Consider the following 144,179-nt stretch of genomic DNA (forward strand, 5'->3'; position numbering starts at 1 on the left):
ACTTTATTCTACCAATATTATTCTACCAATTTAAATCTACCATTATTTTCAGGACTTGGAGAAGTAAAATAAAAAAAAAAAGGTTTATGGTCCCTTGTGAATTTAGATTACTCACTGATCACACTAACGATTACTGATATAGGATTAGATACCATAAGTGACACATTGATGGTCAACTGTCATCCTGAAGTGGAATTGGTCTTAAATAATTGGAATTAGAGGATTTTAATTTTGAGAATCCACATTAGAATGAAGTTTTGATTAATTCATTCGCACAAATCAAATACATAATTCTGGCAGCACACAAGGCCAAGTCAATTATTCCAGCTGCCACCTCTCAGGCACTTGTCCTTGCTATGATAGCTATGGATAGAGACTCTATCCATAAGGATATCCAGAGGGGATGAGTTATCAAGATATATTGACAATGCTTGCTTTGCAAAGAATTATTGTTAGTAGTGGGGCATTAACGAGGATATGGAGAGTTTATTGATTATTTTGTTGACAATATACTAACTTTGAGGGTGCTATCAAGTTTATAGGTGGTCAACTGACACTTGAAGCAGGGGCAAAGAGGAGAAAGCCGGTTCAGCTTTGCTGTCTCTATGTACAAACTTATCACATGTGCACAAATGAATCAAAACATGGAAACGAATTAATTAAAACGTAATAAATAAATCAAAACGAGGTAACAAATTAATTAAAACGCAGTAACAAATTGCACACTTTGTAGTAACAGGAGAGGAGGAAGACATCCTTTTATAATTTACATTTCTGCAAAGTGGAAATGTCAAGAATAAAGTCAAAATGTTGGAAATAAGGTTGAAATGTTGAGAATAAAGTTGATATTGTATTTCAAGAATAAAGCAATATGTTGAGAAGCAAGGCAAGCGTGTTGTAACTGTTGTGGTAGTGCCTGTGCCTCAGACACCTCCACACCTTCAGGATCAAATAACTCAAACATGTCCTATTGCGTCATATCCTCTTTGTATTATGGACAGGTGTAACCCTCGATATACTTGCATCTGTTCATTAAAACCAATTCTGTCGTACAGTTGCATGAGTTCATTGACAAGGCACCTTGTAGATTCAAATGCGCAACGCCAAGTAGTTTGATATATTCTCAAAAATGTTTGACTTTTATCCTGAAATCTAATTATATTATGGAACAATCATTTCAACTTTTTTTCTCAACATTTAGATTTTATTCTCAAAATAGTAGTTCAACTTTATTCATGAATTTTCTACTTTATTCTCGAAATTGTAGTTTGACTTTATTCTCCACATTTCAACTGTTTTCTTCTAAACAAAATGTTTTGACAATCGTCCTCCTTTTATATTTTTTTGTATTTTTTTTTGCCTAATGTGGCCCAAATACTCCATCGTACATGAGAAAACCAACAGTTTGAAAAATACATTGATCATACAAAACACTTCCCAGGTTTTTTTTTTTTTTTTTTTTTAAATCCAGAAACATTAATCATTATGTCCTTACTGTAACACAACAAGGGTTTTCATGATTTTTTACATAGACACTGAAGTTGCAGTTGTAAATTTAGATAAATCTGCTCAATATTTCGAAAGATTAAAAAGTGAATTTACTGTGGCTGAGATGTTGTTTTTAAATAATGACAGTATTCTCGAAATAATGTACAGAGAAGGTTTTGTGTGTTTGCAGTGAGCAAACACTTGATCAGATGTGACGACTGTAGCAGCAGGATGATCATTAGCTTTAATAGACAGCGCCTCAATTAGATGTGAAAGGTCTGCAGCGGAGAGGAAGGGGGCAGTCACAGTAACCTTTTTGGTATCTTTGACGGCAGGAAAATTACATGGTCTGGCGCTTTACCGAATGAATCACATCTGTGACATTTGATCCATAGAGAAGTTTTCACATGTGGACCTAGCAACAACCCCGCACAGGCAACTAAACAACAGGTTTTGAAGAAGAAAGGTTCGAAGAATGTCGAATGGAGTTATTCGCCTCCTGAAGCCACTCAGAAACAACAATACTGTACTTCTCCTGTTTGATGCTTCTTTAGGTTTTGCATCAATGTAGGAGAAGCTACTAAATCGAACGATGTGAGTGAACTTGTGCTGCCTCCAAAAACACATCACATGTTGATGTTGTCTCACTTTGAACGGCTTAAATCCATGTCAAAACTTCGGTCACTTCATGTTAATGCCTCTGCCCCCTCTGCCAAAAAGATTGCATTTTAATCAGCGCAGTGTTCCTTCAAGATGTGGAATTTAACAGAAAGAAATCCCACACCTCCATTAGCGTCTTGTTTTGTCCCCCCTGAATGTTTTTCTTGTTTAGGCTTTGGCCCAAAAGTCGATGAATTGTTTTAACCAGGTCTCGATTGGATCAGGCCTCTCAGCGTCTGGCAGGGAGAAGATAAGACCTGTTATCTCTTTCCGACAAATCTGCAACCTCTCTCTGTCCTCCCTACGACTGGACCGGAGGAAGGTGGAGAAGAGAATGAAGATGGTGAAAAAACAAAAACTACATCAGCATTTATAGTTACCAAGTAATGGTTATATTACAAAGCGTATATATATATATATATAAAAAAAAAGGCAAAATATAATCATGAAATGAACATGAATTGGTAAAGTGGCAAAAAAATAAAAAAAATTGGGGGGGGTGAATTAAGTAATGAAATTATAAAATAAAAGAATAGAATACATGTATGTACCTTTTAAACAATATCACAACAACATTGAACTTGAAATAATTATATTTGTACTCAGCAATGCCATTGAGTGTTACGATAAGTCCTGGAAGTCCTTTGTGGACTTCCACTCCCCCCTTTTACTTAAAAAAAAAAAAAAAAAAAAAAGGTTTTTTGTTTTTGTTTTTTGCCATGTGTTGTTTTATCCTGCAGTTTGTCTTTGCAATGGCCATCGTTGAACCTCCTTCAATCCACAGACAGGTGATTGTAATGCAGCCATATTAATCAATGTTCATTTTATTTTATTCATATTGTGACAAACTGACTCAATGCTAGAGAAGAGGGGACCAGACAGGTTGAAATGCCAATGTTCAGATTGATTGTAAAATTAACAACTTTAACCATTAAAGAAACATGAGATATGAAGATGAGTAGCATCTAGTAGCATTTTATTTATACAGCACTTTCCAAGAGACTCAAAGACGCTTTGAGTGTCTGGACTTTGTGACTCTGTATTGAGGTTCGAGCTGTGACTGGTCCACTCCAAAGGGCTGATTTCTTCGTTTGAAGTCATCCTGTAGATTTACTTTGATGGGTCAAGGTCTCGCTGCTTCACTCAACATGACACCCACAATGATATTATCCTGTAAGATGCTTTGCTAAACTAGATAATTCATTTTCCTCCAATGATGACAACCTGTCCAGACCTGCAGGCAGCAAAACAGCCTCAGTTCCTGATGCCTCTTCCACCACAAGCTTCTGGGAAAATGGCTTTTAATGGACAATATGCACCATGATATGTGTATGGTAGACTCAGAGATGTTCACCAGCTGCAATGATTCCAAAAAGCCTTTAGCTGTTAGTCTGGGCTTCTTTCTCACTGCATTGAGCAATCTGTGTTGAGCTTATGGAGTCATCTTAGCTGGGCGCCCACTTCTAGGGAGAGCAGCCACTGAACTATACCAGCTCTCTTTAGAGATGTTTCTGTAGTTATGGACGGATGAATACCTAAACGCTTTGAGGTAACTTTCTGGCTTCATGCAAATCAACATGATGATGAATCTTCTGAGATATCTTTTGTGTGCCGCATACTTCACATTAGCAAATGTTTTGTGAATTGCAAACTCAAACTATGTAAGTGTTTTTTAAAGTCAAAGACGCTCTAACACACACCTCCAATATTGTCTCATTGACTGGACCCCAGCTCAACTTCAATCCCAGTCACCTTTTGTTGAAGTCATTATTCTCATCTATTCTATAATGTAAAGTCAGGTGGTTCCGGTTGCTTTGGTGTGATGGACCGGATTGACTAGAAGCAAAAGAAACAGCAGCTAAGTGGCGCAGTTTTTAAAGTTACTTGTGGACAAATTGTAATAATTGTCATGACAATTTCAGAAGTTAATGAATACATCCACAAAACTTGCATACAGTATAAAATAAGCTACAAACAAGACTAGTTGAAGACAAACCAATAGGTTATCCACTGGCTGAGTACAAGGTTCCACTCTTTAGTGACATTCACAGATTGGTGTTGGCCTAACTAAACATGAATGCACTGAATGAAAGGCAGCGATGGCCTAAAGATTAGAGGCCTCTAACCACCCCTTCCCCATTAAGGTATCCTGTCACATATTGACATTTTGGGCAAGTGGACATTTCTGGTTTCTGGTTTCATATTCTGGGAAGCCAGTATGATCAAATAAATAAGGCCAGTGACCTAAAAAGAGGACAATAATAACACGACAAGGAAGAGCGAGACATGTTAGCTCAAATGTAAGTCGCAGTGGTGCATTAATGATATCGTTTCCTTCTTCTTGTTGTTTTCAAGCCGGCTAAAATTAGCATCTCTTGTGGTTCTGTCTAATTTACTGTTTAGCTATCAGCCATTTCCCACAGGAAAAGTCTTAACGAGTATTTAATTAATGACATTGATTCATTTGGTAGAGGGAAATCTGCTTCATGGATCAGACACTGAGATCAGTAACAACAACGTCTCATTGTTTCTCAGTCGTTGTCTCAGTTGCTACATTTCTTAAATCTCTCTGGAGTTCTTCTAACAAGTTAAAGGTGGAGCCGTGTGTTACCTGTGTCACATTTCTCTGTGGCGTTGTCTGGCTTAATTGTAGATCGACTACACGCAGTCGGCTCCACAATACAACCTAATTGCTCATTTAGCATTTTGTGTCTCTTTCCAGATCGCCAAAACACCAGAGTGTGTAATCAGGGGTGGGCACTCGATGCGGCGAGGCAAATAAGTCAGCATTGTAGACCATCATTACTGTGTGGGTGACCGCCTGATGCCGCTGAGGTTTACTTCCCCCATTTATGCCGGTCTCTGAAGATAGAAGAGAGTGTAACTGTGAACTTAAGGAGATGTGCATCTGATGACTCTCTCCGCTCTCATTATTACATACTATTGGCTCTCTGTTAATTTGATTTGTGTGAGAGCTGATCCCGTATGATTTGATTTGAGGTAAGGTTGGCTGAGTTGAATCAAGTCAAATTATTTCATTCTTCCTGGCATTTTTCTGACAACCAACCTACCACCAGTGCCTGTCAGCGTTAATTACAACTATGTTCATCATCTTTTTTAAGACCAACTAGGGACATTTTATCACTCACTTCACTCTGATTACTTCAATAAGTAATTATGTGGATACCGACAAGGCAATAAAAAAGCATAGACTTTGCAATTAAGTGATGTCACGAAACCACAGCGAACTTAAGGTGATCACAATTCACATGCTGCAATACATTAACAAATTAATTTCCTTTAAGAAATAAATGGAAAGAAAATGTCATGTTTAAATGATTCTGACATTTTACTAATATTTGTAAAGTGCTTTAAAGTGTATTGGTATATGATGTGAATATAATAGACTGGACAGAAGGCGAATGGGCAGTGAACCGGTGACGTCTTGATTGTGGGACAGTCTTTTGGATTATTTGACCAAGCTGCTGTCTCTCCTCTGATGGCTATCTACTAATGAACCCCTGAGTGGGAGAGGAGAACACAATAATGGCCTATTGACCTCCAGGAGGTTGTCTTTACTGCTGCAGCAACCTTTGTCTGAACAACAGTTTACTGGTTTGGTGGCAGTTTTGACTACATTACAGAGCAGTGACCTTTGTCATCTATTAGCCATTCTCAGTACGAACAACTGACCTCAAGAAATAGTTGAACGTTTTCCTGAAACACTCTTACTTATCTTCTTTCTCAGTTGACTGAGAAAATTGATTACACTCTCTAGTCTGTCTGTTTAATATGAAGCTGAAGCCAAGAGATATGTTGCATTCAAATTGGGTTGTATTTACCGTGTACATGAGAAAAGTCCATATAAATGGCCCCCGTCGTGGTATTCACAAGGTCTGCATTCAAAATTTGCAATAAGCCTCGATTTCACAATGGTGACGTGTTGGCTGATGTTTACGTAAATGGCCGAGGTCATGGAGGTTCATTTTTTTGTTGGATGTTAAGCTAATATATTGTCATTTTAGTCAAAACATTTATCATCCCACCGGCTTCATCTTTTCCCTCTGTGCCTTTGTGTTCCCTACATTACCTGCCTGTTGCCGTTGCCTAAAAGCTGTGTTTTTACGATTTGACCACTTGAACACCGAGTACACAACTTCCCATGTTGTAACCACGAGCTCAGGAGTTCCATTGTAACGCAGCAATAGTTATCTCAGCACAAAGACTGGGAACAGGGGAAAACGGCAAGCATGGCTCTGCTTACAGGTAGCAAAAACCGCATACCAACACCTAAAAATGGTACTAATTGAATTGAATAAATAAACAGGTTATTTAACATCTGTTTACTCCATACAATAACTGTAAAACCAACAAAATGTGTTTTTGTTTGGGTGTTATGAGATAGACTATTTCTTGCTGGGCAGTGACTTGCGGAGTTACCTCTGGTTGGACCTCATGGCAGCTCAATTTTATTTTGTAACATTGTCGGCTATTGATTAAGCCACTGACATCATAACATGTCAATTAGTGAGCTTTATAAGGTCTGTTAAAGATGTGTTTAATATGGACAATTCCAGGCCAGCTGTTTCCACCTGTTACCACTCTTTGTGCTAAGCTAAGCTAACTATCTCCAGCTTCGTGATGTCGATTTTCTCATTTTATTTTAGCAAGAAAGTGATGCATTGTGAAGAATTTAGAACGGTTCCTTTTTTAAAAAAAAACAATAAGAAAGCAGAGCCTCTGTGTTGTTCATATAGACTGAAGAAGCAGACTCTGCAGTTTTTAGATCCCATCTCACAGAGCCCGTGTTTACTTAAGGAAAACAAACATGATGGATACAACCTGAGGCAGGAAATGTTCCACAAATAGTCAACTAGGTTGACATAAATCCTCGTGAGGAATGATCACTTGACAAAACCTATTTCAGGTCGCTTCAGCTCCTCCAAAATAGATTTTAGCCTCTGAATAATTACTTCTGCTTTTGGTGACTGGTCACTCTGCACACGACCCAACTGAGATGACAGAAATATATATCTGTAATTAGATGTCTTTAAAATGGTGAGCATTGCTGCATCCCATCAAGGAGGATCTGTGAACCTGCTCAAGTTTAGTGTGTGTGTTCATTCTTCACAATGAGCAGCTGATTGTTGACTCCAAGGGTGTGAATATGAACCTGTATGTCTCTATGTCTGAGCCCTGTTATTGACCGAATGTCAGCTGGGGCAGACTCAAAGAATAAGCAGGCATGTTCTCTACATAGTACATAATGTCAGTCAAGGACGTTTTTTTTATTTTTTATTTGAAGATGTTGAAGATGTTGTACAGTTATATTTTTGGATGTCTGATAAATAGTGATGTCTAATCCCACATGGGATAGTCTGAATGTTGAGCAAGACACGGAAATAACTAATAGAGAATCTATTAAAATGAAGAATAAAGCTTTTCTGGAGGTTTGTGGTAGAAAAAGACTTATTAAGACACTTTATGTTGCTCAGTCCTCATGCGTGCCCAAGCTGTATACTACCATAGAGCAGAAACACCCAAGAAGCTGAACAGACTACAATGTGTACTATTTATTTTAAAATGAGGTAGATGAAGGTTACTGTTGCCTGATCTTCAGTCCCAGCTTCCTCTGCAGTAATCCTGTTGATCAATGAGTGTGTGTTTAAAAGCTGATCGGGGTTCCTTTCTGCGTGCTCACAGGACACGGTGCATCTTCTTATAAAACTCTAAAAATTAAAGACCAGCAAACAAAAACAGAACAAATGTTTCAGGAAAAGTCTACAAGAAGCTGGTTTTGTTTTCACCTCGATAATAGTTACCTTTACTTTTAATGTCACAGTTGCAGAAAATCATCTTTCTTATATTTGTATAATATAATCAGAAACAACAACAACATACAGTATTTACCCCCATGAAAATGAATTGTTAAAGACCACTAACATTCATATTATAATAGATCACAAATGATTGCATTTGTATCTTCACTGATCTCATTCTACCTTTAATGTCTTATTAAGTCAGTATTTTAAGTGAAAGTCACAGAAACACAACCTTCTTGTCCCTTGATATTGACAGAATTTAAATCTACCAGTGATGTTGGCTTTTCTTTGCTCTAATGGCTTAACAAGTTGTATTAATTGCTCATACCGTATAAATTGTCTTGTAAAAGGTGTCGGTTTTAACTTTATTAAAGAAAAAAATGCTTCTGTATTTGTATTTTAGTTTTTATTTAAGATCTGACGCTGAGTCAGATGAATGCCTTACCAATGGATCCGGTCTTAATGGGGTCCAAAAGTCTGACAATACATTAATAATTTGTTATATTTGTAAACCTGTCAATAATTAGAAAGTTTAAGGATCGAGTGAGATTTTAAGACAGATGAGTGCCATTGACAATACTAACGGCTTGAAACAAAAGGTCTGATTTTCCTGAGTTGTATCCCTTCGTTCCTGTTCAGGTGACAAATCATTTGATCTCTGTAGGGCAGCTTTTATACAGTGTGACAAACAGTTGACAGTCACCCCTATTCCCTTTGCATCTGCTTTCGTAGTTAATACTGAGTTCAGTTGTAGATCACAAGATAAGGACATGTTAGACGCCGTAAATTATATCGTAAATGAGACACTAGGAACATTCTTGAGCCACAGGCAAAGAAAATAAGTACGTCTTATTTTCTTTACATCACAAGTAAATGAACTCATAGCCATTGTTCACACATGTGGCTGTGTCTCAAGTTTCCAGTAGAACATTGTTGCCCAAGTAGCATTGTGATAATGAGGGACATGGCATCAGAGCTAAGTGAATGTGTCAGAAGTCACATTGCTGATCTAAGCAAAGATGTATTTCTCTCTCTGTGTCAAATCACGGCTAGATTGGAGGTTTCTAAAGGGGGCAGCACAGGGTACTCTAAAACACTGCAGAAACTGGATCAGTTGTATCAAAAGCACGATCACGCACACCGAGAGTGACCACACCATCAGACGTTCAATACATTAAGCTTTGTTTACTGAGAGATAGAAAAGCCACAGAATTTGCTAAATGAAGAACATGTGCTTCAAATCAGCAAAGTACTGTCTAGAGAAGGATGTCTAGTGGTGCTGTCAGAGGACGAGGAGTAGCTTTAAACCACGAGGGGAAATAAGACCAAACTACTGGCCTACTGGGGCTTCTAAGACATGGTGGCAAGTCTTAGAAGAGAAGATGCTACCACAGTGTATCAAACCCACAGTGAAACATGTTGGTGGAAATATTCCTGTCTCTGGGTGTCTTGCTACTCCGGACACCTACACTGAATCAACTCCACCATGTCCAAGGAGAAAGTAGCACCCTGTTGTCAGAGACATGCTCCACCCATCTGGTTGCATCTTTAAAGAGTTCAAATTCACCTCAAAGCTTTGCAAGGACTGTCATGGTTTTGGATTGTTTTGCCCCTTCTGTTATTTGGTTGCTGCCTCCACCCACTGCAGGTCCTTTGTCTTTCTCTTATTGGCCAGTGTCCTGCGCTGCCACGCCCACCTCACCTGCTCCCAGTTACACAATCTGCCTCGCCTGCAACCACCTGACAATCATCCCCTTTTAGTATATAAAGTCTTGGGTTGTGTCTCAAATCCCATACAGGCATACATACATTTGAGATTTTGAGTGCATAAGGTGTATCACCCTAACATGCAAACATGATGGTAGACTCATCCCACTCATCACCCTCAACCCTACATACCACCAACCTCCACTCAAACTGCAGTGGCTTCACTTTACAAATACAAGTTGTACATGTCCCCACAACATTTTTTTATTTTCACTAAGTATCACTTTACTGCTGTTGGATGGAAGCCATCAGTGGGTTTACTGTTGCATGAAACAGAGAGCAAAGAAACACGTTCATTTCTGGGTAAAATAACCAAGCAAAACCAGCAGGTATGTTGGCAGGTGATGCATTCAAATGTTACGGTTATTTACGGTAAGTGCAGAACGTTAGTGTGGGATTTGAGACAATTCTACCCGTCCAAATTCAAGTACTACACAAGTAAGTGTACTAACAAAAGTAAACAAATGTTAGTCGTCATACAGTATACTAGAACAAAGCTGCCACCTTTGTCCTTGACCGTGCCCTGACCCCTGAGACTTTTGCCCCTGTACCCCAGCCCTCTCCAATGCTATCACCCCCAGCCTCCTCAGACCCCCCTTCACGATCTGGTCCCCATCCCTGAGCAAAGGGAAGCAGCATTACTGGTGTATTTGTGATCGAAGGTGCACGGCACATCAGAAAAAGAACACACGCCTCTCAGATTATGGTGCATGATAATAAGTATGTATTTGTATTCAGTATGTGTGTGTCTCCTAAATTACAGTATTAGTATTGGAAAGAGATGCCACACTGCTATGTATAATTGATCAAGTATATTATAGCCATACATATGAAAGTCCTTACTTTCAGTATACTTTGTACCTCCTTTTGTCCTAATTTATTGTGTTTAATTTGGTTTCATCCTGTGTCAACAGGCAAACGCATGGCCGAAGTGAAGTAACCTCAATCAGAGGCAAACAGGATGCATCCTCCCGATAATGAAGGCCAGACGGACACATAATAAGAAACTGTGGAATGCGTGCTTGTCGTGATTCTTTTGTTTCCAGCTCTGATTTTCGTGTGTGAGCAGAGACTGACAGTAATACAGTCCTGCCACTGCCTGAGGAGAGGTTGGAGGACACATGACTGTCACTCCCACAACATGGTGGAGGAGTGACAGTCAGATGTCCTCCAACCTCTCCTCAAAACATCTCTACATATGACACATTTTACATTCTTCTAAGGAGGTAAAAGTACATGGTGTACTGTATTAGTGTATTGGTATGGGCAGTCAGACCTGGACGTATAGTTAGGTAGAAATAGCTTAAAGAGGAGAAATCAAACATTTAGTCAGCTTTTATTTTTTTGCATTTTTTTTTCAAATTTTTTTTTTAGCTTAGTGAATAAAATCTGTCTACGGCAAACAAGGCTGAGACTTTTCACATATATTAATAGGCATTAAAATAATACTTTCATCATTGAGGACTGTGTACTCACTGTGCATATTGGTACAGGACTTACAGGTACCCTGCCCAAACACTTTACAGGTGTTTTCAACCAGTCCGGGAATAAGGTTAAATCAAATCTTTATGCAGAGACGATATACAGCAATAGTTCAAACAGGAATATCTTATTTTGTCTACAAAACTTGAAAGTCTCCCTTCACTCGAAAATGTGTTGTGCTGATTGTTACTTGACTGTACTGAACTGGTGTTTCTGATGTTTAAACTTGGATGTTCTGCCTCCAGGAAATAGCCACATCCTCACACTTTAAATTCTTGCTCCTGCCTTCTCACCCCTCATCAACACAGGTCATCTCAGTGATTTCATTGACAACATTTCATGGTTTCATATTTTATTAGGTTTATGTGGCCTATACAACTTAATGTAATGGGAGGATAATGGAGAATATTGTTACACATCTACTCAATACCAGCATATTGTGTGCCCTGCACTCTGTGCACTAAAACTTGTGCAACACCAAATCATTGACAGCATCTAAATATCTCAGCAACACTTGACTCTGCAGGATGGTATACTGTATGTGCAAAGTTTAACATTGTAAGGCTGCTGAGCTTAAATCTGACTTCTATATGTGCATGCATGACTTGTTTTTGATTTTGACAGTCATTTGAGGTCTGCAACTACTTCACTTACACAGGCAATAGACCTTTCTGTGAAGCTTGAGACATCATTTTTACGAATTTTTAACAAAGTCATTGAACTTTTTTCTAAAAAGCATGTTCCCACAATTTGTCAATCATAGCAAAGTATTTTTAGGTTTTAAAACACTGGTCTTCAGAACCCACATTTTTTTCGTAGTCAGTAAGTCACGACACATATTTTTAAAGATTTTTTGACCCCCTCAAAGTTATTTCACAAAAAATGGAGCAGTAATACACCATGCCTAACATGCACTTTTAAAAACATGAAATAAACAAAAAAAGTGCAATTAGGGCTAAAATCTAGTAAAATAAAAGGGCAGACTTACCGTTTAAATAACATTTAAACTAGTGATGGTCATCAAGTTTCAAGAATCTACATTAAACTATTTCATAAAAATATCAAATCATCTAATTGTAAATCTGTTTATGAGTCTCGTATGAGAGCTAAACAGCTAAATACTGATGTGACGACATTAGCTTTAGTTGTGGCTGTCATGACAACACTTGCCAACAAATAGCTACTGCTCACGTCAGTTTGATTATTTTCTTTCCTCAGCTTTTTTTTTTTCATGCAAAGATTTGCGACCCACTTCAAATGTCTCGGTGTCCTACTTTTGGGTTGCAACCCACCAGTTGAGTACCACTGTCTTAAAACATTTCTGAAGGGCTGATGGAAACAAATCACCATTCTTTAATGTCTGAAATTTATGTATTTAATTTGTATTTTTTTTTTTACTTTTATGACTGTTGTTTTCATCAAAGAAGTCAAATTTTAGAATATTTTGCAAAGCACAACTCCAAAGATAAATATCTTCCTTCATCCAATCTTTTCCTCCACCTTTTTCCTGTCTGCTGTTCTCTCTCTTCTCCCACGTTCATTTCCCCCCATCTCCTTTCTCCATTTATGTTTCTTCTTATCCTCCTATCTTTCCCGCTTCCTTGCTGCCCTCCTTCTCTCCCTCCTACCCCCTCACCCCCTCCCCATCTTCCTCCTCCTCCTCCTCCTCCCTCCTTCTCTCTGTTTTCCATCCCTCTCTCTAATGAAGAGGAACTTTTGAAGGAGAGGGAGACAGAGTGAGTGAGGATGAGAGGAGGGGGGTTGAAGTGGAGGGGTGGGTCCCTATAAGAGCAGCTGCCACCAGCCTCCACGTCGCCAGAAAAACCACGCTGAGACTGAAGGGAGGGAAACGTATGCTGACGAGCCGCAACCTGCACCCGAGGAACCCACCACTGGCACCCACAATCTCCACCCCCAAAACAGGTAAGAAGAAATCTGTGGGAGAAGGAGGATGGGGGGGTAGTAGAAAATACTTGACCTCTGACCTTTGATATAGAATTTTTGAACCTTTGCATATTTGTATTTTATAAATAATCATTGAAATGCTGTTACATATGTTTCTTGTACAAAAAAACCCTGTTGGAGTCACACTTTGTAGAAAGAAAGATGTAATTTCACATCTCTTTGCCTCCTTAACAGTTCCATGTTGGTGCTGCTGCAGTGTCAGTCAGATTTAAAGGATAATAATCTAAATTTAGCAGAAATAAAGGGAGGAAAAAGGAAAGCAGAAACATGTCGCGTTTACCAACGGTGTGGAGAGAAACACTTTATTATCTCTAATCAGCGTGTCTCCTTGACTTCTCCATCATCCACACCTGCTGGAGTGTCCCGGGCTAAACGTTACAGCTATTGTCGCGGTGCTGTGACCCTCTGACCTTTGAGCTCCTCTTGACTGACCGCTGGTAACGATCAAAGAATGTAAGCTTAACCTGTTGTTGATCTCATTGACAGACAGGTGGCTTAATGACGTAAAATGAGTTAACATTAAATTATAGTAAATAGAAGTACTTCTAAAGCAGAAGCCACAGACCACGATGTCTCATAAAGCTCGTGGTTAAACACAACCTCTCTGAGTGGTTTGAAAGGCAGTTAGGACGTAGACAACAGAGGGCACGAGGTGACGATGCTGCGTCAGGGCACGACACATGCAGTTTGTTTTGTAGGTGCTTTGGTATTTGGTAAAGAGGGAAGGAAAGGTCATAAATCGCTGGTCTTGATTAGTTATTAATCATTAAGGCCTGATTTACTGCTGCGCTCTCATGAGTGAAAGGGGAATATTTGCACAAAAAGTACGGTTTGCTTTTACACAGTAGCTCAAGACACAGTAATGACAGGTAATTTAGGGGAGTGCAGGTTGCTTGCCCAAGGTAAGATTTTGCAGAACTCAATTCATCAGAGGATTAATTTTTAGATGTTCAGACACATTTGTCTGCAGGTTACTTTGTTTTAACAACAATTCCAAATCAAATAATTTAGTAGGAAAAATGTTAAGGTTAATTATATTAAACATATAAATATATTATACAGTTGTACAGCAATTTGTTTTGACTTACTGATGTAATTTAAAATGAAACCTACTTTTAAATGTGGTGGTGAAATTGAGGAGAAATAAAAGTAAATAAATCTCTGGTTGGATTTGTTGTTGATATTCACAACGTGACACACAGACTGAAAAAAACCCAATACCCAGTACATGAAGGGAGCTAAAAGGTTAAAAGTAGTAATATAAATGGATTTTATTGATCACAAAAAGCATCTGGCCACATCTGGCTCGTTGTTTTTGCTGCCCTACACTCTTTATAAGCCTGATGTTTTGGAGTAATGAACCAGGCGAAATGTGATTGATTCCAGTGGTCAGATGTTTTATCAAAACTATTTATATTGATGAATCATTTGTTATGTATTATAGTTAATAGATAAATGTAAATCATTACTAAAAAGACAGAGGTCACTTCTATTAAGCAACTTTGCACTGAACATTTCATTTAATGATTTTTCTATGACTTGTTTATTAACTGTCTTTTTGTTTGAATGTTTTTCTCCAAATAATCAATTTACCATTAGAATTTGAAGATTATAAAAAAATCATGAATAGTAGTAAATGTACTTGTTGAAATAGTGTGAGTAGCAATAGCAGTCTACTTCTGAGGTACTTCTATTAACATTGTTCTCTAATATTATGCCTTCAGGCACCTGTGTGTAAAACTCATTACTAAAAAGTGTGTGTTCTTTTTTAAGATGTCAGGAAACCTTTATAAAGTCAATAACAAACTTTAAGATGAGGTCTCACTTTTTTTTTACATTGATTAATTAACAACGTGTTTATTTGGCCTCAGGCTCACTTTTCATTCGACCTTGAAATAAACTCCATAAACAAAAGCACTGCCAGATTATTTTTAAGTAAACTTCTTTAAAAAAAAAAATTCTACAACTGTTAATGATACATGGTGTTGAAAGTCCAGCTACCAGCTTATATATATCTGAGTTTGTTGCATGTCTTCAGAGAGAAGCAGGTATAGATCTGCTGGTAGTGCTCATACTGAAGCTGTAGAGGCTGCTTTCTCTTCTTTGACTGCCACAGAGCTAGGTGTGAAATTTGCCTTTAAATGGCTTTATATTTTTGTATTGGCTGTATAAAATGAAGGAAGTAACATCTTCAGTGAGACTGTTACAACCCAGGGTAAAGAAAACAACAGCTTCAATCTCAATGTATATGCTGGTTAATGTTTAAAACTTGAGAGGAATAATTCCAGAATAAATTGAAGCTTTGGTATGTATCTGATATTAGGTAATTACACATTAATAATCAGAGATAGTGATGTATTCAAAATGCTATTTTTTTGTTGTGATGTACCATCCTGAAACACATTATCTTCTAGTGATGAGCATTCGATGTTGTTGCTTGTAGAGACAATATCATTGTGTCCCTGCAGGTGTCTGGACAAACATTGAAGATGTGACAATGACATTTGGTGCAAGTTCCTCAGAGACAAACAGCAGTCTGTGTTTTATTTCACTATCGGACTTGAAAAATGTATCAGAAAGCTTTAAAAAGCAACATGATAACACAAGCAGTGATTTGAGGAAAGACAACAGAGCAATTTCTCTGGTTCTATAGACTTAAAATATCCCAAATGCAATCTTTGTCAACCTACTCACTTAAAATGGCCAAAAGCATCAAAATGTATCAAAACTCCACTCACTTGCTATTATTCTGTTAGCTATAATTGGGTTTGTTTGTGATAAATTGATCAGAACTGTGAGGTGAAACCAATTAAAACCCAAACTCCACCGAAAAGAAGTTACAAATTCCAAAAAAAAAGACAAATCAAAAGTATGTTGCGTTACCCTCTCTATTATCCTTTAGCTTAAAAATAACACCAACCCCCCAAAAAACACCAAGCATGAGCAATCCTTTGCTAAGTTACAGCCCCTTTTCAACAGTCGATGCCTCATGACTCTCATGGCCTAAAAACTCTCTTTAATCCATCTCCTGTTCAGTATCACTGAATTTGCTGGTTCCCCTCCACAACGCAGCACACCTCATTAGCTCTGTGGATAAACTTCCTTGACCCTGGTAAACCGCTCTCTTTCAAAGGGCAGATGGAGAAAATGGAGGGAGGACAGAGAGTGGTGAATCACAGGTTTCCACGTCACAGTGCCGGTGCCCACATCTCTAATGGCTGCACTGAACTGGCTGTGGACGTGTGGAGTTAATCCAAGGACACAATGTTCCCAACGCAGCATCCTTTTATGCTGGGAGGATTTCATAGATACGTCTTCGTGTCTCCCCCCCGGTGTTCCTGACCTTTCTTTAGGCTCCATCATTTGTTGGCTGGTAATCTTGGTGATCCAGAAACAGAAGAATATGTATACGGAGGCCAAACTGAACGTTTTCATTTCGGTAAAGTATCCTCTTCATGTTTGACAGAAGAGAGCAGGATATGGTGCTTTGCAGCAGCAGTGGCCAACCACAACCCTGCTTCCTAGAAATTCAGCTTTTAGATCTAATATATTGTAAAGGAAACATAATTGCAACTGGCTTGTGTTTTCTATTAACGTAATGAGAAACCCCTGTATTGGGCAAGTCACCGTATCACTAATATGTGTACTGACAGCTGATTTTTTTTCTGCCTAAACATATAATCGTGCAGTACAATACCAGTACAATGTAGGGATGAAAACATTGATTTTATCATAGTGATGTTTAGGTACTGACAACATTTTGCATAGGACAGAGAAAGACCGTCCCGTTCTCATACCTACGGTGTCAAATAGGGCCGTTTTGTCAAAGCTGTAGGCCTCAAAATGACACGCACAAGTTGACGCATGGCATCTGCACCATGACCACCCGAGTCGAAGAGGGAGGTGATGTGATGGAGTAGAAAGAGAAACAGGCTCATAAACGGAGGAAGTCTGGGGTGTTTTAAAGGCACAAATTGATCTCTTCCTAAACCAGACCACATGATTGTTGGTGCCTATACCTGAGGCACTTTGTGTGTATCTTTGGGATGCCAGCATGCTGTGATGTAAAAATACACTTTCTATGGTCGGCATCCACTACAACCACCTCCTGATGGGTGCAATGCTGTTCACTGAAGTCCTGAATCAACATTACATCTAAGCATAAAAGAATAAAAAGCTGCCAACCTTTGTGCCGAAACATTCAAAAACATGCCTCAAAAACATTTCCCCATTGACATAGGAAGGCTTTAAACTCATTCACTTTCCTCCAAATGCCGTATCAAATTCTAATAATCTTTCATGGTTTTACATCCACATCTCGGCTTTTATGAGACTCTTTCATTGTTCAAAGTTGTACCATCATATAACAAGAAGTAGCTTCAGTGTCTTCTAACTGTTGACTCAAAACACGTCTTAAATATTCTTCCGTACTCCACAGCAATGTGAAACAATGTTTCCAGATTTTACAAATAAAACCGAGTTCAGACTACACAAGTTCGGCACGCTAATACCTTTACCAGAAAGGTGTAAGTTATCGGGAAGGAAATGATAATTAAATATGACAGTTTTATCCTGCGTATGGTATTATAGTTGACGACAACCAATCTTCAACATCTCACAACGTCTCGACAAAGAGATACAAATGTTTGTAACTTCTCTCCTGACGTGTTAGTTTTCATAACTATGCGTTTTATAGAAACACAACGTGGAAAAACAGAGAACAAACGAAGGTCAAATTTTTTAGAGGTGACCTCAAAAATAAGAAATTACAGCACACCACCTCATCTCAAAGCATAAAAAAAAAAAAAAAAAAAATCTATCAATATATGAAATCCATATGAGTTTGGTGTGACGTAAGTATGTGTGAGCCACCGCTTAACCATCAATTGACCTTAGGTGATTAGATACATTGAGAAAGGAAATTGATTTAGCTTAGCGTGTCTGCCTGTAATGGCTTCAGCTGCCACATCACACACAGTCTGATTGACAGGGAACATCATGTTAAAAAGCTAAAGGTTTCTTTTAAATGTTCCTTCTGACCTGAGATCCGTCACAACGCCCACTCTGCAGACACGACTGTGAGCATCTGAGCGGCTGACACGACCTCTGACCACGAAACATCGAGCAGGATCGAAAGAAATAATGTGTTTTGCTAAAAGTAATACAGTTTACTTTAATATTTACTATATGGCCGTATTTTTAATGTTGTTGTTTTTTTACAATAATTAATTTTGTATTCATCACAAACAAAAAAGTACTTTTGTGATATTGATAAAAGTGATATTGATATTTTCAGGGAAATTATTTAATATGGTTTACCCTTCAAAGCTACTGTTCTACAGTTTCTATAAATAAGACAGATGCTTCTCTGGTACCAAAGATGAAAATAAATGGTGTGAAGCTGCTTCTTTTTTTTTTTTTGATTGGTTAATTTTGTGCTCAGCTTTCAGGACATGAACAGGTATTCCTGCACAATTTTAGGGCACAATTATGTTGTATTAATTATGTATTATGATGTTTTGTTTTGCTTTGATGTGAAAGACAAAGAGTGATAGTGTTAATGTATGACAGAAAAGAAAAAAAGGAGGAAGAAAAGCCTGAGAAATTGTTTGTCTTTGACAAAAAGAGAGGTGCTGTCAGATAAATGAGCAGGTAGATAATGTATGGAGTTAAAGAAGATTCATGTATAAATTAGACATTTAATCAACCTGGTTGGTAACATAGATTTGCTGTCCTAAAATGTGTCAAATCAATTACCACTCTGCCATTTTGCCAGTTAAACATCAATATTACAACAAAGAGCACAATGTATTATGAGTGGGCCCTGGACAAGTTGTCAGTTAAAATGACTCCTCTGACAGATGAAGCACTCTGTCTGCAGGCAGAAGACTAAATGATGTTTAGTTACCTGTCAAACTGGCTCATCAACTAACAATACCTCCATCATGAATACGCTGTCATTGTGCAGTATTCTACTGTTTTCTTTAATATGCTGGTCCTCTCTGCTTTAAGGACAGGAAACCATTGTTCTTCTATTTAAATCAAAGTTAACACATTAAAATCTACACTTAACTAGGTGATTATAAAATGTTGAACTATACTCAGGAGGATGTAATGGCAACAAATGTTAGCATGCTCATCCAGAATAAATATAAACCAGCTTTGACCTAAATTATTATATCAGTTACTATTTTCAAGATATATCTCTGAGGAGAAATTTGTCATAGCTGCTGCACACAGCTGTTTACTACACAACATAGTTACAACAATCTGAATATGCTATACACATATGTGGGAGTGCACCATCATTGTATAGAGTACATGCAAATCTAAATAGAAGACATTTTAAAATAATTAAACAATCAGAGATGACAAACCAGTTGTGTAAATGAAGCAATGTTCATCAATAAGTTGGAGAAATAACATGGCACTTGTGCTGAATAGATCAAATCAAAACTACCATTGGGTGGCAAAGCATATTTAAGTGAATTGAAACTATAAAAAGGAGAAATGCAAGTATGCAAATGAGGCAAAGATGAGATATTAGATCCTAGAGAGACAAGGAGAGCTTGAACAGTTAGTTTTGCATTTACTGCCTCGACAAAATTTTCCAGATGTTAGCAGTTCTTTCCTAGAACCCCCCCCCCCTATCCATTCAAATGCCATGGAGTATGAAGCTGCAAAATTTTACAGCCCCAACAAGGTCCCTGTAATACACTGAGGGCTAGTCATTATCACACAGTCATACTGTGGCTATTCCATAAATGACGCAATAATCTTCAGTTCAGCTTTTAAAAGTAAAAACCTAACACGCTGCTCCTCAGTTCAACCACGCGTGAATAATCCGGCTTTAAGTCGTGCTTTGGGCCAGGAGTAATTTATTTTATATTTCCCGTTCTTGATGAGAAAACTGCAATAATGGAGGAAAATTGTTGTGGAAACAGTTGATAACACGGTGTGAGAGTGTCTGAGAACCTCTGAGGGATGTGTTTTGAATCAGTTGTGTGTTGTTGGGTGACAACACCACGAATCACACGGGAACTTACTGTTAAGCATTTCTTCAACTTTAACAGTCCTTATTCGTGGTTGACTACTTTTTAATCAACAACCTGAACATGGCCATGATGTTTACAGATTTGTTTCCATTCCCAAAAGCTGAATCTACGTTTAAAGACAAAATATAAACTCTAAGGTGAAGCTCCCAAGTCACTTATTTATCATTGTGTATGTGTGAGAGAACATAGATGACACTACAAACTATAACTTGTGGGTGTTGGTGTTGTTTCTGGTGTTCACCTAACAGGTTGAGAGGAAGGGGTTTCCTTTTATCTGAAAGATGGTTTACTCATCATCATCCTGGACTCTAAGACCTCATTCAGCAGTGCCACAGTACAGCTCCCTTCAGTAATGACTTAATTAGCTGGTTTATTTAGTGGTTAATCAGTTAATTAAAAGCAGAATAATTGTGTTTTGAGGCTCTCAGGGGAACCAGGCAGACTGGAATATAAGAGCACAGGAAAGACCAGCTGTTGAGAGTCCATTTTATTTTACAGATGTTTTAACAACGTCCTTTCTAGACAAGAGGAAAGAAAAACAGATAAAAACATTTAACAGTGCCTTCCTGTGTGTGCACACACATCTGTAACATCATGAGTGAGGCCTGAGTGACTGCTAGTATATTCTGCACTGGAAATCAGTTACGTTAGGGACTTCCCACTTGACAACCCACTGTGATGTCACCACTTGGTGTCTTAAGTCTGGTATTTTTGCCGTCTCCATCTTGGTTTGTTGAGGCCAGAAGTGACCATATTTGGATAAAAAGGTGGAGCTGGGGAGAAAGGAGGGGTGGATCTGCCTAATAGGCTGTGTCTCAATTTTTGAGTGCCTATGTGACCTCACACTGACAAATATGGTAATGTTGAATACTCAGTTGGTGGACTCATACTGGTCAAAAATTAGAAAAACGCTGGACACTTTTCACCTTCAGAGGTCACCATCTTAACTGCGTAGCCAAAGGGACCACCGACTTCGTGTTTTTGGGGTCGAAGCCATAAGAATAGAAAGCAAGAAATGTAAAATGACATAAGAAAGCTGGCAGATGGTGTATTTAAATGTTTGTTGTCCTTTCTGTTCAGTGCACAAAAGCCATGTGTGATTTGAGACAGCTTTACAATGTCAAAATTCACATACTATGCAAGTATACTAACATGTAGGGTCTGTCTTGCCCGCTCCGTCAAGGAGGTGGAGCTTGAGCGCATGCGATAGGACCCGAAAGATGGTGAACTGTGCCTGGGCAGGGCGAAGCCAGAGGAAACTCTGGTGGAGGCCCGCAGCGGTCCTGACGTGCAAATCGGTTGTCCAACCTGGGTGTAGGGGCGAAAGACAAATCGAAAGACTAGGTGGAAGTACACAAGCTCAGACGCAGCCATTGATTTGACTAAGAACTCGAGGACAAAATGCCCACCCACCTAAAGTCTATCAAATCAGGTATGCCCCCAAACATAGCTCTCTTTGAGGCCTAATATCTAAATAATTATAGAATTATTTTTCAGAAAGACCAAAAGCACAGATTAGAAGGAAGAACTTTAGCTGATGACATCATTAAGACTTGCAGAAAAAACATGTTAATATTGTATTTTATGAGAAGCCTTTTAAATTGGATTCTATTGGAGCCAAAGTTTTACTCAGAGCCAGCCCCTAGTGGCCCTCATTGGTATTGTGCTTAAAGGCACTTAATCATTGGCTTCATTTTTCATACTACAAGCTATAGCTACCTTTGTATACAAACTATGGTTCCAGTGTATCATTGAGACTGCTCCTTAAACCAACAATGACAGCTGTCAAAACATATTCTGTGGTTAATCTTGAATCATTTCTCACAGAGTTAGGATCTGGGTAGAGAGTTGTCCTGCCTTACCTGAACCTTTGATATTAACATCTACTATATGTGACATTTAACAAAGAGCCTAAGCTTTTAAACCTACAAACCTTTTTTAAAAGCAGACATTTTTCACTCAGTGTCCTGAGGACAATATCTCAACAGCTGGGACATTTTGACACACATTTATGGTTACTTGAGGATGACTCAAACGGGCTTTGGTAATTTAATGACTCCACTTTGAGGTTGACATTTGTGAATTTGAATGAAATGTCTCCACAACATTCAACAAGAATGACTGTGTAGGTACTTTGTCTCTACCAGCTGAAAACAAGGCCAATAAACAGTTTTTAATGGTTAGAATGGGAAATAAACAGCAGCCCACCGTTGTCACGGTTACAATAATGATAACATGAGTCATCGTTAAACGACATGTTGATATTTGGTTCAAAACAGGACATGAACATGGTTGTACTGACTGTTGCTTACAGCTTCAGTATTCTTCGCTGTGATAACCGTCTGGGTACTCGGCCCGTATTAACGTTTGCACAGCCACTCTGAAGGGCGGACCAATTAGGGACCGGTATCGGTGGTTAACCGTGTTTGTCCCGCCCCTCCTTCACTGTGTTTGGACGGCTGGTGACAGTGACGAGGGCAACTCTCGGTGACCGGAAAAATCACTGAACGCTCCGCACAGAATAAACACCTCGTGTTGGCGTCCATTAAAATCAACTTTTAAAACACGCTGTGCTCAGCAAAAAAAAAAACTTTGGTGGATACGGTGGGTAGGTGCAGCAGTGGCAGAGTATCGTCCAGTTTCAGCGCGTGCTGATTGGTTCAAATTGACCCGAGGTATAGACCCAGTAGGAAGGAACGTCTGCAAACAATTCTCTATGCAGCATCGCCGGTCTCATATTCACAGAGTGAAATTGGGTTCTGGTTCACATCAGGCAAGACATGAACAGCAGTCCTTTGTTGATGTATGTACAGTAATAGACATGGTTTGAAATGCAAAGCAAATGAGATGCATTCAAAGTAAAAAATGTTATTGACCCATCCATCACCCCACCTCCTCACTTCCTCCTTTAGTCCCGTGCTAATTACTAAAACAATAAGAGGGTGCTATCAATAAAACATATCTAAGGGTCATAACAAGCTGTTACAAATGATCTATAGGGTCGAAGGACAGCCTCACAATTTGCAGTCGAGATTTATTTTCCTCTCAATAACTCTGCATAATTCCATAATTGAGTTTATAATGTATTTCCCTTTAATTATCCTCACTCACAGCTAAACTAAAAATACATTGCACACCTGTGTTTGCGTCCCCTGGCCACACCTCAGCACAGAACAGAGAAGATGTGACGGCTCCATCATGCTTTATCCTCCTGTTCTTGCAAGCCGAGTCAGCAGAGTCAATGACAGGAGGATGGAGAATGAGATGCATTACGGCCAAATGAATGAATGCACCCAAGCTGTTTGTCTGAATCCACCGCCATCTGCCAATCGCGTCCCACCTTTATATTCCCACCTAAAACAGCAATGTTGCTCTTTTGTCCTTCAGTGACAGACCCATCCTCTTTCCTGTTAGATTGAAGAAAAATGAAGAAGAATTGACACACACTTTTATTGTTTCCACACAAGACTGATTCATTTTTCAGACTTTTTTTTTTCATGAGTAGTTGGAGACTGGAATGAACTGCAGGGCAATTACACTTTTATCAGTTTTTAATTACACTGAATAAATTCCATATTTCTGAGACGTTATAAAAGTGTTTGACTGAAGACAAATTAGTTTTACTTTCTGCCACGTCACTTTAATAGATAATGACGACCTGCAGCTGAAAGAACGGTTTAGTCGAGTGCGTTTCAACACATTGTACCGCCTACACAGTGTGGACATTAGGTTTGTGTGAAAATGTATTTATAAGTATGTTTGTTTGCTGTCTAAGTGTGTGTGTGTGTGTGTGTGTGTGTGTGTGTGTGTGTGTGTGTGTGTGTGTGTGTGTGTGTGTGTGTGTGTGTGTGTGTGTGTGTGTGTGTGTGTGTGTGTGTATGAGAGTTGTGCGTGTTTTGTGTGTATGATTGTGTGTGTTTGTTGAGCAAGAAACAATGACTCAGTTTGAAGCCAGAGGCGCTAATTGAGGCATCAATTAAAGGAGTTAATGAGTTTGTTTAATGAGATGAAAACTCTGGTTGTGCTTCTGACATCCCACTCACCAGACTGTGCTCATGCTACCAGAATAAGGTCATACAGTTTTATTTCCCTCTATTTTTGTCACTGTTTGGATTTGCTATGCTCACTGTAGCTTCATCCTTTCCTTTGTCTCACTTGATAATGGACGGATAGTGAGGTCACATCGCAGTCCTTGAACATGTAGCTATGTAGAAATGAATGATACTAATATAGAAACACGCATGTTACCCAAGCAGCAACCAGCAGTGATGTCCCCCGTTGGTTTGTGAATGGCCGTTGTGAAGCCTCAAGTTTGGAATTTGGCCGGCGACATCTTGATAGTTCAGAGATTTGAGGTGATTGGAAACTTGACGATACAAAGTCCCGCCGATCAATAGACTGCACCATAGGCCTGTCAATCAAACAGACTAGCCAGCAAAAACACGGCTTTTAGAGGCTTATTTTCTAATTAATGACGTGATTATTTTTGGGATGGACCACCAGAAAACTAATAAGAAGGAGCGACTTTAGCTAACAAAACCGAAATAATTCATGGAGAATTTTATTTTTTAAACCCGGTTAAGGTATTGCAGCTTAAGGGACTTCTGCATCGGCCTCATTTTCCAAACCCGGAAGCTACGTCCACTTTTAAATACAGTCTATGGTGTTACTACATTTGCAGCTTGGTCGTTGGCTCACAACATACACATAATGAGAATGCAAAAGTCTTTGTCCATGTCTAAACTCTTTTAGGTACATTTGCATTCATATGAAAATAAAATTATGAACAAGAATGAACAAACTCCTCAAAGAATCTGTGCAATGTTATAACATTATTAACCATTTAACTTATATATTGTTTGACATATTAATGACTGGCTAGCTAAACTTCTTAATAATAGTAATAGCGATAATTTTATATTAGTTAATTGTGACCTTCACTTCTATGTATCTTTAATGTTCTGAGTTCTGCTTTTCTGTCATTAATGGTAAATAATTTGCTCGTGGTTGACTAGCAGTAAGTTTGATTCATTTCCACCACTGAAACAAACTTTGAGGGAATACTATGGTATTTTGTGGAAATACTTTTGTTTGTTTTGTCGCCAAAGTAAAATCAAATTTAAATTGGTGTAGTTTTGTTGTAGCTATAGGACACCTGTAGTGTCTTTAGTTTAGGATTAAGATTTAGCACAGAGAAACAGCCTTTTGAGGTTCAGCTAAAATATATTTTGAAAATAAAAATAAAATGTAACTTAAAACAAATTAAATGTTATATATAGAATTTAAAAATTACACAAATGTACTGTTTTGGTTCACTTCAGTAATTTCTTAAAATTTAATTTTCTCATTCAGAGAAAAGGCGGTTTTCTAGAGAAACACACTTCCCACTACCTTAACAGCACACGGACACAGTTAGCAGGGGAGAGTCGTGGTACATTTAAGAGCCAGATTATTCCCTCACGAGTTGGTAAAGAAGACAGTGGACACCTAAAACAGAACAGAAGGGAATATTCGACTTACGTTTGCCGGGTGGCCAGAAACACGACTCTGAATGAATGCAAATGTTGCTCTGTAACTGCTACGACAAAATCTCTGCAACAAGTTCGTCATATCATCTTAAAGGTGATGACTGCTCAGTGCCGTGATTACAACTTGTTTCTGCTGTCTCCACACTCTGCTAATAGAAAATGACATTGTGGTGTAACACTGAACTGACTGTGACAAAAACACCACATGCTGCACCTACCAAAGACTGTCCTCATTAATGAACCTCACCCTTTTGTACCCTCATAGATAATAATATACAACATTTTACAAATATTTTGCCTTGTTCATTTTAATTTAATTTGGTTTCAGCGTCATACACCTTAACTTCAGCAAACATTCACAGACTCGCAGTGTCAAATACTTGAAGATGTGTATCCAATACTTGGACTGAACATGTCCTGTGTTCAGCAGACGGTGGGACCATGAAGACTGTGGTGGCTCTGCTGTTGCTCTGTCTGTGTGATCCTGGACGTAGTGACTGCCAGACAGACTGCCTGTCCTGCAGCAACATCCTGCCCAAACAGCTCAGTTTCAACCCCATGGTGAGGAGTCAGATGCACGCACACGCACACACACAGACACACACACACACACACACACACACACACACACACACACACACACACACACACACACACACACACACACACACACACACACACACACACACACACACACACACACACACACAGTGAATGTCACAAAAGTGGGCTGCAATAGAGGCAAAAATGACATCCAATAAAATCTAGATGCTGTTCTTGTATGTGTATATAATAAAACTACTCCTAAAGACGGCTGAATTCCATTCAGCTGCTTCGGTTTCAGGTTTGTAGTATTCTTGATGAAGGTATCTACTAATGCCTACTGTGAGACTGCGGAAACAACAGAGCCTTTATTGGTGTTATTGGTAACAAATGTGCTTTTGGGGTTTCAAAAACTCCAAATGTGCTCTATGAAAAGTGACTGTTTTTGTTGTGCAGTTATAATCTCACTTGGGAACGTGTAACAAATGTAAATTTGTGAAAAACAAATCCTGCTATGAAATATCAGCAGACATTTCATCCAGATGAAACTGGACTGCGCTCACATGAATAAACAAACACATAAAACACAATCTCTCCTTTGGGACTCTTTTAATTTGGAACTAGAATAAGTGGAAACCCCTCACCCCACCTTCTCCTATCCATCCCATCCTATAAACAGCTCCCTCACTGTCGCTGACTCAACAAATTACCCTTTTGGCATATGAGTTTTAATTTGTTGTTGCTAATTGATTCCTGGGGATATATGTGTGTTTCTCCGCTGCGTGCTCATGCCTTGTGGTGGTTTCTCTCTGTTAATGACATGTCTACTTCACAGACATGATTGCAGGGAGCACATTAAAAGATATCTAAGTGCAAAACGCTAAAAACATCATACTTTGAGCTGTTAGTGTTGGGCACTCAGGTCACAGTGGACCTCAAGAGAATGGGGCATTTGAATGCTTTAAATACAGCCCTCCTTTGCTTATTTTAATTTTCTCCTCTTTTTTTATCTCTTCTTCCCAACTGAAAAGCTTTTTACTTGTAAATCAATAAGGTACCACAGTTTCCATGATTAAGCTGCGTCATGGATGCAGCAGCTGCTGGTATTTCATGCATTGTAACAACCCTCAGTCTTACTCTGGACTGATACTTTTCCCTTCACATGCAATAATATACATGTGCAAACAGGTATTACTCATGGTGTTACATAAATCTGTGTATTAAAGGGTTTGGGTTTGGCAAGTAGTAGTTAAGGTTGGGTTAAAATACAAGTAAAGACCTCTGAGGTGACGGAGGCACGTTGTCCACAGACATATAAATGCATGCCTGAACGCACACGCACACGCACACGCACACACACACACACACACACACACACACACACACACACACACACACACACACACACACACACACACACACACACACACACACACACACGTGCACTGAACCATTGAAGTGGAAGATAAAGTAAAGAATGAGTTGAGGACTTTCCCCTCAAACAACCTTTACAAATCACATGCTTTCAGTAATAAAGCATGACATACTGATTGATGCAGCATGTTTGAAAGTCGAATTTCCGGGTGTGAAAAGAAAACGATGTGATTCAGTTTACCTAAATCACACTACATATTAAGTTTACTTATCAATTCTGTTTGCCAATATAATTTCCTTTGTGGTCCCCAAAGCATAAAAAAAACTACCGCAACTGGAGGTTTTCTACAGACTTTGTGTATTGGTACAACTTTGTGCTACAATAACAACTCTGTGCTTTAAGCAAAACATGAACATGCCAACATGCTCATACTGAAATTGTTAACACTCTACTGTTAGCAGGTATAATGTTCATCATCTTAGTTGAGCGTGTAGGCATGCTAACATCTGCTAATTAGCATTAATCACAAAGTACACCTAAGTCTAACTAATGTCCAGAGTCATGGAGTAACTAGTTACATGTAACTGATTACGTAATTACAAAATAAATGTATGGTACGAATTAACCCATTTGAACCGAGTTGAGAAAGAAAATGAGGAAGATCTCTTCTCTTCATCTCCGCAGGTGTGTCTCATTGAGTGTGAAGGCAAGGTTTCCCCGTCCTTCACCTGGGACTTCTGTCGTAATGCGCTGTCGTCGCCCATTTCCTCCCTCGGTGCTCCTGTGAGGAAAAGATCTCAGGAGGAGGTGGAGGCGCTGTTTCCTGAGGAGGAGGAGCAGCAGATGGATGGAGGTCTGTTGCTGCCCATGGCGTTGCAGAGGTTCGATCATGTGACCAGGGCACTCGGGATGGACGAGAGGGATCTCCGGGGAAAGGGCGGCACGCTGGGCACCGCCTACAATTCACAGAATGCCCCGCCCCTTGAGGATGAGTATGAAGACGAGGCAGGGCAGGAAGCAGGAGACGCTGATGTGGCAGCAAGAGGAAAAAGTGATGCAGGGCTGAGCGTCTCCAAGAGGTTCGGCGGCTTCATCAAAGGGAGGCACGGCTACAGGAAACTCATGGCTCCGGGAAGGTCGTACCAGAAGAGGTATGGCGGCTTCATCGGGATTCGGAAGTCGGCCCGCAAGTGGAACAACCAGAAACGTTTCAGCGAGTTCCTGAAGCAGTATCTGGGGATGAGCGCTCGGGCCACTGAGTTCAACAGCGTGTCAGAGGACCTCACCCAACAGAATGAAGTTTAGCCGAATGCCCCTTTAAGCCACTGCCATAAAACAGTTTCCTGATGTGTTTTCACTGACCTTGTTTTGTATTCCGATCACCAACATGTTTAACTGCTGTCATCAAAGTTAGCCTATTGAAACCAAGTTATTTACCAAAAATGAAGCCCCTAATCTAAGACTCTCATTGGAGTCCTCGTTGTCCCAGGACATAAAAATGGTTCTGTTTTTCATCCCATTTTTTTTAAGTTAACTATCAAACCCTCTTTGCCCTGCTGAACCTGCGGTGTCTTCCAGGCCTCCTGTCCAGCTCCGGACACCCTGACTTGTTCTGGTGCATGCTCCTTCTAGGATGCACCAGTTTCATTTGATGAGATGCCCGATCCCTCATCATCATAACCTTTAAAGGAACTTCAGGAATTATTGGTAGACCTGCAGTGATTTGCAGTAACATGAAGGATGTATTTTACTGTTTAATGCAATCGGCAACATAAATTAACAATTAAAGTCATCATTACTATTACTTTTTTGGCCCACTGTATTAAATTATTTCAGGTATTAAGGTATGTTTGAAAATCTTCTTCCTCTTTCTTTGGGGGCTCCATACTGTTGAAAATGCATAAGGTCCTCTCTCTTTATTGGACCACCATCTTATAGCAGAATACATAACTCGGTCTCTGTTCAAGGATAATACCAGTGGGTGTTATATTATTTATTTTTGGCCTTATGGTTATAGGGTAATGTCAGCTGTAATGTAAAGTATACTGTGTGTGATTTGTGGTAAATAAAAGTTGTTGATTTATCACTGTGCCAAAAAACGCCTGAGACAAGGGTGACTGAGGACCATTCAGATAAGGACTCAACAGTCCTGCATATATACTACTGATCCGTCTGACAAACTGATGTTATGTACAAGTGAGCATCATCTACGACCAGATTCCTGTCTGTACAAACAGTTTTGGGTCTGGACTGGTGTGAAATGTTTTTGTTGGCCACTATGAGAACTTGTAAATAGCTGAATTTCAACATGTCAATAAATATAGTTTACTATTTCCTTCGTGGCTTGTCATGCAGCAACTGATTCTGTGTCTGGAGGTGTTTTGTTCTTAGTATCAGTACAGCCTGAAATAGAAATGGATTCTTTTTATGGAACGTTTTTTTTAAAAGATTTTATGCTACAGCAATATCTTTGTCGACTTGAAGATGCTGATAAGGATGAAACAAGGGTTGCCAGATTGTGTAAAATTAGTTTGGCTGGTGTTTGTCCTTTTATGAAGTTATAAAGTAAATATAAATATGCGTAATTTATTAATGAATGCTCATGGGGTTTTTAACTTTCTAATAAGCCATCCCATTTACAGATGATGTTGAAGTATCCTTCACAATGGTTTCTTATTCTGATCCATTACATGGAAGAAGGTCAGGGCCCAATTTCACACAAGTAGTATAGCAGTAAGTAACTTCAATAATTAAAATCTTTTGAAGTCTCATTTAAATGTTTTCTGCACCGTAAACAGATGAACTGATTGGCAATTTCTACTGTTAAATTATTGAGAACAAAGCGGTCGTGCTCAGGATGAATCAGAACCATCAGAGCTGCCACAACATTTTACTTTTAGTAAAAGCTTAAATGTTGTTTTCTCCAGAGAATCACGTTACCTTTTTCTGACATTTCAAGTGGATTATTACAACGATTATTATTACAGAGTTTTCAGTTTTACTGTTGAAATGTTATACAAATTGCAATAGTGACTTTCCTGAAGACACAGAGCTGATGAAAACAAAACTTATTAGACTTATAAGTAACTGGAGATACTTTAGTTGATACTGTCGGTGTCTACTGAGCCATATCAATTAAATTCAAGTAATAATAATTATAATTTTATTCAAATTCTACTTAAAAATTGGATGGTCCTTCGCTGTGCCATGACATAGAAAAGCAAAGCTTGGTTTGATGGATGAGCAGCGAAAAAAGGAAAAGATCTTCACAGTGGAAAATCCATTCTTCCCATACTTTTAGAACTTTTAACATGCCTCACAGTAGTATACTTGCCGTGCACAGATGTTTTCTAAACATAACAGTTTTGTTAGTGGAATTTATAATTATCTGGGGTTTTGCAGAAATAATTTTGTGACAGTGATTAGAGAAAAGTCTGATCTGTTTCTTGAACATATATAAATATATGTATGACACTGCAGCAGCAAAAGAAGCATGCAGGCAATGTAAAGTCCCCCAGAAAGGTTGTGGCGCCCCTCAGTGGTCTATCCTGTACATGCTTAGCTGCAAATGAAATCAAATGTTATTGCGCTCAGATGTTGCTGACCCTGTGAGTAGTGTCATCACCATCACTGCTGATACATGGTTGTGTTAATATTTCACTGTTTGGGCAGTAAACATAAATAAATGATCTGTGCTTCTCAGGCAAATGTTTGCTTGCACCGAATACCTTGATAACACATCTTATGTCACATCTGTAAACCGAGACATGATGTAATTACTGTTTGAACATCAGTGCAGACCATACGAAGACTATCAAAACACTTTTAGCTATCTGATGAAGCCTACTTCACTTGGGCCATGCTAATGTTAAAGACATTATCTGAACATGTGAAATGACGTTCATAAGTAAAAATGTCTTATTCCCTTATTCAGATATTTCTCGACAAGAGTTTGAGCAGTTAGAGTGACAGACAGCAACTCATTTCATCATCTAAATACCACCGTTTTAAGATTGGACGAAGCTGAACTGATTATTGGAGGATGTTGTAGAAAACACTGAGACTTTTGGGTCAGTTTGGTTGTTACTAAATGGTACCAATAACCGAACCTCAACCCGGTGCTTGTTCAGTGGATACATCAGCAATTTATAGAGTTAAACGGGGTTCCCAAGTTTTTAAAGATGCCGAATGCTTCAAGATGAATTTTGGCAAACTGGACATAAAGTATAAAGAAGACAACTGAGATGATTTAATGGTACAGTGTAACACAGAGGCCAAAAAGTACAACACCAGTGAAGCAGTTTACCATCTTCTTAAATCCTAAGTACCCAAACCCAGATTCTTAAATCGCTCAGAAATGTTTTTTGTTTTTTTCTTGCTCCTACAGTTGAATGTTTGAGCTCCACTGTGTAGAATAGCTTCAAACTGGAAGGCTGTTTTCACAATCATATGCTGAAGGAGGGACATTTCTCTGTGCTCACTGAAAGTAAGATTTTGAAGGGCAGGCCTAAGAGAATGATTTGTGATATCAGATATTGTTTGGAAGCCGATCCGTGTCCAGTGGACATAGTTGACAGTGATGTAGGAAACACGTCTTGCGCCCAGCAAGTCAACCAAATAAATTTGCATATTCAAACATTGGAATTTAATAGATCTCCTTTTAAGGATTTAAGGAAAAAAAACAAAAACGATTTTTTTATTTTTTTATTTTTTTTTAAAACTTTATATACACATTTGAATACGTTTGATCTCGTTCTTATAAATAGTAGGCAATCAATAAAATAATATTACTGGATTTAAAAAAACAAAACAACCTCAAACAACCCGACGGGTTTAATTTTGAAGGTCCAGACCGGAAGTGCCGCTTGTTATTGATGTTACCGACTGCTTCGCCCGAACAAGACTTTCTGTCACCGGTATTCACTCCTGTCATTAAAACATCACCACGACAGGACTCGGCTGATCAGGTGGGTCTGATGTAGATAAAGAATAAAACACCGGAGAAGGTCGTCGTCGACATGTTTGACGTTCAGCTCGTGAGTTGGCGAAGTTATCAGCTCGAGCTAGCTTTCCGACAGCTCGAGCTCCCGCTAACTTTAACGCCACCTTCAGGAAACAAAAACAAAACAACACACAACATGTCGGTGAACTCTCCGCGTAACGTTGGAGATACGCCGGTCGACCAAAAGCTTTCTGCCCTTTGAGACACAGTTTCATGATCGTTTACGGAGTTACTGACACGCCGTTAGCTCGAGCTAGCTGTGCAGCTAAAGGGTGTTGCAGGAGAAGTCTGGTCCACCTCGCGGACTCCTGAAGGCCCACAGAGGGTTGGATAGTGTGTTTAGTGTGTTTCATGTCAGCCTGCTTCAGTTTACTTGATCAATAACGTTCATAGCTTCTAGTCATCTGCTATCGAACAGCTGTGAATCACGTGACGTCAGACATCAGTGACGCGTGACGTCCCCTCGTTGTGCGCTTTAACTGTGTAACACTTGGCCGGTGTGTCTCGGTGTGTGTGTGTGTGTGTCCGCGGTTGCAGGAAGCACAGCCATGTGCAGCTGTGTACGGAGCTCCAGGGCTCTGTCCCCCGTCCTGCACCCCAGGCTGCTGCTCCCTCGGACGGGGTACAGGCTGTCCGGCAGGGCCCTCCACGCCTCCCCCCGCTGGTTGGCCGTCAGCAGAGACTCGCAGCTCCCACTGCCCGGCAAGGCGCGGGTTGTGATCTGTGGAGGTGGCATAGTGGGGACATCGGTGGCCTACCACCTGGCCAAACTGGGATGGACCGATATCGTGCTCCTCGAGCAGGGCAGGTGAGATAAATGTCCCATTCAAGGTGTTACAAAGCGTCAGGTGGCCTTTCAGGGTAATAAGCTGCGGTTGGGCCTCGTGTTGGCGGGTTAAGTCGGCCTGGAGACAAACACGAAGTTCCCTCAAGGTCAATCGTCTCTAATGTCATCAGCCTGAACCCGACATTGTTACTGGGTGGAGCAGGTGGAGGGAAAAGAGAGAGTTTGAACTACAGTGCATCCAGAAAGTATTCACAGCGCTTCACTTTTTACACATTTTGTTATGTTACAGTTTTATTCCAAAATGGATTAAATTCATTTTTTCCCTCAAAATTCTACACACAATATCCCATAATGACAAAGTGAAAATAGTTTGTTTAAAATTTTTGCAAATCTATTAAAAATAAAGAACAAAAATATAACACACACAGCCTTTGCTCAATACTTTGTTGAAGCACCTTTGGCAGAAATTACAGCCTCAAGTCTTTTTGAGTATGATGCTACAAGCTTGGCTCCTATTCTTGGGCAGTTTCTCCCGTTCTTCTTTGCAGGACCTCTCAAGCTCCATCAGGTTGGATGGGGAGCGTCGGTGCACAGACATTTTCAGATCTCTCCAGAGATGTTCAATCGGGTTCAAGTCTGGGCTCTACTGGGCCTCTCAAAGACATTCACAGAGTTGTCCCGAAGACATTCCTTTGTTATCTTGGCTGTGTGCTTCGGGTCGTTGTCCTGTTGGAAGATGAACCTTCGCCCCAGTCTGAGGTCCAGAGCGCTCTGGAGAAGGTTTTCATCAAGGATGTCTCTGTACATTGCTGCATTCATCTTTCCCTCCATCCTGACTAGTCTCCCAGTTCCTGCCGCTGAAAAACATCCCCACAGCATGATGCTGCCACCACCATGCTTCACCGTAGAGATGGTATTGGCCAGGTGATGAGCGGTGCCTGGTTTCCTCCAAACATGACGCTTGGCATTCAGGCCAAAGAGTTCAATCTTTGTTTCATCAGACCAGAGAATTTAGTTTCTCATGGTCTGAGAGTCCTTCAGGTGCCTTTTGGTAAACTCCAGGTGGGCTGTCATGAGCCTTTTACTGAGGAGTGGCTTCCGTCTGGTCACTCTACCATACAGGCCTGCTTGGTGGAGTGCTGCAGAGATGGTTGTCCTTCTAGAAGGTTCTCCTCTCTTCACAGAGCAACGCTGGAGCTCTGTCAGAGTGACCATCTGGTTCTTGGTCACCTCCCCGACTAAGGCCCTTCTCCCCCGATCGCTCAGTTTGGCCGGGCGGCCGACTCTAGGAAGAGTCCTGGTGGTTCAAACTTCTTCCATTTACGGATGATGGAGGCCACTGTGCTCATTGGGACCTTCAATGCTGCAGAAGTTTTTCTGTACCCTTCCCCAGATCTGAGCCTCCATACAATCCTGTCTCGGAGGTCTACAGACAATTCTTTGGACTTCATGTTTTGGTTTGTGCTCTGACATGTACTGTCAACTGTGGGACCTTATATAGACAGTGTGTGTCTTTCCAAATCATGTCCAATCAACTGAATTTACCAGGTGGACTCCAATCAAGTTGTAGAAACATCTCCAGGATGATCAGTGGAAACAGGATGCACCTGAGCTCAATTTTGAGTGTCATGGCAAAGGCTGTGAATACTTATGTACATGTGATTTTTTTGTTTTTGATTTTTAATAGATTTGCAAAAATTTCTAAAAAAAAATATTTCACGTTGTCATTATGGGGTATTGTGTGTAGAATTTTGAGGAAAAAAAAATAATTTAATCCATCTCGGAATAAGTCTGTAACAAAACAAAATGTGGAAAAAGTGAAGCGCTGTGAATACTTTCCAGATGCTCTGTATATGAAGTTATACTGGATCTGTAAACACAACGGTGGCTTTGATATTATTCTGATAATGCTTTATTGGCAGACTTGGTGCAGGAACAACAAGACTGTGTGCTGGCATTGTCAGCATGGCCAAGCCTATTTCCATTGAGTGTCAAATGGCAAGCTACTCCAGTAGCCTTTACCAGCGGCTGGAGGAGGAGACGGGAGTTAAAACAGGTCAGACATGACATGATTTGCTTTGGTACTAATCATGAAGAGAAAGGTGGACTATATCACTAATATTATTATCCTTAGTGCAAATAAATTAATCTGAGCAGTAACCAGATGCATATCAACATGTGTTCTTTATTTTATATCTACTTTTATACCATATGCACTTTTATTAAGGCATAGTTAATATGATGAGTTTAAAACATACAATGAAGCAATCAGTTACAGTTCACTCATGACACGATATCTCAGTGCAGTAGTTTTTACAATGATGCAGCTGAAACATGTACATGTGGCATACACTTCCAGACATTTTCTACTTAACTCCAAGGAAACATTCGAATTATTGCCTTAAGCTGCAACGATTACTTGATTAACAGAACATTATTAACCAACTATTTTGATGATCTTCTTATAATTTGAAGTAAATTTGAATTGAAAATAGCTCAAATTCTTTGAGTCAAGCTTCATTAATGTGATTATTTTTTGGTCAGGAGAAAATAAGACATTTTAGGCTGCACCTTGTGATTTGGAAAACATTTGGGTTGAAATTTGTAAACATTTAAAAGACCAAACTGCTAGTTGATGAATCAATTATCGATAGATTAATAAATAGTGAAAATAACCGTTATTTGCAGCCCTATTTGGCATAAAACTAACTGTTTGCCCAATGCTAAATTCCCCTGCTGTATTTTAACGTGTGTGTGTGTGTGCGCACGCGCGCGTGTGTGTGTATTGCAGGTTATGTGAAGACGGGGTCTTTGTGTCTGGCGCAAAATCAGGATCGCTTCATTTCTCTGAAGCGCTTGGCATCAAGACTCAAGTAAGACCTCGAGTTAATATTTCTTAGAAATACTTTTGGCAATGTCTACAGCCTTGAGTGTGTGTGAATAAGATTGCATCTGCTTTGCACATGGAGAGACACAAATGTTGTAAAACTTCATGTCTGGCTGCCAGCTGAGTTGTCTGCTGATTTAAAAGCCTGAACCCTTTCACCCTTTTCTCAGGGTAATGGGGATCAGCTGTAACATCATTAAACCAAAAGAAGTGGCCAAACTCCACCCTCTTGTTAACATTCATGACCTGGTCGGGGCGCTCCACCTCCCTGCAGATTCTGTGGTGTCTCCACCTGAAGTTAACCACGCCCTGGCTGTGGCTGCTGCTGGACAAGGTAACTTAAAATCACAACTTGGCTTTTACTGTGGCTCGTCTTCCCTTTTCTCCTTTTTTTTTTTTTTTTTTTTCCCCTCCTCCTTCATCCTCTTGTGTTTCTTACCCTATCCAGGGGTCCAGATCCTGGAGCGGACCAGTGTTCAGCAGGTTCTGGTGGAGAAGGGTCATGTGACAGCTGTGGAGACCGACCGGGGCTCCATTGAGTGCGACTACTTTGTCAACTGTGCTGGACAGGTAAACCTCCGCGTGGGATTATGTGATGCAAATGACGACGCATCATCAAGCCCCAGTGACGGCTTAGATAAGTGAGCTGATTAGTCAGTGAGCTGCAGTGTTTTCCTGCAAAGAAATCAGCGTGTGTAACGCTAGCATAAGCAGCTATCAGTTTAATGCGGTTCACTACAGTCAATAGCCCATGTTCAGCAGGTAGACATGTTCACTCCACCTGTTTCTGCTCCAGTGGGCGTACGAGCTGGGTCAGGCAAGTGAGATGAAGGTGTCGGTTCCCCTCCACGGTTGCGAACACTTCTACCTCCTCACCAAACCTCTCCAGGAGCCGCTGTCACCGAGCACACCAGGTCTCCCACGTCAAACACTCACCAAAATTCACTGCTTTAGCTTGAAATGTTAAGATTTTAAACTTCAACTTGCTTTTACTTTCGCCAGCTAAAATTATGTCTGTAAAAAAGATTCTGATTTGTTTCTTGGCATAATGTCTGTTTGAATAATTTATTACAGACTGTTTGACTGCAGCAAGCATCTCCCAGCCTTTTCCCTTAAGAAAAAAAAAACCTTTTCTTTCAGAAAGCACCGGGGCACAGATCCTCCTCATTGATAGCGATAATATGCTAAACAGGAAGATTTTATTTCATTTACTGTTAATATTCATTTTTTGTCTTCACGTCACATGAGGCTTCAAACAAGCGCAGAGGAGGTGGTCTAACTAACTGTGTGCGTCTCGTCTCCAGTGGTGCTTGATATGGACGGCAGGATATACATGCGGCCGTGGCAGGGAGGCATTCTGTCAGGAGGCTTTGAGAAGAACCCCAAACCCATCTTCACCGAGGGCCGCAACCAGCTGGAGATCCAGAACATGCAGGAGGACTGGGATCACTTCGGTAATGGAGGCTGGGATGGAAAACAGGGAGGGGACATTGCCTTAAATTAATATATGTACGTGTGTGTGTGTGTGTGTATGTGTATATATATATATATATATATATATATATATGGCATATTGATTTTCATATTGTTTATAATTGACCAAATACACAGTAAAAAGGAAATATGTGATCATAAGAAGTGATTTTGAATGAGGTCCTGGTGTCGTCAGCAATATTCTGTGTACATTTTTAACTTATTTTCAGCTGCAGAGACAAATGAATTGTAGAAAAAGCAAATGGATCAATTGATCCCCTCAGCTGTGATGGATGCTGCACAGATGCAAAGTATACACTACAGCATCTCAAATGTACTTTATGGATGTGAGTGAAGTCATTTATTATTAACAACACATTTGCAGTTGCATCCCAATCAGTCAACACAGAACTACACACAATACAGGCAGTGTTTTAGTGGTTGGAGATGATTGCAGAAATGATAGTTTATTAAATAACATTATGTCGACCTGGACAAACATGCAGCAGCAGTTTCAATGTATCACCTTCAAATATCTTGGTTTTATAATAACACAGAGCATCTCTATTTTTAGATACTCTGTTTATGCTCTCTTCAATGTTTTTGACACACACACACACACACACACACACACACACACACACACACACACACACACACACACACACACACACACACACACACACACACACACACACACCACACACCTGTCCCTTGGCCTTGGCCTCATGCAAGTAATCTGAGATTCCTCATCCGGCCTGACAGGCTGTCATGTCGCTGGACCTTTATCACCAGCCGACCTTGAACTGCAGCAACACACATGGCCAAGCTGATCTTCCACAGGCTGCTCTGCACTTCCAGTTACTTATACATGTCCAATATTATCTTTTAAAAGTGGGACTCGAAAATAGTGAGTCTCATTAATGTATATGAAAGAAAAATTAGACCGAACCCTAGTTCACCTTTTTAAAGCTGCAGCGATTAGTCACTTAAACCATCTGTCAACTGACAGAAAAATAAGCAACTATTTTCTTAGTCACCTTTTATTAAAGTCACGATTTAGGCTTGATTGGCCAAAATCTCCTGGTTACAGCTTCTCACATTTAAGGATTTGCTGCTGTTCTTAATATATGTGATTGTAAACTTAATATTTCTTAGATTTTAAAGTTTTGTTCAGACATTTGAACACGTCACTTTGATGAGCTTTTTTTTAAATTTAAAAAAAAATTTTTTTTTACTGTGTATTGAACATTTATAGACAAAGTGATGAATCGTGTAATCAAGAAAATAGTCTGCAGCTTGTTCAATAATGAAAATAGTTGTTAGTTGCAGCCCTCTGGAAGTCTCAAGAGTTTGCGCTTTTATTATGTTACATCACAAGTAAGTAATTAAATGAAGAAAGCAAGTTAAACCTTGTATGTGTTGCATTGTGATATCGGTAAGTGATGTGAGTGAGTCCATCGCATCTCTCCCAAATTTTTATGTTGCTGCCACTGGGTTGTTTTTTTGTTGGACACATGCTGAACTGTTGATAGAGCAACATGAGGAAAGGGTGCAGTTGTTGCTGTACAGCAGGAGTTGAAGCTCCTCCAGTATTGTTTTGTGGTGGTTTGGCAAGAGGTGATTTTATTTTAGGACCGGAAGAGGAGAGAAAACAAGTCGCAGCCTCGATGATGTGGCAGGAAGCTCTGGGGTTGTAAATGTTGGGAAAATTGAGGCTGACCATGTTTATGTTGATTACTGCATATAGATGCATCACTGATTTAAAAAAAAAAAAGCACTTTGGTGGTGTGGAGATGCCGTCTGTTGAGAGATTGTACGCTCCTGTTGTCTTCCACCTTTAGAGCCGATGCTCAGTGCGCTGCTGAGGAGGCTGCCGAGTCTCGAGTCAGCCGAGATCCATCAACTGGTCAACTGTCCTGAGTCCTTCACACCTGATATGCGTTGTCTGATGGGGGAGACGCCGGGCCTTCATGGCTACTATGTGCTGGCTGGGATGAACTCCTCGGGCCTGGCCTTAGCTGGAGGGGCTGGAAAGTAAGAATGAGTATAAGTGTATTTGCCTACAGTGAATGAGAGGACAAATATTAACAAATGGTTTTGGGAGCTAGTATTTTACAATAGTTAGAAGGTCAACTGAGCTCATTAATTTCAGTGATCAGTTTGTGATGTGCACCTGCTTTGATTACCTGCCGTGTGGTTTCCAGGTACCTGGCAGAGTGGATGACCTACGACTACCCCACTGCCAACGTCTGGCCGCTGGACATCAAACGCTTTGGGAACCTGCAGAGCAGCCGGACGTTCCTGCGACACAGAGTGATGGAAGTCATGCGTGAGTCGTGAAGTCTTTCCAGATTATATGATGAGTGTTCAGTTCATGATTTGAACCAGACAAATGTGCTACAGTCATCTGGGCCTGAGTGTACAGTTTAAATATGCATTCATATTGGAAAGAAAAATGCTGCTGCAAAGTGGAGAAGAACTGTTGTTCACCTCTCCTGTACACTACAGGTGACAAGTGTTCGTAATGATGTGTAGTGGGTTTTAGTTTTACCCTGGTGTGTTTTAATCGTACTCTGGTACCTATGCTTCTAAATTGTGTGTGTGTGTGTGTGTGTGTGTGTGTGTGTGTGTGTCCGTCCGTCCGTCCGTCCGTCCGTGTCCGTCCATGTGTGTCCGTGTGTGTCCAGCGCTGCTGTATGACCTGAAGGTTCCTCGGTGGGACTTTCAGACTGGGCGTCAGCTGAGGACCAGTCCTCTGTATGACCGTCTGGACACCCAGGGAGCTCGCTGGATGGAGAAACACGGCTTTGAAAGACCCAAATACTTCGTTCCTCCGGGGAAAGGTACAGATCACTGAGCAGCGACACACAGCGTTGTCTTCATTGAGCCTGAAGAATCCAGAATATTTTATTACGATATGTTTTTTTACGTCATTTTCCATCATGGGTTAAGAGAAACCAGGTTTTCATAATAGAAAAAAACAAAAAGACAGTATGTTATTACACTCTTATGATCAGTTCCCTCCTCTAGCAGCAAGTCTACTTATCAGTGAAATCAGATGTTACTTGGTTAAAAACTTGTAGATGTTTTGGCACTGATGTTACACGATAAAAAAATCATTTGCATACAGCTGATTTGGTAAAATTTGTATAATTAAACTGGGTTATCTGTCCTTTGTAAAGCAGGTGATTTCACTAAAATGCTGTGCTCTGTTTTGTTGTTGTTGGACATCAGCATTTTAAAGTTTAAAAGGATGCCCAAAGGTTTTTAAGGGATTTAAAGAGCAGCTTTTACATCTTACAGCAGGAAATGGGGAACTTTGTAATGAATGAAAACACCTGATGTGATCTGTTTGTTTGTCATCGTAGATCTGCTGTCTCTGGACCAGAGTAAGACTTTCTACAAGCCCGACTGGTTTGACATTGTTGGTGCAGAGGTGAAATGCTGCAAAGAGGCCGTGTGTGTCATCGACATGTCCTCCTTCACCAAGTTCGAACTGACTGTGAGTCATAATACACTATGGACAACTTCAAATCTTATGAATATCTGTGAAAAACATAATGTTTTTTTCAACATTTTGCAATTCTTTGGTTAACTGGGAGCTACTGACGCAGCAGCAAAGTATTTTCTCTTTTTAAACGAATGCATTTCAGCTGACAAGTCCACTGTGTTAAAGTAATTTAAGTGGAACTCTCTGCTTTGTCCTGATGTGTCAGTCGACGGGGGACCAGGCTCTGGAGCTGCTGCAACATCTGTGTGCCAACGACCTGGATGTCCCTGTCGGACACATCGTCCACACCGGCATGCTGAACGAGAGGGGGGGCTACGAGAACGACTGCAGCGTGGTCCGCCTCAGCAAGAACAGGTTGGAATCATCTGTGCTATAATAGTTTAGATATTAACGATGGACATTTGAATTAACTCTCATTTCTGTTCGCTCTCCAGCTTCTTCATCGTGTCTCCGACAGACCAGCAGGTCCACTGTTGGTCCTGGATAAAGAAACACATGCCCAATGACCCACAACTCCACCTGGAGGATGTCAGCTGGAAATACACAGGTAGTTGGGCTCTGCAGGGATGTCACCATGTCGTGCCCACGCTATATTCAAGGGTGAAAGCTATGCATGAAAAACACATTTTTTTAATCTTGAGCAGCTAGTCTCTGGTCCCATTCATGAACATGGTCATACATTGGACCTTGTTTTATCTTTTGGTATTTCTGTAAGCATCAGTGAAATTTGTGAAGCAATGTTCTCGGACCACAAGCCCGTTATCTTTGAAGCAGTAACAGCTTCAGAGTTATCTAAAGAGAGTTATATAAATAGTTTTTAAATGCTTTTAGAGACACGCCACTGTTTTCTACTAATCAAACTCCCCAATCGCACCTTTCTCCAGAGGATATTTTAACTCCACCTAAATCTTGATAGTGTCGCCCCGCTGAGGTCATACTACCTCAAACCTGGTTAAATGAAGCCACTCGGGCAAAGTGCAGGAGGGCTGAGAGAAAAAGGAAGAAAGACAGACTCCATGTGTCCTTTGAAATCTTAAGGAACTCCCTCACAAACTATCAGAATGCAGTTAAGTCTAACACTAACCCTTAAGTTACAAACAGCTTCTTCTCCGACTTAATTCCAAATCACTGCCACAGGCCTACAATTCTCTTCAACACCTTAAACTCTGTTATCAACCCCCCGATCCCGTCATGTTCAAGTATGTCTCCGGCACAGTGTGACACCTTTCTTAGGTTCTTCCAGGATAAAATCTCAAAACTTAGGTCTGGCGTTACATCCCATTACATTGATCCAACTAATTCTCCCACTTCCTCTGCCGTGTTGGACCACTTTGAGCCCGTTTCCCTCACAGCTCTCACTAAAATTGTTGATCAACTAAAAACTACAATGTGCCACTCTGACATCATCCCCTCAGGTCTCTTTTAAAAAGGTTTTTGTTGAAATCGGACCATGTATACTGTCAGTTATCAACAGCTGTCTGTCTTCAGCTCATGAAGAAACCTAATTTGGAGCCCTCTAACCCATCCAATTAAAGACCAATATCCACTTTGCCTTTTCTGTCCCAGATCTTTGAGAAAGTTGTATTTTAACAGCTTCAGTCTTTTATCAGTTTTAATGGCATCTGTGATGTTTTTCAATCTGGTTTTAGATCATCTCACAGCACTGAATCTGCCCTTTTAAAAGTTTTGATCAACCTTTTACTCATTGCTGATGCTGGTGATCCCGCATTTTGCTTTGACTTGATCGCTCTGCTGCTTTTGACAATGTTTTAAGTCCTACCTGTATGACCGATCATTCTGTCAACATGGGCAACTGCTCCTCTCAACAGGCCCCCCCTGATCTGTGGGGTACCGCAGGGGTCCATTTTGGGTCCACTACTGTTCTCACTCTATATGCTTCCTCTTGGATCCTTTTTCCAAAAACAGAACATTTCTTATCACCTCTATGCCGACTACATTCAAATATACCTTCCCCTCAAATCTGGAACTGCCTCTATAAATTCAATAATGAGCTGCCTGATGTCAAAAGCTGGCTCTTGCTAAATTTTCTATGCCTCAACGAAGTTAAAACAGAGATCCTGCCAATCAATCCCTCTCACCTTTCAGCTGCTATACTGGACAGTCCCTCATTGTGTCTTGGCCCCATGGCAACCCACTGTAATTTCCATGTCAGAATCTGGGTGTGATTTTGGACTCATCTTTTACACTGGATCTCCAAGTTACGTCCGTTGTCAAAGTCGTGTTCTTTCAGCTGAGAACTTTAGCTAAGGTCAAATCCTTTCTCTCCTCGAAAGACCTGGAGAAAGTTACTCATGCTTTTATCTCCTCTAGGTTGGACTATTGTAATTATTTGTATGCTGGAATCGGCAAAATTCTTTTATCACGCCTTCAGTTGGTGCAGAACTCTGCAGCGAGACTTTTAACCGGTACACGCAGGCATGAACACATTTCACCGATCTTAAAATCCCTTCATTGGTTACCAGTCCAGTACAGAATTCATTTTAAAATTGTAATGTTTGTTTTTAAGTGTCTAAATGGAGCTGCCCCAGTCTATCTGTCCGACCTGCTGCAGCCCGATACCCTACCGCGCTCACTCAGGTCTCTCGACCAACAGTTTTCAGTTGTTCCTTGAACAAAATTGACGACCCGGGCCGACCGTGCCTTTTCCGTTGCTGCCCCCAAGCTCTGGAACAACCTTCCCCTCATATTAGGTTGTCATCCACTTTACCAGTGTTTAAAAATCTATTTATTTTCCCTGGCCTACCCACTTTGATCTTAACTTGGCACTTTTGTGTGATTTGTGTTAGTTTGTCTTGATTTTAACATTACTTATTTTTATTAATCCAGTCTTCTCGAATGTATGACTGTTGGTCTATGTGCAGCAGTTTGGGCAACCTTTGTTGTGTTTTAAAATGTGCTACACAAATACATTTTGATTTGATTTACTCGCAGCTTTAAATCTGATTGGACCGCGTGCAATGGATGTTCTGGCTGAGCTGTCGTACGTTTCTATGACACCCGACCACTTTCCCTCCATGTTCTGTAAGGTAGGATGGCTCGTTTTCATAAGCGGTTGTTTTTCTGTCCGTCTCCTCACATTACCGGGAGCAGGAACTGACCATGTTTGTGTGTCTTTACAGGAGATGAGTGTGGGCTACGCCAATGGGATCAGAGTGATGAGCATGACTCACACCGGAGAACCAGGTTTCATGCTCTACATCCCCATAGAGGTGCAACACTCACACTAACATTATCTAGTCGCCATTTGACAGGCTGGTTGTTAAAGTAACCGTCAGATACATACCTCAGGTCTTAAACAACCCAGGACTGTGTTGCATGCAGTGGGATTCATCCTTTTTAAAAAAAATTTAAGCTCTCAACTACCTGGTATTCCTCAAACTATTTGTGTTAAACAGTGTTTTGTCATTGCGTTGTCTTACTTTTAAGATACCTAAACCCAGACACTACGATGCAGAACTCCTTGTCTCTGTGGTTTATTAACATGATGGAGGTTCAGCAACATACAGGCTGAGTTCAGCACAGCATTTTCTTTGATAGTGGTGGGTTTCGATGTCAACAGCCATTCAAATGATTGTGCACCTTTTAGAAAGTTGATGGCAAGGAATTTGGTTTTGTGTCAATTGTGATTCAGATCATTCAAAAGCACAGCCTGAGAATGGCTGACCCATTCATGGCACAATGGTCAAAATAATCTAAAAATCATTCCAAGAGAAGTTAAAGACGGATGAGGGAATCTCATGTGGTTCTGCCTTGGCCAAGATGCTATAAACTGCCTCGGCCAAGATGCTATAAACACACAAGCAGTTTTTCAGGACAAATTGTCAACTTGGGAAACCAGAAAATGTGGAAAATGCCTGCATCCAGCTGCATTAGTGACGGCTGGGAAGATGTGCCACCACTTCCAAAAGCTGATGGATGATGTGAAAGTGTTTTAGTTTGTCTGGAATCAGACCTGCTGTAACTGGAAAAACTCCCACAAACGCACTGGACATGATCCATCTGCATACCAACGCTCTACTGCACCACAGACGGATCAGTGCTTTGTGCAATAATTACTTTCTCTGATGACTGATTTGGCTTTGTTAGGATTCACTCTGTAAGCAGGCGGTGTGCATGAAATACGTCTCAAACACTTTGAGAAAAAAAACTTTTTTCACATCTATAAATATTGACAAAACCATATTTGTTGTGGGTTTATTGTTAAAGGTTACAAGCCATATCATTCTATCATATACTAACTTCTGCTCAGAAATCTGAGTAATGTAATAGTGTTAGAAAAATGTCATTGGAGGGTTAATAAAGCGCTGTCCTGTATACCGCATCAAGTGTAACGTTGGTATGTCCCTCTGCTCTCTGCAGTACGCGCTGCATGTGTACAACGAGGTGATGTCCGTGGGCCAGAAGTACGGCATCCGTAACTCGGGCTACTACGCGCTGCGCAGCCTTCGCATAGAGAAGTTCTTCGCCTTCTGGGGTCAGGACCTGGACACCTTCACCACCCCGCTGGAGTGTGGACGGGAGTTCAGGGTCAAGTTTGACACGGTCTGTTCAGCTGTGTGACCATCTGATCTCAGTCTGTGTGGAGACTTTTAAATGGCAATATGTTTTCAAAGCGTCTTCTTCTTAGCAAAGGGATTTTGACAAAGCAGAGATTTAGTATGTTTGTTATTAGCCCGAGAGAGGGAGAGCAGAATAATAAACGGCGCCTCGTCATCTGCTTCGCTAAAACCTGTCGACGTCTTGAGTTGTAGTCTTTGCCAGCATGTGGAGGACAATCTGTCACCAGGCTGCACCTGCAGGCACGACAGGTGGCACCGTGAAGCAGCGGGGGTAAAGTTTACCATCAATCTCATGGTGAAAACAGTGGAACATCAGGGATGCTCTCTGCTGTCAGCACAGTATTGATGGGAGCAGCTCACAGTTTAAAACTGGTTTCACAGACTGTTTTCAGATGAGTTGATGGTGGTCTTTTAAAAACATTAGAAATTTAGAGGCAGTGATTTTGTGTTGCTTCTGTATGCATCCTAACAGGCTCCAAAACTGTGCAAAACTTTCTCTCACCGTAACTTCCTCCACTGCTTCTACTTCCTCTCTTGGACCTTTTTAAACCCCCCCCCCCCCGACCCTGCGTCCTTCACCAACTTCTTCTCTCCCCCTCCCCCGTCTTCCTCCATCAGGACACGGACTTCCTCGGCCGTGAGGCGTTGCTGCAGCAGCGTCAGGACGGTGCAACTCGGCGGTTCATCATGCTGGTTCTGGAGGACCACGACACCGAGCTGGACCTGTGGCCGTGGTGGGGCGAGCCCATCTACCGTAACGGCCAGCTGGCCGGGACGACCACCAGCAGCGCCTTCAGCTACACCCTGGAGCGCCACGTCTGCCTGGGCTTCGTGTCGCCGCCGCCGGGCCCCGAGGGGCTCCCCACGCCCATCACCCCCGACTTCATCAACCGAGGGGACTACGAGGTGGACATAGCCGGCCAGCGCTATCCGGCCAAAGCCAAACTCTACCCCTTCAGCTCCCTCTTCACCCAACAGAAACGCCGCAAGGAAGACATGGAGCTCAGCAACCTGCAGGGGAAGTGATGCCGAGGAGTAGTAACTCTTTCCTCTTTCACTTCACCTGATCCACTCCTGCTGTGACCTCGCGGGTGCCGGGTACATTTCTTCCCTTTTATAGCTCCTCATAACAGGGCTGTATGCACCGTCACTTTCTGCCCTGCATATGTTTAGTTTCCGCGTTGCATCTCCTTCTTTCAAAGTGCAATATTTAAGAGGCACCAAATGCTTGAGCTGTCTCAAATACAGAGCTCCTGCCATCTTGTTTTCCAGCTCCAGCCTGCTTCACACTCGAAGACAGTCCACACAGTCTCATGGCTGCTTCACTGACAGCCCATGGTTAAGTGCCTTGTCAAGGCAAGATCAACATCGCTGTTCAGGACTTTGTGACTCTGTTCACTCCTGAAGGGATTCTCACCGACAATCTCCTCCAGTAGCGTTCGAAGCTTCCACACTTCAGTCTGGATGAGTTGAAAGCAAACGTCAGTGCTGATCTGCAGATGCCTGCGCACACGGTCGACGGAGTGGCCGACACTGTCGTCATATCTTAAACTGTAAATTTGCTGCTTTAAAGAAGACGATCGATGCGATGTAAAAAGCCTAACTCTGATACTTTATACTTTCCACTGCCGCCTGTCCCGCTACATCACACCTGACAAGGAAGGAGGTTTACCCTCCAAGAAGCAGCCTGGCTAATCATTAGTGAACCAGTGTTGTGTGTGTCGCTCATTTCTCCTCTTCCGGTCCTGTTGAAAAAGCTTCCTTAAGTAAATCTAAGCGGCTTCTTTTCCCCTGTACAACATCTTTATCATCAGCTGTGAGCTGCTCTCCAGTCGTCTTGCCGTGTGGATCTCGTGGTTATGTATCATTTACCGTAATATAACCCGACCTGTTATTTATGTTTTGTGGTCTTTGTGATGCATCGTTGCACTTTTCGATGCACAGGGTTAGCTTCGCTGATGATGTGTTGAATATGTGTCTGATGTTCAGTGGACTGTAGACGAGGGAAGGGAGAGGAGCTGTAACCCAGACGTGTCGTTGTTTGGAGTTTATCATATCATGCAGTTTTGTGTTGATCCACAGTCTAGATGTTTGTGTAAAGGGAGGACGTGAGTGCGATTTGAAATAAAACGATGTATTTTTGTATAGCTAGTGTGTTTAAAATCTCTATTTTCAGTACTGCACTTTTTTTTTTTGCGACATCAGTTTCGAGTTTCTATCACCTGCAAAAATCATAATTATCAGTTCATTCTTGCAGATGTCCTGCTGATTGCGCGTCATGTCGAATGCTTTCTTCTATCGTCGTATCGGCAACAGTTGTCCTACACGTGCATTTCAACACTTCTGAAAGTAATTTGGTGTTTTTTTTTTTTTTCTCTTGCCCCCCTTCAGAGGTCAAAGGTCAGGCAGAGCAGCAGGTCTGGAGCTGGTAGGGATTTAACACGGCCACTCCAGCAGTTCAGCAGCAGTGCTGCTGTGAAGGTAAAGCTAAGGTAAGAAGCAACTGAAAGCCGAATCCACCCAGCCAATCACACGACACCTTACAGACGGCCTCACAGAAGGTGCACAGGAATGTACAAGAAGATGACTCCGAGTGATGGTACATTTTCTATTAGGGCTGTCGGAGTCTAATTTCCTATAATACTGCGCTACGCGGCCACGGATGGCTTCACTCAGTTTTATTTACAGCAATTAAAAATGTTGAGTGATTTAAGTTTGGTTGCTGGTAAATGTGTCATAACTGTTTAATGTGTTCATAACTTTTTCTGGAGTATTTGTGGGTAGAAAACTACAGATGGGTCCTTTTTAAATATTTGCTCGGTTTAATTACGAGATGCATTTATCATGTTTTTCCGAAATCCTCTTGAACTCAGGAGCAGCAGCAGGTTCATTTATTTGCCGGCTGTCTGAAGCACTTTGACCTCCGAGCGGTAAACGGACCGACTTTTCAGTTGGGATGTTGCCGCTGCGTTGACATAAGAAAAAAATATAAAAACCTCATCAGCTCTTCAGACACGTTTTCTCCTGATTTTTGCCAACATCTCGGGCTCGTGCGACGCACCACGCGAGGACGGATGCATAAAAAGTTTAGTGTACAGATGGCGTGAATGAGTTCCTGTGCGGTCGACTCTTGGCAGGAGCCGGTCCCGACAGCAGGACGATTAAAGTGCAGTTCTGTTCCACGTCTGACAACACGGCTGCTGCGCCGAGGCTCGAGCTGCAGCAGGGACTCAGATGTTGGTCGTAAAGGGCTGACTTTCTTCACGTGTTTAATGTTTGTAAAAAAAACACAAAAACAAGTCATTATATTAAACGGAGCATTTGCGTGAGAGAGACAGCAGTGAATCATTTGGAGTCTGGATTCAGTCTGTTTCTGTGCTGTCGTACCAAACTAGTGACAAATGTTTGAGGTTGAACAAGAATGAAACGCATTTTAAATGTATTATTTTATACAAATTATGTTCAGTCTTGGTACAATCGGCACTATATAAATGTGCCCCATTTGATTGTACAGTTCAAGCTTCGATAACGGTTTAACTAAAAGCTTTGGATTCTGTGTGTGAGGACTGAAAACATAATCACACGACCGGTTAGTCGCTGCAGCGGCTGGAACTTATTGTTCTGAACTGTCCGCTGAGTATTTGTGGTGAAAAGGAAAGTGGTCGCAAACATTGGCAGCCTGCTGCTGCCTAAAACATTCTTACAGGGTCACGTGGTTTCTACGCAAGTCTGAAATTCCCTGTGTCAAAAAAGTAAAAAAATAAAACCCGGAGGGTCAAAATTTAACATTCAGAAAGTTAGAGAATGTAAAACGAGAGATCAGCCGGTGCTGAAACCGACTAAATGAGGTGGGTAATGGTTTGGTGTACGCAGTGCCTCGTTTCCATTTGAACACGTGTCCTACTGGACTGATCTGTAACCTCCACGTTTCTCTGCAGCTTCACGCTCGTGTAAATGACACCGTTTCAAATAGATGTTTGGCTGTCGTGCTGAAATGTAAAAACAAAATATGAATAAAACTTTGCTCATAGGAGGGGGTTGACTTTGCTTCACGTGTTCACTCCAGGTATTTCCTGCGTTGGAGACCAGGATGAAGGCGGTCCGATCGCCGTGGCGACGCACCGCGTGCAGCTCTTTCTGTGGGAAGCCATGGAGCTGCTGCGTCTGCTGATGAGCATCGGGACGCCTGCAGTCACGCTCGAGGTCTGTTCGTGCGTCAGCGGTGACAGCGGAGGACCGACACCTGTTCTCCGCTCACCGATAACCCCGTCTGCAGTTATTTCCCGAAACCGCATTACGTCAGAGGCAACTCGGAGACGGGAAAGTTACACGACGAAACACTTTATTAGCATATTACAACACAACGGCTTCGTCCTGTCGCAGCGGTGCGCCATCACGTCCTCCTGGCTTTGCGTGGGCGGCATCCGTTGTGTGGCACGGGGGTGTTGTCGGTGATCGACACCACCTCCAGGCCTCCCATCGTCAAGCCTTTGATCGCAGACTGCACGACAGACAAAAACACGTTCATTCGTTAAAGAAGCTCATGAGGACGGACCACGACGTCTGCAGCTCCTTAAATGATCCTCATTATGAAAAGTCTGAAATGAACTGGAGGGCTGTTTCTCCACACGGTGACGGGTTTACTGGTGCTGGACGCCCACTCGGAGGAATACAGAACAAGCCGAGTGGACCGCTTTCATAGGCCTGACTTACTGGAATATAAAACCAATTTAGCAAATGAAACATCAAGAAAAGGAAAACTGTGATGTCATCAATATTCAGGCATTTAAAATAGAGCTCAAAAACTCAGGTGATTTATTACTAAATAATCTTTGCTAAATTCATTTATTGAGCCAAAGTAAGAATTCATTAGTCCCTAATTTACAAATGTGCTGTTTTAATCCGACTTGCATCTTTGTTAATGGAATGTTTTTGGATTTTAGACACGATGACAACATGAGGTGCATCTTTTAGTAGCTACAAAAAGAAAAGATAAACGTATTAAAAAATAAACTCTGGTTGTAACAGCGACAACATCAAAGATTTGAAAAGGTTGAATAATATCAATACTTCACACCAACTACTCACCAGACGTCCGGGACCGAGACCTTTGACCATAACACGAACAAACGTGACTCCCTTCGCTGTGGCTTTCTGTTCAGGACACACGATATTAAAGTTTACATCAGCAGAGTCCAACAGAGTCGTCCAACACAGTCCACCTTTTAACCAGTGACATGCCGGGCCGATCTGTCACTCTTCACAGTAACACACTGTATTTTGAAGTTTTTGAAGTGCTTCAGCTGACATGACACTCAGTCCAATTAATGTTCCTCCTTCTCAGGACACTTTAGAAAAATTGTGACGGGTCTTTTACATCGTGATCATTTCTCAGCCAAGCAGTAAATTAAAGAGAAAACAAGCCGCAGATTCCGAGATAATGAAAATAACAACCGTATTTAATTTGTCCGTAGTGAATAAAAAAAAGAATTGACAAAGACTTCATTTTCCAGCTTTCAGCAACAAACAAAACGGGTTTCGATGTTGTTACCACCTTCACATGTTCAGCTGCAGTAAAAACTACAACATCTGAAAGCAGATCAGAGGTGAGAATCGTCTGTCCTGTAAACAACACTGTGGAAGCAACATTGCTAAAACTTCATTTCTCTACCGTGTTTACTGCAAAGTAAAAAGCTGTGCGACCTCAAATCTGTCGGCCAGCAGCTTTTATAAATCGGACCGACACGAAGGCCAAATGAGCTTTTTAATGCTGACCGCTCCGCTCGGTCAAAGTCCTTCGAGAAGGCAAAATATTTACAACAAACATTTCATTTTCTTGAATGAAGTGCTGGAGAAGCAGCAGACGCTGCAGAGACTTGCGTAATTTGAACTTAATTGCAACAAACATTCAGCAGAGATAATGAAGTGGCGGCCCGAATGCTTGGAGACGCTGTCCAATTCTGATGAGTCCTCCGGTAATCGGCGCTGTTGTAGAAAACTCACGGCGGCAGCGGAGATGCCGGCGGTCTGAGCGGCGATGGGCGTCGACTTCTTGATGTTCTTGAAACCCTCTGTGCCGCAGGACGTCCTCACCAGAGACTGTCCCTCGCTGTCTGTTAGCTGGATGTGTGTGCTGGAGCCGGACAGGACAGTTTACCGGGTCACTCTCAACACCGTCACAGTCGGGCCAAATTACACAGTGTGGTGAAACGAAGAAGCTCAGTGAGGTGTTGTCCAACTTTACACCTAAAAAAAACTTCATCGGGCAAATTTCTGAATTTGAAAAGACGTTAATGTGGCTTTTATCTGCAGCTAATTATGTTTCCATGGTTACAAATCATGGCAGGAAAGACATTTCACAGTCTGTCCTCCGTCTGATTACCTTTGTAATTTTAACAGGCTGAATCTGCTCTCAGGTTTAATAAAACCACAACATTATGGCACGCGTGTCTGATATTATACCAAGAACAGGAGAAATCAGTCATTACGAGGAGATTGATTGGATCTTGAACATATTTTAAGAAGACATTTTTCTCAAAAGACATTGAGGAATAAAAGGTAACTGAGAAACACTGACACGTTTGATGTCGTCAGAAAAAGATGTTAACAGCCAGATGTTGGAGTTTGTTTCCACTTACTTGTTGTATGTGGCTTTAATGTGAAGGATCGGCAGCTCCTCAAACTTCTTCCCAGCCCACTTCAGTGGACTGTCCTGACCGGGCAGCGGAGGGAAGTGGCTGAAGGATTCACATTTAACATGGAGACCTCAGTAATTATAATACTGCAGTTAGTTGTGCTTCTTTACATTGAACAAACTGTACAGAGTTAAAGGGAACCACGAGAGAAAAGAGGAGAGAAGATGGAGGAGGAGAGACGGAGGAGATGGAGGAGAAACGGAGGAGAGACAGGAGAGACGGAGGAGAGACGGGAGGAGAGATGGAGCACAGACAGGAGAGACGGAGGAGAGACAGGGGAGACGGAGGACAGACAGGAGAGGTGGAGGACAGACGGAGGAGAGACAGGAGAGACGGAGGACAGACGGAGGAGAGACAGGAGAGACGGAGGAGAGACGGGAGGAGAGATGGAGCACAGACAGGAGAGACGGAGGAGAGACAGGGGAGACGGAGACGGAGGACAGACAGGAGGAGAGACAGGAGAGGTGGAGGACAGACGGAGGAGAGACAGGAGAGGTGGAGGACAGACGGAGGAGAGATGTCCAACCTGAAGTCTTTCCTGGAGTCTGCCGCGGACTCCTGATGTCCGACAGCGCTGCTACATACCGTCCGCTGCAGCCCGCTGCGTCCACATCTGTAAACACACTACGTCATCAGCACCGGTCGACCGTCTACCAGCAGGACGGTAGTTCTTAGTTTGAGCGTGACGTCATGCGTACACTGAGACGCACGCGACAACAAACTTGACGTCATCAGAACTAGCCGTTGGCTAACGAGCATGCTGGTGACGCGCAGCCTTAAAACACTTACAGAGAGGCTCCGTTGTTGCTCAGGGAGGCAGTCAGCTGTCTGCACGTGGTGCTCACTGAGTTCACGAACACACAGCCGAGTTTAAACATCTCTAACGAGAACACGTCCGCCGTCACACGGTGAACAACTTAACACGTAACAAACGTGACATTGAAGATGCTGCTGACCCAGACCAGACCAGTATTATTTTGAGGGGTGGTATGACCATTTACACGCTATTACTGCGAAACCATATACAAGTACCACGTGTGAAATAGATAAGAAACGTGACGTTTTAAGTATTACAAGTTATTTTCATTTACGTTGTGCGTATAGTGATATATATATATATATATATATGTTTTTCTTTAAGTACATTAACGTTGTCCCCCCCCCCCCCCCGTTTAGACAGAATAGACTGTTCGTTTTTCTGCACAGAATTGTGGGTAAACGTCAGTGAATGTTGCCTTCACGTGATGTAAAAACCCTCGAAAGTGTGACAACTCCGTATTGAACGCTGTCTTGAGGCCCTCGAGTAATAACTAATCTACTTCCTGCTCTATAGAAATGAACAGAGAATATTTTATGTAAAGCACTAGAGGCAAGGTTTATGTTTTGCGTCGTAGTATCGCCAAATGAACGACACTGAAAACCTCACCAGCTTATTTTCATGAGCGGTTTCCAGCGTGACGATTTTCTTGCGCGCACGTTGAATGCAGCAGACAAAGATGGCTGTGCCCTGTAGAAGGACCGCGAGTCGGCCTCTCCTCCAGATTTTGTCATGTTTTAGCGGGACGACGTCCCGGCAGTTTTCCCGCACATGTGTTTGTCGGGCGGCTCGGCAGACCCAGATTGTGACGGAGAGAGTCCGGTCTCCGTGGACGCTGATGGCGGCGGTGTGTCTGCAGAGGCTGCCGGTGATCTCGGCGGACTGCAGCCCGGTGGAGCAGCGGGTCGAGCAGATGATGCACCAGGTGAGTGGGGGGGGGGGGGGGGAACATATATAAACATATATAAACATATATATATAAACATATATATATATATATAAACATATATGACGATATATAAACATAAATATATATAAACATATATAATGTAAATATATGTAATGATATATAAACATATATGTAAATATATGTAAACATATATAAAGATATATATATATAAACATATATATATATAAACATGTAAAGATATATATATGTAAATCTATGTAAAGATATATAAACATATATATGTAAATATATGTAAACATAAATAAACTTATATAAAGATATGTAAATATATGTAAACATAAATAAACTTATATAAATATATATAAACATATGTAAAGATATGTAAAGATATATAAACATATAGATATATAAACATATATAAATATATATATAAACATATATAAAGATATGTAAATATATATAAAGATATGCCTTATTATATTTAGAGGAAAAATGTAACTCATTTTGGTGATCCACAGAAATGTGTGAGCTTCAAAAGTTTGTTCAAAGATCTCACGTCAGGTTCATCGATGATGATAAATATCTGAAGATTTTGAACATTTAGAGTCATCAGTGGTTTATTAGACTCGTGGTCTGAGATGTATAAGGTCTCCTTGATTCATCTCTCAAGATTTAAACTATATTAATATTGAAGCATTTAAACTTGATTTAATCGGTAAGTCTCATTATGAAAAGATTTATTTTTCATAAAACGGAAATACATTCATTAAAACACAATCAGAAATCAATTATTTATTTATTATTCGCAATAAGTAAGAAATGAATCAAAACAATGTGATGATGATTACTGCTCCTGTCAAAACAGTTCTATTGTCCGATGAAATAAAGTATTGTTGAAATGCTTTCTGTACTTGTGACATCAGTTCTAGTCAAATGTTCGTCCTGGTTTCGGGGAGAAAAGAGAATAAGGAGTTTCTGTCGGCCACGTTACTCTTATTATAATCACAAAACCCACATGCAGCAATTTCCAGATTGAAAGCTGTCCTGGAGTCTGAGAGCCGCTCTGGACTCGTTTCAGATGGAGCTGGAGAAAAGCCTGCTGTCGGACCACGAGCTGCGTCTGCTGGAGGACGCGGACAGGATGAGCCGCAAGCAGGCACACGACTACGAAGAGGACGAAGAGGACGCCGGCGAGCAGGAGATCATGTTGGCGCAGGACATGGAGGACACCTGGGAGCTGAAGCTGAAGCGCTTCCAGCCGGCGGCGAGGGTCAGAGGTCAGCTGAGAAGGAGCGAACCGAAATATACACGATATGAAAATGTACTCGAGCGTTAGTCTGGATTTAAATGAAATGATCAGTGAAGGACGTTTTCTCCAGAACTCTAAATTTGCTCTTTACGTTCTGCAATATGTCAAAAGTTTAGTGTAAATCTGACAGACACAGAAGCAGCTGACGGTCTCATCCCTCATCTCTTGTCTTTCGTCTCCTGTCTCCCGTCTCCTGTCTTTCGTCTCTTGTCTCCCGTACAGCCGACGTCGATCAGACCTTGACGTCGTCGGAGCGCTGCCTGGCCGACTCGCTGGTGCTTTTGTCCGAGCAGCAGGTGTGCGGAGGGAAGTTGTGGCTGCTGCCTCAGACTCGGTGGCAGGAGGGAGAGACGCTGCGACAGACGGCCGAGAGAGCGCTCGCCTCCCTCCCAGGTAACACGACTTCATGAGTCTCCTACAGAGCTGCAGTTCATTAAACTAATTTAGTGTTTTAATAGTATTTTAAGGCCAAGAGACATAAACTCTCTCTGCCGTGCTGCCAGCGTTGTCGTCTCCTTCACAACTAACCACTGATGCGTTTGTTGATTTATCTGCCGGTTATTTTCTCATTCAACTGATTGTTTTGTCTGTGAGATGCCAGTAATATGGCAAAACCTTTCCTGAGATGATGTGTGCAAATGGTTTGAATTCAGTTTACTATCATTACGGTGAAGAAAAACATCATATTTCCACATTTAGAAAGTTGGACACAGCCGATGATGTTAAAGAACAACTAAAAAAAAAAACTGAAATAGATTCCAGTCACTTTTCTGTCTGTTCATTAATCTATTATGTTTTAAATGTCATAGTTATATTTATAAATTTCAAATTGCTCCTGTTCAGTATTCATAGTGGAGGCTTTAACAAAAGCATCACATTGATGTGTAAAGAAACCGATTTTTCTAAATGCAGTTTATGAATGTTAAAGATAGCTGTATCATAAAGACAGTAGCCAACGCAAACCCTAATATTAAGTGTATTTAACTAAACAGAGAGCTTCTATCAACATCCACATACGCTATAACTTATTCTTACATTATCTCTAGAATGTAAACACTGATCAGAGAATCACCTCTAAGAGTCAGGACTTCAACTCCGTGTTCAGGCAGAGAGACTTTGCAGTTATGAAGTTGGATGTGTTACATGTGATCGATTCTTGTAAACAGAAATTCACAGTTGCTCGGATATTTGATGCTTCACGGTGGATAACACTTTATTTTCATCTTTACTGCCTTTAAATTCAGTTTGTGTTCAATTCTAACATCTGTCTTTACGGTATAACAGTAAAGTTATACAGTGCAGTGCTGCGATTTGCAGTTTTGCCTGGTGGTGGCAGTAGTGATGTTTTACTGTTACAGTGAACCCTGACACAGTGAAACAGAGGTGTGGTTATTGGGTGTGTTGTCATAGTAACATGGCGGCGCTGCCGCTGGTTACAGGTTCAGTGCAGAGCAGCATCTTTTGATATTCATAGTACTCTTTGTGCCATTAATGAAACGGTTAAAAGCAGAGCATGAGAGAGACCGAGACATTCAGAGGGCAGAGCGTCCAACGTACATGTGACCATCAGTCCCTCGCTACACAGGAAACAGCTGTGGCAGCTGGAGATGGTAGACGTGGCAGTCTGACATGATGTTACAGTGTTTGGACATAAATCATATTGATTCTGAATCAAACACACCATAAAATCTGCATGTCTGTTGATTATTGTCGACCACAAAAGCAGATAAGAGACTATAACAGCTGGACGGGTGTGGGACATGTCTACTTCCTGCCGCGCATGAACGTACATGCAAGTGCTCAAGACTACAAGTGTGGGTTTTGAGACGGGTTTATGCAGCCGGAGAGGGAAAAAAAACCAATTGCTGCTGTTTGTAAATCATTTTTTATCGACTCTGGACTTCTCGTATGAAGGATTTTGGCAGCTCGATAAGAAAATGTTGTTAAAGGAGATTTAACTGAGTAGAACACATTTGAATAAATCTTAAACCCACCAGTCAGGACAGGTTTTGAGGTATTATTCATATTCTAAGTATCAACTTGTTTCAGGTTGTATTATTGTCAACATGCTTCATCTCACTGTATCTATGTCCTCATCTCTGTTTTTTATTAAGGCCCAGTGTGGTCAAGGATCATTCAAGTTTGGTGGGATTTTATCCAAAATAACAGTGCGGTGCTTAAGGTATTCGTCTGTATTATCCACAACAAGAGGGTGACGCACACTCTTCAACCACCAACACAACGTCCTGCCACACACAGCAGTCATGTTCCAGCCTCCGAGCTGTCGTCTCCACTCAGACCTCCACTGAGAAGGGAGACGCTGAGGATTAGGCTCCATCTTACTGACTGGAGATAATGAGCAGATGATTGGAAGAGAGTTACGGGTCAGAGGTCAAAGCTGCACATTTTTCCAGCGAGCCACATTCCAGATATTCACTGTAAAGCTGCCAGACTCTTTGAATGCAGCTTAAATAAAACAGAAACGACTGACTTTGTTAAAGCATTTCACGACGTTGCTCATGAACTAATAACTCCATCAATCGCTTCCCATTAAGACTTTTCCACTTGACGTTAACGTGGAGGGTTTTATTCACAGTGTGCGACAGAAGCAGGAGCTGATCCATCTTTGATGTACCAAGACTCGGAGGGAGTTGAATCTCCAACACGGCCGCGTCGGTGACTCACTCTGCATGTCGCGCCAACTGGGATTTACATGACATGAGATGAGATTAAAAAGTTTGTTGTTGTCGCAGCAGAGAACGAGAAACAGACCTCGAGGGTGACACAACAGTTTAATTAGAGCAGTCAGATGCTAATGATCCAGAGGAATGCACCACAAGGCAGCTGCAGCATCAGGAAGTGATGGACGCTGCATTCAAGTTCAGAACATCTGAACTTTGTCTTGCCTTTCGTCTCCACCTGCGTGAACTCACAGCTTGTTCTCTTACTTGCAGCAGCTGCTTTCAAGGCGACTTTCCTTGGCAACGCCCCCTGCGGAGTCTACAAGTACAAACTGCCCAAAGCCGCTTGGACCGACAGCTCAGTGGGAACCAAGGTGTTCTTCTTCAAAGCCGTTGTGTCGCACGGCGCCGCCCCCGCAGCCCCGGACGCCTCCCATCTGTGGCTGAAAAAAAGCGAACTGCAAAAGTACCTGAAACCAGCGTACATGATGAAGGTGGAGCGCTTCATCATCGGCCTGTGAAACTCAGACCGGGGACGCGGACTTACAGAAGAGTCTTTATGAGGCCCAAGAAGTTACCTCTGTCGTCTTCTACCATAAAATGTCCTGTCTTTCAGTAAAATGTATGTTTCATTATATAAATACAGTTTTTCCACGTGTCTTAAACCCAAACCTCCGATCTGACCTGTATCTAACATGACAAAGGAATGAACATCAGTGAGCGTAAAACACAATTAATGGTGTTAAGAATGATTAACGTATGAACAAAAAAAAACTTCCTAAAAAAATATGATTTGTTGCTAGTTAGAAACTCTTAATGTCACATATCCAAAATGTAAAACATTTTGAACGTAAAAAATATATTGGGCCAAGTAAAATTGGCATTTCAGATATCTACAAATACACACATGAGAGATAGAAAATCAATAATAAAAACATTATTTTGACTGCAAAAAAAAAAAAATTGCAGATATTTTCAAATACAATTTGGATATCTTTCATGTTGACTCAGAAATACTGTAAAGTTTATATCCTAAATACAATCAATGGAGCCTTTCTGTTAAATTGGCACCAGATGTACCTTTCAGCAGATATCTGAAAGGACATTTCTGTCTGTGTATTTTCTTAATATTTAGAACTACGTTATATATTTTTGGGATCCTTTTTTCATTTTGGATATTTGACAAAGATAATTAAGACTAGTAACAACTGACTTGTGATTATGTTAAAAGGGAGTTTTGTACAACAAAGTTACAGAATAAAGTTCAAAAAATAAAATTGTGGATGTGTGAAACCGAAGGCCCAACTCGCATGAATAACAAAAGTGATGTTGTTTGTCCTGACGTTGTGAACATTTGAAATGTTCACCAGCTTTCTGCAACACGGTACATACCCACTCTTTAAGTATTACATGTCCAAAACAGCCTGCCGTGGGGCTGGTGGCCAGGACACCGGCGACCGCATATCTCCCTCCTGCTGCGACTGTCTGCAGGGCGCAGAGCGCGTTCAACCTTCGGACTCCTGCCATTTAAGCTCGGCGAGTTTATTTAAAGGATGGTATTTACGCAGGCTGGAGCGGTGGCCGTGAAACTTGATAATACTTCGCGTGGTCATGACATACGGTCATTCCCATCAGTGTGGATTCAAACACGCCTGAAGCTCGACGTTGGTCTCTTATTTCAAAATATTCGCGGCGCTGAGTGAAGTGTGTCTGATCTCCTCGTAGCTCACAGTGAGACTCCAGGCTGCCGTCGGACAGGTTCGCTCTCTGAGGGACTGATTTGTTAAAGGTTGGCGTGTGTGAAATCACCCGCCAAAAAAATGTCCAAACAGATGTACTAACGAGGTGCAGTGAGGACTGCGTCTTTCAAATGTGCAATTTAACACACGTTGTCCATATTGCGCGTTTGCCTGCGTGCATATGTACTATTGGGCTTTTCTACTCCAACGTGTAAAATACTGGGAGGGAACATGCAAATACATACATCTATCTCCCGCAATGATATTTACTAAACCTGAAAGGAGAAATAGGAGAAATGATTGTTGTGTATTTTAGTACGACTGAAAATAAAACCCGTATTAATCAGGTGCGCAAAAGTGGAGAATTCTCTGCTCTTGGCTGCTCCTGTTGTGGTGAGAAGGAGACGAGGGAAACTAAAGAATGCGTAGAGGACATAGTTTTACTCCAGCTTAAACATTTCTCAGATGTCAGAGGCAAAACCAGCGAGGAGAAACAGGACCCTCCCCCCCCCACACCCCCCTCTTGGCTCTTGGCCAATCACAGGCGGCTGGCTGTCCCACCCTGTTCACTGTCATAGGTACAGGGATGACTGACAGGTCTCACAACTTACCTAAATACAGCAACAACAAGAATGAACACGATAACCTAACATGTCACCCAGGCCGTTATAATATTTAGACATATCGTTTGTCCAGCGATGACATTTCTGAATTATTGAATGAACTGAATGATGATTGACAGCCAACAACAAGGAGGAGCCACGTAATACCAGACATTATAAAACGTATTACGACTCATATATTCCACCCTGTCCCGTTATTCAGGTGTGCTGCCAGGTCCTCAATGTGTCCCGCAGAATTCACGGGTACATAATGTCCCCGAGCAGTCGCGAGACACTGAATGAAAAGTCCCCCGCACATCAGAAAGATGTGGAGCTGCTGACCGGTGTTTGTTAGAGGATCTCATCCACCATCCCTCCTCTTTTATTTGCCGACGTTTTATTATCAAGTCGGGGTTTTTTTTCTTCACCTTTTTGTTTTTCCCACGGCTTTGACTTCCTTGTGGATAATCTCCTAAAAAGCGTTTTGTTCTTGTTATTTTTATATTTCTTAATTTCAATGGGGTCAGAACTCCTGTTTTCCATTGCTGGAATCACTTTAACACACCAAACACCTCATTTAAATACAGCTATATGCACCTGATTTCAATGACGCAATTACTCTTAGTAACTCACCCGCAAAACGGGTGTAAAATATGTCAGATCCAAGGCAAACTTTTGGAAAAAACACACCATTTAGTACCCTTTATTTGAGATCTTAGTAAATCAGGCCCTGAGTCTGTAAATGTACTTCCACCAAGGAGGTCATGTTTTCAGTGCAGTTTGTTTGTCTGTTTGTCAGCAGGATTACAGAAAAACTACCGAAGGGTGTAACACGGGCCAAGGAAGAACCAAGCGGCAACCAACAGTGAAGTCGTTGGTTTGTGAACGGCCGTTATGAAGCCTCAAGTTTGGATTTTGGCCGTGGCGTCATGCACACCTTGAATGACAGGCACACAGAGACCGCCAGTAAAGAGACAGACAGGGCCTGTAAAAACAGAATAGATTTTGTGACAGACCACCGACCCAATGAAGCAGGACCGGGAGACAGTGGTTTGAAAAGGGAGAACTGCTATAATTGAAACATCACCACAGTTGTAAATATATCCTGATATATAGTATATGGTGGTTTCCGTTACACGCTTGTATATCATAGAAGACTGGACTATTGGCCTTGGTGGAGGTCCGTCCTCTCCGAGTTTCCCTTCACTTTTTATGTTCTCCTCAGCTTTTTATCAGCCGTAGTGACATGTAGTAATGTGTACCTGCATTTTAGGGCCAAACAACAAGAGAGCCTGAGTTGCATTTTTGCAGTTTCATTCCAAAAGAAGTCAGATAGTTTATCTTTTTGATCCTGTTTAATTGAATTAACTTAGATTTTAGATACAAAATATGGAAGTGTGCTGCTGCTGATTCCTAACTGCATTGGGAGACCTCGGGATACAATGCATATGATGGGTAGCCTTAATCATGACGAGATGTGCACGAAGATGTGACGCAGCCGTGACGTGACGCCCCAAGAGGCCTGCTGCAGGCTGACTCGTGCTGCGTTCGATTCAACTTTGAGGAGTAAACATCCCAAATTCTGAGCACAAAGCACTCGACAGGACACGACCCCGGATGTTAGCAATCGACCGGGAGCCTATGAATGTTTGCAACGTCAGCAGAGGCTGATTTGATGCATCAACGTACCGGAAGATGATAAATAAGTGATACGCCAAACACAAAATGCCATACATATTTCAGATACGACCATTTCTAGTAAAGCCTCCGCAATGCTGCAGTATCGAGTGATGTCAGAGAATCTGCTTCTCAATAAATTTGGGTTGATGAAAGACGTGGGCAGAAGGAGGTCAGATATGTTCGACCTCTCGGGCTGAATAAAAGGCAGCATCCGTGCTTGATTGAGAATGTTTTATATATTGCAGTCCAACAGTCTGCACAGAGTCACATTTAGATTCTGCTAAAAGTTGCTTGAGTTGAGTTTAAGATCTTTCTCTTGGTCATGATCAGCTATCATTGACATTGGATGTTTCCATCATTATCTTAAACATTGATAACATTCTGATAGCATTGGAAGCCGAGCTGTCTCGGCCTGCAGGCTTGTGCTGGAGCTGTTGATCCTCAACAGCAGCCTGGTCCTCACTGTCCAACAGTAGATGGCAGTGTTTGCACACCATCCACAGACAGGCTCTGTGAGAAGCAGTGTGACTAGGCCTGTGTAGTGACCTCAGAGGGGGACTGCAGAGAGTTTTTCTGATCGGCTTGGCTTCCTCTTACACATACAGAAAATATCCATCAAATCAGGCTAATGTTCCCGTGGAACAGGAACAGTAATTTGTCTTAGGTAAGAGCCTTCTGATGTCCGCGACCCGTTCTCTGCCTGGAATCAACCTGTTCTTTCTTTTTGCGTGCGCAATAACAGGGAATTATTAATGTTGGAGACATTGACATAACATTTTTCCATCTTTACTTTCGGGGTTTGTTGAAAGCCAGCGGCCCGAGCTGTTTGTGAGATTGGTTGAGTGCAATGCAGCCGGTCTCTGTCAGTGGAGATGTGAGATGCGAAGGTTAGGGCGAGCTAACAACAGCAATTTCTAACGGTTCGGACAATTTGGTTTGTACACAGAAACAGACCATACTGTTCTGACTCGCTGACAATAGCCAACTGCTGCTCTCCGCGGAGTTGTGATACCTGATGTCAAATCAAGGTAATCACAGGTACAAAAAGAGTCACAGTTGCTGCTTTCATCTCCAGAGGGAGTCTGATGAAAGCATCTTTAGCCCGTTTGTAGTGAACGGGATGTGGACTTTAGAGAAACCGGCTGTAGCTCCAAAGGTTGTCAGCCTGATGGAGCCGTGAGTGACCGAATGAGTCTTTACGCTCTGTGGAAAAACCAATGTCAAGGTGCCCTTGAGTGAAGTGCTGAACCTCCAACTGTCCAACAACAGAAGACGAGTTATTGGGCCGCTAATGGCGGGATTGAACTCTCTGAATCCAAACTAGATCAAGATTAAAGGGCCACGCCACCAATTTTATCCATCACACTTAATGTAATGTACTATCCACGTGGAGGTGCTACAAAGCTTCTGGAAACAGTTGTGTCATTACTTCAGTGGCTTTGAGTGAGCATTATCAAATCTCTGAAAACTACCCATGAAAGGTGTCCTCCAGTTGCATTACAGGAAGTGTAGGACTATAAGTCAGGATATTTCCTGCTCTCTGCTCCTTCGATTTTGATCATTCCTTTTCACATCTGTCTCTTGTGAGCACCCCACCTTTAGAGTCCATGAAAGGGGCATGCCGCAGATTTCAAACTACTGCATATGTCTTCCATTTTTTTTTTTTGTAATTTGGATCCACGGAGCCCAACTTAATAACCCAGATGATATCATCAGAGGTTACTTGAAAACCCCCTCCAGAGCCACAGAGGACATTATACAGCTGTTTCTTTTGAAATTGGTCTTTGGTTTCCACTTTATATGATGACACGTAAGTGTAGACAGATGCCAAAACATCTGGACAGGTAGAAGCAGGCAGAGGTAGCAGATCACGGCTTCACTCCGGTAAAGACGTCTTCCTGCCAGAGGCTGGCCCACAGTCTACCTCTTCATCCAATTAGATGGCAGGATGGCACAGAAATAAAAAATATCAAAGGAAAGGTCTTGCAGTTTTTTGGCCAGTGGAAAAGGGTAAAAGAGACACGACAAATGCCGAGGATGAGGAGCGCCTCTCGGATGTGGCTGTTTTTTAACCCCCCGCCACAGCGTTGGAAACACTTCCACTCAGAGCTTAGGATGTCGCTGCTGCCGCTTCTCTGTCACTTTCACACTGGCCTCATTCTCGCTGGGGATTTCAAACTGATTTTGAAGCAGCCACTGAATTTTTTAACCTTATTCTTGTGGACCTTTGAAGTTCAATGCACAGACCGAGGCGGTGCCGGGCTGAGGGGCTCAGCTCCATCGGGGCGACCCGTTCTAATAATAGTGCACTCGGTTGTGGCACTGTCAAGCACTATCGGAGATAAAAGCCTACAGCTAATAATATGCTGTATCTCCTCTTCAGTGACACCCGTGGTGAATCGGAGGCAACTCTGCTTAAATATTGCACAACAGTTCTTATGTTCTTTCACAGGTCTCGTGAAAAAACTTGTGCGCAGATAAAATGTTATATGGCAGCAGTTTGGCAGGGCAGCAAAAATGGGCTCGGAGCAAAAGAGCACACAGTCAAACTTCTCCACTCCGACTTGTCAGTGTCATCTGAAGTTATAAACAACGCCTGGCTGTGGAAGACAGCAACCATCTGTAGGGGAAAAAGGGGGCAGCTCCGGAGTCAACCTGACTTAGTGAGAATAAAGGAAAGCTCCAAATCTCACACAGAAAACCCCCGACTGTATTTACACTGCAGCTTTTTTTTTTTTTTTTTAACTTTATGCAAATCTCTTCTGAGTGAGTGGGATGTAAGCAGGCCACTCATTCACAGCAGCTTACCAAAACATTTGATAAAGAAGCGTATTAAGACTCACTATGTAACTCACAAGAAAGGCACAGAAACATGAAGGTAAAGGAGTGCGACTCTGGATCCCGACTGAGCCGGACCACCTTAAGCGCCTTAACCACCGCCCTCCTTAGTTCCCCTCTCCCAGCATGCACTTCTACCAGCACTGCACTGTATTTCTTACCCCTTAATCATTCAGTGACAGTCAGCTAAGCACGCACACTTTCAGCCCCATCCTGCTTTGCGTTTCTGCAGCTGTACACTCTGAAGCAGATGTCTGCTTACTTTTTTTTCCTTTTTGTCAACCACTATTAAAGCGCATTCACACACAGCGCTCCTCCTGCAGCCTTAGCACCGCAGCCGGTTAGTGCAAACAATGTGTACAGTGACATAAATATAATTAAACGTACAGATATACAGGAAACTACTCCAGTGCAGCCAGCAGACACCACACTGTGAACAATGTTTTTTTTTTTTTTTTTTACCACAAACAAGCACGGCATTTATCTACAGAAATCGGAATAAAAATCTACCAGGCGGCAAGAAAAATGACCTGATCACATTTCTTGAAGACAGCATAAAACTGTGGCCACCGCAAAACAATGTGACCTTAAACCTTGCAATAAAACATAAATGTAAGCAATACAATTTCAGAATGTCCACAGAAATGTGCTGGAAAATAAATCTTTTAGGAATCAAAACCCTTTAAAAACTTCATATTACATTATATGAGTTTATTGATCACATAAAATATTCCAATCCAAGTTGAAACAAATTCATTTCTTTAGCAATACGAGATTAAATGTTTTTTGGGGGGGCTGTGTGGGTGTGGCTTGATCACTTGATCGACAGCGATTATTGAATACTGATTGGCACAGAGAAATACATGATGACATCACCTTATGCTCAGTCTCACGGCCAGTAGAAAAAATCAAAAGCTGTTCTAGTTTTGTCATATCATTACTTATAATAAGCTTATTTAAAACTATGTATGTATGTGGCCTGTAATCAGGACTAGAGACAAGTCTTTGACAACCTTGATAAAAAGCAGGAATATCTGAAGAAAGGCGTTTCACCAAAATGACACAGACTTTCATGAATTGCAACTGCGGCTCTGCATGGAGTAAAATGCAACAAATGCAGTACCTGCTGCATCGCTGAGGGTTCTCCAAGAGCCGGGGCGGCAGACTGGATGAGGAGGAGGAGGTGGAAGAAGAGCTGTTGCATGGTGTGATGGCTGGGATCTGTGAGTGAGTGGGAGGTTTTGTGTGCGCCATCTGAACCTTTAGTCTACCATCCATCACGCCGCAGACACCAACAGGGCCAGGCAAACAGACATAAACAAAAACATGTATTTTGCAATAAGCAACCCATTGCTCTCACCTGGGTCTATCCTGTCACAGAGGTGTGATTTCTCTCCGTCCGCTGGCTGGGAAAACATCTTCATCTCCAGTCGTACGCAGACGGTCAAAGCAGAGTTAATTTTTCTGGGTGGAAAATGTGTGGCGTCGATTGGCGGGAAATGTTTGAGGCTGGTCACGAGTATTTAAATAAAGCCCTGAAGCCCTGTCTGCTTTGTTATTCTTTGTAAATTATATCTCATTTAATATACTTTAGAATAGCATTTTCAGACATAACTAGTACCATTGTTAGATAGTGGATTACTGTATCTTGCTATGAAGAGGATGCAGTGTATAACATATTTTAAAATCAAACTCTGGCTCACAAACAGGAGAGAAAAGTTTATTTGAATTAGTCCAAATACTCTATGTTGGCTAATGTTATCAAACCTGGCTAGATGCTATGTAACTTGACATTTCAATAATGAGAGTTTATTTACAGTGGAAAACAATTTATTGAAGTAAGGACAGTTTGACTTATACATTTTGTTTTTGTTAGACTGCGACGATAAATAACAACAGAAGACATCTCAGGGCAATTTAGACAGGAACCCAAACACAGCTGGAAGGAAAAAAATGTCCTTTTAACAGAAATAAACCTCAGAGGTGAGCAGTCATCTGCCTCGACCGGTTCGGGAGAGCGGAGATCAGACATGACTGATTGGAACTCCGGTGGCAATTCCCAGGAAAACCAGATTTACCAGGTGGTGATGGGGAGGAGGAGGAGAGATGAGCATCAGGAGGTCTGAAAGGCAGAGCAACAGAATTATGATGATAATTGAAGAACAGGATGAGAAACTGATTGGCTCAAAAGCGTGGGCAGAGAAGTCATTGGCCAAATATGGTCACGACAAGACCAAGAATGAATGGTTTGACAGCGTGGGAAAGAGGAAGAGACCGCAAGATAACACAGGAGGATTCATTCACAGAGTTGGAATTAAACCATGGTGCAAATGTACAGATCTTCTACATTGACTTCATGTAGATCAGATCACTCATGAATGGGGTATTTTCCTGAACATATTTGTCAACCTATAAGGTGCACATTCTGTTCAAATGTCTAAGCATAAGAGATGGTGGATATGAGTGGGTTCACTGTGACACCGTGTCTTTAGCTGAAGAAATGCATTAATTCATCAAATCAAACATTTCACATTTCACTTCAGGCTGTTCCTGCTTTGTGCGAGTCCAACTCGAGTGAGTTTTGCATGTATTAGCAGGGAGCGAGAGATCGTGTGCGACGCTGTTGGGAAGGAACAGTTGGAGGTGGCAGACCCCCTCCTTCCCGGTCTCGTCTCTGCAGGAGGAAGCTTTACTCCTCCACACCTCTGTCTCTCCTCCCTTCTCGCCCTCCTCCTTCCCATCTCTCTATCCAAAGCTGTGTCTCCGTCAGTCATCAGCAAATGTTATTTCTTCTGCTTTGATTTTGATAAACCCTGCATATGTCATGTCATTTATCTTTTGGTGTATGTTTGTTCCTTTATACATTTGAACAACTGCTACATAGGATAGCTGAATTTGCGTAAAATGTTCTCGTCTTTTTCTTCCTTCTGTTATTTCTTCTTCCTCCTCCCCCTCCTCCTCCCTGTCTTCCTCATCCGATCATACTGTGTCTGGCAGGCAGACCTCCGGCCTGCGGGGCGAGCCCTCCTCTCCTCCTCCGACTCTCTGGATCTGCCACCTCCTTTCCCTGGGAGCTGTCAATCCAAAACAGACTGTTGAGTGGGTCTGGTGTGTTTTTGGGGTGGAGGCGGAGGATGGACGGATGACAAACAGGGCGTTTGTCAGAAAAAAAGTGAGTGTGAATGGACAGCAGGGGGTTTAAGGTCACATCCCGCTGTGCGTTAAGATGGCATCGTGGCGGGGCGGACGACCCCTGCGCTGACACCGACTTCCTCTATCACCATCACCTCCCTAACCCCCCCAAACCCCAACAGCACCCCTCCTCCCCCTCTTCTCCCAGGCTGCGGGGCCGTATGATTGGCTGCTGGGGTTAGCAGTTCACCACCAAACACCAGCTGGACGTGAGCGTCATCACACCTCCAGGTCACTGGTAGCATATGGAAGGAGGGCTGGAACAAGTTTACTGGTTCAGAGCTGTATAATAGCGCATTGAGAGGAGATGGAGGTGTTTGAGCGACTCGACAACTGTACAACAACACAATCAAATGAAGTCCAATCACATAAGTGGTCTTTAGAAAGTTTGAATATAAAAAATGAAACCTCTCACATATACTCTGACATGGACTGTGCCCATTGATTAGTGTGGATATTTAGTTGGCAGCGGCCTGTGGAGGGGCGAGTCCCCTTCCAAAGACCTTTCTGATGACGATCAATGGTCCCTGAGGGATTTCTCAACAGCTCAGCTTTGGCAGCAGCTCCCGTCCCCGAGTCCTCCGGGATCGGAGGGACAGCAGCTGTTGCGGCAGGACCAAACATCTGGCGGAGTAAAGGTAGGAAAGTCAAAGTCTTGTCCGGAAGGTTGTTAGGAGAGACGGTGGCACACAGGATCATGTAAGATGGAGCTGTTATTGTTAACAGAGACTGCAAACAGCACGGCACACTGCTCCCCAGACGGAGGACTCATCTGTATCTTTCCTTCAAAGTGCTGCTGAACATCTCTGCGATGATGAAAGACACAGCAGTTTTGATAGGAAGGCCTCGGGGACTATGTTAGACTGTGTTGCATAGTGCATGCATAGTGGCTGCCGATGTACAAGACCCATTTTTTAACTGCTTTGTCTGCTTTGTCTGCTGCACTTCAGCTGCTGCAGCTCAGCCTCTTTCCCAAGAGCAATCAAGAAGAACATTTTGTTTGCATTCACGTCTTTTAACCTTCACGAGCTGTCTGCGTCTTTGAGATGCCATCTGAGGCGAAAAGGTCACAGAACAGTCATCAGAGTCACGAGAAGAGAGGTGTGATTTGCTGTGAATGAGATGTGCGATGGCGATGAAAGAGGACTTTTATTATACACTTGATAGTTGAGAGAGATGCTGTCGCTGCTTGTGAGTCAGTCTTTGGAGGATTTTTGATTAGCATGAACGCTAATTCAATGTGTCCCTGTGATGTTTGCCAGGATCTCGCTGTTTCTCCAAATTACTGTAATTTTCCAAATCAAATGTATGTTTGTAGAGAGAAACCAAACGCACGAACAAACAAGAGTGCAGCACTGTGATGTGCGTAAAGAAGGGGGAAGCTCCTTTTGTGAGTTAGTATTTCAAGTTACATTGCTTCATTAATATCAACACCTGTGTTACACATGTTTGTGTGACTACTGGTGCTGTACTTTGTGATTTCACAATGGACCTGAGCAGAAAGCGCACACATTTGTGTCAAACTCAGGAAATATGCGCAGAGTCTGTTGGAATGCTTCAGAAAGTCAACAGCAATGAAGCAGTGAGCAGGGCGAGATGTTTCGAGGAACAGTCGCGTTTCAAGACGGGCATAACATCACTGTCCAAGACCAAAGGAAATTAATTAATAATTTTCTGTAATTATCATGTTTGGTTTTGTCATGTGGCTAAATTTGGTTAATATGTATCTTAATTTTCTTATATTCTGTCATAGTGGCAAAATAAGTTTTCTTCATTTAAAAAAACCCTACATCTAAAGATGTAGTGCATTGAACCCTCTTAGACTTGGTGTCAGTGTTTAATTTTTTTTGTTGCATGAATTTAAGTGAGCCTGGTACCTGACCCAGATTCCTTGCATGAATATGCAGGTCTGGACACACTCCCACTGGTCACTGATTGGTCCGCTCGTCAGAGTGACGCAGCAAACCAAAATGCAAACAGGATTTCCAGACTATTATCACAGAGAAAACGTAAGCAGTGAGCAGTAGGAGGGCGGAGCCAGGCTAGTGAATACCATGAAAATAGTTTAAATCAGAAGCCTTTGAAAACCCAATAAATAAAATAAATAAAGACAAAATCAATCAATCTTTAAATTGTAGTGGAAAACATTTAGTTTCTTCTTTACCTCCAGCTTTGTATCTGAACTGACTGAATCTTAAGTATCTTTATATCTATATCTTTTTATATTTATATATATATGTCATGTCAAGTCAGATTTATGTATATAGTACATTTAAATACAACAGAGGTTGACCAAGGTGCTGCACACAATCAAAAATAATTAAAATTAATCATATGAAGAAATAAGCAATAAAAACTAAATGCGTCTTGAACACGGGTATAGAGGTTGATGTGGAGGAGGATGCAGTCAGTATAGAACAACTGAGCTGCTGGGCAAAATACCTCAGTGACATGGGATATAGATATGCAAGGGCTGCTCCATTTAAGCACTTAGGCAAACAATAAAATTGTAAAATGAATCCTATTCTGTACAGGTAGCCAATGTCTCCAAGATAAAACATACTCACGCTGATGTGCGCCAGTCAGAAGCCTCGCTGGAGCGTTCTGCACCAACTGCAGTCGGGATATACCATTATAGATACAATATTTTAACAGCCACATAATCACAAAAACACCTATTTGAGATCCTGGAGGGACTGCAAAGTTAATTTCAGATCAGCAGAACTTTTACTGCTCCGAGGTAAAGCAAAACCTCATGCAAGACGTCTGCCAGCAAATAAATGGCAAAAGAAACCAACCAAAAAAAACAATCCACTCCAGGCATTTAGTCTGCTCTTTGATAATGATTTCAGATCCCGTTTGTGGTGACGTCGGTGTCTTTGTCGCTTTCACCCCATCACGGCCCGTGTATTATTATAACCAGTCGAAGCTCTTCCAGACAGTCTAATTTCATTTACCCGTGTCAGAGCTCCCCCCTCTTCACTCTGATGGAGAAGTTCCACTGGAGGTTGCTGAGCATACATTCCTAACAGAATCCCTTTTCAAATTAAATTTAAATGACCCCCTCAGCTCATAAGCAGAGGCTCTACTGACAACTTAATTCATAATTCAGTGCTGAGCCAGGGCCTTGAGGGCCATAATGACGGCCTAAATGGAAGAGAGATGCTACTAAATGGGCTGTTTGTTTGCACCCAAACCTCTTTACAGGTCACAAGTCCACAGCTCAGCACTGGTGGTGGTGAGGAGGAGGAGGAGGAGGAGGCGGAGGGACGAATCAATTTGGCTGACCGGCAGCTTTCATGTCTTGGGTCGCTGGTTGTGGCTGACCAAACTGAGGTTTGTGGAAGTTTTGGGTTGTTTTAAAGATCTCAACAAGGTCAACAGGTACAAGAATAATTGAAAGGGAGGGAAAGTTGCAGTCTGTCACGCAGCCTTCATCTTTCAACCTGCATCTGCTGAGAGGAAGAGGAGGGTGTTACTAGAAGAAGAGGACGTGGTGTAAAAGATCGTCCAAGAGAATACAGACACAGAGTGATATAAAAAATAGAGCAAGACGATTCTGTACCAAAATAGGACGAGCCGATAAACACAACATAGAGTTAAAAAAAGGAATCTCTGCAAAAATGAGAAAAGTTATTTTCTGACTTCCTGGCAGGTGTGTATTTAAATTGTATCACAGCTGTGTTTAGAAAATATATATTAATCTGCTATTAACCATAACGACGCTGCATTGTAAAACAGTACCTCTCTCTGAAACTAACCCAATCATCACTTAACAGTGGTTTTCTATGAGTGTGAATTAAAAAGGTCAGACTGCTCCTGTTGCGTGCAAACGAAGCGCAGCACAGTGATTGTTTGGAGCAGGTGGAGGCTTTAACGTTCGCGTGTCAGTATTCCAAGTTACGTCGTTTTATCAAAATCAGCACCGGAGTTACGAGCATTTTGGACGAGTCATGCCTCGTGTGTGCGGTGCGTCATCTAGACAAGAGACCTGACGCCTATTTATTCACACGTGCCCAGCAGAACTAGTCAGGGGAAAGATCTGTGATCACATGTGCACTATATAATCATAGTGTAGGCTCTAATTATATTATGGCAATGATTTACCAGGTGAACGGCAGCATTTTCAAGGTTAGATATCTTAACACATTACATTACATTACATTTAGCTGACGCTTTCATCCAAAGCGACTTACAATAAGTGCATTTCAACCATGAGGGTACAAAACCCAGAACAACAAGAATCAAGAAAATACAATTTCTTCAAGAAAGCCAAACTACAAAGTGCTATCAGTAAGTGTCATTTTAAGTTCTACTAAAGTTCTACTGTTAAAGGTAAAGTCTGAAGAGGTGTGTTTTTAGTTTACGGAGGAAGATGTACAGAGTTTCTGCTGTCCTGATGTTGGTGGGGAGCTCATTACACCATTTAGGAGCCAGGACAGCAAACAGACGTGATTTTGTAGAGTGTTTAGCTCGCAGCGAGGGAGCAACAAGCCGATTGGTAGAATAAGTTTTGATATAATTAACATAGACAGTGACCCATCTGTACACTGGATTTGTTTTTGTCTTTTAAGTTATTTATTTATTTCTGTACTTCCCCTAAATGTCCTGTTGCAGTCTGGGACATGGGCTGCTCCATTAATTATTAGAAAAAGTACAACAACAAGTTCCATGAACAACCTATAATTGGATTTCAGTTTGGCCAAAATGCTGCAACACAGTGACAAATAAGTAGTTTGCCTGGTGTTGACCGAGGAAACCTCAATTGTCTCACCGGCATTCAGATACAATATTCTAATCAAGTCTCTCCCTGAACCATTTCAACCTCCCACCTTGATTGTGACACTCAATTAAATATACAATACAGTATCCGATTCACTGAGCTCTGTACTATTTGATTATTTCCACGACAACCCCCATGTAGAGAAGCCGTGGGTCCAATAAGGTTCTAGATTTTACTTTTTAAAGCATGTGTTGCAACATGTATCAGTGAATCAAGTTTATTCACCAATGACCCAACAGATGAATTGACTCTGACTGACAGGGAAAAAAACTTTCTTTTCACGTTCACCTGAGGTCCGCTGTACTCTAACCTCACCTGCTTTCAGTTCCCCAATCGGCCCCAGCTGTTCTCACTTCCCAATCACCCGTCAGTATATATTGCCCTAGTTTTCATCCCCTCTTTGTCAGTTTGTCGTGTTAGTTTGTCTGCCGTGAGTCCTGTTTGTCTGCTGTGCCTGTTTTCCTCATGTCACCTGCAACAGCTCCCTGCCTTTTTCCTTCTTCGGATTTGAGTTTGTTTCTCAGGGAGTTCATTTGATCTCCACCTGGTTTGGTTAACTAAACCGTTAATGAAGTCTGTTCGATGAGGAGAAATTAGAGGAGAACCTGCAACAAGTACAGGTGTGTAAATATTGTTGTCAGGGAGTTTAGTTCATTACTGGCATGTCCTTGTTAGCAGCTTGATTCACTATTGTAAATGGAATAAAGTTGGACCCCTTTAAGATTTGTAAAACTGATTATTAAAAAGTAAAACTACAAGGTAACCTAATCAAATAAATAGTCATAAACAATGTTGTACATGTTTTTGTGAATTTTAAAGGTCCTCTAATAAATTATTTCCTTTTTTTTTTTTTTTTTGCAGACCTTTACCTTCATATATTTCAATTTCATAATTTAGGATTTGTGTGTCCAGCTTATGGTTAACACATCATTTAGCTGCGAAAGTGAACACAATAGCCTGGATGCTGAACTTCAGATTTAATCCCTCATATTTTCCCATTTTGTCTTTCTCAACACTGTAAAACAGAGAGAGGAAACTACAATAAAATCACACTCTGACAGCAAAAGTCCATGTGTGGTCTATGCATATGTCATTGATACTATGTGCGCTGGCACATATATAAGATTATCCAGTTTAAGATGTTTACACCTGATGGGCAGTTTTTATAAAGCCCCTGACATTCAAGGCAGGTGTCAACGGTGACTATAAAACATAAAGCAGAGAGCCTGCTCCATCTAACAACACCTGCGTTAAACAAAATGTCAGCCACTTCCATAGAGCCGGTGAAAACATGTGTTGACACCACATCACTTTGGCATTGTGCTGCAGTCTTTATCAAAGCACTCACAGTTGAGTCACAGAAAATGTGTCCCGAAATAGTCGGTGGTCGCAGAGTCTCTGAAGGTGGTACACAATGTTCGGTCTGTTTTATCGCCGTCCTGGACAGTCACTTTATTGAGCGTATTTAAAAGCACATAGTTTGGTAGCTGTAAAATATTGGTTAAGTGAGCTCAGGCACATCATATATTTCACAGACGACACCCTGAATACACTGGTGGCATCACAATGGGACCACCGAGGCTTTTGGGGAATGAGGACATCACAAGCTGGATCCTTTTTGCACACCAGCAAGCAAAGTCCGCTCTGAAACTTGTGATACAATGTAGCACGAAAAGACAACCTTTCACCAGGTATGTTTTTAAAACGGAAGTGATGGAGACTTCGTGATGCACAGTATTTATTAAGAATTGTTTTATTTCGGTGTCGAAAGATCTGCGATTGGAGGGATAGACGGGCAAATGGTTTGTCAGAGCACATACTTGTGGAACGGTTCTCCTGAGCTGAGTCACCAACGCTGAGACTTGAATGGACAAACCAGTACACGATGCCATCTCATGTGCTGTCACTGCAAAAGACCTCATGTCAATATGTACAGAAGAAAATTACAGGAAGTTGTAATGAGGTTTAATATTTCTCTCCGTCCTAGAAAGTTTTGGACAAACTGCCCAAAAATTCTCACTTCTCCGCCATCATCTCTGCTCTACGGTCACCCACACATGACCTCGTCCTCAGAATAAATGGCTGCAAACAGCTGCCTTCCCTGCAGCCACTCTGGTGAGGTTGTTGCCTAAGGCCTGACTGAGGCGCTGACATTTTGGGGCTGAGTCTGGACTGATAAGTCTACACTGTCGCTGACAGTGGGACAAATACAGTGAAGCACACCTCACTAAATAACTGGACCCACAGTCAATGCTCAGGGATGTGGCAGCACTCAGCACCTGGTGGGGTCCTGTTTCATTGGCTCCATTCCAGAGTAACAATTAAAGTAGTACTAAAATTGTTAAGGAATCAGTACAAAAGAAGATAATTCAGTGTTTACGAATTAAACACAATTCAGGCAGCATCAAACAATTTAGTTAATGTGATATCATCTCGGAAATGTTTTATTGGATTTATTCTGACTTAATGTTGTTTTGCATTTACTCTTTCAAAGATAACAGGATGAAATGAATGACCTGAAGGCAATACAATGGTGGTTGGAGCTTCACATGTCCCTTCTCCAGCACATGGCAGAACAACCAACCATGTGGGAGACTCAGAAGATGATATAAAAGCAACACAAGGCCAGTCTCAGTCAGTGTTGACAAGAGGAGCGGGCTTTTAATGTGCAATAAAGGAGTCCTTGAATCCGCTGCCGGAGTTCACTGATTCACTTTGCTAAATTAGACATAAGTGTATCGTAACTCAAGCAGGAGCTCCATCTCTTTACAACATGGACTCTCAAAACCTCAGAGGACAAAACACAACTTAAAAATAACAAAGACATCAGTCAAGCCATATCTTGATAAAAAAAAAAAAAAAAAAGAACAAGTGAGAACTGAGAAAGGACAGCTCGCTCTCATGAATGATTCCAAGTCACAACCAATCATGACGTCACACGGTGGTTTATAAAATGGCCGTTGCCATCTTGCTATTTTGGAGCCAGAAGCGACCATTTTTGGACAAACTGGGGAAGAGTGAGCGGTGAATCTGACTAGATCACTGAGGACACTACCCACACACCCATAGCGGAAATCGGACTGCACCACAGGCCGGTCAATCAAGCAGCCCAAAATCAGAAGTGCCAAATTACAAAAACCACACTCGCAGTACTATTTAGCCTAAATCTTTCCAACACTTCTTTCAGGGAATTCGCTTCAAACTTTGAAGGACACATTTTTATTACTAATGCAGTATTCATGTTGGATACAGCCTGTCGTTTCCATCTCTATGTAACCCAGAACAGATTTTTTTCTGCAGGAAATGTAACATGTTCAAAGCTTTTCTGATCAGTCTGTTACTGCTCGGTTTATTCTGAATATCAGTATTATCAGTATCTCCAGTGATAATGTGCGTAGACATAACGATGTTCAAAGTCACCAGTAAGATTAAATAAACATGATCGGAAACCATTTCAGATCCTGTTGGGATTCTCTTAGCCAGTCCTATCGAAACTTCTACAACCTAATAAACAGGCGCACCAGATAGTATCTATAAATCGCTGAGTGATTGTGAGAAGACATTATGTACAACAATGTGTTAAATTGAGGGTTTTTCTCTCCAAATTTCCCTTAGACATTTTTAAGTTGAAAGACTTTAGAAGTATTATTTAGTGGCCATTGATCTACGATCTCAAAAGCAGGACTGAAATCACTCCAGCCGAAGGACAAACTGAAATAAATGACAGATTTTGACTCAACATTTAGTAACACTGCAATGTTACTAATATGTTGCTGGTTAAAATATTAATCTTTCATTTCTTTTTGCGGTTCATAGTTAGTTTTTTTCTTTCACAGTTTCATCTATTGAACAACCATGACTTTCCTCATAATCAGCTCGCCTCATGCAGCTCTTAAATTTTTTTTTCTGGTTTTCATTTTTGCCAGTCACACAGACTTTCGTACACGATAGTCCAAATCGACCATTGGCGGTGTTTCACAGTCCGATCTCCAAACACCGCTGGTTTGGAGATCGCTGGTTTTACCATATTTCTCAAGTCTTTCAACTTTTGTAGCAGGGGTGTCGGGGAGGGGGGGGAGGGAGGTGTCGAACATATAATCTCTAAATTTGAAGAAAAAAAAAACTGCCGCGTCAGACAGCCAAAAATCACACAGTCTAAGGGGGCCTTTGGACAGTCAGGGAGATGTGAATCAATCCGTCTTACCTGTCCATTTTCCAGAGATGTATCTAGGGATGTTGAGAGTGAAAATCCAACACTTGTTTGTTTTTTACATTATTCAGAGAGATGAAAAAGGGCGGAGCAGAAGTTAGGATGAGTGTTTAGAAATTGGTGGGAAGTGAGGTGGCCAGGCAGATCCAGAGAGACCTGCAACTCTCTAAACTCAAGCACCAACTCATTGATGCAGGGCAAAGGTCAACCTCTCAACAGGTCAGGTGTAGATAATGTGTCAAAACACTTCCTTAGTTGCTATTGTTACAGTGTCCCAGAGCAAGACACCTCACCCTTAATTTAATGGAAATCACTGTGGTTCTGCTGGTCAGTTCCCCAGTGTGAATATGTGCATGTTTTTTTTGGTGTGAGACAAAATGTTGCTGAAACAGGGATTGGGTTTATCTTTCATAGATAAAGGTTGAAATATTTTTCAAAATAATGACTATTTCTGTCTTTGTTTACAAGCAAGTCTCAAGTCATCATGTGGTCTATGTTCCCTCTTAAATATGATCATTTTTCTCAGTGTTATGTTCCACTTCACATACATATTAAAGCGTTCAATTTAGTTGAGTGAATTCTAAATATTTCAAAAGTTATTTGTCTAAAACAGAGTCAGAAGAAAAAAAAAAGTGGAGTTAATTAACTGTGTCTTTGTTTCGGGCCAAATACAATGATTTCATTTTTATCTGAAGATCCAGGCCTTTATGTTTTCACGACATGCTGAAATGTTGATTAAATAATTTGTACAATCTGCCGTCATGAATATACAGTGAACCCTCGTTTATCGCGGGGGTTACGTTCCAAATAGAGACCGTGATAGGTGAAATCCGTGAAGTAGTAACCTTTATTTTTTTTACAATTATTATACAATGAAATACTCCATAATACATTGAAACCAAAGAACAAAACCTTTTTACAAGCCCAAGCATTTGTTTAACAAATAAAAGTACTGCATAAATGTTTTTTTTTTACAAATAACTACTGTACTGTAAAATAATAATTTTAATCATCAATACGAACTGAAGGCTTCAAATTGCTGAGATCGGCACCGCCCCACTGCGACCCGAGTCATTGGATTAGAACGGGAGGAAATGAAAAATGATTATGAAAACAAATACAAAGTACAGTAGGACAAATAGTGACTCGTGTATTTCACTGCTCTTCTGACTGAGCCGCTGCATCCTGACTCCGCTCTGCAGCGGTTCTTTCTTCTAAAGCCGGCGGTGCAGGTGTGGTTTTTCGAGAGAAGAACATAGTTATCGGTAGTTGTTGTCGCTCTTTTTTCTTCTGGGCAAAAAGATTCTTATAAACCGACATGCCACCATCGATTATTTTTAATTTGGCAAGCTGTTTTACGTACGTGTACATATTAAACCGCAACGTTATTGACAAACAGGTAGAGAAGAAGCGGAGAGACTGTTTAGCCAATCAGAATGCAGAACACAATGCACGATGCAAATCCGTGAAGCAGCGAGACCGTGAAAGGTGAACCGCGTTATAGCGAGGGTTCACTGTATATAGCTCTGTGTGATCTGCATAGCAATTGAAGTTTATACAGTTCCCTAATAATATTGTCAAAAGGAGCATGGATAACGTAAAAATTATACGTCCTAGCACATAGCCCTGTGGAACTCCATGGCTATCTTTTGTGTGCATGGACTCATTGTTGACATGAACAAAATGAATCTATTTTATAAATATAATTTAAACCAGCCAAGTATGGTTTCTTTAATCCCAATGACATGTTACAGTCTCTGTAAAGAAATGTGATCATGGGGTCAAATGCAGCACTAAGCTATAGCATATAAAAACGAGTCCATTGTCTGAGGAAGTAAGACGATCTCAACAAAGAAATTGAATAATAAGGAAAATCTAACACCTCATTGACAAGGAGCTCAAACAAATTCAAAATAATATTTGTTCTTAACTTGTAAAAAGTCTGTGACTGTAATGACCCTATTCTGAACTATGCAGTATATATTACGTCAGCTAAGGTGTTATAAAGGTTATTGTTTTATACATTTTATGATTTTCTTGTTTTCCTTTGTTTTTTGAGTAGGAGTGAAGGTGAAGGATCTCTAAAATTGTACTTCAAGCTGTTTTGTTTTTCCTTCTTTTATTCTTGTCAGCAACAAACTCTTTTCTGTGATCTCCATTTGCTGTATTAATTTTCTCTCACAGCTGTTTGCTAGCAATACAAATTTGACACACCAGGTCCACATTTCTTGAAGAGGAACTTGACACCCCTTATCACACTCCTTTCAACCAGAAAATTCAAATGTAAACACCACAATTAGAGTGTGAAAGTAGAAGGGTGGGCGAGCGATTAGAGTAAACTCTAAAAGTCTGAGACTCACACTTCGAATTGCTAATTGTTCAACCTTTTAAGGCCCTCACATTTCACTTCAACTCATCAGTAAGTGAACAACATATGACATATAAATGACATATTAGAGAAACATGGCAGCCAGATTGAACAAACAAAGAAAAACCTGTCATACCCGACTCCAGAACTCCTGAAGCAACCAGCAATGAAATTAAACACACCATCCATAGCTTACCAACAGGAAGTACATCGAAAAGTTCTCCCTCCTGAGTTCAAGACTATTATTTCAAAACTGGAGACAAATCTCAATTATATTCAAGCCACAGTGTCACAACACGTTCCTAAGGTTGATTTGCTTGAATCCAACACCAGCGTACAAGATGAACACATGCTTGCTCTGAAGGCAGCTTGTGCCATGCTATGCTAGAAGCCAAAGTGACCACCCTGGAGACGTCTGAATCACTGGACTATCAGAGATTATTTATTTCCCTGTTACATCTGTACATCAATGGCACACACAGTCTTTTCCTCTTTAACAGGGCTGGATAGCATCACACTATGTTCTCCCTCTACGTAGATGATGTCCTTTTCTACATTTCCAACTCTTTGGCCTCTCTCCCTCCATTGCTGTCTTCTGGATCAAATCAGTTGACTATTAGTTTACAAACTAAATCATTTTAAAAAGTCAACTTCTTGACAGCATTTCACACATTACCTTTTAGGATCACATCACAAGGACTAAAATACTTAAATTATTATTATTTTTTTTTTTAAATCAAACTGCTAGATTAATGTAAAATGGACATATTCAGTTGAACTCTCATTCCCTTTCGTGGACTTTGCCAACCTAATAATAATGATCACCCTACCAATTCGGATATCCTTTTCAACACATCCCCATCTGTATGAATACATGTTTTTGTCGGTCTTGATCAGCAGCTGAATGCATTCCTCAGGAACAATAAACATGCTCATATCAAGAGGTTAGTTCTCAAGCTCCTCAAAGTCAGAAGGAGGTTTAGGGCGTCCGAATTTTGTGACATGAGCAAACTCTTGTATTCAATCAATTGCAAACTGTGAACAACTGCACACTTCCTGTTCGTACTGTGGTATTGTCTGCACAAAGCATTTGTTACCAGCTTCCCATAGCAGCCTCGGAAATTTCCAACAGTTGAAAAACCACCAATACAGATTTGGCTTTAGTTTTGAAAAACAGCACAGCTTACACAGAGCTTAAATCCAAACACAGTACTTTATCACTTCTTTTTCATGTCCTTTTCAGAACTTTCCTTTGGTCAATCAATGGTCTTGGAACAGTTAAGGATTTGTATGAAAATGTGGTTTTATCACCTTTTTCATCCAGTTGAGCTATTTTTTTAAATTCTGCGCTTCATTTATGTTGGACACTTTGTACACAATACCAACTCCCATCATAAGTCAAAAATTTACCAATTTCTTACCTTGAAACTCTTCTTCAGTGGAAACATGTCTCCCCTCCGACAAATGACTGATGAATACAAGAAAATCTTGGAATTCATTAAGGTAGAACAAGCAAGGTTCTCAGAGAAGGGATCATTATAGACCTCCAAAAGAATGGAATATTCGTAGCCTCATTATCATCTTCTTCAGACTGACAGTGTTGCTTGACTAGAACATTTTCAAGTAAAAGAAAAATTCTCACATTGCTGTCTCACAAATACTATCTGTTCTATTTTGTGCCTTCTGTTAAATTTCTTTTAATATTACACTTTTATTTATTCTTTATTTATTTAGTAGTTTGATAGCTTGGGAGGTGGGAGTTGGTGGGATGTTGTTTTTCTACTTGTTGAGTAGATGTTTTCTGTCTGCTGAAAACCCAATGAAAATATACTTTGTAAAGTACAATTTAAATCAGGTTTTTGTACATTGTACCTACATCTTTGGAAAAAACCCCCGCTGATGTCAAAGTCTCAGCCTAATTCAGTCTATATACTGTAATTACAGAGTCTCAAAGGGCCCTGTAACAGAAACCTTAGTCAGCAATGCAGAGCATTGACATTTTTACATATATATTGAAGGAATTTATCTTGGGGACTGGGACAGTTTATCTACAGATATTCTGGCTCTCACGAGGCCTGAAACTAAGACAGACACTGAAAGCTCTGTGTCCAATTAGTACACTGCCCTGCTGCCTCCCCCTGGCAATAAAAATGGGTTTGTGACCACATCTAACATCACCCCAATTTTAATGTATGTTGTAATGTGAGCAAAACATCTCTACCACACCTGCTCCAGGTGATAAATGACCTGATGTTGCACTGTTTCAGTTTAGTCAATTAATGCTGAATAGTTACACACAGGGTCTGATCAACAAATGGTTTGATGATCAACAAATGGTTTGATAATCACCACTCTGGTTCAGAGTGCATAGGTGGAGGACATACACTGTGTGCACATTTATTAGGCAAGTGAGTATTTTGACCATATCATCATTTTCATGCATATTTTCCAACTCCACGCTGTATAAACTTGAATGCCTATTGGATTTAAGCATGTCAGGTGATGTGTATTTGTGTAATGAGGGAGGGTGTGACCTAAGGAGATCAACACCGATATCAAGGTCTGCATAATTATTAGGCAGTTTCTTTTGCTCAGGCAAAATGGGCCAAAAAAGAGATTTAACTGACTCTGAAAACTCAAAATTTTAAAAAAGTTGTTCAGAGGGATGCAGAACTCTTGAAATTGCCAAGATATTGGGGTGTGATCACAAAACCATCAAATGTTTTGTTGCAAATAGTCAACAGGGTCACAAGAAACGTGTTGAGAAAAAAAAAAGAAGCAAACTGCCAAAGATTTGAGAAGAATAAAATGTGAAGCTATCAGGAAGTTATTATCCCCCAATGCCGTCATATTCCAGAACTGCAACCTACCTGGAGCGCCCAGAAGTACAAGGTGTTCAGTGCTCAGAGACCTGGCCAAGGGGTAAGGAAGGCTGAAACCCGATCACCACTGAACAAGACACATAAGTTGAAACGTCAAGACTGGGCCAAGAAATATCTGAAGACAGATTTTTTAAAGGTTTTCTGGACTGATGACATGAGAGGGACTCTTGACGGACCAGATGGACGGGCCCATGGACGGGCCCATGGCCGGATCAGTAACGGACCCGTGGCCGGATCAGTAACGGGCACAGAGCTCCACTTCCACTCAGACGCCAGCAAGGTGGAGGTGGGGTACTGGTGTGGGCTGGTATTATTAAAGATGGGCTAGTTGGACCTTTTTGGGTTGAAGATGGACTCAAAATCAACTCCCAAACCTACTGCCAGTTTTTAGAAGACACTTTCTTCAAGCAGTGGTCCAGGAAAAAATCTGCATCTTTCAAGAAGACCATGATATTTATGCAGGACAACGCTCCATCGCATGCATCGAAGTACTCTGCTGCGTGGCTAGCCAGTAAAGGCCTTAAAGAAGGAAAACAATCCACCTCTCTGAACAGTGTCTGGGAGGCTTTCGTTGCTGCTGCACAAAAAGTTGATCGTCAACAGATCAAGAAACTGACAGAATCCATGAATGGAAGGCTTATTACTGTTATTGAAAAGAAGGGTGGCTATATTGGTCACTGATTTTTTTTGTTGTTGAAATGTCAGAAATGTTTATTTGTAGATTTTGAGTTGTTTGTTTATTATTCTCACTCTAACAGGTGAAAATAAACAAGTGAGATGGGAAAATGTTTGTTTTTCATTTAGTTGCATAATAATTGTGCACACTAATAGTTGCCCAATAATTGTGCACACATAGATATTCTCCCAAGAATGCTGAAACCTCACTTTTACTTTCTTAAATATTCAGGTTTGAGGTTTATTAACATTTTGGATTGACTGAGAGCACTGTAGTTGTTCAATACTAAAATGAATCCTCAAAAATACAACTTGCCTAATAATTGTGCACACAGTGTACAGTCGGCGTAGATTTAAGGAGTTTTATTAAAGCTCCTACTGGGTTAATTTGACCCATCCCTTCTGTTGAGTTGTCTGAAATACTGATCACCCTCCCAGAAATTCAGACTCTAGTATTTGGTGGAATAGCTGTACTGAGTCACGTTGAACCCCATACTTCCATGTACTTGTATGGATGCCAGGGTAAAATGAAATGTCCCAAACTTAACAGTACTGCGAGAAACTGATCACTTGGATCCAGATTGAAAAAAATTCTTAAACTGTTGGATGGATTGAGATCAAATTTGGTTCAGACTGCCATGGTACCCAGAGGATGAATCCTACTGACCTTTTTTTATCCTCCTTTACTTGCTCCAGTGTCAGCCTGTCAACTGACAACTATTGGATGAATTGCCGTGAAATTTGGATATATTCATTTTGCCAAGAGGATGAATACTGATAACTATGGTAATCTCCTCACATTTTTTTATAGGTCAGCATCAGTAGGTAAGAGAAATATCCATACTGCTCATAGCTAAAGAAAGAAAGCACTGTGCTTAGAAGAAACATTGGTTTCTTTCCTAAGAAGAGTTCATCAGTAGAGTTGCTGCATTTATGAAGTCCTTCGCCATGATCCTGTTATTGACTTGTATAGATCACATCACTACTTGGCCTGAGGGTTGTAAATTACAGTATTTAATAAAGGCAATGGCTGAAGTTCCCTGTGATAACTCAAGATTAGAGAGCGCTACTTTTCATTGTATTTAAAATGTCTTATTAGGAAAGTGACAGCCCAAGCTCCTTAGGCAGGTCATTCTAAAGCAGCCGGACTGAGTGTGGACCCAGCAACAGAGAGTCCAACAGACATCTACAGGGAGCTGCTGTTACCTAAGGGGGCAGTTGCTTTTAAAGAGGCTGGACCACCCATGTCCAGCTGTGCCATTACCTGCTTTAACAGCAGTGATTTGTCGGTGACTCTCACTGGCACACAGTGATGTAGGTTTGGGAGTGAGCTCTATTAAAAAGTCATTAAAGCTGAGAGAAAGCATGGTGGGCTCAACCCTCTTGGCGAAAGGCGCCTCTGGAAATTACTCCATCCATCATAATTACACCAACCGGACACTGCCTCACAGAGGCCAAGGGACACAGATCCCTCCATGACCTCACTGAACCAGACTGTGCAGAGAGAGGATGGAGGGAGGGAGGGAAAGAAGTGCATGGGTGAAGTGAGGGGAAGTGTGAAGAATGAAAACTACAAGACAGAAGGAAGCAGACCTGGAGTGAAGTATTGAAAGAATAAAGAAAGTGAAAAGAGAAGGAGAAGAGGAAGGCTGTAGGGAGAGAAACACGAGAGGAAGGAAGAAAGAAAATGTGACCCTGTTTGAGTGCAGTCTAACTGTGAAGAAAGGCTGCTGTCATAAAACAGATGATAAAAGAAGGGACCATGCTTCATGAGTATCTGACTGTCGGCTCTGTTTCTGCAAATCAGTGCGTGCACACGGGGTTAACGAGTGATTTTTGGTAATTTCGAGGCCAGAGGCAAACAGTGCAGCCGGAAATTAGGTTGGATTTAGGAAACACATTATCTGTGGGTCTGGCTTCAGTCATGACCAATCAGATAGTACTTTTCCTTCCTTTGAAACTTGGAAAATTGTATGATGTAATTGTCCAGAGCATCACTAAAGCCTCAGACTCCTTAAGTGGGCAGTGGAGAGTTGCCACAAGTGAATATATGGTACCTTAAATAAACTACTTAGGGCTGGTGATTGTATTTGTTTCTGTGGCCGTGGGGGAACAGTTGCCCAGTGCTGGAAATAATATTAGGAAAAAAGACAATCAAAGGTTGGCAACAAATCGCAGTGTTAGCCCACACTATTGACTGCAGACGGTCCCAGAGCACACTGTTTCGAGAAAATAAAAGTAACCTTGATGACCTTTCAGTCCTTTATGCGGCTACACAGATAAACACATACATATTTAAATCCAGGGACTGTCCTCCCTATAGATGGGGTTTGATTTGATCTAATTTGTTATCCAATCACTTATTGAATCCAATTAATTCAACATTTGTAAGCAACTTAAGTTTAAATTATTCAAACTCAATGTAGTGTAGTTAACTTCACATTACAGTATGAATACTCTCCAAAATAATATTAACCAGCTGTAGTTACAACCTGAAATGAGATGGACATTAGCAATATGTATCTGTTCCTGAGTCACAATTATTAGATGGATCGGCACTTAAAACAGCTGCTACAACTACATTGCTTGACTTGAACGCCATCATACTTACCCATCGACACCGGTCGCTGATTGGACCACGTGTCAATCAAAACAGGTAGGAGGAGCCAGCCCCTGGTGACCCTCAGTGGTGTTGCACTTTAAGACATTTCTGTATTGGCTTAACTTTGCAGACCCACAGACCAAATCGGTTTTATATAGAGTCTGTGGTTCCATGTCAGCATTAGCATTTAAAAAAAAAAAAAAAAATTTTTTTTTTAACTAGCTTCACAATCTGTGTAGGATATCTGTGTATGTCCTCATGCTCATGCAGCTACAGCTGGCCATTCGTATGGACTGATTCTGACCAACGGTGCTAATTTTAAACCACTTTTCATTTAAAAATATTTGATCACAATGCCACTTACTGCTTGGCCCTTTAATAATCCACCTACAGTGCCAGGTCTGACATTAAATGACAACTCAGGCTTAAGGTGAGGTATGAAAACAGCTTTCTGCCATCAAATACAGACATCGTTCCGCTCAAAATAAAGGTGACCTTTAACAAAATTGGGATATTATGCCACCTGGAAATGGGATCCAACCGGAAGATGGCTTCATAAGAGCTTTTAGTCTGGTTATCGGGCAGCATATTGTAACAACTAAAGCTCCATTAACAACAATAACCATTCTGGATTATTCTACATCCACAGCCACCACATTGTTCAACAGATTTCTAACAAAACATACAACAGGTATTTTGAATTCATGATTAATAGTGTGATTCAATATAATTTATTGTCCTGGCCCCACAAGATGTATAATTTCGACCTCAACGGGAGGTCATGATTGTCACCTGCTTCAGTATTCTGAGAGCTTGTTGTGTTGCCATGTGCAGGTTCCTGTCTGGATTCAGCTAGCTGCACGTCTGGACTGATCTGAGTCTTCTATCTCTCCGTGCACCCCGGGCTCCGAGGCTGGCAGCGCTGCCAGCATGCTGGAGGAAACATCAGCCCGGAGACACAGAAAACAGGCAGCGACAGGGACCGTTTTTTTTTTAACGATGACCGCTGGAGCTCGGTAGAATGACAAAACAAGGGAACAAATAGCGTGTGAAATGCACACCTGTCTTCTGCAGCGGCGTGAGCCTCAGAGGTAGAGGTGAGGGAGGAAGGTGAACGCTATGAAGATGGACGAGGAGGTGCGGGACACTCTACGAGGAGTTGCAGAGGCCGCAACAGAGGAGAGGGTACATGAAAAAAGGAGAGACGGGGAAGATTTGCAGAGGTGGGGGGAGGAAAAGCCACTGTTAGAGGTAGTAGAAGTAGTGCAAGTGTCTGTAGAGAAGGAAGATGGTGTGTACAATACTACAGGGAAAGAGGAGAGGGAGGTGCAGAATACATAAGACAGAGGAAATGTATAATAGTGTTGCAGAGTAGGAGTAGGTGGAGGAAGAGAGCGCTGCAGAGCAGGCTGCGTTCAGCTGTTTGAGTCTGGAATAGAGTCACGTATGCTGGGTCTGACAGGAAAAACAAAATCAGGGAGAAGGAGGGACACCGAAAAAGGAGACAGAGAGAGAGAGAGAGAGAGATGCTAACCCATATTTCTATCACGATGCGGTGTCAGTGGTCAGTGTGTGAGGTTTCCTGTTGCTTAGTTACTGTATTGCAACAGCAGCACTAGTGTCTGTGTTTGTATGTGTCATCCTCCCAGTGGTGGGTGTCTGTACAACTCTCCCACTGCTGCTGCCACGTCTGCTGCCTTGAAACTATACTGCTGTTAACAAGAATCGCTCCTCTGACAGACAACTTTCACCCCCAGCGGTTCCTACATACCGCCACCTCCACCGCCTTTGCTGCATATTGTGCTCCAGACTGCCGGCACTGTAGAGGGAATAGCGGAGCCCAGCTGGTGCTGTGGAGTCAACACGCTCCCTGGACGAGGCATGTGCATTGGCCCAGGTGCCCTGTCATAACCCCGCCCATCAATCACCATTGGCTGACAGCCCCAGCCACGGCTCCCGCCCTAAAGGAAATGTGAATCGCCTTTTTCTCCTCTTCGGGATGATGGATGAGGATGGCGCGCCGGGCCCTAAAGTCTGGAGCTCTATGGAGTGTGAAGCTGCAGAGAGGTAGAGGAGTGAAAAAGAAGGAACCCAGAGAGAAGTCACTAAAGAGCTAATTGAATCGTATTGTAAGCCTTGAAATGTTTTTTTGTTTTTTTTCTCAAAATAAAGACAGAAAGAATAAAGGTAAAAATGCCTTTGAGCAAGATGAATCCACTTACCTCGAGGGAAAACTATTTCGATAATTTGTTCCAATTGAGAGACACAGAAATCTCACAATAACTGTCAATTGCTGGTTATTAACAGCAGAAAGAAGAAAAATCATCGTACCTCCCGTCAGGTTTATTTCACTTGTTTGAGTAGAAGAAAAAAAATCAAATAAGGAAAGGCAATGCGAGATGAAATGACTTGTTCAGATGGACGGTTTCAGCATCACAAAGCTCTCCTTTTAGCCTATGTGCTGATAAGAGGAGGATAAAGGCGACGTCAGAGCGATGTCTCTGATGAAACGCGTCTCTGGGGATGTCTCTGCTGTTTGATGTCCAACAAGGTGGTAATAACTGTACAGTGGTGAGCAGTGTGCAAGTCCACCACTAGCTGTGACACAACACTCTGATGTCTTTTCACTTGACGTGTTACAAGGCGGCTCCTTGTTTGACAGTAACAGACCGAAAGACAGAGAACTTGCACAATACAGCATTTTGTATCGCAAATGACAGAAAAAATACAAAGCAAAATGTACATGGAAAGTATATACTGCATATGCAACATGTTAGACAACCTATTATGTTTTTCCATATTCTGTGAGATTGTAGCACTGCATGTGAGTCATCAGCATCGTCGCTTTTCATCGTCAGTGCTTCACATCAGAAAAAAGACAGGTTGGCAGTCATGTCAATCGCTCATGCTCAGCTGAGAATGCCGTTTTCTGAACTCATGAGCTTGTGGTTACAACATAGGAAGTTGTGTGCACACGTGCTTGGCGATCAGGTGGTTAAGTCTTGGGAACACTGCTGCCAGACAACATGGCCGCCACATGATTTCTCTTTGTTCTCTTGACATTACTAAGAAGCACATTACTGTCAGCGTCTAGAGGAGACAACCGCAAACTATTAGCTGTAAGTGAGCAGGCGGATGATGTAATGCAAGAAATACAAAGGCATAAAGTCAAACATACAAGATGAGGCCGTTGGGAACATTAACATTTTCCTCAGATGTATAATTAAATTACAAAGTAAATCTCTGAAACTAAAATTACAACATATTGACTTCATCCAAAGGAAAATTAATTTCGATGGCCTCCAACATTTCTGAGTAAACACATCACATGCTGTGAACCCAGAGCTTTCAGAAAGGCCTGAAGTCGTGAATACCTCAAGAAGTTTGTAAGGATTCTTCTCGTGAACACGATAAACACGACTCCATTGAAGCATTGAATTCGTCACCATTTTGCTTTTTTGGAGCCATACGTGAGGATATTTGGACTAACGGTGGAGAAGCGAGCGATAGATCTGACTCTTATTTGACCGGGAACCCGAGGACACTATGCCTGCCAACCTATCGCTGTTATGAGGTGCATTTATAAAAGGACCCAAACGCAGACACACAGCAAAGTCTCTTTGGAACCAGGTATTTATTTCTCCCAGGCAGAGATAGCAAACAGGAAACACACAAAAGTCTGAGTCCAACAGGGAGGAAGAAAACTCCTCTTCCTGTGATCTCCTCTCTGGCACAGAGGAGAAACTCCGTCCACAACGTGGACAGCTGTGATCGCCAACACTAAGCAGTCTCTGAAGTCCAAATGCGTGTGTACGCGCTACTCCGATCCGAGCCAGAAGTTGGCTCCTCCACGAACATGGCGGGCAGGTTGACAGACAGACAGGCAGGCAGAATGCAGTGGGGGCGTGGCTTCGCTGGGGGAATCCCGAGGTCCTCCTCAGCAAGCGACAGGCCAGGTAGCTGGTTGGGCGTGGCTTCGCTGGGGAATCCCAAGGCTTCTCCATAAGTGCAGCAGATAGGCAGGATCGACTGTGTAACACCTGAGGCTCTACACAGGATGGCCAAACCTTCGACAGCTGATCTCCAAGGATGAACTGGAAGGCTTCTTCGTACAGGTGATACCTGTGGCTCGACACTGGACGGCAAGGAAGGGTCGACTGTGTGACACTCGAAGCTCGACACAGGATTGCCAAGATTGCAGCAGATGATCTCCGTGGAACGATCTGGAATCTTCTTCTTCCAGGTGAATGCCCGAGGTGCGACGCTGAACGGCAGGTACTGGAAACAGACGGGAGTCAGAACCGGAGTTTCTCAAGAACAGAGACAGACTGTGACTTACGGCGAGTAGACAGGAGACAGGATTATTTAGTCCAGCTGGAGGTGATCAGCGGAATGAGCTCCAGCTGGATCTCTGGAGAGGGGTGAGTGAGTGGGCGGAGTTCGGAGGAGGGTACTGCAGGAGAGATGAAACCAAACAGAAGCACATGGCAGACAACAACAAACAGACAGAGGAATGACAGCACACACGAGGAGAGGCGATCGGGGGTAAAACAGAGGAAAACACACTAGGATCAGACAGGAATCCTAACAATTGCGGCAACATCACTGCACCACAGACCTGTCAATCATAGACACACCCTCAAACATACCACTTTTTGAGGCCTAATATCTAATTAATACTGAAATTATTTTAAGATAGACCACCAGAAAACTAATAAGAAGGAGTGACTTTAGCGAATTAAACCATAATTACTTGTGGAAAAAAATTATTGACTTTGTATTTCATGAGAGAAGGTGATGCTTTTTGAATGGGAGTCTATCAAGCCAGACACTTTTGGGAGCAAGCCCTTAGTGGCCTTCAGTGGTGTTGCAATTTAAGACTTCCACATTGGCTTCACTTTTAAGACCTGGAAGCTACGTCCATTTACATATATACAGTCTGCTTGTGGCTCAAGAGAGGGGTGTGCAAATTCTGATGAATTGCCTCAAGTGATGTGACTTAAGACAATGACGTAAGGGTCATAAGTGGATGAGGTAATCCACTTTGTCTCTGCTTAATGTTACTGACTCTATGCTACTTTAGCCGCCACTAGAAAAACACAGAATCTCAGACTAAACCATTAACAGGAGATATCTCTGTTTCTGCTGATTTTTTTAAATGTCCAAATGCCGTTTGAGTGCTTTTAAAACACCCATAAGCAATCCTTTATTGAAGTGTTAGCTATATGCACTTGGTAAACACTTGACAGACAGACTTAATATAAAGTTAACATGTTCTCTGCTTTCTTATTACGTCCACATTTCCAGTGTATACACAGTAAATCACTGTCTCTCATATTCACACAGAGAATATTGAGTCCATTGGTCACCGTGATCACTTTCCTTTTGGGTTGTGTACACCTTGTGTTAATGTGTCGGCGAGAGATAAGATGCCCCTGTAAAGAACACAACCATCCCTGAGGGCCTTGTCTCACCTTATCTAAAAAGAGGCCTCCACAGTATTGTGTATGTCTGTGGTTCTTCATGGTCGCTTGTTTTGAACACACTCATAAAACAACATATCTCTCCCTGAAGACATGCTCTCTAAATAAACAGTGGCAGCTGAGAGACTCAGTCATGCTAATAAATGTGAAAGAGATGAATAGTTGATTTCCGCTGCTCTTCTGTTAGCAAAGAAATGATGAGAGTAAAATTAAGGCCGTATGAGTCGATGCTGTTGCGGGCCAGCTGCAGCACTGCTCAGATTATGCAAATGTTTTTAATGCCTTATCCTCCAAATAAATAGTTTCCGCCAATATTTTTTCCCAATTCATGTTGAGATGTGCTCAGAGCCGCAGCTCCGCTTTGTGCCACATGCCTCCAGCTAACAGCAGTGGAGAGGATTTTCCCTGTAGCATGTTGGAAAATAAGGAACATTGTCTTGAACAGCATAATGGCTATAAACAACTGGAGTTCTGCTGAACACATGAACTGCTTCATAAATGAGCTGACTTTATTTGGACCCTATTAGGTGCGTCAGCGTCATGATTTAGATGGAGAGAAACTCTTCGTGGGTAATGAGATCCTCATACAATGGCATCTCAACTGTCCAAGTCAATGTTAAATATCGAGCCCCTCATCACCGAATGGGAGCTAATGGCTAATATAATATTTAAAGCTTTTTATGGGAGTCATTTTAAGGCTCAGTTTTATTTTGTTAAACGGCATAAAAATGTCTAAAATAGAGTGTTTTTATTGAATGAATGATGAAAATTGAGGGTCAGGGTGAAACTCGAACATTAATATGTGTTTTTCTGTGGAGCTGCCAGGATGGTAAATTAAATCAGCTGCTGCACCAAGACTATTTGGTTGGAGAAGCACCAAGCACTCCTGGTGCAACAGCTAAACTCCTTATCAGCTGCAACTTCATTTTTACATTGTCAGTATGCTTCACTTAAAACTGTGCAGAGTGGATCCCTTCCACAGATATGCATTACATTCTCCAAAAAAAAAAAAAAAAAAAAAAGGAAAGTGCATTCATGACACCTGCAATTATGAAATAAAGATGTTGTAATTACGAGATTTGGATAATTATGAGAAAAGGTTAAGATGGTTATAAAATCATTGCTATACTTGTGAGGACGGGGTGATGGGAAGTATTTAGGTAAAGATCATGTTAAAATGATTCACTTGTGGTAACAGGTGTAAGGTTTTACAAGAAACAGAAAGTTTAATGTCGCCATAGATTCAGTGAGGGTGCTTTTGCACAAATGCTGCATTCAAATGGAGCTCATGAGCACGACATGGGAAGTCGTGCTCAACGTATGCTCGGCGTTCGAGGGGTTAAGTCATAAAAACACTGTTGCTAGGCAATGGCAACATGGACAACACCTAGAAGCCACAGATGCTAACAATTTAGCACGCTAACAGGTGGATAACGTAATGTCGGAAATGAAAAGGCACATAGGAAAAAGATGAGGCCATTGGGAAGATCGATGTTTTCCTCACGTACGGGACTTTTATCTCAGTTATGAAGAAAAACTGCACATGACTAAAGTTACAATATATTAGCTTAACATTCACCTGCAGGGTGGCTACAGCTGCCGCAGATTGGAAACAGGGAACAGGTGAGGTGGGCGTGGCCTAAAGGAGACCGATCATGTGGAGAAACATACTGAGAACCCTCTGGTATGTGAACACAGGGAATGACAGGAATAGAAACACAAGGGGCCACAAATAGAGAGACACACAGGGAACTTGTGGTGCATAAGATCTCAAATGTATTGTCTTTTGTGAAGTTCCATACCCTTCTTACAAAAACAATTTGTAATGGTAAAAAGCTATTGACAGATCTCTAAAATAGATTTTGGTGAGAAAAGCTGCTTTATGCATGCTCTGTCTTTTGTCTCAAACAGACTGAATATCCCATCAGTCTGGTAAACATAGTATGACTTTCCAAATAAGGATTTAAGTAACTACTGTGCTTAAAAAAAGTTCTTTATTTAAATTTTCCTGCTACCAAGTGAATGATGAATTATTTTCCAAATGCTGACTTTTGAAAACGACTGTTTTAATAACTTCCTGAACTCTCCACCATCTGACTCTGAGACTTTAGTGCTGGGCAGAAAAGACTCCTTTATGTGATGCAGATAGAGAAATGTGGTCTTTTGCACACACCGTTGCTCGCTATAGAGAGAGTAATATGGGAAAATTGGAAGTGACAACGACCTCCTTGACAGAAAGCATGCTGGATAGGATTTCATAGTGCATTGCTTTAGTGTGCCAGTTTCACAGATTCTTGTGCGAACAGCATCGATGTGGCGTGTAGAGAGGATTCTTTGTTTTGATTTTAACCATGGCCATTTTAATTATAAATCAACTTAAATTATTCAGGCTCACAACGCCTTGCAGAGTGATCTTTTTAAACTTATTTGTTCAACTGAGCTGCAGGACTATTGAAAACACATTTAAAGACCTGGAAGGATCCTTGTACCACACGCCAGAAGGAGTACGAAACACACGGTTATGAATAAAGCTTTTAATAAGGTGCGGCAGCTAATGTTTGAACATAAAAGCTATCTTTAGAGTAAGAGGACGTGTCGGCCGCAGGGATGTTTGAATAGCCTTCAACATTTAATTGCTGCATCTGGTTCAGGTTGTGGGCGATGCTTATGTCTAGCAAATGGCAGACATGGAGGAGCATGCACGGAAGCAGGTAAGCCTTTCACCCTGCGCCCATCACAACACACCAGGCAGATGTGATGCCTGAGGGTTGTACTGTGAAACAAGTTCAACATGGCTAGGAAATCTCTTCATTATAAGCCTAACAACCACAGTCACGCTAAGCATTGACACGACAGTGGTTATTAACTCACAAAGTCAATCCAGGTCTTCCCAATTCAGCTGTGTGATTTTACATAAAAGGGGCGGGATTTGCAACATCTGACCAATCACATGGACACGTGTATGTTACATAATTTACAAGCAAAGAGCAAACTATAAAATTAGGGTATTTAAAAAGAAGTTTAGCACATAATCCTGACTAAATGCAACACTGCTGCAGCTCCCAAATGCAACAAAGACTGTTTGCAAAACAAACAAAAAAAACTACACAAGTTAATCATTTACTTTCATATTAGTTCAAGGCGTTTTAGTCTTGTTTGCTTGGTTTCAAAGATTACTCAAAAGACTTATTTTCAAAACTGATTTCTGTCTCAACTACGAACCATACCTATTTTGGCTCAGTTTTCTGACAGACAGTTATGAAATAAAAGTGTATTTTGCGATCATAGCTTTCTCTGTTTTGGACTCTTTGTCACTTCTTTGCAGGTCTGGGTACATTAGCGGTTAGCACTGTCAAGTTTTAATGACAAAATTCACTTAAACTGAAGGTGAAAGGGGAGCGTAGATTTACTTTGCCACCACCAGAAAATCCACTGCATAATTTATCTAACTGTTGCTCTGACTGAGCCTGCATAACAACAGGCATGTTTCACCAGGAGGAAAAGGTGAAATTTACTCATTTTTTGTGGTGTAAAGTAAGCAGGACGGAATAATTTCAGCAACATAAAGCATCACTCGCTGAAAGTAGGATGGCTAGTATGCTAACAACAACTTGATTTTATTTTTATAGCACCAAACTGCAACCAACAGTAACCTCGCCCATTGGTTTGTGATCAGCTGTTATGAAGCCTTGTGTTTGGGTTTTGGCCACCACCAGCTCACCGATAGCGGAAACCTGACTGCAATCAAAACACCTTTTCTATTTAATGACGGGATTACTTTCAGATGGGCCGCAAGAAAAATAAGGAGTGAACTTAGCTAGCAAAACCATGACAATAAAATGTATTTACTTTGAATTTTAAGAGCGACGTTGAATGGGAGTCTATGGAGCCAAACTCCAGTGGCACTCAGTGGTATCGCAACTTAAGGCACTTCAGCATCGGCCTCATTTTTCAGAACCATAAGCTAAGTCCGCTTTTATATACAGTCAATGATCACAATACAAGTCATCTCAAGACACTCAACATAGTAACGTCCCGAACACAGAACCTCACAACAGTATTGAGAGGCTACAATATGTTGTAAATGATCTACGTCTGTAGAGTGTGGTCAAAGTGAACTTGGTGAGAGCCGGACCGGACCAGACAAGACTTCTTCACTGACTTCACTTACTTTAAGCCAAATGGAGTCAGTCCCCAGAAATAAACTAAACCTAGATGCTTTTCATACTTTTGCACCTTAAACTGTTTCTTTCCGAAACTTAATTTTCGTATTCATTTGCCAATTCTGTAATGAGACTTTATAATGATACGGGTGCCAGTGTTTGATAATCGAAAAATGTCTGCCTTTGAAACAAAGTCTTACCTCTTTTAATTTGAACCAGACAATTGTCACCTACAGCCAATTAGCAAAATAAGGTCTTAGTTTTTTTTTTTAAACTGCTGTCAGGATGGAGTCGAACAAAAGCAAATTAAAGGCTCTGCATAGTTTAGAGAAAAATAAATCTAATCTGCTTTCTCTCCACGGTGACAATGCTGATGTTCATCATATTGTTAGAGATTTTATACATAGACAGAATAACTCAAGCCATTATTTTATGTTCCACTGTGTATTATGATTTATTTATTATTAACTAAGTGGATATTCTCTTTGTTATTTTATATTATTATGATATGAGTTGCAGTTACTGCTACATGCTAACTTTTTTGCCCCTCATGCATGCTCTTATTTCATCCTTTCTGTACCTGACTGCCCCATCTTCATAGAAATGTCCTGACTTGTTTTTTCACATTGCTTTAGGTAGGTAGGTATATACTTTATTAATCCCCGAGGGGAATTTTTTTTTTTAATATCACCCATCTTCAGCATCTGTCCATGACAGTTGGGCATGGTCCAATGTTCCTTTACAGGGAAATGTGGGTTGAAAGAAGAGGAAAGTGATGTGTCTCTTGCTAAGACATAACACCTGCTTGTTTATAGAAACACTGGCTGCTGCTTGGGTCAGACCTGTAACGTTACAATTATAATCTTTTTGTCCACTTGGTCATCCTCTTGCTATTATGAAGAGATCGAAGCGGCGGGCTGACAGACCTGATTTTCTTCTAGCTGGTGCGGTAACATATTTTGGGAATGTCCACCGAACTCAGACGACTCAATCGCAGCGGGCCGGCTATGCTTCATTGCCTCATCTCATATCTCATCCCAACCAGCCACTCCACTGTTTTTTTCTTTTTCCTCCCTCTGCTAGTTTTCTCATTACATTCCTGGCACTCCCAAGGAAATAATACAGAGCTTTACTATTGGTCTCTGTGGAAAAATGCATTTCCTTTCATCTAGCCCAATGCGTGTGTGTGTGTGTGTGTGTGTGTGTGTGTGTGTGTGTGTGTGTGTGTGTGTGTGTGCAGAATCCACGTATAGTACCTATCCTATCAAAACGTGTATGCAGCCCCCCTCTCCCACTCTTCAGCCTCCTTAAATAGGCTATTTTCTCCTCTAATGTTGTTTCCCCTCTTCTCTTCTTTTGTATTGATTGGACAAGCTCGCCAGATCAATAGATTGCTGTAGATCAGAGCGATTGCTGCTCAGGCGGGCTATCATCTCCCAGCGTTCAACACGTTCTCCCTATAAACCAGTCGGAGAGGCTCTCATTTCTGCGCCAAGGTTATGAAATAAAGGGCTGATAAAAGCTGACGGTGAGGCTTGTTTGTTTTGACCGATGAATAGGTTAACTGTTCTGGCATTGTTGCAAGCCCTCGGCGAGCGCTCCGGGTCTCACCTCATTGTGGAGCAAATTACCTCGAATGTATGGTCTCTTTATTGCACTCACAAATCCTGAAAGTTGTTAGTGCCACAGGGCTGAGGAACATAAGGGAAGATTGTATACTAATGGCCCCATGATGCTTGTGGTTTTATTTTTTTATTCAGTGGATATATCAAACCATCAATCATTGTGCTGCACTATTAAACCCAAAGTTCTTCCTCAATATCATTTCACTTTTCTTTTCTTTCCCTTTTTTGACATTCAGCTGACTCTGCATTCTTGGCAAACCATTCAAGTTTAGTACAAATCCAACAGTGTCTCAACTTTAATTTCTACATTCATCTTGTATAAAGCAGTAGGTTATTTCGAATAGAAAACATCTCAAAATGTGTCAGTGTATCATTTAATCTGTATCTTTAAATTTCAGTGATTAATCTCCTAAAAATATGATTAATAGGGTACAATAGAGCCTTCTTGCCTTTTTCTCTCCAGATTCAGAACCAGATCAAACGGCAACCAGCCGTGACATCACCCTTTGGTTTGTGAACTGCCGTTGAGAAGCCTCAAGTTTGACCAAACATTTTGTCTGTCGCCATTTTGTTATTTTGGAGCCAGAAGTGACCATATTTGGACGAGCTAGGAAGGAGCAAGCGGTGGATCTGACTCGATCTGATAAGGAACCTGAAGACCAAAGGCCCCGCCAACTGAAATTAGAGACCTGATAGTACCACAGGTCAATCAAACATACAGGTTTTTGAGGCCTAATATTTAATTAATGATGGGACTTTTTTCTGATGGGCAGCCAGCAAACTAATAAGAAGGTTATGACACCATAATGACTTGTGGAAAAAAAAATTGACTTTGTATTTCATGAGAGAAGTTGAATTGGAGTCTATGGAGACAGAGGCTTTTGGAGCCTTTGTGGTATTGTACTTTATGGCACTTTCGCATTGGCCTCACTTGTTGGACGAGGAAGCTACGTCCACTTTTATATTTTCAGTCCGTGAACCCGACACCTGCCCTGCTTTCCTGCCAATCAGGTCACCTGATCACCCTCTTCATTTACCTGTTCGACATCACCTCATCAGCTCCCCTGTATATATACCAGCGGCCTACATTTACTCCAAGCCCAGATTGCCTTTGTTTGTTCGCCATGCCTCCCACCAGCTTTGTTGTCTCTCCATCTAGCCCTATGTTTGTCTTGATGAGCCGTGATACACAGAGATCCTTGTCGTAAAGATGCCAATACAACATTCAAAAGAAGACTTGAGGAAGATTGTGTTGATCATGTTGGCTTTTGTGACAAAGTCAGACCTCCTTTAATGGTTATTGGCAGGTCTAATTGATTTGCTGTGCTTTTATGCAGTCCACCATCATGTTGGTTGGTGTGCGTAATGTGACTTCTACATTACAAGGTTAGTCAGAGAGTATTGGTGGCATTGAAACCTATTTAGATGACACTTGCATTTATTCGATCTCATTGAATGAGCAAATTCGACAGCTGAGATTGGCATTTCAGAGATTGGCTGAGGCTAATTTGATAGTTAACTTGGGTGTGTAGTGAAAGCCGAAGTAGTACTAGTAGTAGTACTTAACTTGTTAGTTGAAGTGTTTTCTGGAGTTTGTGGTTTTTTTTACTGTAAGAAGTTCTCCACTATTGAGCCCAAAAGGTAAATTGAACTGGTCCTCTGACTGTAATTACACGTTTGAATGCATTTAAAGCCCTTTTGGCACAAGCTTCCATCCTTGCTGCTCCATCCATGGCTTTACCTTTCAAACTGCTCAAAGATGTAAGTGATGCAGGAACTGGCACGGCCCTCTTGCAAGATGGTTTTGATGGGTGGAACATAAGGTGGAGTTCAACCGAAAATAAACTCTGACGTTAATATTAACACTGAAGCTCTTTGAAGTGTACTGAGACCATTAAACTGTCCAATTACTAACAATTCCCTTGTTTTGATCAAGCAAATGTGTAATTCCAACCAATGGGCAGAAGTGATGACGGTTATTTTTATAGGTTTTCAACTTAAAGGTCATGCATGTCTAATTGAAAGATGATGTCTCTGCCGACATGTTGTTCCACACCTTACCTTTTAATGGTCACACACCCATTATTCACCTCCAACCTGTTATCACTAACTTAACTGTGCTCTGCCTCTCTCTCCACCCCTCCACCTGCAAAGCCTCTATTTTTGTGTTGTAGTTTGCATTTTGTTTTACTAGTTACTTGGGCTGTGAGTCACCAGTATTCATGTTTTTGATATATATATACATATAGAAAGGAGAAAAAAATGCAAGCAAAGCAGTTTATAGAGCCATCCTACTGATGCCGGCCAGTTTCCAGTGGCTGAATAAATGGCAACATACAAATGATTAAATTAATAAATAAAAAACGAAAAATGATAATTCAATGTGATTATAAAAAATAAAAAAGGAATATATAAAAATGTAAAAATAGATGAAACAAAGTAGTACTTTGCACTGTGTCCAGGCAGCCAGGAGGGACTATTTCTTTGTAAGAATTCTAGATGAATGTTTTATGAACATGTAGATAAAAACAGTTAAAAGTGAGATGTGGCTATAACTTTCATATTGCCACACTTGGTAAAAGCAAAACCTCACTCAGGCTGTGATATATTGGGATTATACCACAGCTAAGGTGGTTGTTTGGCACTCCACTGTAGGTCGGACCACACAATTATCTGTGATATCATCACAATATATCACCGTGTCGTGAGCTATTGCATCATGCGGCTTGTGAGATGCACCTGCATATTGCAACAGTTTTGTTCAGTCAAGTATAAAATTAGTTTCCTGCAGATGTTCTAATGAAATAAATGTCCAAACCAAGCATCAGGGAATAACATCTTACAAGTCATAAGTCAGGTCTTACCATGTCACACAAAGAACTCAATTCTAAGCAATTATGAATGAAGGAAAATATTGACGCTATGCTAAGTTAAAGTACCTTCAGCTCAGTGAAAGATGAACATTTTTATTAATGTAATATTTTGTTACTTTGTTGCTTTTCGTTTCGGCAAATATAAAAATGTAAGTTTGGATCATCAGAATGTGTGAATGTTACACGGCACCTCAACACGGTAGTTAATGTGTGAATTTGTCGAAATGAGACAAATATTTTACTAGAGACTTGAGGCTTCATAACGGGCATTCAAAAACCAATGGTTGACATCACGGTTGGTCACCGCTGTGGTCACCAGTTTTTGCTTTACCACAACTAATACATTAAAATCATGTGCCAAAATTGACACTCGTACAGTCTTGTGCACACTATCAAAAGCTTGATTTCCTGAACCAAATAAATTGAAGGTCATAGTTTTTACCACATTTTTTAAAGTCAAAGATTTGGAGAAAAACTTTGTCCCGAACAGTAATTGTACGTAGCTCTTTCTAAAGGGGGTATTTCAGGCTGCCTAGCTTTTAAAGCTCTGCAGTTCTACATAACACAGAAACAACTGTTCCACTGTTCTTATCTTGCAAACACAACTTTCTCTGTAGCTGTAGAAAATACCTCTTCATCTTTAGCTTCTACAAGCAATTCCCTAAGAAACAATTCATGGCCCCATTTCTTTCTCTACTGCATAACACGCTTCCTCTGGCAGCAGCATTCATAAACAACAAACCATCATCTGCTTCGCAGTGGATGCAGCGAGTACCTATAAACAAGCAAAAAGCCCTTTCAGTATACATAAGGACACTTATGAACGGTAATACCCCTCTGCTAAAAAAAAAATGGAACTCTCACGTCCCGTTTCAAGTGAATCGTCTTGTTTTCTGCAGCTGAAAAATTGAGATAAAATCACATCCTTCGAGACAGTTATCCATACTTTCATCCCATCTTTTTTTTATACTACTGCAACAAACTGCACTCTGGGTTCAATCAAAGAAAACTCTGCTGCAGCCCATCCAAGATGCCGCTTAGATTCTAATAAGCTTTAAAGCACATCCCTGTTTTTAGCCTCTCTTCAACAGCTGCCAGCTTCGGGACTTAAAGAAAAGAGTTAATCCATGAAGTCCGGTATTGTTTCTTTAAAAATAGTCTTATTTCATGGTTAATAAACTATTGATGTATTTTAACAGCTCCATTTGCTTTTTGAGTGTTGATTTTATGCCTTTACTGAGTACAAATATCTTTAAACTTTGATACAAAGCATGTTAAATGTGTTCTACTGTATATGATAACGGAAGCCTTTCCCTCCAAATGTTGATTTCTCACACTCTGTAAACTACAACATTTTGTAAATAGCTCCAATAGCAAAGCAATAGGAATGCCAAAGCAAATCCACCAGGATGGAAAAAAAAAGATGTTTCCACTAGTAGTTGTAACTCTTTTATCAAAAGGCACACTCTGAAAGAAGGGGGGAAGGGGGGTGGTGTTTCAGGGGAATTATTGGCACAAAGCATTATTATTTGTATTATGACAGAAAATGGTTCATTTATTGTGGTAGTTGGCATGTAACCGGCGAGGTGTTAATGGGGCCTCATCCATCTTTCTGCCGATGCAGCCTGCAACCATGGCATCCAGCACTACAAAGGCGTAAACTGCAGCTCTGTCCATTTTAAATGACTGGCTTCTTCACCTGTGTTACACGCTGTGGGACATTATGCAAATGTGGCATCCCCTCACCAGCAGACCGCTCTGCTCTCTGCCTGTAATCAGACATGATTATGCACTGTTACCCACGAAGGCTTCTTCAGCAAATAAATTCACAATGACCATTATCATATTCAGACCTGGTGGGACGAGGTCAGTGCAAGCAGCGGGCAGGTGGAGAATATCCAAAGATAGCTGCCTCTGATGTGTGCTTGCTGGTGTTTTGGCCACAGTGGGGAAATGTCAAGCGACGGAATTAAGCTCATGAATATGTTTGATCACAGGAATAAATGATCAGAAATGATGCAAGTCTGAAACAAAGAAAGTGGGAGGAATATCTTGTCCATTTAAAATCCATTTAAAATGGACAACAGTTTTAATCTTCTGTAATATCAGCAAAAGGGCCCCTGGGTGAACGCACCTACCCCCACACTCCACACCAAAGACCACCACACTGGGTGGAGGTCTGACCATCTTGTATTCCTGTCTTTATCTCAACATAGGAGGACTAACACTGGCCTCTTTACAAGGAACAGATTCTGCACCAGTGAAAGCATGTTGGCCATGCAAAATATCTGTTTCAATATTTCAATATTTCAATATTTCATCATGCCCTTACAGCAGAGACAGTAAACAACACTCTGCAATTCCCCTGAACTCCCATTCTCAATCACCTTTTCTCTGTCTGTACTAACGTATCTGTTTTTTGTATTGTTTGGCTCAGTCTAATCTTTCTTTCTTTCTTTCTTTCTTTCTTTCTTTCTTTCTTTCTTTCTTTCTTTCTTTCTTTCCGAGTGAAATAACGTCAAACACATGCACAGCACACAGTGGGTAGTTCAGAGGCTTCAAATACACTCAGTTGGGCTGGCTTGTGCCTTTGGCTAGGTTTGCAATCTAATAGAGTCTGTTTATTCTCATATATTGCTGAGTGCAACTTAAAGGTCCTCTACATATACTTGTTCATAGCATGAGCTGGTTTTCAGTGACCTCTTAGTCACAAAAGACATGGTTCTTTATTGTTACTTAGACCAGCCTATTCTCATTCCCGGGTGCCAAATACTGCCGTTTTGTCAAAGCCTCACTGATGTCGCAGAGATTTAGGAGCCGTGACCATGTGATTCAAAGAAGGAACTCCGATGAAGCAGTTTAAAGAGTGAGAAAATCCACATAAACAGGTCTGTTGTGGTTTTATGGTCCAAAAGTCATTTTGATTCATTTTAAGCCTATTTAACAAATGTATTATTATTATATATTTATAATTTATAACTCAAGTATTTTCTTAGTACATAACATATGTAGCCGGGTAAACTAGGGGCAGAGAGTGTTTTTGGAACTGTCCCTGATATTTATTGTGCAGCCAGCAAGGTGACACCTGTTTCTTATATTTTGGTGCGCTGTCATTTTAAGAGCAGCGAAGATACGCGAGAGCACGGAGCTCACGTGAGATGTTTGAAATTGGGCGCGTCAGTGCCCGGAAATTAATGGATGCCGAAAAGTCCCCACTCTGATGGAAATATTTGACATAAATGCTGATAAATGCAGAATCCCTGCAGGACTGTGTTAGCTGACTGTTTGGAGACATTTTGTTTACCTGTATGTGTTTGCCTCCAGTCGAAAGTTGCCCAGGTGTGTACGTCCGAGAACACAAGCTGTTCACAGGAATACAGGTGAGTCCAGGATTTTCTTATAAAACTTGTGTTCAAGTTAATTTGTGTCTTAAAAACTGCCAAACATAGTTTAAAGTGAATGAAGGTAGTAACTATAGAAAACGTATTGGACTCGATGTGTTTTCTTGTGCTGTGTTTCTAGTTATTTTTATGTATTAAAAATGAAACCACTGCTGTTGTTTCTTTAAAGTGTTGTTTCTGCTTGCCCTTGCTGTGGTATCGAAGAGTGTATGAGTTTATACTGAATGATGAGTTGTGCACAGGATACAGCATGTACTTTATTTTAACTTCCACTGTATATTGTATAAACCAAACGCAGGGCTTGTACCGAGGAGACTGTCGTTCATGTCCGTGTGAAAGGAAAAGTCCAAGTGAATTTATTTTAAGTGGCTCAACCTTGTTTCCTCACAATTACTCCTCAGCCAATCCTTTTGAAAAAATACCTGATTTCTTGGACATGGTATTAACTCTGAATCTTCTAATTTTGTGTGAGTCACACTTTTGTCGTTTTAATTAGCACCTTGTCAGTTCAACCCTCCGATGTAGATCCTGCATGGCAGAGCACATGCAACGTATTGCAGTTTGAATGTTTACAGCTTCCCTTGTAACATCAGAATTAAAAACAGAAATCCCTGAACAACCTCAAGAATCTTTGCACTTGACTGTTGGCCAACAGCAACCTATGGGCAGAAAGATGTCCGTAGAAACTGAATTTGAATCATTTATATTTTAATTTGAATTGCAAAACTTTTATAATCCCTTTAAATATTTGAATTTGAATATCTCAATTTGAAATTTTAGTTTGAAACTGAATTTCAATGAACTTGAAACTGTCTGTTTAATTCTGAATTTGAATTAATTTGCTTTGAAACCGCGTTTAAATGTTGCTGAAAATTCAACTCTAAATTCAATTCTGACATTTAAAATTCAGTTCATGAAATTCAGGTTCAGTTTGCGTCACACATCCGGGTCTTTGAGGAAGAGCAATCAAGTGCAGATTCACAGAGCTCCCTGTCACAGCTACGGCGCGATGTAATGAAGCGCAACAGCTCCACCCGCTCCGTGCGCGTCACGGGGTCACGCTCCATCTGCACACAACACGAGCTCGTCTCTGAACTTTTTTATTATGAGAAAAAGGTTTATGTATACAAGTGAAAGCGCAACCAACGGCATAAGCATGGTGTAAACACTGGGGGGATCCAAATGACAAAAATGTTCGCAGTTAATTCGTATTTTGTTGATTTATCTCACATCTTGTGATCGTACATCATTATTTTACCAGAGGTGTAGTGACTGACCTTGATAATCATTTATTTAATATACATTTAAAATTGTCCTTGCGTTAGACTGTTTTGCAATGACTGCAACATATTTTTTCAGACAGCAACAGATACCTTAGTAGATGAGGCAGTAGAAACGCTTTCAGGGAACTGTTACTACTGTACATTGTACGCTGGTCTAACTACGTCCACTAAAAGGGCATTGTTCTTTCCACTGACAGGCTCAGGTTTTTATTTTAAGTGACTGACAACATTATGGAGAGAATCTCTACAGATATACTTTTTGTCATTCAAGTTTTCTTTGAATTTTGGTTTGGTCAAAGAGCATGTGAAATCAGAAACGGTCGTAATATCTCTGTTCAAAGCCACCAGGCCAGAACGAAACTGCTCTGCAGGTAAAACGAGTGTTTTTATGAATGGAGTCTGGTGGCTTTGATCACAGCAGTATTACGGCTACTCCTGATTAAACTAACAGGTCTATCACTGCAGCAATTCTTCCAATGTTGTCGTCAGACACTTATAATTACAATCTGAACCTGTCAGCGGTAGAAAAAGAAAAGAAAAGACTTCGGTTGACCTGCACTGACATACAGAGTAGCACCCGACGTGCAGCGTCACTCGGTCGCGATAACTAGAATGAATCTGCTCTCGATTGCTCTTCTTCAAAAACACGGATGTGTGAGACACGAACTGAATCTGAATATCATGAACTGAATTTGGAGAGTTTAATATTCAGGGCCATTTAAACGCCGTTTCAAAGCAAATTCAGAATTAAACATTCAGTTTCAAGTTTATTGAAATTCATTTTCAAACTAAAATCTAAATTTCAAATTGGGCAATTCAACTTTAAATTTGTAAAGCAATTATTCAAGTTTTGCAATTCAAATTCAGTTTCTTCTGACACATATTTCTGCCCATATCAACCTCTCAGACCTTTAAGTGAAGAAGCCTGAATTATCCAAAAACTCACCATTCACCCTTTTTATAGTTTTAGGTGTGAAAGCCTTAATTTATATACTTAAGCCTGCTTTTCCATAGTATAAACTGGTATAAAATACAAGTATCCATATGAAAGCGGTTAATATAAATACGTCTCATCATTTAATGTGTTAATTGGATGTGCCAAGACGATCCTAATGAACAGATCAGGGCCATATGGTTACTGTGTTTTGTCCTCATCGTCCTCCGGCTGTTACAGAGCTAACTTTCTGCCAGCTCGGCTCAACAGGTTTTTTTTGCTGCAAGTGATGAGTGATGTTAGAAGAGAGAGAAATAAAGCCATCCTCCCTAATAAACGAATCATCTGACTCCATTATGACAATTTCTGTAGTTGCAATCTCCCAGTTAAACTTTTATTCATATTATATTGATAACTTAAGTTTATAAACGTAACAGTTTTGAATTAGGTCTTTTCAGTATTTGGATTAAGTGGGTCCTGAGAAATAAAGTGTGACAGATCTTCTATATCTACAGCTTTTTTTTACATTTTAGCTGGCGTGTGCACTGTAAGTGATTTGGTCATGTTTCTTGGATTTCTGTGCTTGCAGTGTTGTTAAAAGGCCTCTTTTTGGTCAGTTTATGTTTATTGTTATTTCCTACTTTGTGCTGTAGCCTGTAGGCAAAGTTAATACAGCTTGCTGTGTCTTAGTCGTTAAAAAACATGAATCCTCCTAATTATTTTATATGTATTTCACATTGAGTGGCTGTAGCAGGCGGAGAACGCATTTCTTGTCCATATTGAAAGATCGCAGGGGTCGACGGTGATGCAGCGATGTGTTTGACGATCAGGAGTCTGCACATTTATTTGAAAATTGACTTGATTGTCTTGGTTTTCCTGCCTGGTCGTTCTGCTCTGTAAGCAGTCTCCGAGCGGCATCTGTCAAAAATAGACTCGCCACGGTGCAACCGGTGGGCTATACAGCATTGACTATAATGGCAGCGATCAGGTCCGGTGGTTGTGTTGGAGACGTCATGCGGCGCAGACGGACCCGGTGGAGAATAGCCTTAAGGGCAGCTGCAGGATGTACCGAAAGTATAAAGAAAAAGTATGATTTTCGGAAATCACCAACATTAGCCATGTCCATACCATAACCTTAACTACAGGTGTATTATTGCAACTATGACGACGAAAGGCCTCTGTACGCTTCAAGTTTCTGCATGCATACCTCTCACCGCGAAAGGCTCTGTATTTTACCCAAAACTGGGATTGTTCCTTAAGCCTAACTATTTGTTTTTGTGCCTAAAGCATCTGTGCTATATTTCCTGTCAATGTATCGTAGGAGTGTTAATTCAGGAGACGTGCCGACAGCTCAGATTCAGAGGCCACAGACAAACAACTTGTGTGGTTGTTCAGTTTGGAGGACATGTTGGAGAAGCTTTAAACTGTGGAGTTGATGAGCAGTATACATCCGAACAGGCAGCAACACTCTGCTCCCTCGCTGAGTTTCTGCCACTGCAAACACAATGTGGCTGAAAAGTCAATTCTTTTTGGACAGACAACAGGAAACTGGACTTTAAAGGTCTGTGCCGATTGATTATTTAATGACCTGTTAATAAAATCTTGCGCGTGGGTATGCGCGTACATTTGTGTGCCGTAATCTGGCCGTGTGCCATCCATCATATCCCAGAGACAGAGAACATTATTGCACTCCCCGCCCTGACAACCGGTCCGACAGTATGACCAGTTTGGAGCTGGTCATATTGTGGGCTGTCAGGGTGAATTGTTGAAACACATGCTGAAGTTCTTCCAAACTGGGTCAGCAAACCAGTGAATCACCGCACTGCATCTCAAACCCCCACCCACATCTTCCTCCTTGTTCCAACTCACTGAAGAAATAGCCTAACTACCGTTCTCCATTACTCTGTTTCTTTATGTATTTATAGAACATCTGTCATAGGAGGTATTGTCAGGCTACTTAATGTGCTGTATTTCTTACTACTACTTGCAACACTGCTGGGTTTAAGTTTGGAAAGTATTCTGATTTGCACTCATTGTAATTCAATCAGGACTAAATGCATAAATTCTAAACACAAACTCATAACTGTGACAGTAAGTCGTTCAAACAACAGACCTCGAAGCAGGAGGAAGTAAGCCTCAACTGATCCGTCCTGTTATAGTTTTCTTATTGTTTTCAGTCACCCCTGGGGCTCTGACTGTTTATCCCAGAGCGTGCAATAAAAAGAGTTGAACTAAACCAAAGTCAGGCGATGATATCTATCTCGCAGTCAAATACGAATTGCCGGTGGGGGGCCCGTAACAGGTGTGTAATCTACATAACGCAATCATCACATAATCACAGCAATTACATGCACACTAAATTGTGGCTTGCATTAGATTCCACTGAGCTCGTCGCTTGTTTTGGTCCCTTTGCGACAACACTTTGACGCATTTTCCTCAGTTTTACATTCACATTTAAAGTATCCAGTTGAAGATCTTAACCACAGCAACAGAGCTCGAGCTGATCACACTCCTGGATCACCATCATCTCAAGCAAGTGAGAGCAAGATGATCTGGGCTCATTGTCCTAGTGATTTACAGTTTATTTTTATTAACTGTGACAAACACAAGTGTTATATCAAAGTAATTGATTACAGGAATTAGCTACATGATGATAGTGCAGCCTGGAGGATGGGGATGAGATTTTAATTAATTAGCATGATTATTTTGATGCTAAATGGCCAATTTGAGCCTTAGTCATTTAGTTGTTGTTTTTTTTTTTTTCTTCCAAAAGCAGTACATTCAATCTTACTATTCAGTTCAATTCAGTTTTATTCATAACGCCAAATCATAAGCTTAATCATCTCAGGGAACTTTAAATAATAAGATCAACCCCTTACAACATTAGAGAGAGAGACAAAAATTCAACAATTCACTCCACAGTGGGGAAGAAAAACTCCCTTTTGAAAGGAAGAAACCTCCGACAGAACCAGACTCAGAGGTGGGCGGTCGTTCTCCTGGACCGGTTGGGGTCAGTGGAGAGCAAACACTGTATTGTAGACTTTCCACAGATCACTCGTCAAATCAGTGTGGCCCGTATTGTGAGGTCGGTTGATTTTATTTAGACGGATTTATGCAGGTGGCACCATTGCTAGTGTGTTACCTTGGTTGGCAGTCGAGAAGAATAGAAAAAGTTTATATATATTGGTACGTAGTGGTGAAATTATAATATGTATTATCTTAAAACATAACATTTAAGACTCTTTATGGGGTCATAGATTTAATTTAAAAATATATTTTTTTAATTTAAAAGTGCCAATATAAATGGCACTTTTGCCCATTAATTTACACTCAAAAGCATATAAAGACAAAGTGAAATTCAAATTTATTTAAATAAAAAACTATTCAGAGCCTTTGCTGTGACACTATATATTGTGGCCAGATGCATCCTGTTTTTAAAAAAAATTGTGCTTGAGATGTAAATAGAGCTTGAGAAAGGCACTCCTGTGCATGTGAGGTCCCACAATTCAAACAGCATGTCAGTATAAAAACCGTGATGTCTAAGGAACTCTGAGTAAATATCTGGCATAAAACTGACAAAGCAAAAAAACGATTTCTAAAATGTATAAGTGTTCCCAGTAGCACAGAGGAGTTCAGAAATTGTAAAAATGAAGCCGTTAGGAACCATCAGGACTAATTGGAGGTTTGCTGTCTGGTCAAAATGAGTAGCCAATTAAGATAGTCCTTGTCCCAGAGATGGGACAACCTGGACAAAGTACAGCACCTTATTACTGAATTCTTTGACAGAGCAGCTAGACAAAAGCCTCTTTTAGGTAAAAGACACATGACAGCCCACCTAGTGTTTGCCAAATGAAATTTAAATAACTGAGAAAATGAGGAAAAAAATTATTTGATATGATTAAAAGGGCAGAACTGCAGGCACTATGTGTGGTGAACATGAGCTACTGCTCATCATCTGCTCAATGCTATCCCTACAGTGAAGCACGGACGTGGTAGCTTCACGCTATGGGGGTGCTTCTCAGAATAAAGGGACGGATATGTAGCCAAACACAGAAAGAAAGAAATCGTGCTCCAGAGTGCACATGACCCCAGACCGAGCTGATGTTTCACTTTTTAAACCACAACATCCCAAAGCAAACGGCAAAGACAGCGCAGGAGTGGCTTCAGGACAAGTCTCTGACCGTCCCTGAGTGGCTTTCAGAAAACACATTTTCACTTTGTCATTATGAGTTACTTACTGAATGTAAATTAGAAAATGGAACAATAACAGTCTTATCTACTTAAACATCAAATCTACAACACAACACTGTGCAAAAAGTTCAGGATTCCTCCGAACATTTTCCTCTGTGCCATGAAACTCCAATTATGTCTACAATCTATGAAAAACAAATCAATGAGCCACACTGCAGCAGCATCCGACATGTTCCTTTATTACCGTGAACTTAGAAACTGCAAATTGATATGGGGCTCTCCCAAATACTCTTCTGGAAAATATTCACTAGCACCAAAATCAGGCCGACAAAACGCTCTGCTTCCCCACTGATCCAGTGAGGTATGAAGCTGTGCAGAGGATGAAATGGAACAGCTTCACAGATGCAGCGTCATACTCCCATGCCTCATGCAATCATGGGGGTAGTGTTCAAAATCAGAACATACTTACATTCATTACTCGGTGTATATTTTATATGGAGAAGTGAACGAGTACATAAGGGAGAGATTTTGCTCACAGCTTTTAAAAATATAGAAGTCTGCCACCATTATTATTAAAGAGTGATTTGAGGAATGGAAGGTTTGGGGAGCAAAACGGCAAGAAGAAGGATGAAGTGGAAGAAGTCTGCTAATTACATCCACTGGAGGTTTCAAACAGCAGGTCCGCAGGTTAAACAGCAGCCTCGCTCTGGAGGCTGTCAGGCTTTTTAGGCAGAGCTGCAGATGATAGATGAACCGGCGTGTTGGACCGATTAAACAAAGCTCATCAGCAGCACATACATTGCAGGCTCACACCCAGCCCCTCTGCTTGCACAGATGACATAGCTCGCAGGGACGGACAATAGCCTCAGACATTTGTTGCAATCAGGACGGCTATAATCTGCTGGATGTTTTTTCTTTTGGCGATGACCGCGACAATTTAAAAGCTGCTCACAATGAATCAACAGCGATGCAGCGAGGAGCGAAACTCCAAATGTCTGCCGGGCTGTGGTTGTCTTCATTTGTTTCATTGTTGAGTGAGATATCAGACAAACGATCAATGCAACACTGACTGGTGATTGGTTGTCATCAATAATGCTGAGTCACAATCAGTGGCCTTAAACTCGGCCTGATGGTTTTTAAAGCAGCATCCAGTTTTATTCAGTGAAAGGAAGGGATTGTGTTCTCTTTCTGTTTATAGCTTCCGGTCATCTGTGTTAATCTGTAAGAATGGACAGATATTACACTGTCACTGTAAAGGGCACAGGCTTATTTCATTGAATAAATTGCAGAGAGGTTAAGAAGAAACCAAACAGATGGCAGCCGCAGAGCCCACCGGCCCAGAGCGACACCTTTAACTTCTCACAGCGCAGGTGTGATTGATCTGGAAAGACTTTTAAAGAAACACGTGTTAATAAATCAACATTAAATAACAGCAAAAACCTCCCCATATGGGCTGAATCAGTTTGATATCTTTGATCCAGCGTCTGCATATGTCTGGATCATAATGTGGCATCACAGCAGCACACTTTTCAATGCAGATGGGAGTCTTTTATCATATTAATGCTCTTAATATTGCTGCTAGAGATGGCAGGGTACTCTGGCACTGGGAGAGACAGACATCCGTCACTGCAGCCTGTTTTTTTTTTTTTATCAGATTTTATAGGGTGAATTCAATTTGGTAACATTACACTCACATATCTCAAAGTAGTTTTAGTAAGACCCTCCTCTGGCAATAAAATGAAAACAAATGTCAGGGTCAGAACAATCTTTCTCAGAGGCAGTGCAACAAGCCTGCCTCCAATTGCAACACTTCTCCCTTCGCCACTCTTAATTGCCTAAAATGACACGTGAATGTCAAGTCACAACTGATAGCAGAGGTGGTAATGTAAAAAATGTATCTGGTGCAACACATGAGGAAGCTCTTCATTTTCACCTGAAGGTAAAATGAAGTTAAAGTCAGAACGAGTGAATGTACATCTAATCCCTCGGTTTAATCCCAGCCTGAAGAGAGCATCAAAATGCTGACAAACTACTGCTGTCATTCATGAAATGGAAGAGAATTGCTCCGAAGAAATATTCATTTTCTGAACTTAGTATTAAAGGTGACGTGAGGTGGCTGCAAGCAGAGATAATCCAACAGGCACCATGCAGATGGATGGAGAGTCCAGGGTATGTGTTGGCATCATTTTTTTTCCACGTGAAACCTGCCTCCTCGATTCCACGAACCGACCAGACAAATGACTAAATCAGCCTACGTTTACATTTACGTGACAAGGATCTCTGGCTTCTGCAGGAAATATTACACTTGGCTGTCGGAAGATAAAGCCGAGGTGGTGTGATGCTGTTTGGAGCAAAACATAAGGGAAGGAGGATGTGGATGGGTGGGCTGACGAGTGTTTGCCTTTGACACAGGAGGCTGTGTTGCATCGTGTGTCCTACTGAAAGTCGCCAATGTTTAATTTGAAGTTGACCAAGATGTTTTTTCTCTTGATCTAGTAAGTGGCATAAAAAGGACAGTTTGCACAGTTGTAATGGAATTGTCACATCCAAACAGAAAAATGATGGAAATCATCCACGGTTTATGTACTTTAAAAGATAATGCTGCTTTATTCGGCGTATTTCCGAATGATGTGGCTATTGTGAATGTATGAGTCATGTTAACTTTGCACTCTCCACCTCCGTTGTAGCGCCACTCCACCGGACTATTGTTCACAGCTGGAGTTTTCTTCACTGTGATTATAGTCTGGAAACGTGTCTCGCCTTGACGTTTGCTCAGCCAATCAGCGACCAGCGTAGGTAGGTGAGTACGATGACACTGAAGTTGATAGTTTTTTCTAAATGTAGTTGCATCAGTAAAATCTTGGCACATACCGATTGGTTAAAGGCAGCTCCAATAGTTTCTGTTGCTGTAGCCCCTTTCTCAACGACTGCAAATGATTTTCTATGGAGGGTAAACAGACTCGTATATTCACATAGGCCACTTCTGCTATAGAGATCTAGGAAAACGAGGAGTCACACATTACAGCGTGTAAAGGGCATATATATCGGGGCAAAAAGAGAGCTTGCTGCACCAAAATATGTGATTTTTACATGAAAATAAGAAATTAGCTGCTTCGGAACTACCATGTTTATACCTCCATGCAAAGTCGAAAGTCACTGTGACCTTACGTCTGACCCATTCTTGTGAACACATCTCAGGAAGGCCTTGAGGGACCTTCTTCAAATTTGGCCCAAACGTTTACTTGGACGCAAGGATGATGTGTATACATTTTGGTACTAAAAGGTTAGGGTCATTATGACTCTACATCGTTCCTATTATTTGTGAACGCGATATCTTAAGCACGCCTTAAAGGAATTTCTTCTACCTTGACACCATGTACTGCTTTGTGCCAAACCAAATTTCCCAAGTACCTTCCCCACGTTCATTGTTGTCACCACCATGATTATAGAAAAATTGGTAAAATAAGTCAAGTAAAATGAGTTACAGAGACAAACCACGTTTCAAGAGCTATGAAAAGAAGACCATTAGGCTCAGACCATCAATCTATCATCAGTTCACTGTGATGATTAATTTGGCTTGTTGTATGTATCTTCAGTGACGATCAATACACGTTAGGATGAATATACTTCAACAAATTGATATTTAGTCCTCTGAATCCTGAAAACTACAATTCACAATCATCTTGCAATGAAGACAATTGGATAGTTATTGCGTCAGTCCCCCTTTTCTTGAAGAGGCAACTCAATACTGTTATCTTTACAGTACAACACAGAATGACACGGGTCATTTTAAGAGACAATGAAGGCAGGGAAGGTGATCATATTTTTATGCCACTCAATATGTAGTCCTCTGAATCCTGAAAACCACAATTCACAATCATCTCGCAATGAACACAACTGGATAGTTATTGCATCAGTCATTATTTCTTTAGAGGGAACCCAATACAATTGTATTTATAGGACAACAATTATCACCGGTTATTTTAAAAGACAATGAAGGCAGCAGAGGTGATTATATTGTCATGCAAATCAATATTTAATCCTCTGAATCTGAGCCCCGTGTCTGTAAAGCCAACACAGATGTGCAGTCATTTCAAAGGCACCAATCAATGGAGCGGAAACATTAGCCACTGTGTTTGCCTCCAACGTCTCAAAAGTCAACTTCAATGCAAAGGGAGGGTCGAGCTCACATGCGTCATAGCCCGCTCGTCAGATCGTATTAGTGCAAGTAGAGCGGTGATGCCTGAGGGTGGTCTTCTGCTGTTTCACTGTTTTGGACATGTATACGCATGGTTTAATGTGTGCAGGTTCTGATACTAATTAAATGCCATAGATTTAGTGCCTGGAACACACTGCCTGCCTGCCTGCCTGCCTGCCTTTCACGAGCTGCTTAGCTGCGGCTTGGTTGCGTGTGCGTGTCCACACCGCCTACAGCACCTACACCTGCACCTACACCTACAGCTGCGGTGCTGCGGCTGTAGGTCTTATCATTCAATCAATGACTTTCTCTTTGGTAACGGCCATCAGTATCGTATTTTTGAGGTCTGACAAGCGATGAAACATAACCAAAAAGCAGTCGGAAGATTTTTGTTTTTGTTTACCTATGTTCAGAGCGAGACACACGGACACACACAGCCACTCGCATTTTAAACTAGTTGCTCTGATACGTTTGTGTGACTCCTCGTTTTCCTGAATCTTTACAACAGAGGCGAAGAATTCAAAGTTACGGTGACACCAAGAGCCACACCAGATACAATAATTAGAAATGTGCCAAATTGAAATGAACTGCATCAGAGCTGTAGTGGTAAAGAAATAAAGGGCGGTGACCACAGCCATCACAGTCGAACGGCAAAAGTGATTCATGTGGAAGGAATTTCTTTAAACATCACAAATACAGTTCAACTCAAAGATGATAAAAACACCATTTTGTGTTTCTCAGATGATAAGACCTGAAACAGTCAGACCCTTTTATTGTCTTGTCTACAAACCTTCTATCACCACCACCTAAACACTATTGAAAACCAATTAATACAGCTGTTAGTGTTATCTTGCAGCAGGTTCCAATCTTGATTTACAAAGATTAAAAACATAAAGTTATTGTAGTCTTTCTCCTTCGTACTTCGTTTTTTTCTGCACTTTTATGCAAAAATCTAAAGCAACATAGTAGTTACTGGCCGTGGCAAAATAAAGTGTTTATTTGCAGTTGAAGCTTGTTTGACGGAGCTGCATGTGAATCCTGAATTACCGGTCCACTCTGTCAGCATGACTCTGTCGTCACATTGACGCATCAAAGACGCATGTTTCAGGAGCATTTTAAGCTTGAGATGTAATCTCCATTAATTATTCCTGACAGTCAACAAAGTACATTCATATGTTAATGATGTTCCTGTTTTTCCTCAAACACTCGTCTGTGTCATTAGTGTGGCTGGGAAATAAAAAGTTGTCAATAGAAAATGACCCAAACAGGCCACCGTGCAGATGCTCCTTTAAAAAAAAAAAAAGGCCAGACAGCTTGTTTAACTATTCTTTTACTTTTAAATAATTTCCATAAATGTTTTCATTTCATATTCTCTCTTCATATTCCATCATAATTGGCAAGCTACTTTTAATTTGCATCTAGTCTCGCTGGAGCCCCTCGAAGGAACAGACAGGTTCTTAGTTTTTGATCTATTATTTTTGTCTGACTATCTTTGAAAAACAGTCAATTTACTAATCTGCGTGGAGCAACGTAACGACAGTTTTCACTGCAAAACCACACGGGTGAACGTCTGTTTGGAAACTTGGACTGCATGTTAAAAGTAGTGCACATTTTTCCCATTGGTCTTACCAGTTGGAAAACTCAGGCGAAGGATGATTGGTTGAGTTTGACCCTTGCTATGTGTGGATGGTTTAGAACCAGAAAAGGGAAAATTGAGGAGCAGTGCTTTCTTTCCTGCAGTTTATACAGATACGAGGACCTTGTAAGGGAGGTGGAATGATTAATTACTTGTTTACTACTGAGTAAATGCTCCCTCACCTCTTATTTAACATTTTACAGCTCAGTGGGCATTAGAAGAATTGGTTGTAATGGAATGCACTGCATTTAGTCATATTTAAACCTGTAGTGCAAAACTTCTGTCTCCCCCTTCTGCCTGTAAGTGTAATAACACAAACCCTGTGGACACATGATTTACTCAGGCTCTGCTGTAGCCTTCTCCATCGCTACTGTTGTCGCTGTTTCATTCACAAGGTTATATGCACTAAGGAAACCTCGCTATTCTCGGATTTCTGCTGTAATCGGATGTAAATGAGGAACCCACTTTTCTTAAAGAACCTCTGCACCAACGTTCCTCGCACATATTTTAATTTTCAATGCCTGATTAGACCTCTGAGGACTCTGTAGGTGTGTACAGAATGAGCTTGACTGTACTCTCTCTGACCTTAGCTTCTGTTCACCTGCTGGGGTGGGATATAGATGGCAACCTTGGTACAGGCAACTCAATATTTTTGTCATGACAGACAACCTGCGAATCCTTGACCAATCACAAGTTGACATCTTCCCCAACCTGCATAAAAAGGTGCTGCATCTAAAATCACTCACTCCTTATTGATTCACATTTACTGTCTGCAATTTTATTTGAGTCGTAATCCTGTCCAAACTGAACTCTTACATAATGCCCGAAAAAACACTACTTTCTACTACCAATGCATTTCTGTCTTTTGTAAAGAAAAATGTATAAAAAAGAAAGAGAAAAACAACTGCATGAAAAGAACAGTATGGTTTTATCTATTCTTTTACTATCATTATTTCATCATGTCAACAATGGTGTATAGAAAAGTGCTTTATGCATCACTGGAGTTATCAAGAGAAGGTAAAAAAAAAAAAAATCTGACAGGTTGTCCATTGGGTTATCACAGTAGCTGATTTCAAGTAGTCCGAACAGGATAAATGAAGTCTGAGGTGTGGTGCGAAAACCACAGACTGCATATAAAGTAGTAGATGGTTGGCTCCAAAAAGGCTGTTTCAATCGATTCCCATTTAACTTATGAACTTTATGAAATACAGTCAAGCCAATACATTTTTTCCACAATTCCTTTTGGTATAATTCACTAAAGTCACTCCTTATTAGTTTACTGGAGGTCCATCTGAAAATACTTCCATCAGTAATTAGATATTAGGCCTCAAAAGCAGTATGTTTGGATGTATGTCTGTGTGATTGACAGCTCTGTGGTGAAGTCCGGTTTCCACTGAAGGTTGGCCGGGGTAGCGTCTTTAAAGATTGAGTCAGATCCACCACTCACTCCTCCCCAGTTCCTCCAAATTTGGTCACTTCTGGCTCCACAATGGCAAGATGGCGATTTGTGTGACAAACTTACGGTGGGTCTCATTTTGGACACGTCAATCAGTACACCTTCACGTTGTTTGCTACTTACTTGCGTAGTCTATGAATTTCAACAGGGTTGTGCTGTCTCAAATCCAACTTGGCGCACTTACTGGAAATGACAACCGCAGTATTGGAATGCATCATAAATATTTTTGTGCCCCCTTTCTAATGCACACAGTACATATACGGATGGTTTCCAATTATCAACAGAATGAGTGAAAAAATAGCCAAGATGGTGACTGTTGAGCACGAGAAGGGTCCTTTGTTTTATACTCATGAGAGATCACCATCAGGGGACTCAGTGCTGCATGTTGCCATATTTGTCAGTGTGAACGCACTGATGCACTCAAAATAGCAAGTATAATGATGAGAAAGAAGAGACAGAGTTCATTTCTTGACCTTGTTTCCACCTGACTGGGTCTCTGACATGAGCACGAGTAAGTGGGACAAAAATACAATTCATTAAGTGTAGCAGTTTTCGTTCCAAAATAATTAAACCCACAGTCAGACTGGAACTGGTATAAAAACATCAAAATCGTTCCATTTCTCCGGCTGAACAGAGGAGCATTTGTAAAATCAGGACACGTGCATCAGTGTGAGGGGGAAACTGCCACTTTACAGCCTGTCCCCTCACTGAACCGTCAGTCCAAATGTTCCAACAAAAAAGGCTGCAGACTCTTATCGCTAATTCACTTTAAAAACAAGACTCTCTTGGTTTCAAAATGTGGTAAAAGGATGAAGGAGGAATGTGATTACTGACCACCTGAATGTACAATAACCAGCTTAGCCTTAACCTGATTTCTTCTGATAACCTTTTTTCTTGGTGGCATGCAAACGTAGCATTTGGTTTATCCATTTTTGTATTTACCTACATTAGGTGAAAGTCTGCTTGACGGGGCATCAAATAAAGGTAGCAGCCGGTCATCAATCTGGCAGTCCTCTTCTGAATCATTAAAGGCACCCGTGTCAACTTTTATTTTTTAGGATCAAGAGTCCATCTGGAATCAGAGTGGCTGTTTTAGTGCTCACCAGTTACACAGAACAAACTGGTCATTATCCCCAGATGGAGTCTGGAGGGACATCGAATCTTCCCTTTATCAGCTCTGCTTTATATAAGTAGACTGGTCCCTACTGATTGAACTGTCTTTTAAAGCTTACCTTTTGTCAGCGTGACAAACCGGTAGTGACCAACTGTCAGGCTGACTCGGTGCACATAAACAATGACGAATAGGTGGCACACTCTTACTGCTCCCACCTCACATAAAATGAGTTATATGTGACCGCCTGTGAACATTACAGCTACTCTTTCGATAACTGCAGCAGTTAACTGCAAATCATTCTTGTAACAGGGTTCACCGCTTTGAAGAAACGCCGGACAGTATCTTGAAACGGGTCGAGTGATGTGGTTTAGTTAAAGCTGGTGCCTCGGGGAACCCTGAAACTGCACAAAGAATTGGTCGAAATTGAAAGAGATATGAAACTTTCTCAATCTTTTAGCAGTTTTTTTTTCTTAACTTTCTTTACTTTTTCTTTACTAGACATAATGTGTTTTCCCGTCACATAATAACAGCCTACTGCATTTCTCCAAAAGGTTTCTGGTAAGTCGACTAAAAGCCATATGGGCTGTGAATTATCCCACCACAAAATGACTGCACTTAGGTTATTAAATTAGCTTATTGATATTGACCTGTAACAGCACCTCGATGCCCTAAACATCCCCTCATATGAATGGACTGTGTTTTAGCATCACAAATGACTCTGTGATTGGACGAAAAAAAATGCTGACAAGCACATTTGGGCAGGAGTGTAGACTAACATTAGTGGTTTAGTGTAGCCAGGGGACGGGAAGGAGATTTGTAATCTGCAATAATTACATTAAGAAAGTGAGTGATACTGGTTTAAAATGGAATAAACATGAGTGCTTAATGCACGCCTACATTATCCCTCCCCCATCCGGCATTGTTCTTAAGAAATTGGGCTTCTGAGAATTTATAATTACTTGTTTTATTCTTGGCTTATTTTATGAAAGATTAAAATTACGTTTAAGGCAGGCTTCTCCACGTGTTGTGTGCCAACATCTAAGGTACTTATCACAGACGGATATCTCATGGATACTCGCGCCTACTCTGCCAAATTTGTCAGCATCAAATGTAACATCTAAATTGTGTTCAGACAAGCCGGGCGAGCGAAACCCAGAGGAGCCCTTCTAAGGAGGAGATCGAAGGGACCAAACGGTGGGAAATAAACGACGTGGAAAAACATGGGATTATGATAAGTCTACAGAGAAATGGTTTGTTGGCCCCATGCCTTTTGATATCACTTTGAATTAGAATGATATTATTGATTTTTGCAGGGGCTGCCTGACAATGTGCCTGTAGGCAGTCCTCAGAGAGTGGACAGACGGAAGCAAAAAAAGGCAAAGGGACGGAGGGAGGAAGAAAGATAAAGAGGCACAGGCAAAAGAAAAACCCAGACAGATAGAGGGAGGGAGAAGAATAGGCAGGGGGGGAGAGGATAAAGGAAGAGCAAGAGGCAGAAGCATGAGTGAGGGTCTGCTTGCAGAAATAGAACGACTCCCCAATCAATTGTGCATCGGTGGCCCTGCTGTGAGACTGCAGGGGATCCCTCAGCAGGAACACATAAAGGAGAGGTCATAATAGGCCAATACATTAGATAAATGGCATTTACTGCTATGGAAACGACTCCAACCTGGCTGGAGGTTGCCCACCGTGCTGGCAGCAGGTTTATATTTATAGTCCTCTCCTGCACCTCGCTGTGCAATTTCTTCAACACCACCACCTCCTCCTCCTCCTCCTACTCCTCCTCTTCTTCTCCTGCCTCGTCTTTTCCATCTTTCTTCACCTCCCCGGGTCTCAGTGATCCTACATCTGATACCCTGCCTCCCACGTACCCAGCTGCCCCTCCTTCCTTTCAAGCGGTTCCTTGCGTCCATGGCGTTCCACAAAGGTGCTGTTGGCCACTCAACACTTCCCATCAGCCCATTGATATGACCCGCTGGTGGACGAAGTAGAGTGTCAGGAGTGTAAAGGCTGGCGATCAAACAAATCAAGATTGTGTTCAGCTTTTTGGCAAATCTGTGGCTCCGACAGACATATTTACTGATCATTTTAGGATCAGGTAATTAATTAGTGATGAATGAGATCTCAGCAATAGCTCCCTGCTTTGACAATCAGCTGTTTGAGTCAATATGTTTGTACGAATTTAACCTTGATACCTTGTAACCTTGGGTTGTAGGTAATGAGCGGGCTGCTGCTTCACTTTGAAGTGCTATTTAAATGCGTCCTTGGTGATCCGATCTCAAGTGAACATCTCTAAGTGCAAGTGTGAATGTACCCAAGACATTCGAGGACACTGAGACCCGATCTGCTCTGACCACGTTAGGAGGTGGTCCAGTCATTAATGGGCTACCTGATGAAGTAGTAAAACGAGGCTCGAGGGAGGGAGCGTCTCTTTTTGTTAAAGGCCTGTTTGCTTCGACTCCTCTCTCCTCGCATTTATGGAGGACATACATGTTTATTTACTTGTTTAATTACGTGATGTAAAATGTTATTTGTATACAGAGCGGGAAAATGAGATGCGATCATAAGTTGTCACTGGAGACGTGGAGACGCATTCAAACGGTGGGTGGGAATTTATGGAAAGACTTTAGACTCAAAACAGTCACCAGTGTTTATTATATAATCTACAAATAATAAATAAGATTTACAAATGTGTACAATGATTAGTATGTAACTCTGGGTACGCAGACTCCGATCCACACACACATACTAAACTGAATAAAGATTAATATTTAACATATAGATTTTTTTACTTAAATCTCAAAGATGTGATAATTTTCCTTTCAATTTTTTAAAAATAAAACGTGCCTCAAAAAACATCTGAAAAGATTCATGACATTCTTTTGCATTTCATAATAAACTGTTAAATGCGTGTGCACAAATCACCTGATACACTTGGATCAGGTTACATTTGCATGAGGACTTTTGAGACTCTCTGCATGGTCTCCAGCTCCACACAGAGCCACAAAAACACGGTGGGTTTAAGTCTTGCTGGGACATCTGGGCTTTTAGTGAGTCCATGTTTAATTTCAAAGTGGAAAAGTTGTTTGACTAAATAGACAGAGTAGCTCATCACCCCTCAGTTGGAACACAGACATACACATACACGTGTAGACTCCAGTAGGCAATAAATATAGCTACATCAGCTAAATCAAGCAGCAACCAACTGTGACGTTAACCGTGAAACCTTGAACTCTGCATTTTGTCCATCGACATCTACTTTGGTGATCATATTTGGACAAGCTGAAGCGAGCAGGGAGTCTGACTTTATTTGATTGCGAACGTGAGGAAACTACGCCTGCCCAGCTGAAACCTGACTGCACCACAGGCCTATCAATCAAACAGATACATCCCAAAAACCTACTGCTTTTTGAAGCCTAATTTCTAATTAATGATGCAATTATTTTCAGATGTACCACCAGAAAACTAATACAAAGGAGTGACTTTAGAGTATGACACCATAATGACTTCTGGGAAATATTCATTGAATTTGTATTTCCTTTTTGGAGCCAACCCCTAGTGGCCCTCGTGGTATTGCGCTTCATGGCACGTCCGCACCGGCCTCACTTTTCAGACCTGGGAGCTACATCCACTTTTATAAACAGTCTATGGTTAAGATGCTGCTAGATGGATGGACTTGTTCTCCTGCTAGGAAAACAGGCATTCAAGGCAAAAAGAAAAATAGTGCTCTTGTCAAAGTCTGTTAGCTCATTGAAAGGTGATCCGCTACGGTGAAAGACAGGAGAAAGTAGAGGTTTTTTTTTTTTTTTTTCGGTTTGGTCCTGAAATCAATCCCAGTGAAAAAAAAAAAAAAAAAAAAAAAAGTTGTTTGTGATTGCAATGTTGGTGAGATGCAGTAAGCTTTGTAAAATTAAAATTACTTCCCATCTTGCTTTAAGTAGGGAAATGAAATTTTGCCTTTTCCTTCCTGACACAATTATTACAACCCCAAATGATAGGCATTTTAATTGGTACTTGATAAGTAAATTGTTTTTGAAATGAAGTGAAGATTTCAAAGATTCAACATATGACTCAAACTTCTATGAGCACTGGCGTCAATGCATGTCTTGGGCGGTGGGGTAATAGTGTGCAGATTTAAAAATAAAGGGTCTTGCAGCCAGATTTATATGGCTTCATATAAAAATAATAATAATAATAATGGACTGCCAGTGGATTCTTGGGTTTCCAGTGAAATAAATCATGTGGTAAACAGCCAACAGGTGACAGGTGGACTGATCCGATACTGATTATTTTCACTGAAGAGATTAGGAAAAGGGTGGCAAGAATGCTTACTCTTGGCATTTTTAATTTCCGTGGCTGCCTTTGATGTGGGTCCTGGAATCAGTAACACAAGGACATTTTCATTTCGAATAAAGGTGCTCCTCTGTCTGTTTTCACTGTTCCCATCTATCCTGGTGACTTAATTCCAGCTCTACTGACACCTGAAGAGATTTCACAATCTATTGTGTACAAAAACATCTCCCCTTCCCTCCTCCACATTCTTTATCTCCCATTGGCGGATGAATAATTAATTCCTCATTCAAAGGAAAAGGGCAAGCAGACTCACAATGTTGTCTATGAACAAGTACTTATAACCCACAGACCATTGTCGCGTTCATGTCTCCCAGGGGAGCAATTCCAACACAATTTAGTGAGCGTGAACATTAGACTGTCAGATCCAGGCCAGAGCTCCTGCCTCACCAACACAACAAGCCTGGTCAACTAATGCACAGGGGAGGGAAGACATCGGGGAAGGCTTTGCTTTCAGGTAATGGCTCTTAGCGATGCCTATTCATTAAACAGAGTGTCTGAACAATAGGGCTCTACGTAATGCATCTGCTTTACACATCCTGCATTATTTATGAGTTTAGAACAGCTCTATATTCAGAATGGGTTAAAAGCTTAAAGGTTGTTCAGGGACTTGTTTTATTCATTCCTTTTTTTTTTTTTCCCGTTCAGTATGAAGGTGCACTGATTAAAAACCATAATGATCAACTTTTTCACAGTGAAGCAATCATAAATATATAATATATTATGGAATGGCGTAATAATTCTGCAGCTGTCTGTCACCCACTGTGTCAATGTCCGTTGTGTTTTCCCAAAGGTGTCAATTTGAGATGAACCACCTCGCACGTGTCGTTCACACGTCTGAAGGCCAATGTGCTCATAGTTGTTCCTCACAACCGCTCTCAGGTTAGAAGCTCAACATCATACGCTCCGTTTCCATTTGGCTATTTAAATCCGGACATACATGTATGCGATCTGACCACGAGTGGCCAGCAAAAGTACAGCTGGAAACACACCCAAGAAGCATTGAGGTCTGATCTGTTCAGGCCACATTTGGAGGTGGCCTGGCACGCATGTGTCCACAATCGTTTACTGGTGGAAACACAATCCATCCTGAGGACGCACGGTAAGACTCCTCAGCTGATGTCCTCTGAATATCAATCAAAATAAACACAGCTCCAAGTGTTGGTATCTGACCCGGAGCTCCGGTGTGTTATTGACACGTTTCAGCAGGTTTGTTCGTTAGGGATTTTTTTTTTCTCCATTCAGCCTTTTCACCTGATCTGATCTCTGCCTGCTTCTTTTATTTTTTATTTAATGTCCCGAGTGATTCTGCTGAGCAGCTGAACTGTAGCCGACTGACAGCAGGAGAAGCTTGACCCTATGAAGCAGCTGATTAATGAATTAAAACACATACAATGATTGTTTCACCAAAGCCTCCTATTGGTTTATCTTTTTTTCTTTGAGTTAATATCGTGTTACTTCCGACACACATCATCCGCAGAAAGACGGAGCTGAGGCGCGCTGCGGATCAATAATTAATCTGACCCAATCATTGTGGTTCTGATGTTCAGGTTCCTGTTCCTGGCTTATTTACTTGTATATTTTCGTGACGTGTTCATTTGCACAAACAGCGGGGGAAGTGAGATCTAACCTCAAGTGGTCACCAAGGACGCATGTTGATGCAAGGTGGAAACACTCGGCAAACTGGCCACTACTTGATCCGCTCACGGCATGGTCAGATGTCTTCATTGAAATAGCCAAATGGAAACAGGGCCATGGAGAGGAGAGAAACACTACGGCCATTTAAATAATGATAACTGCACAATCTTTAAGGCAGTCTTTCCTTGAAGACACAAAAAAAAAGGTAGAAAAAAGCACAGAGAGTTCAGGAGAGAAGTTAGAACCCCGCCTTCTTTCTCACTTTGCACATCAGGACATTCGTCGTGATGATGCAGCCCCTCAATTTCCGATGCCGCCAAGGTGTGGGTGGTGGATGATTCGGACATTCTTCGACGACCTGACAAGCACTCTGATGGAGGCAATAAGACGGAATAAAAAGAAAGAAAAGAAGTAAACTTACTTGGCAAGCACAAGACTCAAAATAGGACGTTTGAAATGCAGAGCAAGCCTTTCAGACCTACTTAATGTACCTTAGCAAAGGTCCCCCAGCACTATTAGACTCTGAGTGAAACAAGACAACCTCAAAATGCAATAGAAGAAAACATTGGGAGGCCAAGTTATAGGAGTAGGCGGTCAATAGTGAAGACAGAAGAAAACAAACAAGCTCAGGCACACTTGCCTGGCATCTTTAACTCTTGACCAGCATTCAAGGTTCAGGGCTTCTTCTTTAGTAGGCAACGGTAAATTGGTTAATACAACACAAATCAAAGAGCAGTATCGAAATAAAAGAATTCCAGTGAAGGTCTTGACAAAATGCTACACGTACACATACTAAACTTCTCACTCAAGATCTTAAAATGCTTAAAGTGCCATGCATGGGTGACCTCTGGACACATCTATTTCCAATGTACTTTCAAACAACATGTGGTTTAGAGCAACGTCTAGATATGCCATTTGTTGGTGCAATGGCGATGACTGGCACCGACAACATAATGGTTAAGACAACATAAAGATTAAAACATTCCAGCTTCTGATTACAGAAGAAACAGCTGAATGTGGAACAAAAATATCGAAGATTATGCAAAGTACTGGCACCACGGTAGAATTTCCTGTGGTGTCCACTTCTGGGGCAAACGAGCTCCAACATCTTGCATTATGGGATTAGTATTATGGGACAATTTGCCACCAACAAGAGCCAATTTACCTGCTAAGTATCCAATGCCATGGCATCAGTTCAAATGAATGGCCACTCAAGAATGCAGTGCACAAAGCGTTGGCAGGAAATTTAATTTGCAAAATATACTGTAGATATTTTAGCATTTTGAAACAAGATATATTTTTCCATGTTTTATTGCCAGTTAGTACATTTTAGCATGCTGAATGGCTAAAAAGAGATGGCGTTAATGGTAATTATGGCCGAGTAAAGATATTAAAATTCTCATTATGAGCATGTTAGCAAGCTAATACTAACATTTAGGTTGTAGCGCAGTGTGCCTACATACAACCTCCCAGAGCTCCCAACATGGCTGTAGAATTTTGCCTGAATACACTTTTCTGTATCTGCTCCACAACCTTCTTCTAATCCATATTGTATTGCAACGACCTGCCAAACTCAACAAGGATCGTTATTCTTAATGCATCATATCAAGATCGTAATTAGCTCAACATGTTAGCCACCTGCCAGGACTTCTCCTGAGCCTAAGCCGACCAATCACAGGTCTTGTGTTCAACACATGACATCTCTGCAGTGTTGGAAAGGTAACTCTGAATGTGATTGGTTACAGATTACTCGTTACCTCGTAACCATGTAACTAGTTATAACCCGACACTACACCACCTCTGTGGTTCCAGCATGGAATTACATTTTCGTGCACGTCCGAATGCAGCTTCTGTAGCATCCATTTACATTTATATCTGGTCCAACAAACACATATAACTCATGCAAAAACATTACACACATTACACACACACACACACACACACACACACACACACACACACACACACACACACACACACACACACACACACACACACACACACACACACACACACACACACAGGGAGAGTTGGCATCTCCAGCATTTCTGTTCTCAGTACAGATGGGGGTGTAGGAGTGATTTAATGAGGTGTGTGTATGTGTTAGAGGGGTGATAGTGGGGGTAACCGTCAGCCTGCTGATAAATTCTGTTCTTTATAACCTCTCACTTCCAACTATATCATCACCTCTCAGCTTCCAGCTGAGTCTGTACATGTGTTTTACGGTGGTATTAAAATGTCACACACAGCATATTGTATATCCATACACCGAGAGATAACAGAGGAAATAGCCGAGAGTAATATGTACACAAATTAGAAATATTAAGCTGACGAACACCATGCACATTATTTGAATGTTTATTATTCTGCACGTTTTGATGCATTATGTTACACGATACATGCGTGTGTGTTGCACTGTATACAACAGTCTCATCTAACAAATAGCCAGACCCCCTTTCAGGCTTAATACCTTATTGTCATGGACAGCCAAGTTAATCACACAACACAATACATAAAAAGAGTAAACAAAATAACAGCAACGAGCGGAAGCCAAGCTAAAATTGGGTCGAATCATTTGATAGTGTGTAAGCTTGATTCATCATTTTTCAGGATGTGTTGGCTCTCAAAGATGAAACATTTTGCTGAAAGTGTCGTCTGTCAGGGCCACAGTGTCTCAGCACAGCCAGATGATGCATTCACTTGTGGTGAAAATTAATAAATATTATTCTAATGTGAGGTAGACCTGTTTTGACCCTATTCAGCATGACCTAATGGAGTTTTCTACATGACGTGAATAAGGTATTATGTTATTAATAGTTGCCGACGTAGGACTCACTTTTGTGCGACTTCTGAACAAGGTTCGAATAAAAAATACTGTGAAACCATTAAGGCATATGTGAATTATTCATGTTCTTTTTGTCAGTCAGAGCAGTATACAGTATATGTCAAACCTTTATTCATAAGAAAGCAGAACGTTAACCAATGCCGGTGTCCTTGGTGACACAGCAGCAGCTCAGTGTTTGAGTTAGCGGAAGGAGAATCAGACGCGGACTGTCTTCCACTTGGTGTTTTTGACCTCTGAAAGAAAGAACAGTCCTTCCCCGAGCCAATCTCGGCGGAAGTTGGGCACAGCGTGAGCGGACTTGTTGGCTCAGAGCAGTGGTGTAGGACAAAAATCGAGGTCCTCATACATATGCTGTCTCAGTGGGCCCCCTTCCCCTTTCAATACAACCACTACACATATATAAACCATTACATCTGCAGCGGTAATCGGGAGAGACGTTTTTCCTGTTCAATCTGAAACCTCTGTGTGTTTTCAGGATTTTCTCATCACACTTGAATTACTGTGTGGAGAGTCACTGTAAGGTTTTACATTTTACACAGTTTTTAGGTCTTTATTCAACCCTTACTGTGGCTCCTACACTAAGAAAAGAGCACTGTGTCACTGTACTGTGTATACGAATAAAAAATGGCATAAGACTTTACTGGAAGCATGTTGTATTTGCAAAATTATGGTAAATAAAAAAAAATCAAGGCCCCAGTTAGTCCAAAAATAGGCTATGAGGTGGTGCGTCGAAGGAGCTGAGGCCGGCTGAATGAAGCCTGATTGCTGAAACCTGCAGGCAGCTCTCCAACTGGGACAGCACCCACCTGTCACTCAGAGCAGCCACGTCCTTAATTATGCATAACTTCAAGCCTTAATACAATTTAAACCGGTGAGTTAAAGCCTCAAGTGGCCATTTGAGGAATTGCAGTTTTTGGCACTAAGGCGTTTGCTTCGTTTTTCAGCCCTGGAGGTCACTGCTTGGTTGCAACATAAAAGCAGAACAATAAGACCATGAAGATACTAACAATCAGGTCTAATCCCGAGTTTCAACATTGAAAACTTGGGATTAGACCCCAATGTCACGGGCCTCAATGCAGAGTAACAGTAAACCATAGCTCAATATGAGTTCTGATTTACAGTAACAGTTTATTTACTGAGCTAATAATGTAATTTTTCTCCACTATTGCCGTCCACACTACGACACCCCTGGCTGAGAAACAAGTACAAATAAATAACTATTAGCTGATCTCGTATCAGTAGATTACTCCAATCCCATGGAGCTACAACAACAACCATCTGACTCTGGACATCCTTCCCACACAGTACACATTTTATACCGAGTTTCAATGGCTGTGACACCCACACGGAGCTGTTTCTGTGAGTAACGTGGACCACAGCCTGCAACATGTGTGTAGTGCTCCCACATGATGAGATGCTAAGAGATGTTGCTTTCCTTAATGATGTGTTGCAAGTTTGAGCGTGAATGAATCATGCAAGGTCACATTTGCTGTTATAAAACGTACTGCTTTCCCGTTACTCATACAGCCTTCAAAAAGCCAGAAAACTCATTTGATATTCTCACGTGAATCACAACTGTTGAATCCTGTGTTGTTTCAGGGTTGGTGGTGGTGGTCGGGGGTGGTGTGGTGTGCGGGGTATGGTGGGCAATAACAACGACAATGGGCCAGCTTAAAAAAAACTGTCTGCACACTTGTTAGCTGTGTAACAGCAGAAGCTAGCGAACTCAAACACAGCCTGATAGTAATATTGACACAGAGCTCAGTGTATTTATTCAAGTATGAACACACTTTTTTGAACTTAGGTGTGGAGCAGAGAAGTTGAAATATTGGACTGGGACTTGCTTGAAATAGAACTTGCAGCAACGTAGCTGTAGATCACGATTCATCATGTCTTACTAATTTAGGTACAGTGCCTTGACAGGTTTTGAATACATACATCAGGCATGAGACGTTCTAATGTAAAATTCAGTGCTATTAATCAACTGTTTAGTGACTAAAATTTTGTATAAAACACCAACAAAATAGAACAGTAACTTCACCTTTCTGATGCACACACTGGTTAACATATCTGAAGGTTTTGCTTTTGTTTTTAAAGCATCATGGACATTGGAGGAAGACAATAGGGCTAGATTATAAAAGTTATATAAAAAAATGAAACTGTTTCACTCGCGACAATCAAGTGAAGTCTTTTGGAAGTGTTCTTGTGCGTGTAATGAACGCTGGGTTGTCTGGACTTGGCATGCTCGGCGAACTACTCTCTGCTGCTGAGAATTACATGAGCAAGGTCTCACACCACCGACTTCAGTTTAGCTTGACATCGGAAATATAGGATCAAGACTCTGGGGCAAAGTGTTGGATGATGGGAACTAAATAATTCAGGGAGCCCTGAGGTAGACGGGGGCCCTGGATCAAACATCACACACATTTACTGCCCTGGGGTCCCAACAGGCCTGTTGCCAGGGGGCGCTGACGACAGGCCGGACTACCTCTGAACTTAATGTAGAGAGCGTCCCGCGTACAGGAGTTTTGTACATGGGATTGTTGAGGTCTTAAAAGCACAGTTTCTCTGGTTGTAAATACTGTAAACTCACCTCCTGAGTCTGTGGAGGGTGAAGTTGTTAAGAAACAGAAAACAGTGTAGCTCAAACAGACTTACAGCCAGAACCAATCAATTGTGAATTAGAGAGTGCAGAGTTCAGAGACTAAACATCAACAGAGGTAAACAGCAGATCGATGTCCAAATTTGGGGCCGTTTGTTAAATGCTTCAATCTGATTGGCTGCTGAAAACATTCTGAGGCCTCTTCTGCCTGTTTACATCTGATCATGTCACTCCACAAAATAGATGTGTGGTTGGTTTTTCAGACACTTGATCACTGGATAAATGATTACGAACAATTGTTTCTCACACTATATTTCTGGTTAAAGGTAACAAAGCAGTCTTAATAGCACGGATGTGTCAACCAATGATCTCACTAACATTAAGAAAAAGCTCTCTTCCATGTACCAACAATTTTGTGTAAAATGTGAGAATATGTAGCTGCTTCATCCACAGCACATAACATATCCTCAGATAATTGCACCTTTTTTGCACTAATGTGATGTTAAGTTTACACAGTGGTCCCACAGCGCCTGAATCACTTTAACATTAACGACACATTGGCAATATTACAACAATATTACAAGGTTGGACCCAGAAACACCTCTTTACCACTTCCAATCATGCACATGTCTAAACTAAATGGAAACAGATTAAAGTCTGCAGCAGCACAAGGCTAAATGTGCATAAAGAAAGATTAGATATTTTCTTGCCTTATTAAAAAAAAAAAAAAAACACCAAAGTACATTTTTTCACTTGATTGTCTTGTCTGATGTAGGAAGTGAAGCAAATTCAGTTTTATGAACCTGAAACACTGTGAATTAAACAATTTTAAAGGCAACCTGTAAACAAGATGTCAGCAAAATACAGTGTTTCAGCCTTCAGGTCTAATAAGTGCATTCAGTACATTTCCTTCCTCATTTAACATTAGCCAAGACGGATATTTGAATATTTAACATTCGTATCTTCAATGTGTTTTTTACATGTCAGAGGACCCACTTGTAAAAACATGACTCCCTAGCACTCCTAGTGGTCAGAAACTCCAAAGGACACCTTTAAGTTCATGGAGAGATTGTTTAAAAATTAGATTTTTTTTTTCCTCTACAGTAAAAGAAAAGTAACCATCATACAATTGGTTGTGCACTATGGGACATAAAACAGGTTGCAGAATTAAAATTAGACTTGATGGGAGATTCACTGGAGAAGCAGGGGCAATAATTAAGGCTTCAATTGCAAATAATTAGAGAGTAAAAAAAAAAACACTTTTCCTTGAAATAACTCATTTCCAATTTATGAATGTGCTCCGGCGGCGCCACTGTTCCCTCATGCACACTGGATACGAAATATTGGGTAAGTATTATGACTCATTTCATTTGAATCGAGTTTTTAGAAATGATAGCTATAGAGAGGTATGAGGTAAGAAGATGTATATCATGACAGATGCACAGTGGCTATGATATAACTGATATGATACTAAAATATTTCCCTAATTAACTTTCTTTAGTCGCCACATATAACCTGTAAATAATTATGTAATGTGTCATAAAATATCGATAGTGACGTCTCAGTCATTGACTCAGACTTGAATCTCAATGTATTTATAAGATACGTTCACATTCAGCCTCCTTTAGTCACTTAGTTTGAATGTCTTAAATTAGTTGACTTGAAGAACAAGAGAAAAAAAAATAGATTTCTTATAATTTGAACGCTTGAGAGTAAAGAGGACTCTCCAGTTAAATCAATTACCCAAAGAATATTACCTGAAATTAAAGAGGGCAGTTGAATTTTCATAAATGTTGCCCATAAAAGCAACCTATATGCCAATAAAGTGCTGAGCTATTTCTCCATTTGTGTAATTGATGAAAGCCACAATTCATCACCTGTATATCAATTCAAAGTATGGCTAATGCTGATGGTAGTATTCAAGAGGGAGAGATGCCGAGCGCCAATGGCGGCTGACGTGCATCTCGTCTCTGTTTGCAAGGTGCTGTAGGCCGATGAATAATTGAAACTGTGGATGTACAGCCACAAAGTGCAGCGCTGGGCTGGCTGTGATAGAGCCTGGCTGAACAAACCGAGAACAGCAGGAGTGTTTTAGCAGCCTGGCTGCCGCTCTGTGATGCCACCTCAAGTCTGGCAGGGACAGATCGCTGTGTAACGAGCCTCATTAGAACACAACTCCATCGCCACATCAAAGGCTTCCCTTTTTATACCAGGAGTGGGATCACAATCCTTGGGATATTTCAGCACCTACTCCATCCCCAAACCTTCACATCTCCCTCTCCGGGAGCAGGAGGAGGCAGAGTCAGAGTTTTGGGTCATTTTTAGATCTCTGCCGCTGAGTAGCGGAGGCGTCACTCATTAATACTAAATTATGATAATGATCTGGAGGATGGGGAAAGGGCAGATGAGGCTTCTTATTATCTCCCCCCGCTGAGGTGGTGATGGATCCCAGCTTTACTGCTCTCTGACATTGTGAGGGGACAGGGCCTGACTTTTATATTTCGTCAAGTCAGCAGGCCTCAAATCAGGGGCATGTATTTATTTTTATTTTTTTCTGGGCCAACGCCATTGTCCATTTGTTGGTGCGGGCATTCATGCTGGATTGTAAATATCTCAGGGAGGAGAGTGTGACCTCGTTTCCACCTCATCTCTTTCAAACTAACACACACGTATGCACCTCTCCTCCGCTCTGCATTACTCTAATTGGAGCTCAGGTTATGCAGGCGATGCCAGACGCACCCCTCCATCCCTCGGCCCGGTCTGTGTCTCTTCCTCTTTCCACGTCAAAGACACATTTCTGTCTCTCTGTCACATCTCCTCCTCTCTTCGTCTGTCACTTCTTACAAGCCTAACTTGTAGTTTTAACTCGTGATTTGCTTTTTACTTTCGTAGGATTTTTGTCTCTGTTGTGGATATCTTCTCATAGAGACCTATAACTTTATGTCCAAAAAGGCTGCTTAGTCCCCTTTCCCCCATAAGTCACACTGTGAGTCATCCTGTGCTTCTCTTCTGTAGGTCAACCAGATGGATTTTCTTCATCCAATCTATCAGTAAATTGTTGGCGACCACATTTTTTGTGTGCTGTCCTGGATCGTTGGGTAATGAAAATCCAAATCCAGCTTTCAGGCATACACAATCTCTCACCCTTTCTGGTAATAGCAATCATATCCTCCCACTTCCCTCACAGCAGGATAGTCAGTACAAATACTGTAAATCCAATACTACTGGGGAAGCTACAATATTTATGTAAACTAGTAATTACCTTCTATCATACATGATTCAAAGACAGAAATTTTGCCTTATTGGCTAGCAGGTTTATAGATGCTGTTAAAATACAGTGCCATGGGGAAATCATTTTGTATATGGCTAAGGAAGCTGACTAAATATATCAACGTGACTCTGACCCTTTAAAAGTCCCGTACACTGTTCTGGTGTTTTATTTGAAGTCCGTAAGATGATATTTATTTAGGATGTGGAAGTGAGTTTGTGACATCACAAACTTAAGGAAGTTCCAACCATGTATGTTTCTGGGGATTTTTTACACTTTTACAGTATTTATAGTGCACCTAGGCCTGCTTTGAAATAAAAAAAAAATGTAAGGAAATATATAAAATGACTTGATTTCCTAAGGGACCTATAAGAGTTTACAATCATATTGGTTTATTATACATGTATATTATATGTGTATATGTATATAAATACTCCACAAAATGCCCCGAAGAGGCCCTCTGCTGTACGGCACAAATCAGCAGCTTTTTAGCTTGAGCAGGTGTGTCTCATAAAGTAGCAGGTTAATCGAAGCTGCCCGCGTCATGTCAGGCTGCGTTCATGAATATTAAAGGTTTTCAATATCCAAACGAACAAATCTCTTATCAATGAAATCTTGTCACTGACGGAATCAGCAACTTTTATCGGTGGAGCTTCTCACTGGTGACGGAGAGCGCCGTTAGCGGCTCAGCAGTGATTCATAATATGTTACTCCTTTGTTAAAAGTTTGTTAAAAGATCACAAAACCACAGAAAGAAAAAAAACATTGCAAGCTGTTGAGCCTCAACTGAATGTGAAGTGCTTGTCTGGGATTTCATACTGAACTGAATGGAACAGTTTGGTCTATAGCAACAAAGAGGACAAATTACCGACTGAATCAGCGCTGAACGTCAGACTGCGTAAATGATGATGCGTTCGCTTCATCCTCTAAACCAGTCTGACAGCTTATCTGGACGGGAGGTGTTTCAGACATGTTTTCCACTTGTTCATCTCATGGAAGTCTCTCAGAAATAAAATAAGCTTCTATTTTAATCAATGACGCTGTCTGTATGGACCACATGGACACCTGTGTGTCACACCTGCTATATACCGTTCTATTTTTTTTTTTTTTTTACAGCAATTTAATACTGTTTTGGTCACTGAGTGCTTGTAAATTGTGATTAAGTCTGCTCAATCACTGGTCCTTTGCAAATTTGTGGAATAAGGTCTTTTTACATTACATATTACTTATGTCTTACACTTGCCATCACATTTAAATAAGTGATCAGGTAGGTCTGCTGTGTGCACTCGGCAGGGAAAGGAAACCTTCTCAGTGTGTGTTAAAGCTGATAGGAAACTAACAGTGTCAGAACTGTAGAGAACTTTGGTCGTGAAATATCATCAATCCACCAAGTTTATATCAAAGTCACTTTTTATTCTTTTTTTCGTGACTTCAGATTTTTACAGAGAAAGATGAAAGCGGCTCCGGCAGAAGTGGAAAAATCCACAAAGATGACACACGCACTATAAACTGTAATGTGAATATAACATTTAAAGCCCTCCAATTTCATTGTTAAATCCATTTAATTAAATATAAAATATGCGTGATGAGTAGAGCTACCAAAAACAAAACAAAGTGAACTTTTTTTTTTTAATGATGAAGAAGATCTTCATCCCTCTGTCCCGATCTTTCTGTGCCTTGCTCTCTCTTTCCAGATCAAAGTAGTTGCTGTAGTCATTCCAGTGCTGTTTAATGAACATATTTCCAGTCCACCCACGTGCTTATTCAGAGCCGCCCACATCAAAGAACTTAGGAGAAACCTTGACTGTTGCTGTGATGAAGACTAGGCCTACCACTCCGTTACTCCAGCTCTGCCTCGGGCGTCAGCTACAGAGCCTGGGAGTTCCACGGCTGAATGTGCCTCCTGACACAGAGGAGAGGGCCTCGGCTGCGATTAGGATGCTGTCTGAAGATCAAGCAAATAGACGGTGAAATTCAGAGGTCAACTTGTAAACTTAGGTGGTTGCCGTGTTTGTGAGAGATTGTCTCTGCCGAGGAAAAGGTTTTATCTTAATTGGGGTGCTACTGGAAACCTTAATGACAAAGTACATTGTGTACAGATGTAAAGCTGATATACAGATCCACTCATATCGATTTTAATGTCTCACTGCCTTGCTCGCACAACCCCCTAAAGAAATTCAAGTTTTGACCTTTGACATTTTCAGAATTTCATTTTTGGAGTCCTAAAAATAGGACATTTAATAACCTTTCTAGCCTCCTCCGAGTTGATACCCAGCAAGAGCAGCATACGTTTCTTCAGAATTAACAGGAGAACTGAATAATTAGCAATAAAAGCGAAGGCTATCTATGGCTTCATGAAGGAGAGGCCAACAGTGGAAGAAGTATTCAATTATCTCAATTAATATCAAGAACAGTGCTGTAAAATTACTCCAATGCAAGTAAAAGTCCTGCATTCAAAGTCCATATTTAGTAGTAAGTACATTTAAATTATTAGTTGTGAGTCAAAAGTCAAAGTACTCGTTCGAAGAGGACTGGCCTCTGTGACTAGTTTTGTTTTACTTTATTATTAGGCTGTAACATATCATTGCTTAATGAGCATTTTGCTCATGCCACTGCTCAAGGTGAAGCAATTACTACAGATACAATAAGTTGTTTTATCCAGTGGTTCCCAACTTGTGGGTTACAAATTTGTATTCTTCTCATAGTGACAGAGTCTTTCCTCTGCGGGACCCTCAGCTGTGGAGCTCCTGCTGGGAAATCTCAGGCAGCCAAACTCAGTGCCCTGAGGGTATGGCTTTTTCTTAATTGTCGGTACCTTTTGATATCTGTTAATTCCATTATCCTCTCTTTATCTTAAGGTCTATGTCTTAGTTATTATTTCAAATGTTATTGTTTTTGAAAGGGGCTATGTAAAAACAAAAAGTTAATTATCATTATTAAATATTATTATGGACCTTTCTTTTTTTTCTTTTCTTTTTTTTTTTTTTTTGCCTTTTAAAGATAAATCAAAGTCAGACCATTACAAAGAGTTAAGGGGAAATGTCTTGTTGGTGGAACTGCTAACAGCCTAATGGTCATAAACCAGAAATGTTTGTCTCCGCTGATGTACTACTCCATAATTTTGAGCATTCTCTTAGTTAGTCACAGTAAAGAGTACAGTATTTCCCTCCAAAATTAGTGGAAGTATAAGGTAGCAGAAAATAGAAATTCTAAAGTAAAGTACCAGTATCTTATTTTAGTACAGTACTTGAGGAAATGTACATTGTTACATTACATCACAGGGAAACTGTGTTGGGAACTGTGCTTGAAATCCTTTTTCTGTGGGACTTCTGTCAGTCAGAGTAACTGTCTCACAGCCTAAACTACAAACCTGGTAATTCCTTTTCATGATGAACAGTATTACAAAAATGAGATGGCACTGAAGGATCTCAGTTAAAGACCTGAAACATCCAAACAGACCTTTATAGTCACGATCCCGTCCTCTGACTTTAGTTTGTTTTGGAATGATTACAGATCAAATAAAATGATTTCTTTTACTCCACGATTTGGACATTTAACACAGAGCGTTCTGGCTCCAGAGCTGGTTTGTGAGTTTACTGTGGACATGACGGCTGTCAGAGCTGTCATCAGCTCTGCTCAGGATTTTAAGTGAGGAGGTGGTGGGAAACTCGCACGTTCCTGCGGAATCTGTCATGCTTAGCGCCGATTTCAGAAATAGCAGTAATATACCGTCTGACTAAAGCGCCAGAGGGGCAGATGGCATTTTTCATGAATCACCTTTCCAACATGTTTGCGACCAGATGGTTCGGTGGCACTGAAAAATCCACAACAGACATGATAAAACTGAGCCATGACCATTCTTATGAATTACAAATAGTTTCATGTTTGATCATTCTTGTTTCAGGGAAGATCTTCTTGGCATCTAGCAAAGCAAGAGTCTGAAATTCAAAGGAGGATCAGAGAAAGCCTGCAGGGATTTATGCACATGGAAACTGTGTCTGGGCAGCTTGGACTGCTAAGAGACATCTTACATCATGATTTGCTCTGGACGAGGGCATAACAAATAGCTTCTAGGGTAGTTAGCTGTAGCCTGGCTGCACCGACTGTCGCTCACAGCTTCAGTTTTCTTCGCTGTGAATACAGTCTTGGTAACCAGGCTCGTATTAGCGTTTGTACAGACACTGAAGGGCGGACCGATCATCGATCAGTGTCGGTGGTTAACCGCATTTGTCCCCCCTCTCCTTCACTGTGATTGGACAGCCGGTGACATTGATGAGCGCAGTGTTAACATTTCTCAAGTCTCGCTGCCCAGGAAAAAAATTCAAATCGCTGAACGTTCAGCGCTGATCCCAGAATAATCGCTCAGCACCTCGTCACCCTGCTGCTGTTCATTAAAACAATTTCAAACAAGCTGAACTCAGGAAAAAAAAAAACCTGGCAGACTGTCGGCCAGTTTCGGCGCATGCTGATTGGTAAAGATTGACGTGAGGTCTAAGTAGGATGGAAAGACTGCAAATGATTTCCTATGGAGGGTGACCGGACCCAGTCACACAGTGAAATGGGAACTGGTTCACACTAGGCTAAATTAGCTGGCTAATTTAACCAAACATCAGGTTAACCTCTTTTTCTGAGTGTATTAGAGCACAGACCCTTCCTGAAAGTCAGCCAGTCAACAATATGAAAGAAGGCCACATTTGGGGAAAACTAGAAAAGCAAAAATATTTACATTAATCAGGACAAAATTTGGTTTTAGGTAAATCCTTTCAGAAATGGTTTTGCTGAAGTTTTCCAATTACTTTTTGTATTTTTTGTTTGGCCACTTGGAAGTATTGAAGCATTTTTTTTTCTTGACTTTTAAGGTTAATGTTGTGAAGAAGATAGCAAACATTGTCTGCCACCATATCCAGCAGGTACCATAGGCTGTATATAAAAGTGTAAGTAGCTTCTGGGTCTGAAAAATGAGTCCAATGGAGATGTGCCTTAAGCTCCAAAAACCTTGCAGCCCCATAGACTACAATTCAACTAGTACCATACATTTCAATAGTCAAGTCAATCAATTTTTTTCCACAAGTTATTTTGGTTGTTGTTAGCTAAAGTTGCTCCTTCTTATTTGTTTTCTTGCGGTCCATCTGAACATGTTTCTGTCATTAATTAGAAAATAGGCTCCAAAAAGCCATGTTTTTGGGGTTGGGCGTGTGTGTTTGATTGACAGGCATGGAGTGCAGTCAGGTTACAGCTATTGGTGGGCGGGATGTAGTATCATCGCTTTTCGGCTTCTTCTAGTTTTGTACCGTGGAAACGAGCTTCCTCAAGCAACCTTCCTGTTTTGTGGATCTCCACGTTAAGGTCAATCACTTCTTCTCTTGCATCTTGTTTTTCAATTTTCAGCTGCAGTTTCAAATTCTTCACGTTGTTAATCAGGGCAGGATTTTCTTCCTCTAGGTCACATATTCTTTTGTCTTTTTCTCCCAGTTTTTGGTGGAAGTCCAACTCTGAGATTTGAAGGACAACCTGCTGGTTGTCGTGACGTTTCTTTGGTGCGTTGGCCCTCAACATTTTCAGAATGGGATGTTCTTTGGGTTCTGCAGGCGGGAGTTTGGACTTTCCAGCTGGCACGGTGGGCTCTGTGTTCAGCTGCAGGTTGTTCGGTGGGTTAAGACGAAGTATCCTGAGGATCGGATGTTCTGTAGGTACAATATCACAATCAGCTGCAGATTGCACATCATTTGCATATTAGTTTAACAGAGTGCAGTATATGAAATCCACAAAGTGAACATTTGAAGAAATTGCCTCAAAGCATACTTGAGACATTACGTCCACGAGAAAGAGATAGGCGGATAGAAAGACAGACAATCTGAAAACATAATACCTCAGGGTGGTTATCACCGGTGTGGAGACATAAGAGATTCTCAGCTGTGACTCACCAGCTAAAAGAACAAGACACGGACACTCGGTTCATAAGAACATTATCTAAATGAATAAACCATAAATACCAAAATGTAAACAGACCAATTTACGAGCACTTTCATAGAATTTGAGGTTATAACCTACTCCATAGCCAATGACTTACTGTGGAGAGACACCATATAATTATGACAAGATGAAGATGTCCTCAAAATACTGACACTGAAATCTGAGAAAATACTTGTGAAGTAAGGAGTTAAGTTAGTGTCTTGTGTTTTTGTTGAGTAGGTCAGTTTAGATTGCTCAACTTTAGTTCTCTTTTGTTTGTTTTGCTGTTAACCCACCCAGAAGGTATAAATACACCTTTTAAAGGGCTGTATTTCTGTTAGGTTGGGTTTACACAAGGACAAGTGGTAACAGTGTATAAATCAATCCAGAAAGGTGTTATTGGACAAGGAAAGGACGACACTATGAGGTCATTTACCAGTTTCTCAGCCAAACTTGGACCAAATGTAAACATCCTTAAAAAGAGACAGGTGATTTTCTGTATACCATAGATGTGCACACATCAGTCAAACAGTGAGTGTATTTGACTTTTACAAGTTTATGTCTCCTGAAATGTCTGCAGGCAAGTGAGACAATATTTGGTCCTTTTGCAATAGAACTTTATACAAAAATCTGAATCATAAATTTAGTTTGAACAGAATAAACTATTTACAGTCCACACAAATAAAAATAAAAAACATGTAATGATGAGCTGTATCTCCAACAACTGAGTTCAACAGATGTCAGTTAATCTGCATGACTTTCCATTGATTCAGATTGTATTGTAGATTCTGAGTGATCAAGCGCTTTTATCAACTACATAGCAAACAACACAAAATTATAACAAAAGCATGCAAATCCTGGAAGGATGTGCAAAAAGAAAAAGAAAATACCACACAATTGAGAATGTGAGGAGCAGGTGAGAGGCCCAGTCAGCAAACCCGCCATCGTGTGGGTGGCCACGCCGCTGCCAGCACCAAACACTCTTAAAAAGAAAAAGAAAATCTAACTTAACTCAAGTATAATACTATGGAAATGAAATTCTTGGGGGGGAAATACTAAAAGCGGTTTAGTAAAGAACAGGAAACTAACATCAACAAAAGTCATCTAACTAAACAATGCAACAGAAATACAGAAACACAAAACAGTAGCAAAACAAAACAGCAGTGGCTCTCATTTCTGGCCTGAACGTCGTGCCTCCTCCATCAAGGAAGGCTCACACCTGGTTTAGGCCTCCCTGGGGAGCTGGATCTGGAGCACAAACAAACAAAAGGTAACCAACAGCAGCCAAGCCTCACGACTGAACCTTAAAAACATCTACCATATCACTGCAAATCAATTTATGTTGCACTCAGACAGCAGAAGGGAAAAGCAGCCTGACAGCAGGTCATTTGATGCAGCTTTTATACTCTATATGCCTAATGGGTGACCCAGGAAGTAGTAGGTGCCAAGGCCTGCCTGAACCTAAAGTAGCTCAGGAGGGACATGTCCTCACTGGCTACACAAAGCACGCAGCATGTAGTTAGTGAATGATAGCTTCTATAACATATTGTCTTCATATCATAGGCTATTGTACGTTAGTTTATTACTTCATACAAAGCTTATGCTGACCTTTTTTCTTGTATTATGTGAAAACCAGGAGCCCCGGTGGCAGGTAAGATAGGAGCAGGGACAAGGAATGTCTTGTTACAAAGATAAACTGAAATAATTTCCATATATGTGTTATACATTATCTGGCTACAAAGGTAGTATACAGTATTTTCGCTGTTTTTATATCAGAGTCTATTTTAATGAAGATGAATTTCTATCCTATACTCACCTTTTAATGGTTATTAAATGATTGAATTAGTGAGTATACAGCTAAACAGGAAAAGTATATGCAGTCAGAGACTTGTAATCACCTTATTGTCCAGTGGCTCCTGGAGTAAGATCACAGCAGGATAAGTAATAGTTAGTAAAACATCCTTCGACTGATCCTTTGTTCTCTTTTTGTTTCTTTTATTGGATTATTCAGAAACCACATATAACGAATGGTATTTCTTCAGGGCCCATGACAACGCCTCCACTCACCTTGGTCTGACATGATGAGTGGATGTGAGAAACTAAACTCTCCTTCATACTCCACACTCTGTGGACCAGGACGGTCATTTTAGGCAGAGAGAGGCCTTACTTCCTAATCTTAGCAAATAACTGCAGGCTACATCCCACACTGTTAAAGAGGAATCATCGTCTGGAGTCTGACCTGATCAGGTGTGTTGGGGTCTGTCCTGGGACAGTTGGCTCTAGCAGCTAATGCAGTGTCTTCTGCTCATGTCTGAGGGACAAACAGCAGTGGACATGTGGAGGAGAACTGTTGTAACATGTGATGGACGGAGCCAGTGATCCAGTGGCCAGACTGCAGTAGAAAAAGCTGACATACTAACCAAGTTATTTATTCTTACTGAACGTTAATGGCTCCACCGTCCATTTGTCCCATTTGTCATGAACGCAACATCTCAGGAACACCTTAAAGGAATTTCTTCCAAATTGAAACAATTGTTCACTCGGCCTAAAAGATGAGATGATCGTGGTGGTTGAAGGTCAAGGCCACTCTGACCTCATGTCTCTCAGATCGGTCGGTCCCATTCGTGTGACATGTTATCTCAGGGACTCCTTTAGAGGATTTGCTGGTGGAGGCAGACGACCACGAGGAGATTATTCTACTTCTACGTACTCTTGGGCTTTTCTGCAAGTTCAAATCTTTGCAAATGAAAAAAGAAAAAACTGCAGTGGACAGAACTGAGTTCAAAATAACAATCAGGATTCGACTTGAAATTGTAACAAAGGTTCATTAGTGATTTGGTGAAAACATTGTGACTGAATATGACCTGCACAATCACACCAAAGATAGAAAACAGAAATAACATCTAAATATAACATATAATAACATATTACATGGATAAAGATGACTGCACCCAAACAGCTTAAAAATGTTCTTTAACACTGACCCTGAAAAATAGGTTTTTACTGTTAAATGCTGACAAAGGACTTAGTTAAGATATGAAGATTTTTTTTGGGGGGGAGGTTTATTTTAGATTTTTGGACAGGATGAGACAAACAAGACGAGACATACAAAGAACAAAAGAACAAAGGCTCAGGGTAGGAGACATTGAGGGGGGGGGACTTTGATATAATTCAGGGTGTAAAAGTCTAAAGTCTGATTCAGGTTGGATCCCCACAGAACATTTAAACATTGTGAAGGATTTCTGCATCCTGGATTTCTTTTTTTTTTTTTTTTTTTTTTCTGAACCTCCAGCAGCTGTTGTTCTAAAGTTGTGATTCACATTATCAACACATCGTCGGCTTCGTCTTTCTCCTCCACCTTCTCCTCGAGGGCCTCCTTCATGGTCCTCATAGACTGAAGGAGTTGGGACCTCTCTTGCTGCCACTTGGATCTTTCTTGGTTCAGGTCTTCTTGGGTCTTGGTCAGAGCCGCCTTCATGCTGGAGGTTGTTGCTGCCTGCTCAGCTAGAAGACGCTTCTTCTCCTCCCACCGACGTCTTTCTTCTTCCAGCTGTTGTTGTACTTTGGCCAGAGAAGCTTCAACTCTGGAGGCTTCCTCCACCTGCTGTTCAAGGCAGGTCTCGGCCTCCTCGGTGTTCTGCTTCTCTGCTCTTACGGCTTCTTCTAGTTTTGTACCGTGGAAACGAGCTTCCTCAAGCAACCTTCCTGTTTTGTGGATCTCCACGTTAAGGTCAATCACTTCTTCTCTTGCATCTTGTTTTTCAATTTTCAGCTGCAGTTTCAAATTCTTCACGTTGTTAATCAGGGCAGGATTTTCTTCCTCCAGGTCACATATTCTTTTGTCTTTTTCTCCCAGTTTTTGGTGGAAGTCCAACTCTGAGATTTGAAGGACAACCTGCTGGTTGTTGTGACGTTTCTTTGGTGCGTTGGCCCTCAACATTTTCAGAATGGGATGTTCTTTGGGTTCTGCAGGCGGGAGTTTGGACTTTCCAGCTGGCACGGTGGGCTCTGTGTTCAGCTGCAGGTTGTTCGGTGGGTTAAGACGAAGTATCCTGAGGATCGGATGTTCTGTAGGAGGAGCTGGCGGCACCCCGGCAGGCAGTTTGGCCACAGCGGCGGGAAGCTGAGCGACTGTGACCAGCTGGTTTCTGCTGCTGTGTTTGTTGCTTATGGTGCTCATCTCGATTCTACAAAGTGTGTTTTCTCCTGAGTTCACGATGTGACTGGACTGATGGGAACGACGGATGTTCTGAGCTCAGCTCTCAGAATGTTGGTCAGAGCCACGCCCACAGATTAAAGGAAACATTCTGTGATGTCATCAGTCAGCAGCCGGCTCTGTGATGTCATCAGTCAGGAGCAAGAATACGTAATATTACATCTGATTATGTAATATTATTATTACTGTTATTTTTTCATGTATCAAATCAATCCATTTATTAACATATGTATATATGTTTTTCTTTTCATTGTATTTCTTGACTTTTTCTGTTATTACCTGTCTCTAAAAGAATAAACAGCCGAAAGTGTTCACAGACAAACGAGCATGAGCATTAAATGCTGTAAAAACCTGAGGTGTCATAAATCACACGTTTCCATTAACTGGACACTTTTCAGTAGAATTCATCATTCAACACATTGACTTGTTATTATAACCACTATCTGCATTAAGTCATTTTATTTTTACAGTTCAAAGTTTTCCTTCCCTGTGATGTGCATTCATTAAATGGTTTTAGTGTTTTGAGTAGAGTCCTCCAACCATACAAGATGGTTCAGTCAGCCAATTGACAGAATACATTGATATTTAAATGTAGAATACGTTCACAGCGTTGGTGTTTCCTGTCTGGCTCTTATCAATATCAGTCAACACTTTGGATGTGTTATGAAATACATGGATATGGATAACGTGCTCAAAGATGGAGCTCGATTCATTCACATCAGCGTCGCTTACTGGCAAACACTCTGTAAAATGTTTCCCACAACTTCACACCATGTTGATGAGCCCATTGTGAAAAACCTGGAATATCCTTCTTCAGTCTAGCCAGATGATAGTACGTGCCTCTAAACAAAAAATGAAAACTATAACATTTTTAAAAGCTGAAAATTTGTACGTTTTAAAGGCTGAACACGAAAAAAACAAATTGACATTTTTGCGTTAGAAAATAGCAAAATAAGTAAAAAAATATATTTTCCATGAATCATCAAATAAATGTAGACTCCATTATCTAGAAGTAGTTTAACTTCTACTTTTATTCACTG

The 144,179-nt window shown here is 41.1% G+C and overlaps 4 protein-coding genes across 6 annotated transcripts; 3 read left to right on the forward strand and 1 right to left on the reverse strand.

Annotated features, from left to right (window-relative positions):
- Positions 1–13,042: 13,042 nt before the first annotated feature.
- Positions 13,043–30,047, forward strand: pnoca (prepronociceptin a). 2 transcript variants are annotated; one of them, XM_069690320.1, is made up of 3 exons: positions 13,043–13,142; positions 26,195–26,328; positions 28,370–30,047. In XM_069690320.1, exons 1-3 carry the CDS (start codon positions 13,073–13,075, stop codon positions 28,988–28,990), a joined length of 825 nt encoding a protein of 274 aa, XP_069546421.1. In that variant the 5' UTR covers positions 13,043–13,072; the 3' UTR covers positions 28,991–30,047. The 2 variants fall into 2 exon arrangements, with proteins under 2 accessions (XP_069546421.1, XP_069546423.1); XM_069690322.1 differs by having other exon boundaries at positions 26,198–26,328.
- Positions 30,048–32,545: 2,498 nt separating this feature from the next.
- On the forward strand, positions 32,546–48,075 carry pdpr (pyruvate dehydrogenase phosphatase regulatory subunit). The gene is made up of 18 exons (XM_069690323.1): positions 32,546–32,652; positions 33,225–33,495; positions 35,397–35,530; positions 36,266–36,347; positions 36,532–36,695; positions 36,810–36,931; positions 37,158–37,275; positions 37,666–37,815; positions 39,679–39,871; positions 40,042–40,166; positions 40,525–40,680; positions 41,206–41,339; positions 41,554–41,702; positions 41,783–41,895; positions 44,301–44,395; positions 44,489–44,578; positions 45,729–45,911; positions 46,547–48,075. Exons 2-18 carry the CDS (start codon positions 33,236–33,238, stop codon positions 46,952–46,954), a joined length of 2,676 nt encoding a protein of 891 aa, XP_069546424.1. The 5' UTR covers positions 32,546–32,652; positions 33,225–33,235; the 3' UTR covers positions 46,955–48,075.
- Positions 48,076–50,253: 2,178 nt separating this feature from the next.
- Positions 50,254–53,599, reverse strand: mrps11 (mitochondrial ribosomal protein S11). The gene is made up of 6 exons (XM_069690332.1): positions 53,413–53,599; positions 53,150–53,236; positions 52,567–52,665; positions 51,932–52,061; positions 51,017–51,082; positions 50,254–50,429 (listed from the first exon to the last, which is right to left on the reverse strand). Exons 1-6 carry the CDS (start codon positions 53,499–53,501, stop codon positions 50,322–50,324), a joined length of 579 nt encoding a protein of 192 aa, XP_069546433.1. The 5' UTR covers positions 53,502–53,599; the 3' UTR covers positions 50,254–50,321.
- Positions 53,600–54,089: 490 nt separating this feature from the next.
- On the forward strand, positions 54,090–59,638 carry mrpl46 (mitochondrial ribosomal protein L46). Of its 2 annotated transcripts, none has more exons than XM_069690328.1 (4): positions 54,090–54,365; positions 55,429–55,627; positions 55,882–56,052; positions 58,614–59,638. In XM_069690328.1, exons 1-4 carry the CDS (start codon positions 54,105–54,107, stop codon positions 58,859–58,861), a joined length of 879 nt encoding a protein of 292 aa, XP_069546429.1. In that variant the 5' UTR covers positions 54,090–54,104; the 3' UTR covers positions 58,862–59,638. The 2 variants fall into 2 exon arrangements, with proteins under 2 accessions (XP_069546429.1, XP_069546430.1); XM_069690329.1 differs by having other exon boundaries at positions 54,097–54,365; positions 58,617–59,638.
- The last annotated feature ends 84,541 nt before the right edge of the window (positions 59,639–144,179 follow it).

This window comes from Brachyistius frenatus, unplaced genomic scaffold (assembly GCF_029030835.1).
Source record: "Brachyistius frenatus isolate BFR_SWC_R1_liver_20210118 unplaced genomic scaffold, ASM2903083v1 Contig_9, whole genome shotgun sequence".
In the NCBI taxonomy this organism is placed as follows: Eukaryota; Metazoa; Chordata; class Actinopteri; family Embiotocidae; genus Brachyistius; species Brachyistius frenatus.

Excerpts from the sequence above, each read along its gene's own strand:
- mrpl46 (XM_069690328.1), top strand. The coding sequence starts at position 54,105 with ATGCAGCAGACAAAGATGGCTGTGCCCTGTAGAAGGACCGCGAGTCGG. Across the intron at positions 54,366-55,428 it reads TCGAGCAGATGATGCACCAG|ATGGAGCTGGAGAAAAGCCT; the intron begins GTGAGTGGGGGG and ends GACTCGTTTCAG. Across the intron at positions 56,053-58,613 it reads AGCGCTCGCCTCCCTCCCAG|CAGCTGCTTTCAAGGCGACT; the intron begins GTAACACGACTT and ends TCTTACTTGCAG.
- mrps11 (XM_069690332.1), bottom strand. The coding sequence starts at position 53,501 with ATGTTTAAACTCGGCTGTGTGTTCGTGAACTCAGTGAGCACCACGTGC. Across the intron at positions 53,237-53,412 it reads AGCAACAACGGAGCCTCTCT|ATGTGGACGCAGCGGGCTGC; the intron begins GTAAGTGTTTTA and ends GTGTGTTTACAG. Across the intron at positions 52,666-53,149 it reads GACTCCAGGAAAGACTTCAG|CCACTTCCCTCCGCTGCCCG; the intron begins GTTGGACATCTC and ends TGAATCCTTCAG.
- pnoca (XM_069690320.1), top strand. The coding sequence starts at position 13,073 with ATGCTGACGAGCCGCAACCTGCACCCGAGGAACCCACCACTGGCACCC. Across the intron at positions 13,143-26,194 it reads AATCTCCACCCCCAAAACAG|CAGACGGTGGGACCATGAAG; the intron begins GTAAGAAGAAAT and ends TCCTGTGTTCAG. Across the intron at positions 26,329-28,369 it reads AGCTCAGTTTCAACCCCATG|GTGTGTCTCATTGAGTGTGA; the intron begins GTGAGGAGTCAG and ends TCATCTCCGCAG.
- pdpr (XM_069690323.1), top strand. The coding sequence starts at position 33,236 with ATGTGCAGCTGTGTACGGAGCTCCAGGGCTCTGTCCCCCGTCCTGCAC. Across the intron at positions 36,348-36,531 it reads CGCTTGGCATCAAGACTCAA|GGTAATGGGGATCAGCTGTA; the intron begins GTAAGACCTCGA and ends CCCTTTTCTCAG. Across the intron at positions 41,896-44,300 it reads TGTCAGCTGGAAATACACAG|CTTTAAATCTGATTGGACCG; the intron begins GTAGTTGGGCTC and ends ATTTACTCGCAG.